The 139528-nt window shown below is 54.0% G+C and overlaps 6 protein-coding genes and 1 non-coding gene across 13 annotated transcripts; 6 read left to right on the top strand and 1 right to left on the bottom strand.

Moving 5' to 3' along the window:
* Positions 1-9984: 9984 nt before the first annotated feature.
* LOC140897081 (Fc receptor-like protein 5) lies at positions 9985-16188 on the top strand. 2 transcript variants are annotated; one of them, XM_073309375.1, is made up of 7 exons: positions 9985-10077; positions 10240-10278; positions 10454-10750; positions 13779-14075; positions 14807-14908; positions 15716-15769; positions 15931-16188. In XM_073309375.1, exons 1-6 carry the CDS (start codon positions 10047-10049, stop codon positions 15721-15723), a joined length of 774 nt encoding a protein of 257 aa, XP_073165476.1. In that variant the 5' UTR covers positions 9985-10046; the 3' UTR covers positions 15724-15769; positions 15931-16188. The 2 variants fall into 2 exon arrangements, with proteins under 2 accessions (XP_073165476.1, XP_073165475.1); XM_073309374.1 differs by having other exon boundaries at positions 15716-16188.
* Positions 16189-21276: 5088 nt separating this feature from the next.
* LOC140896649 (Fc receptor-like protein 5) lies at positions 21277-40296 on the top strand. Of its 3 annotated transcripts, none has more exons than XM_073308591.1 (10): positions 21277-21396; positions 21514-21552; positions 22376-22675; positions 26515-26844; positions 28108-28437; positions 30823-31143; positions 32284-32604; positions 32924-33244; positions 34425-34529; positions 38142-40296. In XM_073308591.1, exons 1-10 carry the CDS (start codon positions 21366-21368, stop codon positions 38237-38239), a joined length of 2196 nt encoding a protein of 731 aa, XP_073164692.1. In that variant the 5' UTR covers positions 21277-21365; the 3' UTR covers positions 38240-40296. The 3 variants fall into 3 exon arrangements, with proteins under 3 accessions (XP_073164692.1, XP_073164691.1, XP_073164693.1); XM_073308590.1 differs by lacking the exon at positions 38142-40296 and adding an exon at positions 35447-38134; XM_073308592.1 differs by lacking the exons at positions 32924-33244; positions 38142-40296 and adding an exon at positions 35447-38134.
* Positions 40297-47110: 6814 nt separating this feature from the next.
* Positions 47111-54852, top strand: LOC140897080 (uncharacterized). Of its 3 annotated transcripts, XM_073309370.1 has the most exons (6): positions 47111-47298; positions 50077-50115; positions 50715-51014; positions 52653-52712; positions 53381-53482; positions 54305-54852. In XM_073309370.1, exons 1-6 carry the CDS (start codon positions 47268-47270, stop codon positions 54469-54471), a joined length of 699 nt encoding a protein of 232 aa, XP_073165471.1. In that variant the 5' UTR covers positions 47111-47267; the 3' UTR covers positions 54472-54852. The 3 variants fall into 3 exon arrangements, with proteins under 3 accessions (XP_073165471.1, XP_073165472.1, XP_073165473.1); XM_073309371.1 differs by lacking the exon at positions 50077-50115; XM_073309372.1 differs by lacking the exon at positions 52653-52712.
* An 11144-nt stretch (positions 54853-65996) lies between these two features.
* LTB4R2 (leukotriene B4 receptor 2) lies at positions 65997-69643 on the top strand. Its single transcript, XM_073309369.1, has 2 exons — positions 65997-66228; positions 66820-69643. The coding sequence occupies exon 2, from the start codon at positions 66839-66841 to the stop codon at positions 67967-67969; it is 1131 nt and encodes a 376-aa protein (XP_073165470.1). The 5' UTR covers positions 65997-66228; positions 66820-66838; the 3' UTR covers positions 67970-69643.
* Positions 69644-71257: 1614 nt separating this feature from the next.
* On the top strand, positions 71258-75636 carry LTB4R (leukotriene B4 receptor). Of its 2 annotated transcripts, XM_073308588.1 has the most exons (3): positions 71258-71465; positions 71996-72089; positions 72994-75636. In XM_073308588.1, the coding sequence occupies exon 3, from the start codon at positions 73011-73013 to the stop codon at positions 74055-74057; it is 1047 nt and encodes a 348-aa protein (XP_073164689.1). In that variant the 5' UTR covers positions 71258-71465; positions 71996-72089; positions 72994-73010; the 3' UTR covers positions 74058-75636. The 2 variants fall into 2 exon arrangements, with proteins under 2 accessions (XP_073164689.1, XP_073164688.1); XM_073308587.1 differs by lacking the exon at positions 71996-72089.
* Positions 75637-75903: 267 nt separating this feature from the next.
* ADCY4 (adenylate cyclase 4) lies at positions 75904-102665 on the bottom strand. The gene is given in 29 exon segments (XM_073308589.1): positions 75904-78081; positions 80729-80853; positions 81386-81500; positions 81764-81871; positions 82073-82219; positions 84713-84871; positions 85418-85502; positions 86292-86476; positions 86641-86745; positions 86973-87110; positions 87277-87361; positions 87758-87855; positions 88114-88183; positions 88568-88654; positions 92232-92275; positions 92900-93082; positions 93396-93528; positions 94074-94232; positions 95244-95371; positions 97000-97046; positions 97049-97081; positions 97084-97109; positions 97325-97413; positions 97415-97468; positions 98694-98837; positions 99263-99424; positions 99783-99980; positions 101061-101494; positions 102086-102665. Coding segments are annotated over 28 exon segments (3213 nt in total). The 5' UTR covers positions 101214-101494; positions 102086-102665; the 3' UTR covers positions 75904-77928.
* Positions 102666-110922: 8257 nt separating this feature from the next.
* TRNAL-UAG (transfer RNA leucine (anticodon UAG)) lies at positions 110923-111004 on the top strand. The gene has a single exon. It is a non-coding gene; the product is annotated as a tRNA-Leu (tRNA).
* The last annotated feature ends 28524 nt before the right edge of the window (positions 111005-139528 follow it).

Here is a 139528-nt window from a genome sequence, read left to right as displayed (position 1 = left end):
CCTGGGATCCAATTTCCAAGGGACAGCGATGAATTGAACTCCTATCCAGCCCGTGACACAGGAGCGCTACCGGGCCAGATGCTGGCGTCTACACCTGCTGCTGCTGGAGACCTGAGTCCCGACAACACGCCCAGTGCAATCAGAGTGATGCTGCTGGGTATCTGTGGTGAGTGAGTCTCCGTAGGCCTCTTTAGGGTGTGTTGTCCTTGGAGAGAAGTAGATCTTGAAGAAGCTTCCCCCATCCCCATCATCCCCATCCCCAAAGCACCTGGAATCCTACCAGGATTGTCCTGGAGCCCAGGTGACAGGAAACGCCATAGGCAGACACCCATCCTCTGCTTTCCCAGCTCTAGCACCCACTGCGATATCTGGGTGGGGCAGAGCACTAGGGAAACAACGCACCACTGAGACAGGCGCTTTGGGATTGCAAGACAGCGACAGGAACACCCCACACAACTCAATCCCGATCTGACAGAATATAACGGCCCCTTCCGCGCCCCCAACTTCTGCTGCCCCCTGGTGCCCATGGTACAGTACAGCCGCCCCTTCCCCGCCCCCACCCTCTGCTGCCCCCTGGTGCCCATTATACAGTACAGCCGCCCCTTCCCTGCCTCCACCCTCTGCTGCCCCCAGTGTCCATTATACAGTACAGCCGCCCCTTCCCACCCCCACCCTCTGCTGCCCTCTAGTGCCCATTATACAGTACAGCCGCCCCTTCCCCACCCCCACCCTCTGCTGCCCCCTGGTGCCCATTATACAGTACAGCCGCCCCTTCCCCATCCCCACCCTCTGCTGCCCCCTAGTGCCCATTATACAGTACAGCCGCCCCTTCCCCACCCCCACCCTCTGCTGCCCCCTGGTGCCCATTATACAGTACAGCCACCCCTTCCCCGCCCCCACCCTCTGCTGCCCCCTAGTGCCCATGATACAGTACAGCCGCCCCTTCCCCGCCTCCACCCTCTGCTGCCCCCAGTGCCCATTATACAGTACAGCTGCCCCTTCCCCACCCCCACCCTCTGCTGCCCCCTGGTGCCCATTATACAGTACAGCCGCCCCTTCCCTGCCCCCACCCTCTGCTGCCCCCTAGTGCCCATGATACAGTACAGCCGCCCCTTCCCCACCTTCACCCTCTGCTGCCCCCTAGTGCTCATTATACAGTACAGCCGCCCCTTCTGCACCCTCACCCTCTTCTGCCCCCTAGTGCCCATGATACAGTACAGCCGCCCCTTCCCACCCCCACCCTCTGCTGCCCCCTAGTGCCCATGATACAGTATAGCAGCCCCCTCCCAATCCCCACCCTCTGCTGCCCCCTGGTGCCCATGATACAGTACAGCCGCCCCTTCCCCACCCCCACCCTCTGCTGCCCCTAGTGTCCATGTGTCATAAATATAAAGGGAAGGGTAAACCCCTTTGAAATCCCTCCTGGCCAGGGGAAAGCTCCTCTCACCTGTAAAGGGTTAAGAAGCTAAAGGTAACCTCGCTGGCACCTGACCAAAATGACCAATGAGGAGACAAGATACTTTCAAAAGCTGGGAGGAGGGAGAGAAACAAAGGGTCTGTGTGTCTGTCTATATTCTGTCTTTGCTGGGGACAGAACAGGAATGGAGTCTTAGAACTTTTAGTAAGTAATCTAGCTAGGTACGTGTTAGATTATGATTTCTTTAAATGGCTGAGAAAAGAACTGTGCTGAATAGAATAACTATTTCTGTTTGTGTATCTTTTTTGTAACTTAAGGTTTTGCCTAGAGGGGTTCTCTATGTTTTGAATCTAATTACCCTGTAAGGTATCTGCCATCCTGATTTTACAGGGGGGATTTCTTTATTTCTATTTACTTCTATTTTTATTAAAAGTCTTCTTGTAAGAAAACTGAATGCTTTTTCATTGTTCTCAGATCCAAGGGTTTGGGTCTGTGGTCACCTATGCAAATTGGTGAGGCTTTTTATCCAACATTTCCCAGGAAAGGGGGGGTGCAAGTGTTGGGAGGATTGTTCATTGTGTCTGGGTCTGTAGTCACCTAGGCAAATTGGTGAGGCTTTTTACCAAACCTTGTCCAGGAAGTGGGGTGCAAGGTTTTGGGAAGTATTTTGGGGGGAAAGACGTGTCCAAACAGCTCTTCCCCAGTAACCAGTATTAGTTTGGTGGTGGTAGCAGCCAATCCAAGGACAAAGGGTGGAATATTTTGTACCTAGGGAAGTTTTGACCTAAGCTGGTAAAGATAAGCTTAGGAGGTTTTTCATGCAGGTCCCCTCATCTGTACCCTAGAGTTCAGAGTGGGGGAGGAACCTTGACACCATGATACAGTACAGCCGCCCCTTCCCCACCCCCACCCTCTGCTGCCCCCTAGTGCCCATTATACAGTATAGCCACCCCTTCCACGCCCCCACCCTCTGCTGCCCCCTAGTGCCCATTATACAGTACAGCCACCCCTTCCATGCCCCCACCCTCTGCTGCCCCCTAGTGCCCATGATACAGTATAGCCACCCCATCCTCAACCCTTATTGGGGTTAGTTTCCAAGCAAGCATATTCCGAAGCCCTTCACACCAGTCTGGCTTCTCTCTATAAGCCAATAGAGTCTGTTCCCCAGTGTCCCCTTCCCAGCTCTGACACCGCAAAGCGTTGCAAAATTAAGTATACAGCAGAAAGAATCAGTTAGAGAACCATACAGATTAACAAGAGAGAAGTGGGGGCCATAAAGATAAAACACACAGAAATGAGGGTTTCACAACCACAGCCACTGATAAGTGAGTTGTTGCCAGACAGGATGTTATCAAACTAAGGTTTCTTTAACCATCGTAAGATCTGTTTCTTTCTCTGGAGGCAATGGGCACTATCAGGACAGGATCCTCTTCCTAACAGCGCAATGGCACCTTATTTCAGTGTGGCTGGTTTGGGATGTGAGGATGCGACCATTTGCTTCCCAGCTTAGGGCTGCCCCTGCTGCTTCACCAAAGGGCTTAGCCTAAGAACAAGGCCTCAGACTATCCTAGTGAGAGAAGACTCAGGTGGACCGTGATTTTGATTCTTTGTTTTATACCCTTGTAACTGTGATAAAAGTGATAAAAATACACCTAAGTTCTTAAAGTACAGGTCTTTACAGGCAGGCCTGCATATCTATATTCCAACACCCACTATATAGTACAGCCGCCCCTTCCCTGCCCCCACCCTCTGCTGCCCCCTAGTGCCCATGATACAGTACAGCCGCCCCTTCCCGGCCCCCACCCTCTGCTGCCCCTCGTGCCCATTATACAGTGTAGCCGCCCTTTCCCCACCCCTGCCCTCTGCTGCCCCCTAGTGCCCATTATACAGTGTAGCCGCCCTTTCCCCACCCCTGCCCTCTGCTGCCCCCTAGTGCCCATTATACAGTGTAGCCGCCCTTTCCCCACCCCTGCCCTCTGCTGCCCCTAGTGCCCATTATACAGTGTAGCCGCCCTTTCCCCACCCCTGCCCTCTGCTGCCCCTAGTGCCCATTATACAGTGTAGCCGCCCCTTCCCCACCCCCACCCTCTGCTGCCCCCTAGTGCCCATTATACAGTATAGCCGCCCCTTCCCCGCCCCCACCCTCTGCTGCTCCCCTCAGAGCACTGCCCACAGCTGCTGACAGTGGATCCCCTGTCCAGAGTGGTGAGTGAAGGGATCCCCCTGCTCATCACCTGCACGGCCCCTGAGGACACTGGTGATCGGAGGTTTCACTTCTACAAGGACAGAGCCGAGCTCGTCCCCGGGGATGCATGGTCTGAGATCGATACCACAGAGCCCAGCATCGGCTCTATGTATGTCTCTCTGCTCAGCATCCTGCAGGCCGGTCCCAGCAACTCTGGGGAATTCACTTGCAGGTAAGAGGAGAACAGGGGTGGGAGGTGGATCCCATCCCCCAGGGCTGGGAATGTCACAGGTAACACCATATTGTTGTAGCCATGTCAGTCCCTGCATATTAGAGAGACAAGGTGGTTGAGGTGATATTATATATTGGACGCACTTCTGATGGTGGAGGTTCAAGTTTTCATGCTTACGCTGAGCTCTTCTTCAAAGCCAAGAAAGGGGCTGAGCACATCACAGCTAAATACAAGGCTGACCAACTCGTTTAGTAGCGTAAGTAGTTAGCTCATATCCTAAGTGACCATCAAGGTGAACTGGTGCCACCAACACAACAGGTGAGGTTCCCCAAGAATTGTAGGGTGCAATTTTCAGAGCCAGCCACAAGATCTATCCCCCTCTGCCCCCCTGCACACACCAATTCCTGGTGATATGTCCGGACATTGGGCATCAAAATCCAATAGGAGTTTGGGGAAACCCATCTTTAAAATCCCCCCAAATTCTCCCTTGCTCTGCTACAAAAGAGAAGCAGGGATACAGGGACGCTGAGCAGGGCTCGTTCCCTCCAGCAAGGGGCAGCAGGGACACTCACGCACAAAGAGAGCCAGTCTTATTCCCCAGCCAGTTCATTACTGTTAAATTAGAAGAAAGGAAGAAAAGGAATAAAGAGTGAAAGGAGGAGGAAAGGAGGAGAGATGAAAAGGGAAGGAAGGAAAAAGGAGAGGAAAGAGGAAGAAAGAAGGCAAAAGAGGAAGAGAGGAAGAAAAGGAGAGGGAAAAACAAGAGAAGAAAGGAAAGGAGAAGAAAGACGGAGGAGAAAGAGGGAAGGAAGGAAGAAATGGAGAGGAAGAAGAAAAGAAAGAAAGGGGGAAAGAAGAGAGAAAGGAAGAACAGAAGAGGGGAGGGAAAGAAAGAAAAGTGTCCATCTTGGTTCCTCAGCTCTGATGCAATATGGTCCCGGATGGCTGGATAGATGTGATTTTTTATTTATTTGTATTATTGTAGTGCCTAGGAGCTGTAGTCCTGACCAGTCCCCCGGTGTGCCAGGTGCTGTACAAACAAAACCAATTGCCTCTGTTCTCACTAGCAATTAAATCCCCCCACACCTTTGCCTCAGTGTCCTTTTCTGAGTGGTTTTCCTTTGCCCCTGGGGTGCCTAAACCCCTTCAGCTGCTTTACAAGGCCATGGATGGAAGTCTGAACCCAACACCCATCCCAAGGGAATTTGGTGGGAAGTGGGATTCCAACTCACATCCCCAGCTCCTGCTGGAGTGCCCTAGGTTCTCCTTCATCCTTCCTTCTCTTGATTCATCTTCAGCTGTGAGTGGTGTCCCAAAATCCACCCCCTCCACTCCCACTCCCACCCTCAGTGCTTCCCTTCTCCAGTGTCTGCCCCAGGCTGGCAGGCCTCACCTGTACAGCCAGCGGCCTCATGCCAACTGGTTTCTTCCATGACTCAGACAGGTGTTGGTGTCTGGTTTGACGATGAACCACAAGGGATGGTGGATTGAGTGGGAAACTGCAGGGAGCCGACCACAGATGTTAGATTTCAGTTCCTCTGCACATTAGGTGTGTCTAGGCTGGGGGATGAAACCCACGGTGATGCTGCTAGAGTTTGTCCCAGTGTCTACATAACATGCCCTGTGTTTGTCCTGTAGGTGGCAGCAAACATAGAGGCACACAGCAGGGCTCAGTCCCTCCAGCAGGGGGCAGCAGAGGGCATCAGGGACACACACACGCACACACACACACACAGAGCAGGGCTTATCTCCTCCAGCAGGGGGCAGTAGGGACACACACACACACACACACACACAGAACAGGTCCCATCCCCTCCACCAGGGGGCAGCAGGGAGGGACACACACACACACACACACACAGCAGGTCCCAGCCCCTCCAGCAGCTGCACAATAATTTTGCTGATTTTCGTGACAGGCCCAACACCAGGCCCAGTTCTGCTGAACAAAGCCAACCCTGCTCTCATCCCGGGCCGCTTGCACCATGCCTCTGTGCTGCAGCTGGTTCCCTGTTCCTGGTCTCAGCACAATCTGGGACACTTCTCTTTTCTGGGGGGACTTCTCTTTTCTGGTTCTGTTTGTTTTTCTTTAGAGAAAGAAACTCACAGGCAATGCAACCCCCTTGGTCGTCAATTGCCAGAAAATGAAATACAATACCCCCCCACCCCCCACGTGTTGATGCCCCAGTAAGATCACAGGGGTGAGGACTGGACCGTCAGGGAGCAGGGACATGGGGCCTGAAAACCTCCCATTTATACGCATTGTCCTTGTGCCGGTGTGCCCCAGATCACAGCAGGGCCTCACTGTGTTAGCACCATCTATTCACCTCCAGAGAGACAGCCCCTGCCCCAAAGCCCTGACAGTTTAAAGACACAACAGAAGTGATGTCTGGGAGGGTAAACTGAGGCTCGGGAAGGGTTATGTGCTGAAGGTATAATCAGTGAGTTGCTTACTGTGCATGCGCTGGTCAGGGTTCGTTCCCTCCAGCAGGGGGCGGCAGAGATGGACACACACATAACAGGGCTCATCCCCTCCAGCAGGAGGCAGCAATCACACAGACCTTTTCAGGATAGTTTTCCCCCTTTGCCTGACTTCTGAGTTACAGTGACCAGGTGAGTGCTGTAAAAGCTTACATTGGACCAACCCCTGTTAGTAAGAAAAGCTATCATCACCCCCTACCATGCATCTCTAATTGTGGCTAGGCGCTCTCTCTCTCTCGTGGGTGATGCTCCATGGTAAGGAGCATCGTATGTAAGTCACAAGAGGTGATGATCATGTTCGACAATTCCGCAGGGTTCTGGAATGATAGAGGTCTATAAAATCTTGACCGGTGTGGAGAAAGTAAGTAAGGAAGTGTTATATACTCCTTCTCATAACACAAGAACTAGGGGCTGCCAAATGAAATTAATAGATAGCAGGTTTAAAACAAACAAAAGGAAGTATCTCTTCACAAAACACACAGTCAACCTGTGGAACTCCTTGCCAGAGGATGTTGTGAAGGCCAAGACTATAACAGGGTTCCAAAAGGAACTAGATAAGTTCCTGGAGGATAGGTCCATCAATGTCTATTAGCCAGGATGGAGAGAGATGGTGTACCTCGCATCTGTTAGCTAGAAGCTGGGAATGGGCAAGAGGGGATGGATCACTTGATGATTATCTGTTCTGTTCATTCCCTCTGGGGCACCTGGCATTGGCCACTGTCAGAAGACAGGACACTGGGCTAGATGGACCTTTCGTCTGACCCAGTCTGGCCATTCTTATATTCTTATGTCGGCAACCCTACGTGATAACAATCTTCAGATATGTTATAAAGAGGTGTTAGTACCTGTTAGTAATTAGTAATACTTTCAGGTCTTTCTTTCTTTATATTTATATATATTAACTATTCATTAGAATCTTTATCTTCAAAAAAGACTATGTCTAAATTCTAATGCCCAGAGCCATAGGCGCCAACTTCTGCTGGCGCCGGTGGGTGCTCAACCCCTCTCTGCCCCCAGCCCCGCCCCGACTCCACCCCTGCCCTTCCCCATCCCAATCCCTTCACCAAAGTCCCCGCCCCAACTCTGCCCCCTCCCTGCCCATATTCCAACCCCTTCCCCAAATCCCCGCCCTGGCCCCGCCTCTTCCCCGCCTTCTCCCTTGAGTGTGCTGCGTTCCTGCTCCTCCCCACTCCCTCCCAGAGTTTGTTATGCCACAAAACAGCTGTTTTGCAGCAGCAAGAACTGGGAGGAGAAGCGGGGACGTGGTGCACTCAGGGGAGGAGGCAGAGGGGGAGATGAGGTGGGTGGGGTGGGGTGGGGGGTGCTTGGCTGCAGGTGGGTGCAGAGCACCCACCAATTTTTCCCCGTGGGTGCTCCAGCCCCGAACCACCCATGGAGTCGGCGCCTATGCCCAAAACACTGGTCCTTGACCAATAAGTAACCTTGGTCAGGAATTTGTTCATTATGCTGTATTTAATAACTCTGTCATGCCTTCAAGTCTATACAACTCCAGATATTCTTGGAAACCAGCTCTTTAACATATATATAAAATACTGACATAAGGATATATATATACTTGGATCTAATAAGCAATGTTTGTGATAGCAGATATTTTCTGTTGGGGAAATCAACATGGAAGAATGATTGTGGGGTAAGAAAGACCCCCTGAGAGATATTGACTTGAAGAATTGTTAGTCCTCCCAGCTGTCAATAATCAGGCCTTCACACATGAGTCAGGTAAACTCAGAATGTACAGAAACTGTTCTCTGTGTCCACTCAAGTCAGGACAAGAAGTAATGGGCTTAATCTGCAACAAGGGAGATTGAGGTTAGACATTAGGAAGAACTTTCTAACTTGAAGGGGAGTGGAGCTCCGGAATCGGCTTCCAAGGGAGGTTGTGGAAGACCCATCACTGGGTGCACGCTTGGCTTGCTAGCCCACTCTGAAGGCTGATGGTGCTGTCTTCACTGCTGTTGTTACTTGTGCTAGCTGGATTCAAATTAGCTTGGCGAGACTAGCCAATGCTGTGTAGACATATCTTTAAACCTGACGGTGACAGAGGCTGGTAGCACCTTGTCTACCTCAGGACTCCCAGCTACAATGGTGGTAGCTCTGGTGGGGAACTTCTTCTACAGTTCCTTCCTACGGACATAGCCATTTTAGCATGGGGTGAATTTCCTAGTGCCACTAATGTCAGTCTTAATATCTGGGCATCAGGAGAGTATTGCTTAAATCAAGCGTCACCTGAACTCATCCCAGGGTGAGGTTGTCAGATGTTAATTTGTGTGCATTCTTCTGTGTGCATTCTTCTATTCATTCTAGTAATGGTTGTGAGTCTCTTTACTGGCTTTCGTGAGCTCATGTTTGTAGTTAATATTTTTATTGTACACAAAAACGGCGGGTTACTTTTGCAACCACACAGATCACTTTAATTCCCAGCATTATATGAAAGTTTAGACATCTTTGCCAGGAACTAGGTGTCTACTGTAAATCTCAGATGAGACCACAGAACAATGGCATAGCAGTTAGAATGTGTTTAAAAACGAACCTTTGTTTTTTAATTCATTTTAGTTCATCTTCATTTATCGCCTTTTAACTCATGCTCACAGATTAACATAATAACATAACGTAACTTTATGTTTACTTAATATTTAAATATTTTATTTACTATTTAAATATTGCTTTCCCATAGTTACTCATCCTCTGACTCCAGATTAAATTGGATCAATTCATTTTCTTAATGCCTGCCCTTGCGTAACCCTGAAAGTCAAATTGGGTTCTTTCTGCTTCTTGTATCTTCAGCTGTAATTTCATAGGCTATCAGAGTTGGAAGGGACCTCAGGAGATCATCTAGTCCAACCCCCTGCTCAAAGCAGGACCAATCCCCAATTTTTGCCCAGATCCCTAAATGGCCCTCTCAAGGATTGAACTCACAACCCTGGGTTTAGCAAACTAATGCTCAAACCACTGACCTATCCCTTCCCCCCATGCCTTCAACACTTCTGTTGTTGTCTGAGGCCAAACAGAATAGAGCTTGCGTTCCTTCAGTGACATTGGTTCTTGCACCATTAAGAGGAAAAACATGTCTGTAGCCATAAAATAAGCAGATTTGACCGGAAACAGAGAAAGTTGAGGTCTGTGATTGTGGTGATGTTTTTGCAGAGCCGCTTTTCTGACCACACGTGGACTTTAAAGAAAAACCCACATTTATTTTGGTCAGGCTGGACATACAAGATACGCCAGTGAACAATCTGATTCTCCATCATCTCCGTCATTAGCCAGGAGCGTGAGTGGTCGGGAGGGTAGAGTCGCAGAATGGGGATCCGGGCTGAGAGACATTTCCAGCTCTAATACTAACACGTTCTGACATCTTGTGGCAAGTCACTTAAGGGACACCGGTTAGGTTTAAAAATGTAACGTTCCCGGCCCCGCAGATCTCAAACTAATCCTTATACTGTAACCCCATACGGCAGGCAGGCAATTCTTCTTCTTCCCATTTCCCAGACAAAAGAAGGGGTATGGGAAGAAATATCCCTAGAGCCCCGGGCAGGTGCAGTAGACTGGCCCAGGAGCCTGGTGTGTGCCTGGGCTGAGCCCCGGAAATCTGCCAGAGGGGGAGTTTGTGCAGCTAGTTGGCCGGCAGAGGGGAAGTGCTTGGTCGGGCCCCAGGCAGGACACGAGGCCAGTGGCTGGGCAGAGAACTCCGTTTCCAGCAGCAGAAGAACCAGCTTAGCATGGAATTGAGTCTCCTTCTGCCTGTGCTGGGTGAGAGGCTTTCTTTCCAATCGCTCTCCTTTTCTTTCTTTCTTTCTTTCTTTCTTTCTTTCTTTCTTTCTTTCTTTCTTTCTTTCTTTCTTTCTTTCTTTCTTTCTTTCTTTCTTTCTTTCTTTCTTCTAGAGTTCTCACTCCCTCTCTTCTCTTTTTCAGCCTCTTTCCACATTTTCCCCAGCCTGGTGTCACCTACAGGTAAGTGGGCTGCAATGTACCCAGAGGTGCTGTATCTGCCCTGGGATATTTCCTCCCCTGGAGGGGAAGGAATGGGCAGGGGGATGGGTGGGGGCTGTGTCTTCCCCCCATTTCCTCTCCCCCTCACTCCCCAGTGGTCTCCACCTCTGCACTAACCCCTGTGTTTCCATTCCAGCCCCCCTATCAACCCCCACACTCTCTCTGCACCCCCCACACCCGGAGTTCTTTGAGGGGGAGCGTCTGACCCTCAAGTGCTCAGTTCCTGGAGCTGAGGAGCCGACGGGTTACCGGTTCTTCGACCAACATGGGGAGCGGCTCCTCGAAACACCCCCTGATCCCTACAGGGAAGCCCGGCTCCATCTCAGAGCGCAGCTGGCCACCACCAGGGCCTACAGCTGTGCATACTGGATGGGGGCATCCGGGCAAGAAACCCCATCTGAGAAGAGCCAGCCCGTCTCCGTTCAAGTGAAGGGTACAGGAACTCCTCCCTGACCATCCCCAGTTAACGATGTGACGTGGCTGATCTCGTAGAGAACAGGCTGGTTTAAAGCTGCGCAATGCTCCCTTATAACGCTGTTTGGCAGCCGCCTGCTTTGTCCACTGCTTGCAGGGAGAGCAGTCGGTGGAGCTGGTGGAGGCTTGGAGCCAGGGTGGGCCGGCAGCTCCCCCATCAGCTCCCCTAAGTTCCTCCCCCCCACTGCCGTGTGCTGCTCCTGCCCTCTGCCTTGCTGTGCGGGGGGTTGGGGGGTGGGTTGCTGATGTCAGGGTGTCCCCTCCTCCCACTCCTGCCCCTGCCCCTGCTCCTGCCCCCATCTGTACAGAGCAGGGGTGGGGGACACACAACAGGGCTCAGGACGGAGGGAGCTTGCTGGCAGCAGCTGCTGTCTCAACTTGCCCATCTACTTGAAAAGGCAATGTACTTAGAGTGGGGCCAGCGTACTTAAAGGGGCAATGCGCGTCTCTCTCTGCCTCTCACACACTGACCCTCACACACACAGTGCGTGTGTGTGTGTGTGTGTGTCTTTCTGTCTCACACACGGTGTGTGTCTCTGTCTCTCTGTCTCTCACATGCATACATGCGCCGTCCCACCCTGGCACTTTGGAAAGTGGAGGGAAGGTGCACTCCAGTGGGATAGCCTGGGTTCAACATCACATTCAGTTTCCGCAGGGAATGTTTGCAGCCACTGCCCTGCGTCTATTGTGTCTCCTCCCTCCATAATGATTAATGATTCCTCAAACCCTGTTTGCTTTTTTGACTGCCGCTGCCCACTGCCTGGACGTCTTCAGAGAACTATCCACGATGACTCCAGGATCTGTTTCCTGATTAGTTGTAGCTAAATTCGCCCCCATCATATTGTATGTATAGTTGGGGTTATTTTTTCCAATGTGCATTACTTTACATTTATCCACATTACATTTCATTTGCCATTTTGTTGCCCAATCACTTAGTTTTGTGAGATCCTTCTGAAGTTCTTCACAGTCTGCTTTGGTCTTAACTATCTTGAGCAGTTTAGAATCATCTGCAAACTTTGCCACCTCACTGTTTACCCCTTTCTCCAGATCATTTATGAATATTGAATAGTTGAATAGGATTGGTCCTAGGACTGACCCTTAGGGAACACCTTAGGGAACACCCCCTCTCCATTCTGAAAATTTACCATTTATTCCTGTCTTTTAACCAGTTCTCAATCCATGAGAGGATCTTCCCTCTTATCCCATGACAACTTAATTTACGTAAGAGTCTTTGGTGAGGGACCTTGTCAAAGGCTTTCTGGAAATCTAAGTACACTATGTCCACTGGATCCCCCTTGTCCACATGTTTGTTGACCCCCTCAAAGAACTCTAATCGATTAGTAAGAGACTATCTCCCTTTATAGAAACCATGTTGACTTTCGCCCAACAGTTTATGTTCTTCTAGGTGTCTGACAATTTTATTCTCTACTATTGTTTCAACTAATTTGCCTGGTACTGACGTTAGTCTTACCGGTCTGTAATTGCCGGCGTCACCTTTCTAAATAGTGGCGTAACGTTAGCTGTCTTCCAGTCATTGAGTACAGATGCTGATTTAAATGACAGGTTACAAACCATAGTTAATAGTTCCGCAATTTCACATCTGAGTTCTTTCAGAACTCTTGGGTGATGCCATCTGGGCCCGGTGACTCGTTACTCTTAAATTTCTCAATTAGTTCCAAAACCTCCTCTAGTGGCACTTCAATCTGTGACAATTCCTCAGATTTGTCACCTACATTCCTCAGGTTTGGGAGTCTCCCTCACATCTTCAGCCGTGAAGACTGAAGCAAAGAATTCATGTAGTTTCTCCGCAATGACTTCATCGTCTTCAAGTGCGCCCTTTGTATCCCGATCGTCCAGGGGCCCCACTGGTTGTTTAGCAGGCTTCCTGCGTCTGATGTACTTAAAAAACATTTTGTTACTACCTTTTGGCTAGCTGTTCTTCAAACTCCTTTTTGGCTTTTCTTATTACATTTTTACACTTACCACGCATTTTAAACCGTGAGGGTAATTAACCACTGGACCAATCTACCAAGGGCCATGGTGGATGCTCCATCACCGGCAATTTTTAACTCAAGATGAGATCTTTTTTCTAAAAGATCCGCTCTATGAATTATTTCAGGGCTGTTCTCTGGCAAGGGTGATAGAGGAGATCAGACCAGATTATCACAGCGGTCCCTTCTGACCTTGGAATCTATGAAGCCATGAAATCCATGGGAGGTTGGGGCCTACCTCTGTCTTTAGGCATCTAAATAGCTTTGAAAATCATAATCTCCATTTCTCAAAGGTATTTAGGCACCTCAAGAGGCATCTAGGTCCCTAGTGGGGTTTTCAAAAGGGCCTGAGCCATGTAGGCACCTAACTGCAATTGTTGGCTCTTCGTGCCATCTGTTATAGGGTAGGGAGTCAGGGGTGCCAGAAGAGGGGGCCAGGGCCCCATCACTTTTTTAAGTGGGGTGACTATGCTCTCCCACTTTTTACCAGCTGTAAGGGTGAGGGAGCAGGAGTAGGGGACAGAGAGGAGCGAGCTGGGGTGGGGGTTTTGGGGGGAAGAGGTGGCGCAGGGGTTGGGCCGCAGGGGAAGAGGCCACATGAGGACAGGGCCTCGGGTGAAGGGGCGGCACAAGGGTGAGAGCTCAGGGAGGAGGGGCAGGGCCACAGTTTGGGTGCCCATGGCCCAACCACTTTTAGGGAGCATCCTTTGCTCCTGGGGGAAGTAATATCACTGCCCCCCTCCCGAATTAAAGATTGGGAGGCACTCAGATACTCTGGCTGTAGAAACACCATAGTTACATTTGCCATACAGAGTCCCCTTTAATCCAGGCCATGGGGTTATTGGTGAGTTCTGACGAGGACCTCAGGAAGGACATGGGTGGGCCGCAGACTGGGCAGGGGTCCCCCACAGCCTGAAGGCACTGGGTTGGGATTGAAGATGCTGGTCCTATGTTCATTAGGATGGATAGGTGCCAATGGAAATTGATGTTTCCCAGATGCCCCCGCAGCCCCATCCCTCTCGTTGAATCCCTGGCACCGGGCGTACCATGCTGGTGACTCCGTGGGACTTGTGTGTTCAGCACCCCCTCCATGGGACAGGATTAAAGGCTTCCAGTACTTTGGAGATGGAATAGCTGTGTCCGCGCTGGCTTCATCCAAGAGCAGCTACACTTACAACTTGAGTATCACTGGACCGATGGTATCTGGGTCGTACAGCTGTTCATACTGGGTACAACTGTCCGGACGGAATGTCCCAGCCAGGAGGAGTGAGCCAGTGGTTATCAGCATGAGAGGTGAGCTCTGCATGTCTGTAATACCCCTGAGGAGAGAGATGGTAGCACTTCTGTACCTTTTATCCATCATACCAATTTTCACAGGTTTCCACGCACCCTTTTGCTTTGTGTCCCACCTTCCAGCGTCATGTACGTGCAAATTCTTTAGTATTTCTTTGTCTAAAATATAAGTTGCCAGATTCTTCCCTTCTCTGTTGCTCAGATTGATAAAGATGTGGCTGCAGAAGAAATGCCGTTTGTGTCGAAGACGGTAAAAGGAACGTTATCTTCCCCTCCCTCCCTTTCCCAGCTACATAAACCAGCCCTGGCTTAGGGCCCCCACCACCCTTCCCTTGAGAACTGTTCACAGCCTCTTTCTCCTGGGAACTGCTAAGGAGAAAGATTTATGGCAACAAATTGTTGCAAAGAAATATATCTTCAAGGTAAAAGTATGTAATGCTGTGAGCAATCGATAGAGGTGGGTTTACTAACAGTGGGTGTTTCCATTACTTAATAAGGGTTTTTGGGGTGTTGTAGCAGATGTAGACGTGTACCTACTAACCTAAACAAAAGGAGTGGGCTGTAACTAATCCAGGGCTTACCGGACAATCGGGTCCAGGGGAACGAGTACCGCGATAAAGAAGCCCATCTACTCAAATCTGCCTCTGGGTCAGCCTGCTCCTTCTCCTAACAACACACACACTCTGAGCAGTGCCTTGACCCTCCATCGCCATCACGGTTCCTCTCCTCAGCCCACACAGGCAGCTGGTCCCGGGAGTTGGCCGTGGGGGGTTCATTCTTCACCCTCAACAGCCTCATCTTCCTCATCACCTACTTCCTGATGAAGCACGAAGGTAACTGGCTTCTTCCGGGGCAGGCAGCTCTGATTAGCAGGGTCTTGGGGACTTGTCCCCGCACCCAAAATGACCCACCAAGGTTGAAATTTTCCGCCTTTTCTTTCTCAGCCTACACAAGGCTAGTTGCAGAGGGAAGGTTGCATCTCCCAGTACCGCAGTTACAGCTCATGCCCCGTAGCTGGCGAGGTATCGTGTGTGTCAGAGGCTCTGTTCCCATGGGCAGCTCTTTGGCCATCGGCTGACATGCAGCCACCTCTGGGGTGGGGTGCGTTGGATGCATGACAGCTGGCCAACCATTTCGGATGTGGAGCAAAGGAGGCTCCTGAACTGCATTGAAATGGCAGGGGTGGGAAGGAGGTAGGCAGAGCGGAATCAGCTGTGTTGGGATTGAACGCTGGGGGTCACACTCCAGCAGTTGGCCATGGGGCTCCCGGCAGCACAGCGCCCCCGAGAGCCTCACTGCGATATCGAAATCAAGCCCTGACTGCCAGGGGACAGCGCCAGCTACTGAGTCCCCGCCCCGCTCCCTGCAGCGCGGCACCCAGTATTGCAGCTCTGGGGAAGTGGGTTCACCCATGACTCCAAGGGGGAGAGCGCCCCCTAGTGACCTGCTCACCCTGCTATCTGCAGGACAGTGCCCCTAGCCCCATGGAGGGCATTGGTGAGTCAGTCACTGGTTGTTCCCCCTGCAGTTTCATCCCTCCTTCCTCACTATTTCCCTCCCCTACCCTTAGCTAGAGATCTAAATAAAAGATGGGACTGAAGCATGGTATGGACTCCAGCATTGTCACTTTTTGTTTGCAGGATCCTAGGAGAATCACAGGATGGAGATCCAAGCCTGAAGAAGAACCTCCAAAGGTCTTTAGCATGAATCTTTCCAATCTGTCTGTGATGCCGAGGCCCAATCAATTGTCCCTGCCCCTGCCTCAGTTTCCCCATCTGACAGATGGTGTTCATGACCTCCATCTTCCATGTGGGGCGTTGTCAAGCTTAACATATTTGCTTTGAATATTCTACAGGTCTCTTCCCTGGTCATGTGCAGCACCAGGAATGCAACACAAAATACATTTTAGCCTGCTTTTGTAATCTTCCATGTCACATCGTTGCCATGGGTTCCACTGCCAACGTGGGAGCTTCTTCTAAACTGAAAGCAAACAAGAAAGAAAAGAAAACTGACCTGCCTTCTCCTTTTCCAGAGCCCATCTGCCACTTGTTTCCAATCTGTACGAATTCCTGTAAACTCCCCTCCCTTCCTGCTTCATAATTAAATTTTACTCCAACCCACTTCAGTCTCTATCTCATTGACGGACCTGGTATTTATGTGCTCTCTCACACGGTTTGTGTCATATCCTCCACATTGCCAACAGATGGGGCGATTCTCCCTCCACTTTGAGCAAATTCTTTCCCACATAGATTCATAGAGTCCAAGGCCAGAAGGGACCTAGTCTGACCTCCTGGATAACACAGACCATAGGGCTTTCTCAAAATAATTCCTAGAGTGGATCTTTTAGAAAAAATATCCAATCAGTCAAGTCCAGCGAACTCCTCAGTCATCTCTTTTAAAACTCTTGGCTGCAAGTTATCTGGACTGATTTAAAAATATCTAACTTTACTAGCTTCTGTTTAGCACCCTCCAGAGATACTAGTGGAAAGGAAAGAGTGCTATCATCATCATATGATGAGACTACATCATCTGTATATATACAGAACAGAAATATTTATTGAACACTTCAGCCTTTTCTGCATTATTATTGATAATTCTACCATTTCAATCTAGTAATGGCCCAATAACATTGTCAGGATTCTTTTTGTTCCTTATATAGTTAAAAACTTCCTTCTTATTGTCTTTAACACTGCTGGCCATAGATTTCTCCTTGTGTTCCTTTTGCTTCTCTTATCAATTTTCTATAATTCCTAGCTTCTGTTTTATATTTATTACTATCAATTTCCCTTTCTTTCATTCGCAATATAGCTGCCTTCACTTTCCCTCTAAACCAGGTCAGATTTTTAACCAATATGGCCTTCTTGTAGGTTGGCTGGGCATCTGATCCATTAACTTCAGTGGAACTAGCGTCAATCAGCCATAGCGACATTGGAGTGCATGGGCCAGATCCCCAGCTGGTGCCAATGAGCTATTTCTCAGACATTGACTGTGTTTGTTGAATGTAAAAAATTCTCTATCGTCGTGTGTGCATCAGCTAGAGGTACTAGTCCAGTGATCACAGAAGGAGTACTGGGAGCCAGGACTCCTGGGTTCTATCCTAGCTCGGGAAGGGGAGTGGGGTCCAGTGGGTTACAGCAAGTGGCTAGGATCCAGGATTCCTGGATTTTATCCTGGCTCTGGGAAGGGAGTGCGTATGACAGAATATACCCCTGTATTCACACCCTACACACTATTGTAATACTCTTTGTACAAAGCATGCCTTGTAAGGTATCATTTGAAAACTCATAATTTGCTGGTCATTATTGTCCTGGTAAACTATGCGTGGCACCATTGTATGTGGCATCACAAGATTAACACATGCTCCAAACCTCAGCCCTGCCCAGGCAGGTCTGTCCCAACCAAAGGAAGGAATGTGTGCTCGCCTTAATTTGCATTTAAGCAGTAAACAGAATCATCAAGCAGGGAGGGAAAACAACGGAAGTTCAAACCAGTGGAAAAACCAGCAGGGAACATCCTTTCACAGAGACTCTTTGGCTCCTGGGTCTCAGCTGGAAACATTGTTCAAGAGAGGGACTGAAACTATCAAAAGGAAGGACAAACACCCCAAGACACCCGCCCCCCCGTCCACCTCATTCTCCGGACCTGAGAAGACAAAGGACACAGCTGTTGGACTCTGGGGAAGGGGGTCCTGATGTCATCTGCTGGAGCACAGGGTGAGGAAGTTTGTTTTGCAACTCCGATAGTTTCTTAAGCAGATACTTGGAAGCATTTTATCTTCATTTTTCCTGGAAGAATTTCTCACTTTGATGCTTCATTGCTCACAGTCTCTTGAAATTTGTCTCAGTGTAATTAATAATCTTGTTTTACTGTTTTATCTAATCCAGTGTGTGGAAGTTGAAGTGTCTGGGTAACTATTTAAGGTAATAAGATGGTATGAAATAGAACAAACTTAATATATTTTTACTGTCCAAGAGAGGACTGGGCAGGACAAGATATGCATGTCTGGGGGAAGATCTGGGGCTAGGGATGTGCTGGGGTCACCCTGCCAGTATAACCCAGGCTGATGAGATGGAGTGTGGCTTGCATGCTGTAAGGCTGTTTGTGAGCAAGGCAGGTGGGAGTACTTCAGGAAGGCATTGTATGGCACCTGAGGTTGCAAGGCAGGGGAGACTCAATCCCTCACTGGTCTGGATGTAACAGTGGGATCTACTGGTTTAGAGCAGGGGGTCTGGGAGCCAGGACTCCTGGGTTCTAATCCTGGCTGTGGGCGGGGAGTGGGGTCTAGTGGGTTAGAGCAAATGGGCTGAGTGTGAGGACTCTTGGCTTCTATAGACAACTCTGGGAAGGGAGTGAGGTCTGGTGGTTAGAGCAGGGGGCTCAATCTCTTTATCTTATCAATAAGAGAGAAAGATGATGGATAAGGGCACATGAGGACCTTCACTGGGAGAAAATACTGGCTACTAAAGGGCTCTTTAATCTACAGAGGAAAGAAACAGCAGCTGGAATCATAGAATATCAGGGTTGGAAGGGATCTCAGGAAGTCATTTGGTCCAACCCCTTGCTCAAAGCAGGACCAATCCCCAACTAAATCATCCCAGCCAGGGCTTTGTCAAACCTTAAAACCTTTAAAAACCTCAAAGGAAGGAGATTCCACCACCTCCCTAGGTAACCCATTCCAGTGCTTCACCACCCTCTTAGTGAAATGTTTTTTTTCCTAATATCCAACCTAAACCTCCCCCACTGCAACTTGCGATTATTACTCCTTGTTCTATCATCTGCTACTACTGAGAACAGTCTAGATCCATCCTCTTTGGAACCCTCCTTCAGGTAGTTGAAAGCAGCTATCAAATCCCCCCTCATTCTTCTCTTCTGCAGACTAAATAATCCCAGTTCCCTCAGCCTCTCCTTATAAGTCATGTGCGCTAATCATTTTTGTTGCCCTCTGCTGGACGCTTTCCAATTTTTCCACATCCCTCTTGTCGTGTGGGGCCCAAAACTGGACACAGAACTCCAGATGTGGCCTCACCAATGTTGAATAGAGGGGAACGATTATATCCTTCGATCTGCTGGCAATGCTCCTACTTATACAGCCCAAAATACCGTTAGCCTTCTTGGCAACAAGGGCACACTATTGACTCATATCCAGCTTCTTGTCCACTGTAACCCTAGGTCCTTTTCTGCAGAACTGCTGCCAAGCTATTCAGTCCCTAGTGTGCAGCAGTGCATGGGAGTCTTCCGTGCAAAGTGCAGGACTCTGCACTTGTCCTTGTTGAACCTCATCAGCTTTTTTTTGGCCCAATCCTCTAATTTGTCTAGGGCCCTCTGTATCCTATCCCTACGCTCCAGCGTATCTACCACTCCTCCCAGTTTAGTGTCATCTGCAAACTTGCTGAGGGTGTAATCCACGCCATCCTCCAGATCATTAATGAAGATATTGAACAAAACCGGCCCCAGGACCGACTGTTGGGGAACTCCGCTTGATACCAACTGCCAACTAGACATGGAGCCATTGATCACTACCCATTGAACCCGATGATTTGGCCAGCTTTCTATCCACCTTATAGTCCATTCATCCAGCCCATACTTCTTTAACTTGCTGGCAAGAATACTGTGGGAGACCATATCAAAAGCTTTGCTAAAGTCAAGGAACAACACATCCACTGCTTTCCCTTCATCCACAGAACCAGTTATCTCATCACAGAAGGTAATTAAGTTAGTCAGGCATGACTTGCCCTTGGTGAATCCATGCTGGCTGTTCGTGATCACTTTCCTCTCCTCTAAGTGCTTCAGAATTGATTCCTTGAGGACCTGCTCCGTAATTTTTCCAGGGAGTGAGGTTAGGCTGACTGACCTGTAGTTCCCCGGATCCTCCTTCCTCCCCTTTTTAAAGATGGGCACTACGTTAGCCTTTTTCCAGTCATCCGGGACCCTTCCCAATTGCCATGAGTTTTCAAAGATAATGGCCAATGGCTCTGAAATCACATCCGCCAACTCCTTTAGCACCCTCGGATGCAGTGCATCCGGCCCCATGGACTTGTGCTCGTCCAGCTTTTCTAAATAGCTGAAACCAGATAAATACAAATTGGAAATAAGGCACCGCTTAGGGTGATCAGCCATTAGAACGCACTCCTAAGGGAAGAGGTCAATTCTCCACCTCCTGATGTCTTCCAATCTGGACTGGATCGTTACTGGTAAGGGGTCCGGGCACCGCGGAGATGGAAATGGGACACTTTTCTGCTCTATCTCTGGGAGATATTACTGTGTGTAGTCCCATGGAGGGAGGGGTAACCACAGCTCACCCAGGAACTAAGAACAGGTTGTAACAACTTCAGAGACATACCCCCCCCATCCACCACAGAAGATGCTCCCAAATATTGGTTCAAACTGGATTCTCCCAAGATGAGCCTACGAAGAAAGGACAGTGGATAAATAGCTTGGTTGACAACAGGCTTGGGGCTTAGTTGGTTCTGCCCCAGCTAAAGGAGAGGAGCTCCGGTCCACAGAGGAATCCAGGTCCAAGCAGAGAGGCCAGGCCAAGGGTCTGAGGGCTGGAAAGACTGACACCGGCCAGAGCCAGGGTGGGGATGGGTGGGTTGATCTCCGGTGAGCCTATTAGCATGCGTGGAGGGTCTTTTGTTGCTTTGAAATGTTTCCCCAGTAGTGCTTCCCCCTCAGGACGCAGTGGGCTTGGTTAGAAAGTGCTGTGTGATCACTGGAAACCGCTAGCAATTGTGTTGTTTATAGACTCTGAGAGGAAGGCAGCGCAAACCCAGCTATAGACAGAGGTACTCGCCGGAGAAGTCCCAGTGAAGGCAGGAGACCGTGCAGCCAGGAAAATCCCCACACGGGAGGGTGAGAGATGTGCATCTCCACCCAAGAGAGGTGACGGCCGAGGAGCTGGGAGCCTAGCGCAGGGACACTTGCTGGATTGCAGAGTGGGAAATACAAGCTCAGGAGCTTGGAGCTGGGAGGGGGCAGCAGGAAAAGGTGTGTGGATGGTCCACAGAACAAGGGCCGGTGGCATCTGGAAGCGAATAGATGGGCTGTGGAGGGGAAGAGGCCGAGATTGTGGTTGCGCCAGGATTTCCTGTGTTGGGTTGGAGCCTGTGACTTCTCAGAGATCATGGGATGGAGGGAGGGAGGGCCGAGGGATGAGCAACGCATCCTGTCATGGGATTGTCCATCTCGTGGGACGGACAAAGCAGAAGGGTCAGTCACCCTTCTGGAGGGAGACACAGCTGGTGGCTGAGCTGAGAACACAGCTCCCAGCCCCAGAGGGACCCGTTCAGCATGGCGCTAACTCTCCTTCTGCCTGTGCTGGGTGAGTGACTTCCCTGTCTGTCTGTCTGTCTTCTCCTGGTACTCACCTCCCCCATTCTCCCCAGCATCCCATCTCTTGTGTACTTGGAGGTCTCATCAACTCTTCTCTCTCTTTCAGCCTCTCTCCAGCTCCTTCCCCGGCTGGTGTCCCCTGCAGGTAATGCTGATGCCGGTCCTTGCTGAGATGCCACTGCTGGGGGTAGGAATGTCTTGGGAGCCGGGGTGGGGTATTTCCCCCCTTTGAAGCTGTGAGATGTGGAAGTGCAGGTAGGGGGTAGCTGAGTCCAGAGGTCTCCAACTCCCTCTTTGCTCCTTATGCCTGGCCGGCCCCAGTTCATTTCGACTAACACCGTTCCTGTCCCAGAGCAGGTGAGATGAATTGGGTGGGTCTCCGTCCAGGTCCCAGCAGAGAGGCCCCCACCAGGCAATGAAAGATGGGTGCCCCCCTGCCTTCTGCAGGGGAGGGAGCCATAAACTGGCGGGGGTGGGGGGTTGTGGGGACCTGGGTGGAGAGGAACTCAGGGCTAATGATGATGAGCTCAGCTCTGGGACCAGCTGAGCCAGCACACTTCCCCTGGTGGAGGAAACCTGCACATTGTGAACGCTTCCGCTCAGAGAGGAAGTGGCCTGACCCCACATCTATTTGGAGTTCCCAGCTCCTCTTTCTCTTGTACCTTGCATCACGCCACGGGGCAGCCCTGAGGGGAGCTGATGCGGGATGGCCTCCCTCCACCTTCCCAAGGGGGGAGAGATTGTGCCGTGTCCACCTCAGCCCTGTCACACACAGGGCAGCTGCCCCTTCTCACAGCGAGGGGCTCAGGCCCTGGGCAGACTCAGGAAGGTCACAGTCAAGTCACCATCTTGAGATTTCCTCCTTCACCACTCTTTCATCTCTTTTTAACAAATGCCGAGATTCTGCTTGAATCCCATGACCCCATGGTGGGTTATGAGCCGGTGCTAATGGAACCTTGGTCCCCCAGCTAACCACCCAGCCCCAGCCTTCTCCGTGCATCCCCAGAAGGTTGAATACCTCCTTGGAGACACCGTGGGCCTCACATGCTCTGCTCCCCCTGCAAAGGGTCGGGTGTCGGTATTCCAATACTACAGCAACATGGGATGGGCTGTTTCAGCCAAGGTGTCCTCCGGGTGGAAACACACCTACAACCTCAGCATCACCGAGCCACGGATTGCGGGTTCGTACAGTTGTAACTATTACACGGGCAAGCCTGGTCATTTCGTCCACTCCGGGGAGAGCAACCGGATCACCATCAGAGTCAAAGGTGAGGTCCGTCCGTCTGTCTGTCTATCTATCTAACAATCTATTGTGGCAAGGCACCCCTTTTGCCTTGCTGGACTTAGTGCTCCCTCCTCCCGGGGGGAGGGATAGCTCAGTGGTTTGAGCATTGGCCTGCTAAACCCAGGGTTGTGAGTTCAATCCTTGAGGGGGCCATTTAGGGATCTGGGCCAAAAATTGGGGATTGGTCCTGCTCTGAGCAGGGGGTTGGACTAGATGACCTCCTGAGGTCTCTTCCAACCCTGATATTCTATGATTCTATGATTCCTCTGGCAGGGACATGGCCTCGGGTAAGTCAGCCCCACTCTGGAGCGTGTCTGTCTTCCCTCTTCGGGGTTTGTTTCTCAGAGCTTTCCCGGTCGGCCTCGGGGCAGGCCTGAGGAGTGCTCCTCTGCCAAACAAAGGGAAACAAGTCTATAATGCATGGAAGCAAACTTCTCCCCCTCCCCGGAGAGAGGTTTTAACAGGTTTCAGGCAGCCCTTAACTGGACTCAGGTGTCCCTAATTGACCTGAAGTAATCCCTTCCCAGCTTGTAGGAAAAAGGGCCTTTCCCATTCTAGGGCTGACACACCTGTTTTCCCAGCCCCTCCTGCAGCTGTCCAGCCTGACTTTGTCACACGAGCTACAGCAGGGGTTTCCAACTCAATTTACCTTAGCACTGGTGCCAGTCCTCAAATCCTTCCAGTGGGACAATAATGTCACTCATGCCGCCCAAAACTCCGCCCCCCCAACTCTGCCTCCCACCTGCCTAAGGCTCTGGGTGGGGGGAGGGGGTTGGGTGCAGAAGGGGTGAGAGGTTGGGCTCTGGAAGGGAGTTTGGGTGGGGGAGGGGTTCTGGGGTGCAGGCTCTGGGCTGGGGCAGGGGATTGGGGTGCAGGGTGCAGGCTCTAGGAGGGAGTTTGGATGCAGAAGGGGTGAGAGGTTGGGGTCTGGAAGGGAGTTTGGGTGGGGGAGGGGGACTGGCATGCCGGCTCTGGGACATAGTTTGGTTAGAGGCTCTGGGCTGGGGCAGAGGATTGGGGTGCAGGGCACAGGCTCTGGGAGGGAGTTTGGGTGCAGAAGGGGTGAGAGGTTGGGGTCTTGGAGGGAGTTTGGGTGGGGGAGAGGTTCTGGGGAGCAGGCTCTGGGATGGGGCAGGGGGTGGGGGTGCAGGAGCAGGGGGGAGGGGTGCAGGCTCTGGGATGGGGCAGGGAGTGGGGGTGCAGGAGCAGGGGGGAGGGGTGCAGGCTCTGGGAGGGGGTTGGGGGGTGCGGCGCTTACCTGGGGCTCCAAGGCGGGATGGGCCAGGGGGCCTCCATGCGCTGCTGCCCTCAGGCACCGTCCCTGCAGCTTCCCATTGGGTGCAGGGGCAGCATGCGGAGGCCCCACCCCGGGGCCACAGGGAGGGTCAGGCAGCCATGTGGAGCCGCCGCTGCCGATGGTGGGCGGGGCCCCGGGCCATTTTAAATCGCCAGGGGGACGCCCAGGGGGAGGGTAGCAGGCGGGACCAAGGGAGAGACCCGCCTCCAAATTGCTGGAGCCCCGCGGGCCACAATGGGGAGGATCTTGGGTTGCAGACGGCCCGTGGGCCGGGACTTTGAGACCCCTGATCTACAGGAACTCCTCCTTGACCATCCCCAGTTAACGATGTGACGTGGCTGATCTCGTAGAGAACAGGCTGGTTTAAAGCTGCGCAATGCTCCCTTATAACGCTGTTTGGCAGCCGCCTGCTTTGTCCACTGCTTGCAGGGAGAGCAGTCGGTGGAGCTGGTGGGGGCTCGGAGCCAGGGTGGGCCGGCAGCCCCCCCATCGGCTCCCCTAAGTTTCCTGGGTGGCAGCCACCCAGCACGCTACCAATTGCCGGCAGTTCAGGTGTCCCTCCCCGCCACTGCCTTGTTCTGCTCCTGCCCTCTGCCTTGCTTTCTGGGGGCGGGGAGAGTGTTGCTGATGTCAGGGTGTCCCCTCCTCCCGCTCCCGCTCCTGCCCCTGCTCCTGGCCCCCATCGCCACGCGGGGGGGGGGACGGACACACGACAGGGCTCAGGACGGAGGGAACTTGCTGGCAGCGGCTGCTGTCTCAACTTACTGATCTACTTAAAAAGGCAATGTACTTAGAATGGAGTCAGTGTACTTAAAGGGGCAATGCGCGTCTCTCTCTCTCACACACACGGTGTCTCTCTCTCTTTCTCACACACACCCAGTGTGTGTGTGTCTGTCTCTCTCTCTCACACACACATGCACCACCTGGCACTTTGGAAAGTGGAGCGAGTGATGCTCTCCAGTGGGATAGCCTGGGTTCATCATAACGTTCAGTTTCGGCAGGGAATGTTTGCAGTCACTGCCCTGCGTCTGTTGTGTTTCCTCCCTCCATCCCTTCTGCCTTGTAGAGTGTGAGATTACATTAAAAACAATGTGCTAACCCTTGAGGGCTCAGCCAAGTGCTAGTTCATCATTTAGCAGTAAAGGATTCCCTGGGAAATATCCCACCCTCTGGCTTCATCACCTCAACCAACCTTCACAATCATCTTTGTTGTGTACAGTATTCAATTGTTTGTTTAAAACTTACACTGTGTGTGTGTGTATATATATAGTCTTTTGTCTGGCAAAAAACAGTTCCCTGGAATCTAACCCCACCTATTTACATTAATTCTTATCGGGAAATTGGATTCGCTTAACATCGCTTTGCTTAAAGAAGCATTTTTCTGGAACATAACTACAACTTATGCCGAGGGAGGGATAGCTCAGTGGTTTGAGCATTGGCTTGCTAAACCCAGGGTTGTGAATTCAATCCTTGAGGGAGCCGTTTGGGATCTGGGGCAAAAATTGGGGATTGGTCCTGCTTTGAGCAGGGGGTTGGACTAGATGACCTCCTGAGGTCTCTTCCAACCCTGATATTCTATGATTCTATGAACTTTAAGCAAGAAGTTACTGTATCTATCTATTTATCTATCTATCCCCATACTCTCTCTCTCTCTCCTTCTCTCCATACCCCCCTCTATCTATCTCTGTACACCACAATGTAGCTATTTAAATATCAAGAGACACGCTTCTCCCTTTGTTCTTGCTTTTACACACGCATGCACACACACACTTATCTTTTGAATGTCAATGACTGTCAAAGTCATGCCATTATGGAGGCGGGTCTGTCTGCCCCATTGTCTGTCAGGAGCAGGTAATATATGCCATGGTTTATCTTTCATGGGTTATTTCCCAGCCATTCATTCTCGAATCATGGACACCTAACAAGGCTGTCCGACTGGCAACTGTATGGCTGCCCAATAGCAGGCAAGCATGCCCATCCAATATGGAGTCACACACTTAGCAAAATGGCCAGTAAATATGGCCGGTCAACTAGCAACAACTTTGCAGCCCAACATGGCAGCCCAAATACTAACATGCCCATCCAAAATGGCTGCTCACACTCGACAAAATAAACATGGCTGCCCAACTGGCAACAACATGGCCACCCAACTTACTGCCCAACTTCTAAAATGGCCACCCATCATGGCTGTTCAGCTGCCAACAACATGGCAATCCAACATTCCTACCCAACTGAAAAGAGCCTGATTGCCCAAACATAGCTACCAACATGGCCACCAGTCTTAGTTGTCCAATAAAAACCAAGACCCAGAGGGTTCCAGGAGCATGGCTGCCCAACACAGTAACCCAATGGCTAGCAACCCCCCAAGGCAGTTTTCTGAGGAAGGAATTCCCAATTCCAGCTCCAACAACTTGTTCAAAGTCCTGGAGGGAGGGAAGATGCATCTGTTCCATTCTCCGAACCACATTTTCACATTCCTCCATCTCCTGCCCTGGCTGACCCCGACCCTTTGCTGCCCCGTTCAGACCCCCCTGCAGAGCCGACACTGAGTGTGGATCCCATGTCTGGAGTGGTGAGTGAAGGGCACCCCCTACTCATCACCTGCACAGCCCCCGGGGACGCCAGAGAGCTGAGGTTTCACTTCTACCAGGATGGAGCCAAGATCATCCCTGGGGACGCTGGGTCTGAGATCAGCACCGCGGAGACCAGGACTAGCTCAATGACAGTCTCTGTGCTCAGCATCCCGCGAGTTGACACCAACAGCACCGGGGAATACACCTGTCAGTACGAGGAGAAACAGAGTGAGAGGTGGATCCTGTCCACCAGGAGCCAGGCTGTGACTGTTACCTTGAAAGGTGAGGCTGCCCTAGAGAATTAAATCAACCCCTACATACAAACAACACTTCCTACAGCGCACACACACACCGCAACCAATAACTCAGTAAGGCAACAAAATATTTGGCTCTCAAACAGTGCCACCCAGCATGGCCGCCCCTTCCCCACCCTCTGCTGCCCCCTAGTGCCTATTATACAGTATAGCCGCCCCTCCCCCACCCCCACCCTCTGCTGCCCCCTAGTGCCCATGATACAGTATAGCCGCCCCTTCCCACACCCACCCTCTGCCGCCCCTAGGGCCCATTATACAGTATAGCCGCCCCTTCCCCACCCCACTCTCTGCTGTCCCCTACTGCCCATTATACAGTATAGCCGCCCCTTCCTCGCCCCCACCCTCTGCTGCCCCTAGTGCCCATTATACAGTATAGCCACCCCTTCCCCACCCCCACCCTCTGCTGCCCCTAGTGCCCATTGTACAGTATAGCCACCCCTTCCACGCCCCCACCCTCTGCTGCCCCCTAGTGCCCATTATACAGTACAGCCGCCCCTTCCACGCCCCCACCCTCTGCTGCCCCCTAGTGCCCATTATACAGTATAGCCGCCCCTTCCCCACCCCACCCTCTGCTGCCCCTAGTGCCCATTGTACAGTAAAGCCACCCCTTCCACGCCCCCACCCTCTGCTGCCCCCTAGTGCCCATTATACAGTACAGCCGCCCCTTCCACACCCCCACCCTCTGCTGCCCCTAGTGCCCATTGTACAGTACAGCCCAGGGGTGGCTAAGCTGTGGCTCCGGAGCCACATGTGGCTCTTCAGAAGTTAACATGCGGCTCCTTGTCTAGGCACCGACTCCGGGGCTGGAGCTACAGGAGCCAACTTCCCAACGTGTCGGGGGGGTGCTCACTGCTCAACCCCTGGCTCTGCCACAGCCCCTTCCCCCACTCCACCCCTTCCTGCCCCCTCCCCTGAGCCTGCCCTGCCTTCGCTCCTCTCCCGTCTCCTCCAGAGCCTCCTGCACACCAGGAAACAGCTGATGGCGAGGTGCGGCAAGGGAGGGGAGGCGCTGATCGGTGGGGCTGCCGGTGGGTGGGAGGAGCTGGGAGTGGGGGAAACGGGGAGTTGATGGGGGGTTGCTGACGTATTACTGTGGCTCTTTGGCAATGTACATTAGAAAATTCTGGCTCCTTCTCGGGCTCAGGTTGGCCAGCCCTGGTATAGCCACTGCTTTTCCACACTCAGCACTGTGGTTCCCGTGCTAACCTCTCCGTGTTGCTGCTCCCCGCAGATCCCCCTCCACGACCAGTGCTGAGCATGGATCCCCCATCAGGAGAGGTGAACGAAGGTTTCCCTCTGCTCATCACCTGCACAGCCCCTGGGGCTGCCAGCGAATGGAGGTTTCACTTCTACAAAGATGGAGCAAAGATTGTCCCTGGGGATGTGGGGTCTGAGATCAGCATCAAGGAGCCTGGCACCAGCTCTAGGAATGTCTCTGTGCTGAGCATCCCACGGGCTGGTCCCAACAGCGCCGGGGTATTCACCTGCGGGTATGAGGAGAATGTGAGCGGAAGGTGGGTCCCGTCCCCAAGGAGCTGGCCTGTGAACATCACCGTGAAGGGTGAGGATGCCCTAGAGACTCAAATCCAATGCAAGATATATTCAGTGCTTCCTCAAATAGGGGGCAAAGGGACACACATGGGCACCTGTGCACACACTCAGCTGCCTTTTGAAGGAGAACGATTGTTGGGGTGACGCAGAGGTGAAATAAATGCCCCCTCAATGCAACTTGCATTCCTTATCCTGTCCCATAGAATCATAGAATCATAGAATATCAGGGTTGGAAGGGACCTCAGGAGGTCATCAAGTCCAACCCCCTGCTCAAAGCAGGACTAGTCCCCAACTAAATCATCCCAGCCAGGGCTCTGTCAAGCCTGACCTTAAAAACTTCTAAGGAAGGGGATTCCACCACCTCCCTAGGGAACCCATTCCAGGGCTTCACCACTCTCCTAGTGAAAAAGTTTTTCCTAATATCCAACCTAGACCTCCCCCACTGCAACTTGAGACCATTACTCCTTGTTCTGTCATCTGCCACCACTGAGGACAGTCTAGATCCATTCTCTTTGGAACCCCCTTTCAGGTAGTTGAAAGCAGCTATCCAATCCCCCCTCATTCTTCTCTTCCGCAGATTAAACAATCCCAGTTCCCTCAGCCTCTCCTCATAACTCATGTGCTCCATCCCCTCATCATTTTTGTTGCCCTCTGCTGGACATTTTCCAATTTTTCCACATCCTTCTTGTACTGTGGGGCCCAAAACTGGACACAGTACTCAAGATGAGGCCTCACCAATGTCGAATAGAGGGGAACGATTATATCCCTCGATCTGCTGGCAATGCTCCTACTTATACAGCCAATTCATTGTCATTGTCATTGGCCTTCTTGGCAACAATGGCACACTGTTGACTCATATCCAGCTTCTCGTCCACTGTAACCTCTAGGTCCTTTTCTGCAGAACTGCTGCCAAGCCATTCGGTTCCTAGTCTGTAGCAGTGCATGGGATTCTTCCGTCCAAAGTGCAGGACTCTGCACTTGTCCTTGTTGAACCTCATCAGATTTCTTTTGGCCCAATTCTCTAATTTGTCTAGGGCTCTCTGTATCCTATCCCTACCCTCCAGCGTATCTACCTCTCCCCCCAGTTTAGTGTCATCTGCAAACTGCTGAGGGTGCAATGCAATCCACACCATCCTCCAGATCATTAATGAAGATATTGAACAAAACCGGCCCCAGGACCGACCCTTGGGGCACTCCACTTGATACCTGCAGCCAAATAGACATGGAGCCATTGATCACTACCCCTTGAGCCCGACAAGCTAGCCAACTTTCTATCCACCTTATAGTCCATTCATCCAGCCCATACCTCTTTAACTTGCTGGCAAGAATACTGTGGGAGACCATGTCAAAAGCTTTGCTAAAGTCAAGGAACAACATGTCCACTGCTTTCCCTTCATCCACAGAGCCAGTTATCTCATCATAGAAGGCAATTAGATTAGTCAGGCATGACTTACCCTTGGTGAATCCATACTGACAGTTCCTGATCACTTTCCTCTCCTCTAAGTGCTTCAGAATGGATTCCTTGAGGACCTGCTCCATGATTTTTCCAGGGACTGAGGTGAGGCTGACCAGCCTGTAGTTCCCAGGATCCTCCTTCTTCCCTTTTTTAAAGATGGGCACTACATTAGCCTTTTTCCAGTCGTCCGGGACCTCCCATGATCGCCATGAGGTTTCAAAGATAATGGCCAATGGCTCTGCAATCACATCCGCCAACTCCTTTAGCACTCTCGGATGCAACTCGTCCGGCCCCATGGACTAGTGCTCGTCCAGCTTTTCTAAATAGTCCCGAACCACCTCTTTCTCCACAGAGGGCTGGTCACCTCCTCCCCATGCTGTGCTGCCCAGTGCAGCGGTCTGGGAGCTGACCTTGTTTGTGAAGATAGAGGCAAAAAAGGATTGAGTGCAATAGCTTTTTCCACATCCTCTGCCACTAGGTTGCCTCCCTCATTCAGTAAGGGGCCCACACTTTCCTTGACTTTCTTCTTGTGGCTAACATCCCTGAAGAAACCCTTCTTGCTACTCTCTTGATAGCCTTTTATAAAGTAGAGCCGCCGCTTCCCTGCCCACACCTTCTGCTGCCCCAGTTCCCATTATACAGTATAGCCGCCCCTACCCCACCCCCACCCTCTACTGCCCCAGTGCCCATTATATAGAACAGCCGCCCCCTCCCCACCCCCACCCTCTGCTGCCCCCTGGTGCCCATTACACAGTACAGCCACCTCTTCCCCGCCCCCACCCTCTGTTGCCCCCTAGTGCCGATTATACAGTACAGCCGCCCCTTCCCCACCCCCACCCTCTGCAGCCCCCTAGTGCCCATTATACAGTAGAGTGGACTTTTTACCAGTTTCCCCAATCTGGATCTCCTGCTGACCCATCCACTTTGTCCTCCCCTCAGATCCCCTTCCCTTGCCGGTGCTGAGCCTGGATCCCCCATCCGGGGTGGTGATCAAGGGGGTCCCCTTAGTCCTCACCTGCACAGTCCCTGGAGATGACAGCGAGTGGAGATTTCACTTCTATAAAGACGGGGCTGAGATTGTCCCCGGAGACATGGGGTCTGAGATCAGCACGAAAGAGTCCAGCACGGATTCCGTGATGCTCACTTTCCCACGGGCTGGTCCTGCGAACTCCGGGGAATTCACCTGCGGCTATGAGGAGAACGTGAGGGGGAGGTGGATCCCGTCCCCCAGGAGTCAGGCTGTGAACGTCACCATGAAGGGTGAGGCTGCCATTAAACCTCTAAATGCCATTGAAGTTATACTGCAGAGTCCTGCAGTGGGGAGAACAGGGAAACACACACACCCAGCTGTCCTTTGAAGGACAACGGTTGTTGTAATGATGCAGCTGTGTAATGAATGGCTGCCTGACTCAACTGCCATTCCTTATACTACCCTTAGTGCCCATTACACAGTATAGCCGCCCCTTCCCCACCCCCACCCTCTGCTGCCCCTTAGTGCCTATTATACAGTACAGCCGCCCCTTCCCCACCTCACCCTCTGCTGCCCCCTAGTGCCTATTATACAGTATAGCCGCCCCTTCCGCACCCTCACCCTCTGCTGCCCCCTAGTGCCTATTATACAGTACAGCCGCCCCTTCCCCACCCCACCCTCTGCTGCCCCCTAGTGCCTATTATACAGTATAGCCGCCCCTTCCCCACCCTCACCCTCTGCTGCCCCCTAGTGCCTATTATACAGTATAGCCGCCCCTTCCCCACCCTCACCCTCTGCTGCCCCCTAGTGCCTATTATACAGTATAGCTGCCCCTTCCCCACCTCACCGTCTGCTGCCCCCTAGTGCCTATTATACATTATAGCCGCCCCTTCCCCACCCCACCCTCTGCTGCCCCCTAGTGCCCATTACACAGTACAGCTGCCCCTTAGTGCCCATTAAATAGTATAGCCGCCCCTTCCCCACCTCACCCTCTGCTGCCCCCAGTGCCTAATATACAGTATAGCCGCCCCTTCCCCGCCCCCACCCTCTGCTGCCCCTTAGTGCCCATTACACAGTATAGCTGCCCCTTCCCCGCCCCCATCCTCTGCTGCCCCCTAGTGCCTATTATACAGTACAGCCGCCCCTTCCCTGTCCCCACCGTCTGCTGCCCCCTGGTGCCCATTATACAGTACATCCACCCCTTCCCCAACCCCACCCTCTGCTACCCCCAGTGCCCATTATACAGTACAGCTGCCCCTTCCCCACCCCACCCTCTGCTGGCCCCTAGTGCCCATTATACAGTACATCCACCCCTTCCCCACCCCCACCCTCTGCAGCCCCCTAGTGCCCATTATACAGTAGAGTGGACTTTTTACCAGTTTCCCCAATCTGGATCTCCTGCTGACCCATCCACTTTGTCCTCCCCTCAGATCCCCTTCCCTTGCCGGTGCTGAGCCTGGATCCCCCATCCGGGGTGGTGATCAAGGGGGTCCCCTTAGTCCTCACCTGCACAGCCCCTGGAGATGCCAGCGAGTGGAGATTTCACTTCTATAAAGACGGGGCTGAGATTGTCCCCGGAGACATGGGGTCTGAGATCAGCATCAAAGAGTCCAGCATGGATTCCATGATGCTCACTTTCCCACGGGCTGGTCCTGCGAACTCCGGGGAATTCACCTGCATCTATGAGGAGAACGTGAGGGGGAGGTGGATCCCGTCCCGCAGGAGTCAGGCTGTGAACGTCACCACGAAGGGTGAGGCTGCCATTAAACCTCCAAATGCCATTGACGTTATACTGCAGAGTCCTGCAGTGGGGAGACCAGGGAAACACACACACCCAGCTGTCTTTTGAAGGACAACGGTTGTTGAAATGATGCAGCAGTGTAATGAATGGCTGCCTGACTCAACTCCCATTCCTTATACTACCCTTAGTGCCCATTACACAGTATAGCTGCCCCTTCCCCACCCCACCCTCTGCTGCCCCCTAGTGCCCATTATACAGTAGAGTGGACTTTTTACCAGTTTCCCCAATCTGGATCTCCTGCTGACCCATCCACTTTGTCCTCCCCTCAGATCCCCTTCCCTTGCCGGTGCTGAGCCTGGATCCCCCATCTGGGGTGGTGATCAAGGGGGTCCCCTTAGTCCTCACCTGCACAGCCCCTGGAGATGCCAGCGAGTGGAGATTTCACTTCTACAAGGACGGGGCTGAGATTATCCACGGGGAAATGGGGTCTGAGATCAGCACCAAAGAGTCCAGCACGGATTCTATGATGCTCACTTTCCCAAGGGCTGGTCCTGCAAGCTCCGGGGAATTCACCTGCGTATATGAGGAGAACGTGAGGGGGAGGTGGATCCCGTCCCCCAGGAGTCGGGCTGTGAACGTCACCATGAAGGGTGAGGCTGCCATTAAACCTCCAAATGCCATTGAAGTTATACTGCAGAGTCCTGCAGTGGGGAGAACAGGGAAACACACACACCCAGCTGTCTTTTGAAGGACAACGGTTGTTGAAATGATGCAGCTGTGTAATGAATGGCTGCCTGACTCAACTGCCATTCCTTATACTACCCTTAGTGCCCATTACACAGTATAGCCACCCCTTCCCCACCCCCACCCTCTGCTGCCCCTTAGTGCCTATTATACAGTATAGCCGCCCCTTCCCCACCCCACCCTCTGCTGCCCCCTAGTGCCCATTATACAGTACAGCCGCCACTTCCGCGCCCCCACCCGCTGCTGCACCCTAGTGCCCATTATACAGTATAGCCGCCCCTTCCCCACCCCACCCTCTGCTGCCCCCTAGTGCCCATTATACAGTATAGCCGCCCCTTCCCCGCCCCACCCTCTGCTGCCCCCTAGTGCCCATTATACAGTATAGCCGCCCCTTCCCCGCCCCACCCTCTGCTGCCCCCTAGTGCCCATTATACAGTATAGCCGCCCCTTCCCCGCCCCCACCCTCTGCTGCCCCCTAGTGCACATTATTCAGTATAGCCGCCCCTCCCCTGCCCCATCCTCTGCTGCCCCCTAGTGCCCATTATACAGTATAGCCGCCCCTTCCCCGCCCCCACCCTCTGCTGCCCCCTAGTGCACATTATTCAGTATAGCCGCCCCTCCCCTGCCCCATCCTCTGCTGCCTCTCATGTTCAATATACAATATAGGTACCAGGAGAACATGAATGGGAGATGGTCCCATCCCCCAGAAACTGGCCTGTGAACGTCACTGTGAAGGGTGAGGCCCCCAAATGCGCCTGACAGCCCCCCAAAATGAAGCCACCTCAGTATCATACCAGCAGGCCCCTGCTACCTTCAAGGAGAGACCTTGGTTGCAAACTTTATAGGGGACAGTAAGGAGACCCATTCCCCCCTATTGCAGTATCGCTGATTGACACACAGGTGGCAGCATTTCACCATGGCTGGTACCAAAAGCATCTGGCAGGCAGAAAATCTTTCCTTATAGGGGAGGGCACCCGTAGTTCCCTGCCCTGTCTGGGGTATAGTGGAGGTAGTAGGTGCCTATTCCCTGTTCTCCTGTCCATACGATTGCTGGCGATTAACACCTCTCCTTTCCCCTTCTCGTAGCTACCTGGTCTCTGCCCATCGCCCTGGCGGCTGGGTGCGTTGGTGCCGCGGTGGGTCTGGTTCTGCTGCTGCTTCTCATCTGTTTCTACAAGAGGAAGAAGAAAGGTGCGTAGGGAGAGAGATGGGGATGAGAAATGGGACCCAGGCACCATGTCGGAAGCACAGGGCGCTCACCCCTACCTGGCGCCGCAGCTCTCAGTCCCTCTCCTTCCTCCCCCCTCCACCTGCAAGATTAATTTAGGATCACAAGACCCTATTGCAAAGGACTCTGTGTAATTGGCTAGAGCAGGACTTCCTTTCACGGGCTCATCAGTGATTTGGTAATACAGGACTTCAGTGCAAAGGACGGTGGGTAATTTGGGGTAAAGGAGTGTGGGGAGTTTACAGGAGGGAGACTCTGCTGCAATAGATCATGGGTAATTGGGTAGTTATAAGGTGCAAAGAATTGTGTTTCAGGGGAGAGAGGCCAGGATGGGGATTGGGACCAAGGCATCCAGGATGACCGTGCACACAGCTCACCCACAGGGGGCCTCGCAGAGGAGAGCTCAGGGTGAGGAATGGTGGGCATTCAAGCAATACTGACAGGAGGTCACATGACTGGTGCTGAAATGCAGCCAACTCTGGGGTGGGGTATCTGGGCCTACAGGTGCAATGAGACGTCACCCAGCAATCACTCGCTCTAGGCTGAGATGCAGCCAGCTCTAGGATGGAACACAGCAGCTTGAAGTCAGCTGCACAAATGAGTGGAAGGGCAAAAGCAGATGCTAGATCTCATGGAAGCAGCTGGGGTAGAGGAATTTAGGACAACAGAATCAGGTCAGCAGGTCTGGGGATATACTGGAGTTTATGGCCAGAGTCCTGGGCAAATTACATAGGGGGAGCAGGGGAAGGAGTGATTATAAGTGATTATAACTCAAAGCATAACAAGTCAGCTTTGGGCAAAAGAAGTAAAAGCAAAACGCATTCTAAGCTGATCTTAACACTTTCAGTGCCCTTACAACCTTAGATGCTTCTCACCACAGGCTGGCTGGTTTCCCTTCAGCCGGGTTCTCCCATGCTTCAGTCGCATGGCGGTGGTCGTATCTGTAGATGTAGGTGGAAGAGAGAGGAAGAGCATGGCAAACGTCTCTCCCTTTTAGCATGTTCTTTCTTCCATCTTGGCTTTGCCCCCTGCCTTCAGAGTCAGGTGAGCATTACCTCATTGCAGTCCCAAACTGATCAAAGGAAGGGGGGTGACTCACTCAAACAGATCCTTTTGTTGCTGCCTAGGCCAGCATCCTTTGTTCCTGTGAGGTAGGGCTGGGTTTGTCCCCTACATGCCTCGATGAGGTGTGAACTGGCCCTCTGCTCTTAGAGAGTTTTTGCCTGGGCTTGCTTTAAGCCATGAGGATACATTTTCAGCCTCATAACTATATACATGAAATTATAACCTATAACATTACTAATACAATTACTACAACATCACTATAATAACCAAGCTCAGTACATCATGAGCCTTCTGAAGACACCCGACATGACAAACTTTGCACTGGATACCACACAATCATTTTATAAGGATGAACATGGGGGTGTAGGGTGTTCCCATGTGGTACCGAACGTCACACTCTCTCACAGGTTTCAGAGTAGCAGCCATGTTAGTCTGTATTCACAAAAAGAAAAGGAGGACTTGTGGCACCTTAGAGACTAACCAATTTATTTGAGCATAAGGTTTCGTGAGCTACAGCTCTCACACTGTGACATGCTGTCAAGCCACAAACCTCTGACAGGCACGGCACTTACACAGCCATCCACAGGCAGGGACACGCCCAACTGAGGTACATGAATGATCTCCCAGGCACCCATGAAACATTAAAAGAGAGGCTCCAGCCAATTCCCCCAGCTCCTCCTCCCCCAGCAGTATCATCTTGCACTGGTCAGAAGCCTGGCCAAGGTAAGCTCATTACCTCGTTCCCCACTTCGTCAACAGAAATGGACGTGCACCCATCTTTGTAACCTGAGCTGAGATTCCCCAGGCACTTGAACCAAAACACACTGTTTTAGGTAAAATATAGAACAGATGATTAACTACAGAAAAACGGTTTCGAAGTGATTATAAGGAGCAAGTGCAGATATCAAAGTTGGTTCCTTAAGAAATAAAAATAAATTCACAGTCTAAGTTCTACAGACTAAACAGGATTTGAATCAAGCAGTGTCTCACTCTGAAGATGGTACAAGCAGGTTATAGATCCTCAGTACACAGGCTAGGACTCTTCTCCAGCCTGGGACCTGCCTCCCACAGTTCAAGGTCTTTGTCCTCCAAACGTGTTTTAGAAGTGAGACCAAGAGATGATGTTACTTTTCCTCTTTTATACTTTCTTGCTAAGATCAGGTGGTCCCCATTGGTCAAGCAGTCTCCATTGTATACAGTCTATGGAAAGTGGATTCTTTCCTTGATGGGTGTTGATGAGCCATTAATACTGCCTGGCTACTCCACTGTTGTACCTGAAAGGCTGGTTGTGGGTGTTCCCAACCTCACAACATATCTCAGTCACACACACAGCAATACTCCGTAACTTCCCATACAATGACAGCATACGCAATCCAACAGGACATTAATGTTCAACCGATGAAGACTTTTAAAATAATACCTCACAAAGTACACTTTGTAGCAAACATATCATAATTGTATGAGAGTGGTGAATACGGTGCTACTTTGAGGTACAGAGCATCACCCCATCCCTCTTCGTTCACTGCAGGAGTTTTAGTCACTGACTAATGCGGTGGCAGTGGACCCAAGGTCCTCTTTAGGCTTTGACCATACAACTCCTAAGTGTTGCTAAGCATTGTCATGTTACCCCCATGAGCTCTTGTAAAGTTCTGTGTATCTTTTAACCCTTTGTGGATCAGTCTGGTCATTTCAGAAGATAGCCAGTGTGTCTCCTCTGGGATGCTAGAAAGCATCTCTTTGTATCTGTTCAGTATTGTTAAACGGTCTTCTTTTCTAACTGGTATTAACTCAATGCAGATATTAATGTTTTCTAGAGTGTAGGTAACTTGGCATTTAGCCAACAATGCCATGAGGTAGTGTGCCTCGGTTTCCCCTTCCATGCAGCAGACCAGGTTTATTATGGTTTCTCTGCTGTGACACACCCCCTACTGGGCCCTGGCCCTGCTCCCTGCAGCACAGTGCCATCTTGGGGCATTGGGTTCAACACTACCTCTCTCTCTGCCTCACAGCGCCCCCTACCACTGCACTCTGGCACTGTGGTCAGCACTGACTATCAGGGGGGAGCCCCCTCACCCCACTTCCTGCAGCACAGCGCCCTCTAGCACCACACTGTGATACTGTGGTCAGCACTGACTATTAGGGGAGAGCCCCCCGTGCCCCGCTCCCTGCATCACAGCACCCCCTAGTGTTATGCTGGTGCATTGGAGTCAGTGCTGATTAAGATGCAAGAACAGCCCCTACTGAGCCGCCGCTCCCTGCAACACAGCACCCCCTAGCAATGCATGGGGGCATTGCAGACAGCACTTTTCCCCAGGGGAGCGTGCCCCCTATTGAGCTACCCACAATGCCCCCTCCTGGCTTCCTTGCTTTGCTATCCCTTGTTGCTGTCCCATCTAAGTGCACCCCACCCTTTCCCATTCTGAGCCAGAACCCTAACGTGGAATAGAAACACATTATGAAATGCCCCAAGTACGTTAGCAATGTCACTGATTTGCTTTTCTCATTGGTAGGTTTCAAGTGGGAGCGAAGGAGGAGAACCGAGAACGATGGTTCCATCAGCAGTTACTCACCTATACCTCTGGCAATGATCAACCCAGACACTCTTTAACCTCCAGGGGAAATTACACTGTCCTACCTCAGTGCATGGGGCTGGACTTCAAGCTCCTTGCCTCTGTGTCCCCTCAGCTCCTTGCCTCTGTGTTCCCTGCAACATCATAGGGCCAATGAAGATCTGTGAAGCTTACCACACTCACTGTGCATATTCTCCCAAGGTCTCCTTCATACTGGCAGGCACACACCAAGTCTCCAGCCGAAAACATCCCTGGCAAAATGAGATGTGATTGTGTCTCTTTGCCTGCTGCAGAGAGACTGGGACTGTTCAAAAGGAAGGAAGAAGTTTCTATTCTCCCAACTTCTCAGCAAATCTCCCCTTTACCAGGAACGTTCAAGCTGATGTAAATCTCTGTAAATTTCCCATCTCCTGTTTGTCATTAAACCTCCCTTTAACCTCCTATGGTCTTTCTGCCGCCCCCTCCCCCATGATTCTATAAAATGAGACATGTCAGGCTGGAAGGGACCTGGAGTGGTCATGAAGTCCAGCCCCGTGCACTGAGGTAGGACGGTGTAGACCAGTGCTACTCAAAGCAGTGGTCCGCGGATTGGTGCCGGTCTGTGAGCCATCAGCTGCCAGTCTGCGTGCACACTGGGGAAAAAAATTGCCGGTCCCCCACGTCAGATTGCTTGAGAAGCACTGATGTAGACCATCTCCAACAGGTGTTTGTCCCACCTGGTCTCCAAAGCCTCCAGAGATGGGGCTTCCACAACCTCCTTTGGAAGCCGATTACAGAGCTTAACTCCCCTTACAGTTAGAAACTTTTCCCTAAGATGAGGAACAATTGATCCCTGCCCTCTTTGTAACAGCCCTTCACATATTGGAAGACTGTTATCAGGTGCCCTCAGTCGTCTTTTCTCAAGACTAAAAAAGCCCGTTTTAAAAAAAAACCCTTTCCTCATAGGTTAGGTTTTTGAAACCTTTGATCATTTTTGTTGCTCTCCTCTGGACTCTCTCGAATTTGTCCACATCTTTCCTAAAATCCCAGAATTGGACGCAGTTCTCCAGCTGACGTCTCCCCAATGCTGAGTAGAGTAGGAGAATGACCTTCCATGGTTTACATATAAGACTCCTGTTAATACACCCCAGAATGATATTAGCCTTTTTCACAGCTGCATCGTGTTGGGGACTCATCTGCAATTTGTGATCCACCCTAACCCTGGATCCTTGTCAGCAGTACGACCCTCCTAGCCAGTTAGTCCCAGTTTGCAGCTGTGCCTTTGATTTTTCCTTCCTAAGTGAAATTATTTGCACTTCAAGTATCAGAGGGGTAGCCATGTTAGTCTGTATCCACAAAAACTTTTCACTTGTCTCTATTTAATTTCGTCCTGTTGATTTCAGGCCAATTGCCCAACTTGTCAAGGTTGTTTTGAATTCTAATCCTGTCCTCCAAAGCGCTTGCCACCCCTCCCAGTTTGGTGTCCTCCTCTAAGCCTGTTTTCCACTCTCCATTCTCCAAGTCATTCATGAAAATATTGACTAGTACCAGACCACAATTGAGCCCTGTGGGACACCATTAGGTACACCCTCTTGCTTTAATGGCAAACCATTGCTAACTACTCTTTGAGGATGGTCTTTCAACCCGTTGTGCACCCAGCTTATAATAATTTCACCTAGAGCACATTTCCCTAGTTTGCTTATGAGAATGTTATGTGGGACTGTTGAACACAGGACTAAAATCAAGATACATCATGTCTATTGCTTCCTCCCATCCACGAAGCTAGTAACTCTGCCAAAGAAGGAAATGAGGTTGCTTTGGCATGATTTGCTCTTGACAAATCCATGCTGGCTCTTTCTAATGATCTTCTTATCTTCTAGGTGCTCACAGATTGATTGCTTAATAATTTGTTCCAGCATCTTTCCAGGTTTTGAAGTTAGACTGACTGGTTCATAATAAACAAGGTCTTCCTTCTTCCCCTTTTTAAAGATGGCTACCATGTTTGCCCTTCCCCAGGTCTCTGGAATATCACCCATGCTCCATGACTTCTCTAAGATAATCACTGATGGTTCTGAGATTGTTTCAGCTAATTCCTTAAGTACCCTAGGATGATTTCATCAGGCACTGCCAACTTGGATACACCTAATGTCTCTAAATATTTTATAACTTGTTCTTTCTCTATTACCTTTGCTGTGGTTATTCCGTCCCCAGTGTGGTGTGTGTCATTGGCCCTGTACTCCTGACCCAGAAGGGAGATTCTCCTTAGAACTCCTGTCCCTGCTGAGTTAGGCTGTGGCCGGCTGTGTGCACCCACCACTAGCCACACTACCAGGGAGAAGCCACTTTGCCCTGAATCCATGAGGCTGAGGGCTCAGAGTGGCAGCCCCCAGTGAGCTGAATTCAGTTCCTCCAGCTCTGGTCCCTGTTCTCTCATTAGCTCAGTGACACTCAGGGCCCCAATCCTGGCCCCTGACCCTCCCTGTAGACATGGCCCAGCCACTCCTTCTCCAACCTCCTTGTCCGTAAATCATCATTCATTCCCATCCCCTGCTCCACCTCTGCTCCATGCAGGGCAGGGACATATTGATCTTTCTGATTGTCCTGCCACAGCCCATCTTCTCCATTTGCAGCTCTGAGAGGTGTCAAAGTCAGATTCAGGACTCACATAATTTGTCAGACCACTCTGTTTATTGGCAAAGCGCTTTGCCTATGCACCCAGATCTGAGGCTCAAGATAACTTATTTATACAGCTAAGCCAAAGCCAATTTAACATAAGAGACAAAAGGAAGTAGAAACTGACAAATATACATACAGATCTTATTTGCATACTAACGTTTACCAATCTCCTAGCTCAGTAGGAGCTCTAAGTTAATTAGTTTGAGGACCCATTGTCTCACACTCCTTAATGTTTCTCTTCCTGACGACTATATTTCAACAAACCCTTCAAGTAGCATTTCTTTAATGAATTATAATTTCAATATAATTCATTCTACTTTCACAATCCCTCCTTTTGGTCAAGCTACGCAATGACCAACAATGACTGGGTTCCACATATCAATCGTTCTTTATCTCTTTGTTCATCAGTGATATTTAAAATCATCAAATTAGCACTGTGGTTTGGGGCAGCTATCTGTGTAGCATGCCTGACACAATTTTGGATATAACAGGAAAGTAACTGAAAACATACAAAAATTATTAGGATTCCAAACAGGAGAGTTAGGGCTCCCTGAAACAACCAGTTTCCTATGCCAGAGAAATTGAAAAGGTTACTTAGCCACTTCCATAAAGAACTTGGCTCTTCGTGGGTAAGAAATGCGATTTGTTCTAAGTGGCTAGCACCAACTATTACCTCACTGGTGTTGTCTGGTATATACACACAGCAGTCTTTTCCAATGAGAGCACAAGTCCCTCCTTTTGCCACCAGCACTATGTCCAATGCCTGTTGGTTTTGGAGGGCCATCTGTCGGATTGCCCCTGTTTCTTTGGCCAGGGCTCTTAAACTTTCTCCGGTTTCATTTGCCATTATTTCAACTACTGCTTGTAACCTTAGGAGCCTTTTTGCATGGTGTATTACTCCCCCTAATGGTATGAAGGAACCGCCAATGGCCTCTTCCCAGGGTAAGGGGCTTATGTTATTTACATACCATTGGGCATCTGTTAAGTCCCTTCTTTTTCGCCTGAAATTGCGGAGGCGTTCTCGAGGGAAGGTTCCTAGCGCTCGGAATTGTGGGAAGAGTCGGGCGGGATAACAGACTCCTGACCAATTAGCTGGTAGTGCGGTATAAGCCCTCGTCCCACACACCCAGTGAAGGCCTATTAAGGCCGGGAAGGGTCGGTTGCACCCATTTGTCATATAGGTGTTTGCAAAGGAGGAGGAGTATCCCCCAAAGGGTACAGGGTAATTCTCCTTACGAGGAGCGGTGTTATTTGCATGACTGTAGGGGGAACATGAGATTGATTTCTCTGTTTGATCCCAGGTTGAGAAAAAATTCATATCTCCATACCTGGCCCGCCACTTTTTAGTTTTGTTTGAATAATCCCATACACCATTGGCCACAATATGCTGAAGGCAACGGCTTTTCCCCAGATCCAGCCCTGTCCCATTACACACCCAACACCAATGACCTTTTCCCTCCACCACACTTATCCATTGAGATGCATTTATTCCCACCGCTTCCCAAGTGTCATTGCTGTTCCATATTTTGTTAAACGGACGAGGCCCTCCAGTGCGGTCTGGGGACTTGAGTGGGATAGCCAGGACAGGAACACCAGTTTGAGAGTGGGCTGGGATGTGGCTGCAGACCCAGCAATTAGAAATATTAAGGGTCTGAGCTATCCATACCTGCTGCGGGATAAAAGAATTGTCATCATGGTCTCCCCAGACCGTAAGATACCAGCAGCCGAGGAACAGTGTCTGCTTCTGGCAACCGTTACAAGAGCGTAGATTGTAAGGTATTGCAGACTGTTCCTCTACATCTTCTTCTGGAGCCAAAATTGACTCTGCGTCGTCCTGAGGTGATGATTGGTTCTCTGGGGATGGTGCCTTCTTACACTGTGAAGCATGTATCCACACTGCGATGCCAGATAGTTTAACAGCTGTCTGTGTAGTAAGCAGTACCTGATGAGGACCCTTCCGCCGGGGCTCCAAGGCGTGCTTTCGAGGATGGCACCGTACGTAGACCCAATCACCTGGCTCGAGGTTGTGGCAAGCGTCAGAGGTGGGTTCCGTGGGCCAGGCGGCTCGAACCTGTGAATGGAAGTGACTTACAGCTTGCATTAGTCCCTTGCAAAACTGAAGGAGCGCACTGTGAGTCAAGTTCAAATCTGGAACGGGAGTAATGGTAGTCATAGCTCGCATAGGGCGTCCCATAACAATTTCAAAGGGACTTAATTTATGCCTTTGGGATGGAGTGGATCTCATGTCCATAAGGGCTAATGGTAAGGCTACTGGCCAGCTTAATCCTGTAGAGTTACAAATTTTAGCACGCTTATTCTTAAGTACACCATTTCGTCTTTCAACTGCTCCTGCGCTCTGTGGGTGGGAGGGACAGTGCAACAGGTGTTTGATGTGCAATATACGGTCCAGGTGTTGAACAAGGTGTCCAGTAAAATGTGCACCCCAATCACTGGACAGAGTAGCAGGAATTCCCTTGGCAGGCCTAATATGATTTAACAAACATTTGGCAACAGACAGTGAGTCAGCCTTGCGACAAGGAAAGGCTTCCATCCAACCAGAGAATAAACATACCTTAACAATATAAATTCATATTGTTGACACTTAGGCATTTGTACAAAATCAAGTTGCCAATGCAAGAACGGTGCTTGAGGCAGACCTCAGAACCCCTGGGCCGCTTTTACAGGTTTACCAATATTATGGCTTTGGCAAATGGTACAGGCTGCACAGTGGCGGGCTGCAAAAGAGCTAAAATGGGGGGCCCACCATCCTGTCTTAGTTACAGCAGAGACCATCCCATCCTTTCTGACATGCGAAACGCCATGTAGCAGGGCGGCCAGAGATGGGTAGAGTGAAAAGGGGGCTACAAAGGCGCCAGTAGGCGAGCGCCAAAAGGAATAGGGATGTAGAGAGCAACCTTGGGCGACCCAGGATTCTTTCTCGGTTTCTGGTGCAGAGTCTTGGAGCAGGGTGAGGTCAGTGAGGGACCAGGACGGTAAGAGGAGAGCGGAGAACAAGGGACTCAGACATTTTGACTAGGCGCCCTGCAGCAGCCACAGCACGCAGGCAGGGGGGTAAGCCTTGGGCAACAGGGTCTAAAGTGGTGGAGAAATAAGCGCTGGGCGGTTCTTTTCTCCGAGCATCTGAGTGAGAACTCCAAGTGCACACCCAGATGGTTCGTGGCAGAAAAGGGTAAAAGGCTTAGAATAGTCAGGCAGCCCTAAGGCAGGGGCAGAAGCCAACCCTGTTTGAGGGAAACAAAGGCAGAATTGGCCTCAGGGGGCCACGGCATGGGGTCAGGCGCAGAGAATCGAATGAGTTCCTGGAGAGGTTTTGCAAGGGAGGCATATTGGGGAATCCATTGTCTGCAAAATCCAGCCATGCCGAAAAACTTCCAGACCTGGTGTGGGGAGCGGGGTCGGGGAAAGCTAAGGATAGCTTGGACATGGGTGGGAGAAAATGCACGCGAACCCTGGGAGAGGAGAAAGCCAAGGTATGTGACAGAAGCTTGACAGAGTTGTAGTTTAGAGCGAGAAGCTTTGTGACCCTTATTTGCTAGGGCAGTAAGGAGCACTAAAGAGTCAGTTTCAGAGGCAGACAATGAAGGGGAACAGAGGAGTAGATCATCTACATATTGGACTAGTGTGGATCTGGATGGGAAAACAAGATCAGCAAGGTCTCGGGCTAATGCTTGGGAAAAATATGATGGGCTTTCAGTATACCCCTGGGGCAGTGTGGTCCATGTGTACTGTTGCCCCTTGTAAGAAAAGGCAAACAGGAACTGGCAGTCAGGGTGAACCGGGACAGAAAAGAAAGCAGAGCACAAATCAACGACGGTAAAATGAGTTGCAGCTGGTGGGATAGAAGCCAGAATCTTTGAGAGGGGCAAGTTTTGATTCTGTCCACCTATGATTTGCCTCTTCCCACCACTGCATGAAACAATCAACCTCTTCTTTTGCCAATTTAGTTTTAGGTTGGCCGAGTTTGTCTTTTAAGACGTCTACTCGGTCTTTGTCCCAAGATCCTAACAGTGGCCACTGAATTTTGGGATTCTCCTGAGTTAGCCTAGACCATTTTTCCAGAAATTTACAGGAGTCCAGACCTTTCCTAAAATACATAAACTGAGCCGGCGTTCCTTTAGGGAACTGTCCCGACTTAGACGTCTGGTTACCCATACAGGAGGACTTTACACACCAATCACACAAGAAGGAAAGTCGAGTTCGTCAGAGCGATGCCCGGTGCAACACATAAAAGGAGCCCACAGGCTACTGCCTCAATCGCCCTTGCTTTCACACCAAGGGTTTTACCCAAGGCGCGGTGCAGCTGTGATTGTGCAGATTTCACTCACTCAGACCGTGGGGACAGGAACCCTTTGGTCAGCCGATCCCCGGACGGAGACGGCGCCCAGACTCAAACACACCACAGGGAGGACGGATAGACACAGAGACAAGACAGTCCTCAGTCCGGACAAAACACAGAAATAATTACCTGACCAGATTCCTGATGTCAGATCCCGGGATCCCTACCAGAACAGAGCGGGAACCAACAGGTTTGATGGCGTAGACTTCACTGTGGTCATGCACCCTTCCGTTCTGGCAGAGGACCGCTCGGGCCAAATGCCCAGGTGCCGGCTTGCCACGGCCGTCCTAAGAATGGTCAGGAGTCATACGGCCCCAGTGAAGACGGTTGCCATCTCGGTGGGACCTCCAAATTGTCAAAGTCAGATTCAGGACTCACATAATTTGTCAGACCACTCTGTTTATTAGCAAAGCGCTTTGCCAATGCACCCAGATGTGAGCCCCTCTCTGAGGCTAAAGATAACCTATTTATACAGCTAAACCAAAGCCAATTTAACATAAGAGAGAAAAGGAAGCAGAAACTGACAAATATACATACATGTCTCATTTGCATACTAACGTTTACCAATCTCCTAGCTCAGTAGGATCTCTAAGTTAATTAGTTTGAGGACCCATTGTCTCACACACCTTAATGTTTCTCTTCCTGACAACTATATTTCAACAAACCCTTCAAGTAGCATTTCTTTAATGAATTATAATTTCAATATAATTCACTCTACTTTCACAGAGGGGAGTGGGATCTAGTGGCTAGAGCAGGAGGGGCTGGGCACCAGGACTCCCGGGCTCTATCCTCAGCTCTGAGCAGGCAGTGGGGTCTAGTTGTTGGAGCAGGGGGGCGTGGCGGGGGCTGGATATCAGGACTCTTGGGTTCTCTCCAGAGCTCTGAGAGGACAGTGGGATCTAGTAATTTGAGCTGGTGGGGGGTGGCTGTCTAGGAGCCATGACTCCTACGTTCTCACTACAGCTCTGAGCAGGGAGTGGGATCTAGTGATTGGAGCACAGGGGAGTTGGGAGCCAGGATTCCTGTGTTTTCTCCCCAGCTCTGAGCAGGGAGTGTGATCTAGTGGTTGAAGCAGGGGGGGTGCTGGGAGCCAGAACTCCTAGGGTCTCACCCCAGCTTTGGGAGAGCAGTGGGGTCCAGTGTTTGGAGTGGGAGGGGCTGGGTATCAGGACTCCTGGGTTCTCTCCCCACATGGAGGGACTCCTGGGTTCCCCTCCCAGTTCCAAGAAGGGGCATGATTCCTATCAGTTGGGAAGACATGCGATCAACATTTTCATAGTTGACTAGGGACTGTGGGTGCTTGGGATCCAGAAAGGCCGTGATCCTCCGAGGGCAATTTCCCGGCAAGCCAGACAGAATCTCTAGGCACTCTTGAAATTCCTGGCCTCTGGTCTTTATCATGAGATTACTAGCACTACCATCCCAGGGCCCACAGCCAGTTGCTGCCGGTAAGAGCCTCAATCCAAAACTGAGATGACCAAAGGGATTTGGACACCTAATTCCCATCCTTGTTCATGGGCATTCAAACCCCTTAGGCCTCGGCATAAGCAGGCAAGTTTGAGCTGCTTAGAAAATCAGGGTGAAAAATTTCAGTGCAAATGGAGGAAACTAATTAATTTTCTTATACGCTGGCCACCACAAAGATCTGATTCTCAGTGGAGACTGTATAAAGGCTGGTGCATCACCCACCTTGCCTGCACTGTGCCTCAGTTTCCCCACACAGCTGGAGAAGGTTTTTTGGGTGGGTAAAGCCACTTTGAGCTGAGCTGGTCCAGGGCTGTGTTGCTTTTGCAAGACACTGGAGGGGAAATCCAGGGAGGAGGGCCTCAGTTTGTGGTCAGCAACTGCTGTCACATTTCCTAAGAGCCCCGCATGTGACCATCACTGGGATGCCACAACACCTCCCACATCGTGGAGGAAGCAGTGGCTGAGTGTCACGTCCATGGCAGGGTTCGGCTATCTCACAGTAAGGAAGCCAGTCTCCTCCCTGGGCAGAGACAGGGCTGGTGGCTCAGAACCCAGCTCTAAGCCCCAGGCAGATCAGCTCACTCAGCATGGAGCTAACTCTCCTTCTGCCGCTGCTGGGTAAGTAGCCTCCCGGGGCCCACTTCCTCTCTTGGGCTATCTCCTTGGGCTGTCCTTGGGCTGTCCTTCCTCTCCTTGGGCTGTCTTGCTTGCTTTCCTGCTTCTCCTCTAGCTCTTTCCTTGCTTGCTTGCTCGCCATCCTTCTTTCCATCTTTTACTTTCTATCGCTTTTCTTTCTTGATTGCTTTTCTCTTTCTTTGGCTTTTCTCTGTTTCTTGCTTTTTCTTTCTATCTCTTTAATTTCTTTCTCTTGCTATGGCTTTTCTTTCTAGCTTGCTTTTCTGATTCCCCTTTTCTATATTGCTTGCTTGCTCGCTTTCCTGTTTTTTCTTCCTATCTTGTTTATTCTCTTCAATTGCTTTTCTTGCTTGCTTGCTTTCTCTCTTTTCTTTCTCGCTTCCCTGCAATCTCTCTCTTTTCTTGCTTGCTTTCCTGCTTTTTCTTTCTTTCTTTCTTTCTTTCTTTCTTTCTTTCTTTCTTTCTTTCTTTCTTTCTTTCTTTCTTTCTTTCTTTCTTTCTTTCTTTCTTTCTTTCTTGACTGCTGTCTTGCTTCCTTGCTCTTTTCTTGCGTGTTTGTTTTCTTGCATTCGCTTTCTGTCTCTTTTCTGTCTTGCTTGCATTCCATCCTCCTGTTTACGCTCTCTCTTACTTTTCTTTCTTGCTTGCTTGTTTTTCTGCTTTCTTGTTCTAGCTCTTTTCTAGATTTCTTTCTTGCTTGCTTGCTTTTTCTTTTTGTCTCTTTTCTTGCTTGCTTGCTTTTTCTTGCTTTCTTTCTCATCTGAGCTGTACTACCCTGTGACACTATGACCCCATATTCTTCATAGAGATATTGTTATGATATGATTATGGCCTAACTATGAGGTATTTTATACAAGAGAGGTCATGTGAGCTATCATTGAAAAGATTATGGTTTACTGAATATGATTTTCCTATTTGTATGCATTATCATTTTTATAACTGAAGTTATGAATATTGTCTATGCATCTATTACAAATGTGTTTACACTTGGGGAACATCCACTAGGCAGAATGCAGTCAGTCTAGATGTCTTGCTGGGAAGGGCCATTAGAGAAAACAATAGGTCTTAGAAGATGCTGATCACCCACTGAGAAGCCTTCCTGGAAATGCTGCAAACAACCTCTGAGTTATGGCTGCAGGGTCATGTAACCAAGTCACCTGGTACTGGACTCCAGGACAATACTTGTGTTTTCCACTGACTGGGGGTGGGGATCAAATGGGGGACAAAGGATTCCCGCCACATGCAAAAAACTGTTTAGGGCAGGGGAGTGACATCATCATGGTTCATTCTTCACTGCCTCCCTGCCCAAGAAAGAAGACTGCTGAACACACCTGAGAAACAAAAAGACTGAATTAGGGGAGAAGGGCTGATGACCCCAGGTTAGAGGTTGTCTAGCCTGTGAAAGGGGTAACTGGAGTTTTAAGCAGAAAGCAAGTGCAGCTTGGCTTCAAGAATATCTGCAATCTTCCTAAAACAACATTTAGGGTGAAAATTTGCTGCTCATATCGAATTTTGTTAGTATACTAAGCTTAGATTGCATTTTTTTATTTGCTAGGTAATCTACTTTGATCCTACAAAAGGAACAGGAGGACTTGTGGCACTTTAGAGACTAACAAATTTATTTGAGCATAAGCTTTCGTGAGCTACAGCTCACTTCATCGGATGCATGTAGTGGAAAATACAGTGGGGAGATTTTATATACACAGAGAACATGAAACAATGGGGTTACCCTACACACTGTAATGAGAGTGATCAGGTAAGGTGAGCTATTATCAGCAGGAGAGCGGGGGTGGGGGGATAGTGATAATCAAGGCGGGCCATTTCCAGCAGTTGACAAGAACATTTGAGGAACGGGGGGGGGGGGGGGGGAGCAGGAATAAACAAGGGGAAATAGTTTTACTTTGTGTAATGACACATCCACTCTCAGTCTTTATTCAAGCCTAAGTTAATCGTACCCAGTTTGCAAATTAATTCATATTCAGCTGTCTCTCATTGGAGTCTGTTTTTGAAGTTTTTTTGTTGAAGAATTGCCACTTTTAGGTCTGTATTTTCCACTACATGCATCCGATGAAGTGAGCTGTAACTCACGAAAGCTTATGGTCAAATAAATTTGTTACCTCCAAGGTGCCACAAGTCCTCATTTTCTTTTTGCAGATACAGACTAACACGGCTGCTACTCTGAAATCTATTTTGATCTGTTTGCTATCCCTTATAATCACTTAAAATCTATCTTTTGTAGTTAATAAACTTGTTTTGTTTTGTCTAAAACCAGTGTGTGTGTGTGTGGAGATTTTAACCTGGGGCAGAAAGCTGTGCTTATCCCTCTCCACATTGAGGGAGGGGGTGATTTTCATCAGCTTACGCTGTACTTTTCTCTGGGCAGCGCAAGACTGTACAGTGTTGGGCTTACCCTCTAGAGGAGGGTGTGCACTTGAGTACTGGGCAATTCCTTAGCTGAGCTGTCCCATGCAGGGCTGATCTCAACATCTGTGTGTAGCTGCAGCTGGGTGTGTCCCTACCTGTTTGTGTGCTGGTAAAGTGCAGTCTGAAGCCTGAGGGAGGGCTTAGCTGGCTTGCCTGGTGGGTCAGGTGGGATCAGTGGTACCCCAGTTCCAAGTGGCCCCCGCGGGGGAACCCATCACATATCCCTCTCCCCATTCTCCCTCTACCCCCCTGCCTTTTTTCTAGCATTCCTGACTCCCATCACACTCCTCCCTCCCCAGATCTCTGACTCATCCTCTCTTCTCTTCTATCTTTCAGCCACTCTCAAGATTCTCCCCAGGTCAGTGTTCCTTGCAGGTAATGCCAACTCTTGTGCTCACCTAGATGACTCATTTTGGGGTGGGTTGTTTCTAGAGGAGAATTCGCCTGTGCTTATGCTTTGGGGTTTGGAATCCCATGGGGGTGGGTCTGTGGGGATCCCCTGTTAGCCCCCCCCTTGGACACACCAAGCTCCCGCTTTGTCCAGCCCAGCACCAATGCCAGCCCCACCCAGAGATCCCATAGGTGAGACAAGTTGGTGGGGTCTCAGCCCAGGGAGTCCAGAGGCTGGATGGGTACCCTGCTGCCCCCTAGTGGGGAGGGTGGGGTACATCAACAGGTGGCAGTGTGCTTTTTGGGGGGCATCATCCCCTGAGGTCTTGAAAGGCCAGTTTAGGAGCAAGCCTCATCATTGCAGAACATTCTCCTCCTGCCCCACCCTCATCCCCCTCTTCTCCTGCCCCTGCTCCCCCAGTTCTGTGCCTGTATGCTCCAGGAGGGTGGGTCCTAACTCTTTGGCCTGGCCTGGCGGTAGCCCCTGTTTGAGGGTTGGATGTGGGACATCTGTGGGCTTCTCTCTTGGCTGCTGCTTCTGCCCTTGTTCCCAACTAATGCCAATGGAAACTTTTCTTTCCCAGGTGTCCCTGCAGCCCCATCCCTGTCCCTGCACCCCCAGAAGCAGGAGTACCTTCCCGGAGACACTGTTGAGATCAAGTGCTCTGCTCCTCCTTCGGTGGATAGCGTTGGAGGATTCCAGTACCTCAGTGATATTGGAAAGGCCATCACAGTCCTAGCTTCATCCAGGACAAGCCATATCTTGAAGATGAGCCTCACAGGGCCTGAGGACGGGGGGTCATATCATTGCAGATACTGGATAGGCCAAGGTCATTCTTGGAACAGGTCCAGTGACAGTGATGCCGTCCTCATTAGAGTGAAAGGTGAGCTCTGCACAGTCTCTAACATTTCTTTGAGTCAGAGGTGAACACTTCCAAGATGCATAAAGACATAAGCAGACAAAAGTATAGCAAGGAACCAGCCAATGACACAGTCCCCCAACATGCCATTCACTTCCCAACTATGGCTGCCCAACGTGGCTAATCCCTCAGTGAATACAGCTACACAGTATGGGTGACCAACGGCCAACAACATGGACACCCAGCATGGCTGCCCAGCTACCAACTATATGGCCCTCCAACATGGTTTCCCTACTACTGATAACATGGCCATCCAATATTGGTCGCCTACCACACTGGAATTCTGTGCCTGGACAAGAGCTGCTAGGCACTATAATAATACAAATAATTAAATAATAATTGCTGCCCAACAGCTGACAACAACCTACACAGCTGCAAAACTGATATCAAACATCTCAGCTTTCAGAAATATGGCTTCCGAACTACTGACTACAGGGCCACCCCCTGCCATGACTGCCAAAAATATAGTCTCCCAACATGTCGGACCAATTGACAACACAATCTCCAGGCTTCCAGAAACGTAACTTATTAGCATGCTTACCCAAAAGCTAGCAACACCCTCAGCCATTGTACAAATACTGAGCCAAATTATGGAAATCAGGCTGCCAACAATACTCACCAAACATGCCCTTCACTTCCCATATAAGGGTAACCAAAATGGCTGCCAAACTATCAACAAAATGGCAACCCAATATGGGTATCCAACTACAAACAACATGGCCACACACTATGGCGATCTAACAGACACAGTCGACAACATGTCATCTGAAATGCCTTCCCAACTAACAACAGGGTCACTGAACATGGCTGACAAAAAGCTGACAACATGGCCGCCCCACATGACTGCTCAACATGGCTACCCAATGGCCAGCAACATGAGACTCATCATGACTCTCCAACAGCTAGCAATATAGCAATTCATCATGCCTACCCAACAGCCAACAACATGGCACCCAACATGACTACTTGACTGTCAATAACACGGAGATCTAGCATATGCCCCACACTCAGGACAACCTGATACATAAAGCGAATAAAAGGTTGTTACAAGGAGGAGGGAGAAGAATTGTTCTTCTTAACCTCTGAGGACAGGACAAGAAGCAATGGGGTTCAATTGCAGCAAGGGTGGTTGAGGTTGGACATTAGGAAAAACTTCCTAACTGTCAGGGTGGTTAGGCGCTGGAATAAATTGCCAAGGGAGGTTGTGGAATCTTCATCACTGGAGATTTCTAAGAGCAGGTTAGACAAACAGCTGTCAGGGATGGTCTAGATAATACTTCATCCTGCCAGGAGTGCAAGGGACTGGACAAGATGTCCTCTGGAGGTCCCATCCAGTCCTATATGTCTATGATATTTAAGTTCCCAGAACCTGTTCTCCAACATGACAAACTAATGGCTAACAACACTCACCTTGTAGAATCTGGAGGAAGGAATAAAGCCTAGGCTATCGCTTGCAGCTACACAAAGATCCTCATGTAGGGAGGCACGAGGTATCAGTTTGAATCTTACCAGTGTTGAGTTTGGGGCAACATCTCTGCTTTCCCCCCATGTCAACCCCCCACCCCATCCCCGATTCATTCTTGTTGCCTCTCCTAACCTCAGACTTCCCTCCCTGGCCGAAGCTGAGTGTGGATCCTCCGTCCGGAGCGGTGAGCAATGCTGGTGAGCAGAGGTTTCACTTCTACAAGGATGGAGCTGAGCTCATCCCCAGGGACATGGGGTCTGTGGTCAGCACAACAGAGACCAGGACCAGCTCTATGATGTTCAGCATCCCATGAGCTGGTCCCAACAGAATTCACCTGTGCGTACAAGGAGAACATGAGTGGGAGGTGGATTCTGTCCCTAAGGAGCTTGGCTGTGAATGTTACCATGATAGGTGAAGTTGCCCCAGACTCACCAGTCTAAGATATACCTAATGCTTGCTGAAGGGAGCAGAAGTCATGAATGTACACACACACACACACACACACACACACACACTGAGTAGGGCTCATCCCCTCCAGCAGGGGGCAGCAGGGACACACTCAATCACAGACATTGTGCACATCCCCCCCAGCAGGGGGCAGCAGTGATGCACACACGAGCATGCATGCACACACACACACACACACACACACACACACACACTGAGTAGGGCTCATCCCCTCCAGCAGGGGGCAGCAGGGACACACTCAATCACAGACATTGTGCACATCCCCCCCAGCAGGGGGCAGCAGTGATGCACACACGAGCATGCATGCACACACACACACACACACACACACACTTGCAGCAGGGGGACACACTCGTGCCAGTGTATTATTTCCTGGCAATTTCCTCCTTTTTTGCAGTGCGCAGACATTTCTGGGTCCGGGAGCTGGCTGTGGGTGGGTCCTTCTTCACCATTAATGGCCTCATCTTCCTCATCTTCCACCTCTGCATGAAGGGCACAGGTAATCGCACATTTCCCTCCCCCGTCCCTGCTTTCACAGGAGCTTGGAGAAGCTTAAACAAACGAACCCTGAAATTTCTCCTTCTGAGTCTCGCCTGGCAAAGCAGCTGCTGCTGTCGACAACACTGAGCCTAGTATCTGTCCACCCGCCACACCGTTATATCTCCTCTTCTGACCCCTCAGCTCCACCTGCTGAAATGCTGGGTAACCGCCACCCAGTAACACTGCCTAGGAGTCCCCAAGGCTGAAAGGCAGCTGCTTCTGGGGTGGGGCGTGGCAGCCGGCGGGCAGCCGCAGCGTAATGCCACAGAGGGATCGCTCCTCCAGATGCAGCCGTCTCTGGGGCGGGCCACGGCAGCTGTTTAGCAGCTGGGCATAGATGATGCAGCACTGCAGGCCAGAAAGGAATGCGAATGCAGACTCCTAGCAAGCTGCAGCAGCTCCACATCTCAGCCACAGCTCCAGCATGATCACTGCGGGAACAGCACCCCCTGAAGGGTCTCGCATCCCTCCAGCTGCAGCACAGCGCCCCCTAGTGCTGCACAGGGGCATTGGGGTCAGCACTAATTGCGAGGGCAGAGTGCCCCCTACTGAGACCCTTCCCTGCGCCCTACAGCACAGCGCCCTCTACTGAGACCCCACATTCACCCCCTACTGGCTTCATCACTTTGCTTGCTCCAAAAAGATACCCCCTCAAAACATGCCCCAAGCTTCTTTCTTTCTTTCTTTCTTTCTTTCTTTCTTTCTTTCTTTCTTTCTTTCTTTCTTTCTTTCTTTCTTTCTTTCTTATCTGAGTTTTCTCATGTGCTTTTCTCATTCTCAGGTTCCAAGGAGAAGCACGCAGGCATCTCAGACCCATTTCAATCAGATTATTACTCAGTCCCTGTTCGATCGGTCATTCGTCAGTCTGGTCATTCTGTGACTGCCAAGGCAAACCACATCCCCAGCCCCCTGTCCCGTGGGAATAATGAGTACCAGGAAGAGGTGTGAAGGCTCAGCTACTGACTGCGAATATTCCTCCCCTGCCCGCGGATGGCTGGCCAGTTCTGCAGCTCAATTGGCTTCAGGGGAGAATGTTTTGCTCCTCAAATATTACAGGCAAACCAAGATATTACTGTGTGTTGCTTTCTTTGCTACAAATGTGGAGAAACCAGATGGGTGTGTTTTGAAGAAAGAAAGGTGACTGGAAAGAAAGAGGAAAAAATGTAACTAAGAAAGAAAGAAAGAAAGAAAGAAAGAAAGAAAGTTTATATTCTCATTTCTCCTCAGATCTTCCTTCTCTCTGTATATTCACAGCTGTATGAATCCCTGTAAATTCCCCCACCTCCAGCTTTTAATTAAACCATTTTTTTAGCCCCTTCTGGCCTCTGACCCTTGTTTCTTTCACTGTGGTTATTTTGTCCCTCAAACGGTGTGTGTCATTGGCCCTGCACTGCTGACACTGAATGGTAATTCTCCTTTGGACCACAAACTGCAACTCCTTCCCCTGTTGAGTGGGGCTCAGGGCGGCAGTTTCCATGACTTGCTGAGCTACCCAATGGAGCAGAAAACAGCCACCTAGCCCTGAAATTTGAGGGTCAGAGAGAGAGGCAGTCCACGAGGGGAAGGCGCTTGTCATTACAGCAGGCCTGCTACAGTCCCCATCATCTCAATGATACTCAAGGCCTTTATCCTGCACCCGAACCTGACACTGAACTCCCTTTCGCCCCCCTGTCTCTTTATTCACCCCCCTCTCCTCTGTCTCCCCTATGTGCCAGGCTGGGACATACATGGGGATCTGACACTATCATGGCCTGTCTGGCATCCTTGGCTCAGGGAGGGGAGTGGGGTCTAGTGGTTAGGGGGAAGGGCCAAGAGCCAGGACACCTGGGTTCTATCCCCAGCTGAATGGGGTCTAGTGAGTTGGGAGCATGACTGGGAGGCAGGACTCCTGGGTTCTATTCCTGGTTCTGGGAGGGGAGTGGGGTGAGTGGATTAGAGCAGGAGGGGGCAGGCAGGGATCCAGGATGCCTGGGTTCTATTTACAAAAAGAAAAGGAGTACTTGTGGCACCTTAGAGACTAACCAATTTATTTGAGCATGAGCTTTCGTGAGCTACAGCTCACTTCATCCAATGCATACCGTGGAAACTGCAGAAGACATTATATACACAGAGACCATGAAACAATACCTCCTCCCACCCCACTCTCCTGCTGGTAATAGCTTATCTAGAGTGATCACTCACTCACGAAAGCTTATGCTCAAATAAATTGGTTAGTCTCTAAGGTGCCACAAGTACTCCTTTTCTTTTTGCGAATACAGAGTAACACGGCTGTTACTCTGAAACCTGGGTTCTATTTGATGTTCTCCCATGTCTCTCTCTCTTTTTCTTTAGCCGCCCCATCCTGCCTTCGTGCCCAGCCCCGGAAATCTCATCCCCTCCCTTCCCTTCTCTCTAACAGCTGCTCTGGAGATTCTCGCCAGGCCAGTGTTCCCTGCACATAATACCGACTTCCCTCCTCTCTTTAATGCCCCATTTGGGGTGAGGCTGGCTGTGGGGGGGAGCTCTGCTGCTCCCGCAGTGGGGTTTGGAGGTCCAGCAATGGGGTGTGTGTTTGAGGGCTTTCGCTTCACCTTCCCTGGTTCTTCACTCAGACAGCAAGCAGCAAAAGACCAGAAGTCCGAAGTGCGGACAAGGTGACGTTTCTTGGGGTTAATTTCCAAGCAAGCATATTCCGAAGCCCTTCACACCAGTCGGGCTTCTCTCGGTATGCCGATAGAGTCTGTTCCCCAGTGTCCCCTTCCCAGCTCTGATGCCCCAGAGCCTTGTCCCTGTTCCCCACCCCTTAGCAAGCATGATTCCAATTTCCCTTCCCCCCACTTCCTGTTTGACCCCAGTTGACAGTGTAATAATCTCAGCTATACCTTCACCAATCATTTTACTGAGATTTAACCGACCAATCCTAACATATTGTAACATAATTCTCGAACCAATTATATCCCCCCACCCTAATTAACTTACACCCAGCAAAATTAATTATACAGTAGACAGAAACAATTAGAGAAGCAGACAGATTAACAAGAGAGAAGTGGGGGCCATAAAGATAAACCACACAGAAATGAGGGTTTCACAACCACAACCACTGATAAGTGAGTTGTTGCCAGAAAGGATGCTATCAGACTAAGGTTTCTTTAACCATTTTAAGATCTGTTTCTTTCTCTGGAGGCGATGGCCACTATCAGGACAGGATCCTCTTCCGAACAGCCCAATGGCACCTTATTTCAGTGTGGCTGGTTTGGGATGTGAGGATGCGACCATTCGCTTCCCAGCTTATGGCTGCCTCTGTTGCTTAGCCAAAGGCCTTAGCCTAAGAACAGGGCCTCAGAATATCCTCATGAGAGAAGTCCCAGACACAGGTGGACTGTGATTTTCATTCTTTATTTTTATACCCCTGTAACTAGCTAAGTGATAAAAATACACCTAAGTTCTCAAAGTACAGGCCTTTGCAGGCAGGCCTGAATATTTATATTCTAACAGTGTCTATGGGGAATTCCCATGATTCCCGCTTGGAGGGATCAAACTCCCTCGTCCATAGAAGACCCTCTGTTGGAAGACCAAGGTGCTCGGGGATAGAGATCAAGAATGTGGGGGGCTGGTGGATCGTCTCTCGTCACCCTCCCCTGTCTATTCCAGACCCCCTGCTGGCCTCTTGACTTTCCCTGGGCCCCCCACACCACACGTTCCTTCCCAGAGAGCATGTGACCCTGATTTGCTCAGTGCCAGAGAGGGTGGAGGTGACCAAATTCTAGTTCTTCAGGGGAAAGCACTAGGTGGCTGCGAAGGTCCCAGCCCTGGAGCAGAGGGACCAGCTGGGCCTCCAGGCCAAGCTTGTGGTGGCCGGCTTCTTCATCTATGCTACAAGTCAATGCAATTAGGGGGGACGTCCCCTCCAGGCTCAGTGCCTCTGTCCAGGTGCTGGTGCTGGGTGAGTGGCTGTCAGTTCCTCTTCCTCCTTGATATCGGCTGGGTGGCGCTGGGTGGCAGGGAGCGCTCCCCTGGCAGTCAGTGCTGACCCCAATGCCCCAGCGTGATGCTAGGGGGCATTGTCACAGTCTCTGAACCCCCGCCCCCATCTCCATGCTCTGATCAGGGAACGTGTCTGTGGGGTGCCGGCCCCCTGCAGGGCCCTCCATCTCTTTGTCCATCACCTCTCTCTGTCCCTCCTGGTGCAGTCTAATCACCCCGTTTATCGCCACAGTGGCTTCACACGGAACCCATCCAGCAACCCAGGAACACCCTACCCCCACCCCCAAGTATTGATACAGAGGTCTATGGTGCCTAGAACATCTCAACAGAAGAGTCAATGAAGTTTTCCTGCTTCCAATATCCAGCTCACCAGAATGCAGGAGACGTGGGATAAAGTGAGTATCTTGACTTCAAAGATACATCTGCCTGCCTTGCATCTGTCACTCCATCCTCTGGGACTGAGAAGAAAGGAAGAAAGAAAGATGATGGAGAAGAAAGAAAGAAAGAAAGAAAGAAAGAAAGAAAGAAAGAAAGATTCTATTCTCATTTCTCCTCAGATCTTCCTTCTCTATGTATAGTCAAAGCTGTAAATTCCCCCATCTCCAGCTTTTAATTCAACTTTTTTTTTAGCCCCTTCTGGCCTCTGAACCTTGTTTCCTTCACTGTGGTTATTTTGACCCCGCAGTGTGTGTCATTGGCCCTGCACTGCTGACACAGAAGGGTGATTCTCCTTTGGACCACAAACTGCAACTCCTTCCCCTGTTGAGTGGGGCTGAGGCCGGTGGTTTCCACCAATTGCTGAGCCACCCAGTGGAGCAGAAAACTGCCACCTAGCCCTGAAGTTTGAGGGTCAGAGAGAGAGGCAGTCCACGAGGGGTACGGGCTGGTCATTGCAACAGGCCTGCTACAGTCCCCATCATCTCAGTGATACTCAGGACCCCAATCCTGCCTCCGAACCTGACGCTGAACTCCCTTTCGCCACCCTGTCTCCTCATCCATATCATTCATTCATTCACCGCACCCTCCTCTGTCTCCCCTATGTGCCAGGCTGGGACATATATGGGGATCTGACACTATAATGGCCTGTCTGGTCCATCCCTGACTCAGGGAGGGGAGTGGGGTCTAGTGCTTAGAGGGGAAGGGCCTAGAACCAGGACATCTGGGTTCTATTCCCAGCTGAATGGGGTCTAGTGGGTGGGGAGGGTGACTGGGAGGCAGGACTCCTGGGTTCTATCCCTGGCCCTTAGAAGGGAGTGGGGTCTAGTGGTTAGAGTGGGGGTTGGGGGGATACTAGACCCAGGACTCTCGATTCTATCCCCAGCCCTGAATGGGGAGTGAGGTCTCCTGGGTTAAAGCAGAGGGACTGGCCAGGCCTCCTGGGTTCTCAGCCCAGTTCTGGGAGGGGAATGGAGTTGAGCAGGGGGGCTGGGTGCCAGGACTCCTGGGTTCTATCCACAGCTCTAGGAGGGGAGCAGGGTCTAGAGTTGCTGCTGAAAAATACAGCCAGAAAGCCATGTTGTCACAGATCCACAGGCTCCGTGCTACTCCCTAGCTTTGAAAATGTCTTTTGGCGGACCCCCAGCAGTGTGCCTGACCCCTGAGGGGTCCCACTCCTCTTTCCGCACCCCAGCCCTCTTGCTTCGCACCATGAGCTCTGCCCAGCGAATCCAGACGATACAGACCCCCACGGCAGAGAAGTGACCCAGGTGCCCCCTCTCTGCAGTGACACCCACCCCAAACAGAGCCAGGGTTATTGCTCAGCAGGACCTCACCAAGGGAAGGCCTTAGCTTAGCCCAAAGAAATAACAGCTAACACACACTCTGTGCTGGTCAAGCCCCAGCAATTCACCCGGAGCTGTAGCGTCCTCAGACTCTCTCCTTGACCTCCTTCGTTAGCCCCAGCAGAGGGGACACCCCGTCCCCCCCCCCCGACCCCTCTCCATCCTTTGCTCCTGAGCTGGGGTCTCTGCTCAGCTTCCCTTTTGAGAAGCGGGGAAATCTGTCTGCTCTGGGTGCTGGGCAGTGGGTTTGTCCCTGTCTTCTCCATTGAGATGGGGTGGGTCCTTTTAATGACCCAGACAGTCCGTTCAGACAGCGAGGGGACACCCTGTCCTCATGTCTCTCAGTTGGCCCCGAGAGCAAAGTTAATGCCACTGAGGAGTAATGCAAAGCACAGGGGGAAACTGAGACATGCGTCGGCTTCATAAAAATATTACAGCCAGCTCCCGCTCCTTACAGAAGACTTTGCAGAAAGTAGCTCATCACGGCCATGAGGACTCGCGGCTGAATTTCCTGTGCACACAGGTCTTATGGGCTGGTCAGATGGGCAGGGTTGGGTCAGTCTTCCTGGGCGGAGACAGGGTCAGTGGCTAAGACGAGAGCCTTGCTCCAAGCCCAGGGGAAGCAGCTCAGCATGGTGCTAACTCTCCTTCTGACTGTTCTGGGAGAGTGACCTCCCCTGGACATCCTCTGTCTGCCTCTCTTGTTGAGTAGAACAGAGGGGGTTGGGATTCAGGACTCCTGGGTTCTATTCCTGGCTATGGGATCTTGTGAGTTAGCGCGGGGGGGGCTGGGATTCAGGACTCCGGGGTTCTATCCCTGGCTCTGTGAGGGGAGTGGGGTGCAGTGGGTTAGAGCAGGCAGGAAGCCTGGATTCTATCTGACGTTCTTCCCCCTCTCTCTCTCGCTCTCCTTTTCTTTAGCCCCATCCTCCCTTCATTCCCAGCCCCAGAACTCTCATCCCCTCCCTTCCCTTCTCCCTTACAGCCGCCCTGCAGAGTCTCCCTGATTACAGGCAATAGCTCATGTTGCTCCACCCACGCCCCACCTCTTCCCACCCAGTTCCGCCCCCTCTACCAGACATGCCGCTTCCTTGCTCCTCTCCCTTACCCATCAGGCCTCCTGCATGCTACGAAACAGCTGATCTCAGCAGTTGGGAGGGGGAGGCGCTGATCGGGGGCCTGCTGGCCGGTGGGAGGCGCTTCGGGAGGTGGGGGGGAGCTGATAAGGGGGCTGATGGTGGGTGCCACCATTTTTCCCTTATGGGTGCTCCAGCCACAGAGCACCCGCAGAGTTGGTGCCTGTGCTGGCAGCAGAATGGGGACTAGGGGGGTTAGAGCTGGGGGGCTGGACACCAGGACTCCTGGGTTCCATCCCCAGATCTGGGAGGGAAGTGCGGACTAATGGGTTAGAGCAGGGGAGGGTGGAAGTTAGGACTCCTGGCTTCTAGTTCCCTCGCTGGGCAGGTCACCGGCCATGGCTATGCCTCAGTTTCCCCTCTGCCGGCTTGTGGTGTTGTCATTTCACATGGGCAAAAGTCTCAGCCATGCTCCCATAACGGCGAGGTCTGGAGAAGGGTAAACACTGTTCTTATTATCCTGCAAACCCCTTGTTCCGCACGACTAGCTCATCATTCTAGTGGTATCGGCACCATCTTGCTGCCAGTGCACTGATGTTATCTACGGCTTCCTCTCTGCTTGGTGGCGTAGCTGTTTCACGCATTTCCCCTCTCCTGTTTTCCATCAGAGCTGATGAAACCTTCCCCCCATGGTGCCCATGCTGGGACCCAAAGACCTCGTGATGCCAGCTGACAGAGGGATCCCGTGGGTTCACCCAAGAACCTCACATGAGGTATCTAGTGAATGCCCGTGTCGCGCTGGTCATTGTAATCTTTGCAACACGTGTGTATGGAAAATATGGAGAGAGTTATGTAGCTATGCTGAAAATTATGTTCTCTGAGTCACATACCCGTGGCAGCAGGGAGGAAGGAGATGCGTATCTCACTCTGGCTGACGGAGTCTTGTATCGTTCACACTGAACGGCCGTTGGCGGTCTGAGCAAACCCGTGGATGACACAGGATGGAGGGAAAAAACAAAAGCCACCGGGGGGGTGAAGCAATGAACTCTGGGGACTATAGCTGGGGTACAGATGGACCCCCGAGGCATTCCCTCAGTCTGTCAGGACAAGCTGCCGACAGCTGAGACACCGGATCAAATCTGAATCCGTCCCTGGTAGAGCTAGGAAAATATCCCATCTTGAGTTAAATGGTCTAGATTTTAAAGGCCTTGATTTCGTGACCTGGAAATCAGATCTCCTGGGAGGGGTCTAAGGTGTCCTCCCCATCTCCTTAAGGATCGTAGAACTGGAAAAGGTTGCCTGGGCCGTGGAGTCCACTCCCTTGCTATTGGATGCAGCCCCATCTCATAATTCCATTCATAAACCTATCCAGTGCCATCTTCACTTTGGTTAGGTCATTTGCCCTCTCAGTGCTACTGTTGGAGGCTGTCCCAGAACCTCCCTCCTCTGGTGGTCACAAGCCTTCATTGTCCGCTACCTTCACTAGCTCTTAGGCCTCCCTGGTGTTTCGCCACTGCTCTATTCATAGAGAGAAATAACACCACCTCTTGGCCTTCATTTTAGGCTCCCTTTAATTCTCCTCCCATGAGACTGGCTCTCCAGTCCCGGGATCATCCCAGGAGCCATTCTCTGCACCTGCTCCAGCTGGAATTCCTCTTTCTCCAGCCAAAACTGGACTCGGCCTTCCAGATGAGGTTCTGCCACCGCCTTCTACATCCTACATCTTAAAGACCTCATACAACTTGGAGGTTGCCCATCTAGGAGCATAGAATGAAAGAGGAGCTAAAGGGTGGAGATAGGTGGGTGGGTCATTCCCCAATCAAGCACACAAGAACTCAGTCAACATGGTGTTATGGAAAGTAGCTCTTGTCAAACAAACCTGGTTTAATTCCTTGATGAGAAGTTTGGTGAAATCACAAGTGTGGTTGGTAAAGTTCACTGCGTAGATGTAACAGACACAGGCTTTGGTGAGGTATTTGACCTAGCACAGCACAGCTTATCACACCAATGGAGCACACGGTAGTGGACTAAGGAATAGCTGATTGATAGATTGTTGTCACGTAGTCCTCACTGGGGTATCATCATCAGTGAAAGGAGGTGTTTCCAGTGAGGTCCCCTGACGCTACTCAACGGTGTCAACAATGGCCTGGAAGTCACTATGAAATCACTGCTGACGAAATGTGCAGAGGACACAAAGATTGGAGGACCGGACAATGGGGATGAGGCTAGGGCAGTTCTATGGAGGGAGACGGATGGTCAACTGGGCCCATCCAAACAAAGAGGTGAGCTGATTACGGTGTATAAGAGAAAATCCTGGCTACTGAAGTCCTCGGTAATCGAGGGGAGAAAGGCAGCATGAGAACTAATAGCTGGAAGTTGAAGCTGGACACATTCAAATTAGAAATAAGGCACAAATTTCTAACTGGGAGGGTGATTAACCAGTGGGACAAACTCCTAGGGGAAGTGATAGATTCTCCATCTCTTGATGTCTTCAAAAGCAGCCTGGATGGAGGATAAGCCCATCAGTGGCTATCAGCTAGGATGGGCAGGGATGGTGTCACTAGCCTCTGTTTGGCAGAAGCTGGGAATGGGCGACAGGGGATGGATCACGTGATGATTCCTTGTTCTGTTCATTCCCTCTGGGGCACCTGGCATTGGCCACCATTGGAAGACAGGACACTGGGCTAGATGGACCTTGGGTCTGACCCCGTCTGGCCGTTCTCATGTTCTTATTAGTGTCAAGGTAGGTGAGGTGATATCTTTTATTGGACCAACTCTCCTTCAGCTCCGTGCAAGCTTGAAAGCTTGTCTCATCCCCCAGCGGAAGTTGGTCCAATATGAGATATTGCCTCACCTGCCTTGTCGCTCTACTATTCAACACAGCTGCACCGGCACTGCAAATATTACACCGCGGAGTCGGTGTTGCTCCAGGGAGGTATCTGAGCGCATTCAATAGTATTCCTGGCATAGGTTATTCTTAGCATAGGTTTCTTCAGTGGTACTGTGCTATAATGAGGTATTATCAGATGATACTCTAGGGAAGTATCTTTCTGCATTTAATACTATTTCCATACTACAGTACTATCGTCTTCAGTAGCACTATGAGATCCTGAGGTGAAGCTGCTCCAGGGACACATCTCCGTGCATCGTGCTGTCCTTGAGTATTATCAGATTATACTCTGGGGGAGCAGCTCCCTGTGTTATGTACTTGGGTACCATCAGATGATATTCCAGAAAAGTATGTCTCTATGTCTCAGTGTCTCTATTGCAGCCCCCCTGCCAGCCCCCCAGCCTCTCTGACCTTCCTAGCTGTGAGATGGTGTGTTCACCCCCTCCCCAGGACAGACATTGGGGGTCAGGGGCAGAGAACCCAGGTGTTTGGCCACTCTTAGGCCAGCAGCAACCCTTGATGAGACCAGGAGTGCCATGGATGGGGGGGATCAGGATGGGATCCCGGTGACGAGCGAGGAGGGTGGAGTGGAGAGCTCAGACTGAGCAGGGGATCAGGGTGGGACCCTGGTGGCAGGTGAGGTGGGTGCTGTGGGGGGGAGTACAGGCTGGGGATGGGTATTTGGGATGGATTCTGGCAGCAGGGAGGGGGCGGGCAATGACCAAGCGGGGAGGCGGTGGGGATTGGGCAAAAGGAAGTCCAGATGGGTCATGGCCGTGTTAGAACACAGCTAGACTCTCGCTGTCGTGTGGTCACTACGGCAGCAGGAGGCATAGACACACACACACCGAGCGGGGCACCCATTCTCCCTCTCTCCATCGCTAAAACTCTGCAGGCCGGGGTTTTCTTCTAGCTCTGGGAGGGGAGTAGGGACTAGTGGTTCGAGCAGAGGGGCTGGGATTCTGAGGCATCCCACACTTCAGTGCAGGGGCTGACCTTGGTGATCTCTCAAGGTCCCTCCCAGCCCTGCATGCGGGGCCGAGCTGTCCTCAACCTACCCAGCAAACCAGGGTGAGGGAGGTCAGTGAATGCTACAGGAAGTGACGGAGATGAGTCAGTGCTGGCCCTGGAGCAGCAGTAGGGGGCGCTGTGCTGCTGGGAGTTGGGTGGGAGGCTCAGTAGGGGGCGCTCTCCCCTTGCAATTAGCATCGGCACCTGGGGATGCTGTGGTGCAGGGAGCAGGCAGGTGACTCAGCACCCTGGGGGCCTCTTTTCCAGTACTGCAATCACAACAAAACAGGAAGCCAGGACTCCTGGGTTGTATCCCCAGCTCCGGGAGAGGAGGAAAAGGGGCGTAGTGGGTTAGAGCTGGGGTCCAGGACACCTGGGTTCTACTGCCGGTTCTGGGAGGGGAGTGGGGTCTAGTGAGTTAGAGCAAGGGGGGCTGGGAGCCAGGACTTCTGGGTTCTCTCCCCAGCTCAGGGCGTGGTGAAGATTTTAAGGATGAGATCAGGCCAGCAGGAATCCGGGGTTTTCTTCCAGCTCCAGTCTCAGCACGCCTGGCAGGGGAGTTGACAAGGGAACAGACATTCCCTGAAGCGCCCAACCCGGGCTGAGGACGGAGGCGTGCGTAGGTGGAGTAGCCAGGTGTGGAGTCTCATTCTGGAACATCGGTGGGCCCCCCATTCGACGGGCCGGCCAGGGAATCTCCCGCCGGCCCCGCTGGAGCACGTTAGCCAGGGCTCCTCAGTTCCCCAAAGGAGTCTCAGCTGAATAGTTACGGATGCAAATGTTACAGGGTGGCCTTATTGCAAGACGCCTCCCTTCTGTTTTCATCTCTGTGCAACAAGATCAGGGGTTGCCGAGTGCTCCAAACAGCAGCAGGAAACACCCCTGGTGAATGCAGGTGAGTCCTGCTCATTAGTGTTACTAATAATAATGGCAATAATAATATTAATATCAGGAGGAGGGTGGGGTGGGGGTGCTTGGAAAACAGTCTCTTATTTTTGAAATACCATGTTGGCAGAGAGGCCTGGGATCTCTGAGAGAAACCATTTTAATGGGATCATTTCCCATGAGCTGTGGGCGGGACAGGGCTGGGCTGGCAGGGGGCTGCGGGTCGGGAGGGAGGGGCACCGGCAGGGCAGGAGGGGTCCCAGGGCTGGACTAGCAGGGGCTGCGGGTCGGGAAGGAGGGGCAGCGGCAGGAAAGTGGGGGTCCCGGGCCTGGGCTAGCAGGGGCTGCGGGTTGGGAGGGAGGGGCACCGGCAGGGCGGGGGGGTCCTGGGGCTGGGCTAGCAGGGGTTGCGGGTTGGGAGGGAGGGGCACCGGCAGGGCAGGGGGGGTCCCAGGGCTGGGCTAGCAGGGGCTGCGGGTTGGGAGGGAGGGGCACCGGCGGGGCAGGGGGGGTCCCAGGGCTGGGCTAGCAGGGACTGCGGGTTGGGAGGGAGGGGCACCGGCAGGGCAGGGGGGGTCCCGGGGCTGGGCTAGCAGGGGTTGCGGGTCGGGAGGGAGGGGCACCGGCAGGGCAGGGGGGGTCCCGGGGCTGGGCTAGCAGGGCCTGCGGGTCGGGAGTGAGGGGCAGAGGCGTGTGAAAGCTCTCAGAGCCCTCCAGGTTTTCTCTCGCAGAGGGCTCCGGGGACCTTATCAGCCCCCAGCACCCATCCTGCGCTGTCATCTTTTCCCTGTGGGTGTCGGGAGCGGGGCGGGGACAGGAGGAATGACAGAGTCTCCAGAAGCCACTTCTTCCAGCCCTGGGCGCTCCGAGGTGTGCCCCCACCCGAACCTTCCCTCCCTGGGAGCCTACAGAAGCGGCTGGAGGGATCCTGCTAACCCGCCTGGCTGCTCCTCGGCCCAGCCCCATGCTCTGGGGCCCCATTACTCAGCGGCTCCAGTCCAGACGTGCCGAGCTTCCAGCCAGCCCCCACCCGGCCATGGAGGGACTGGGCTAGGAGAGGACAGGACACGCCCGCCTGGATTGGAGGCCTCTCAGTGGGGTACGCTGGGTCGGGAGTGAGGGGCACCAGCAGAGCTGGGCTAGTAGGGGGCTGCAGGTTGGGAGTGAGGGGCACTGGCGGGGGTGGGGAGGGCAGAGCTGGGCTAGCAGGGGGCTGTGGGTTGGGAGTGAGGGGCACCGGCAGAGTTCGGGGGGGAGCACAGGGCTGGGATAGAAGGGGGCTGCATGTCAGGATTAAGGGGTACTGACAGAGTGTGGGTTTCTTTCTTTCTTTCTTTCTTTCTTTCTTTCTTTCTTTCTTTCTTTCTTTCTTTCTTTCTTTCTTTCTAATGCACTTTCTTTTTCTAATCTATCTCCCCATACGAACCTCCTGTGTTCTTCCATCTATCCATTGGTCTATCCTCATAAACCACCTGTATCTCTTTCTTGTCATCCATCCATCCATCCATCCATCCATCCATCCATCCATCCATCCATCCCCGTACCCTCTATCTAGCTAATCTAGCTATCTATCTCCATACACCCTCTCTCTCTCTCTCTCTCTCTCTCTCTCTCTCTCTCACTAGATGCCATCCCCTCCATCTCTGTTGTATCTCAACCCTTCTAACCTCATCTCCTCCCTCCCCCACAGGGAAATCTGTCCTGGCCCCATGCCCGATGCCACCATGAACAGCTGCCTGCACACCTCCAGCAACGTCACCCTCCTGACGTCCTCGGTCTCCAGCGTGACCGGAATCGTTTTCCTCCTCCTGGCCGCTCTGATCGGGCTGCCGGGCAACCTGTTTGTGGTGTGGAGCATCCTGTGGAAGATGAAGCCCAGCTGCCGCTCAGTTACCTGCCTGCTGGTCCTCAACCTGGCCATGGCCGACGGGGCCGTCCTCCTGCTCACGCCCTTCTTCATCCTCTTCCTCACTTTCAAGACCTGGTTCTTCGGCCTTGCCGTCTGCAAAGGCGTCTACTACCTTTGTTGCGTCAACATGTACGCCAGCATCTTCATCATCACACTCATGAGTGTGGACCGCTGCTTGGCCGTCAGCCGGCCCTACCTCTCCCAAGCCATCCGCAAGAAGCACCTGGTGGTCAAGATCTTGGCCGCCCTCTGGGCAGCGGCTGTCTTGTTGGCTGTCCCGGCCTTCGTGTACCGGCAGCTGCTGTCAGACCAGTCAGGGCGGTGGCTGATCTGCGAGCCGTGCCATGCCACACCGGGCCTGGCTGTCTTCCACTTCACCATGGAGACGGTGGTGGCCTTTGTGGTGCCCTTTGCAGTCATTGTGGGCTGCTACTCCGCCATCTTGGTGCAGCTGCGGGGCCGGCGGTGGCACCGCCGGGGAGCACGGACAGGGAAGCTCATAGCCGCCGTGGTGCTCTGCTTTGCTGCCCTCTGGGTGCCCTACCACGTGGTCAATGTGCTGCAGGTGGCCTCCAACGTGGCCTCAGGGAGGGTGGCGGAGAGCCTGGGCCATGCGTGGAAGGCTGGCCGGGCGGGGGCCACCGCCCTGGCCTTCCTCAGCAGCAGCATTAACCCCGTCCTCTACGTCTTCGCCGCCGGGGACCTGATCAAGACCTCAGGGGCCAAGTTCATTGCCCAGTTCTTCGAGGGGGCCTCCGGGGAGGTGCACAAGAAGTCGCCCTCCCAGAGGGACCTAGACAAGGACACAGTGGCAAGGGAAGGCATGGAGATAGGGCAGCTACAGGCATGGGGGGAGGGGGCCAAGCAGGACGGGACCATAGGGCAGTTGACACCCCCTGGACAGGATCCACACCAAGCTGCAGCCCCTTAGCTCTCCCTTATGCAGTCCTACTTGTTCACTGCCCTTGCGGGTGCTTTCCCTTTAAGGGTGAAGTTTCTCTCTGCTGGACATGACTTCTCATGGACACTTTCCCTTTAAGAGCAGGTCCTCAAGGACACCTCCCCTTTAATTTGCTCTTAAAGGAGAGTTTCTCGCTGCCAGACATTTCTCACTGCTGGATACTTGTCTTCATGGACACTTCCCCTTTAATTTGCTTTTAAAGGGAAGTTGTGCCAAACATTTCTCACTGCCAGATTCTGGCCCTCATAGATGCTTCCCCTTTAATTTGCTCTTAAAGGGAAATTTCTTACTGCCAAACACTGCTGCCTTACATTCTTGTGCCCCTCCTGTGTCATGGGACACGCCCTTCACAGGCACAGTTTATCCCTGCCAGACTCCATCAGCATGGAGACTTTCCCTTTAAGAGTGGAATTTCTCATTGCCAGACTCTGATCCTCAGGGAGATGTCCCCTTTAAGGACACCGTTTCTCACTGCCAGAGTCCAAATTTCAGGGTCACTTCCCCTTTAAGGGGCATTTAAAGGGGAATGTCTTTGTGCTGGACTCCCATTCCCATGTTGTATTAATGGGAGCAAACTGCTGCCTCCTTGTGGTGAAATGTGGGCATTGCGAGTCCAGGTCATAGACGAGAAAGACATAGGAACGGCCCTGCTCCCAGACTGGCTCCATGACTCTGCCGGGTGCGGCCCAGGGCACATGCCGCTGTCCCTTGCCCCATGGACTCATGCGGTTACCACCTGTAGGTGCCGTGAATACAGAGCAGCACCCGTTCTGCCCAATAACTGCCTCTTATCCCACAGACCGTGCAGAAGAGAGGCCAGGCCAGCTACTCACCTGACGTAATACAAAGGTTGTTATATGGATAGCACTACCCAGTCAATGTTCCTGGGGTCTATCCCCCGCTCTGGGAGGGGAGTGGTGTCTAGTGGTTAGAGCAGTGGTGGCTGAGAGCCAGGACTCCTGGGTTCTATCCCTAGCTCTGGGAGAGGAGTGGGGTGTGGTGGGTTAGAACATTGAGGGCTGGGCATCAGGACTCCTGGGTTCCATCCCTGGCTCTGCCACTGATCTGCTATGAGTCCTTAGGCAAGAAATGTCCTCTCTCTCTGCCTCAGTTTCTCCTCCCATCCCTTGTCTATTTAGTTTGTAAATAAGGCAGGAGTTGGCTGTCCTTCTGAGTCTGTGCAACCCCCGACACAAGGGAGGGCCCCCCGATCTCAGTCAGGGGTCTGGGCAGCACCTGGCACAATCTGGGCCCTGATCTCGGTGGGGATCTCTGCAGCACCTGCCACAACAGGAAGGCCTGATCTGACTCAGGTTTGTGCTGACAGTACTAAAAATATCATGCTTTGAATTTATGGACCGATACCATCTTGTCTCTGAACCACAGGGCAACAAGTTCTTTGCTCAAACAACACCCACGTGAGGTGATGGGTTGAGGGTTACATACATCAAACTCATTCTTTGGTCAGTAGATCTGTAGATAAATCGATCATTGGTGTGTTAAGAGCCCATGTTTATGTTACATCGAACTAACTGTAATAAACCACTTCATAGGTATTGAAAATTCATCTGACACCCCGAGTTCCTGTTCAACTTCAGGAAGTCATGAAAAGCTTTCAGACCTTTACAAGTTGGGTTGGGTCAATTAAAGGTGGAGTCGATCCCAGCCTCTGGGAGAGGAGTGGGGTCTAGTGGGTTGTGCGTGGGGGGCCCAGGGCTCAGGGAGTGGGGTCTAGTGGTTAGACCGTGTGGGGGGGCCGGGAACCAGGACTCCTGGGTTCGATTGTGGCTCAGGGAGTGGGGTCTCGTGGTTAGAGCAGGGAGGGGGGCTGGGAACCAGGACTCCTGGGTTCTATCCTGGCTCACTTTGGGAGTTGGATCTAGTGGTGGTGGTAGGGAGGCTGAGAGTCAGGGCTCCAGGGGTCTATCCTGGCTTGCTTGGGGAGTTGGGTCGAGTGGTTGTGGGGGGTGGGGAGGCTGTGAGTCAGGGTGCCAATCTGCTTTTGAGGCATCACAAACTTCAATGCAGAGGCTGGATTCGGTGACCTCTCAAGGTCCCTCCCCGTTCCACATTTCTATGCTTCTTTAAATGTGTAGGGCTGGGCTCTCCTCAGCCCACACGAGCAAACAGTATGAAGTAGATCGGGAAGTGACAGCACTGATGCATCGGAAGAAGTGGGTTTTTTTACCCACAGAAGCTTATGCCCGCAAAAATCTGTTAGTCTGTAAGGTGCCACCAGACTCATTGAGCTGATTCAGAGCTTGCAGTCAGTGCTAACCCCAGTGCGTCGCTAGGGGGCGCTGTGCTGCAGGGAGTGAGGGGGGGCGGGGGCTCAGTGGGGCGCTCTCCCCCCACTGTCAGTGCGTCGCTAGGGGGCGCTGTGCTGCAGGGAGTGAGGGGGGGCGGGGGCTCAGTGGGGCACTCTCCCCCCACTGTCAGTGCGTCGCTAGGGGGCGCTGTGCTGCAGGGAGTGAGGAGGGGCGGGGGCTCAGTGGGGCGCTCTCCCCCCACTGTCAGTGCGTCGCTAGGGGGCGCTGTGCTGCAGGGAGTGAGGGGGAGCGGGGGCTCAGTGGGGCGCTCTCCCCCCACTGTCAGTGCGTCGCTAGGGGGCGCTGTGCTGCAGGGAGTGAGGAGGGGCGGGGGCTCAGTGGGGCGCTCTCTCCGCACTGTCAGTGCGTTGCTAGGGGGCGCTGTGCTGCAGGGAGTGGGGGCTCAGTAGGGGGCTCAGTGGGGCGCTCTCCCCCCACTGTTAGTGCGTCGCTAGGGGGCGCTGTGCTGCAGGGAGTGGGGGCTCAGTAGGGGGCGCTCTCCCCACAGTCAGTGCTGACCCCTGTGTGGTGCTAGGGGGCGCTGTGCTGTGGGGAGGGGGCTCATCGGGGGCGCTCTCCCCCCACAGTCGTTGCAGGGGGTGTGACTCGACACAAGGCGTGATCCTCATGTGGGAACCTGTTCTCCAGCATCAGGGCGGGGGTCACTTCACTCACTGATCCAGTCCAGGGCTCCGGGGAGGTGGGGGTAGGGGAGAAGGGGGATAGAGGTTTCCAGCTTTCCTTTCGCCTCCCTCCCAATGGGCTCCACTCTGGGGAAGGGGGGAGAGGAAGCAGAGCCGGACGCCTGGGTCCCAAGAAGCATGGTCCCTTTTCCCCTCCACCGAGGGTGACCCGATGTCCTGACAGTAGGGAGCTTTGTCTTCGACATGCAACTATCCCCTCCCAACCCTGAAAAAAAAGTGACCCCATTTTCCCCACTTGCTTTTAGGTCACCTCCCCCGAGACACCCAGCTCTCAGCGGGGCGGATCTGCCTGTGGGTTACCCAATGCTGCTGAAGCTTCCGCTAGATGCTCGTACCCACTGACTCAGCCACCTCGGAGCAGCCAGACGGGCTGGGGTGGCTCTGAGAGACGCCCCACAGCTGATGCGGCTGGAGGAAGCTTTGACTAGGGCAAGAAGGTCCTAAGGATTAGCCGTAAGCATTCAGTTCATGCCGAGCTGTGGGGATGACCGGGCTGGGCTAGCAGGAGTCTGTGCGTTGGGAGTGAGGGGCACCAGCAGACCTGGGGGGAGCCCAGGGCCGGGCTAGCAGGGGGCTGCGGGTCGGGAGTGAGGGGCACCGGTAGAACTGGGGGAGCCCAGGGCTGGGCTAGCAGGGGGCTGCGGTTTGGCTGTGAGGGGCACTGGCAGAGCTGGGGGTGGGGGCTGGGCTGGGCCAGCAGGGGGCTGCGGGTCGGTGGCAGAGCTGGGGGGTGTATGGGGGGGAACCACATCATCTAAGTCAGTGGGGGTGGAGGGCAGTCGGGTCCCTGGGTCCTGGGGTGCTGCCAAACTCCTGCCCTCCCCATTGCCCTCCAGTCCCCTGGTCGGCTCTTTCACGGGGAGGTGTCTCCCTCTCCTCCTTCCCACAATCTACCCCCCTTTTGCTGTGAAATGACGGGTGGAATTAGCACCGTGTAAGCGCAGGGAGGAAGTTGCCCCATCAGCAACCCACATTGTCCTCAGGAAACCATACACCTCTTCCCGCCTTGAGAGCCACCCGTCCATCCCCTCCCCTACCCCCACCACTGCCGCGGAGCAAAGTGGAGGCTGAAGACAGGTAGATAGACAGATAGACGGTGGGTGTATGGCGATGAATGGGGGGATGGATGCAGGGGACGTACGGGGGTGGGTAGATAGATAGACAGAGGGGGTGGATGTATATGGGGATAAATAGACGAGTGGGGGTGGCTGGAGGGGTGTGGCTGGAGGTGGAGAGATGTACATGAGGATGGATAGACAATGGGGTGGGGTGCATGGAGGAGTGGATGTGGAGATAGACGGGGTTATGTGGGGATGGATATGTATGGAGTAGATGGCGGCGTGGATGGATGTCCATAGGGATGGATAGACAGAGGGAAGTGGGGAGATGGATGGGTGTGGGAGGGATGGATAGAACGAGGCATGTGGAGGGATGGAGGGGTGTGTATGGGGGTATAGATAGGGACATATGGAGATGGATAGACAGAGAAGTATGGGGGATGGAGTGGTGTATGTGGGGGCTGGAGGGGGTGCATATGGGGATGGATAGGCAGGGGTGCTTATGGGACTGGATACAGCAGCATGGGGGATGGAGAGGTGTGTATGGCGATGGATAGACAGGAGTGTGGGGAAATGGAGGGGCATAGGTGGGGGATGGAGGGTTGTGAATGGGGATAGATAGACAGAGGAGTGGGCGGGTGGATGTGTGCATGTGGGGGGACGGAGGGGGGTATAGGTGGATGGAGGGGTGCATATGGGGATGTATAGACAGAGGAGTGGGAGGATAGGGCGGTGTATGTGGGGGGGATGGAGGGGTGTATAGGTGAATGGAGGGGGGAATGAGGGGGGATGGAGGGGTGCGTATGGGGACGGGTGGAGCGGTGGAGGGGGATGGAGGGCTGTATTTGGGATTATGGAAACTGAGGCAGGAGATGCAGTACAGAGTCCTTACTGTAGTTCTCACTCACCTTCCTATCCTCCAGACCCTTCTCTCGCCCCAATGACCAACGCCACCTTCAATGCCACTGCCCAGCCAGGTGCGCTGCCCCCATTGCCCGGCGCCAAGCTGGGGCTGACCGTGCTCTCCTTGGCCTTCATCCTGGGCTTCCCGGGCAACGTCTTCGTGGTGTGGAGTGCTCTCTGGCGTGTCCAGAAGCGCACGGTCACCTGCCTCCTCATCCTCCACCTGGCCTTGGCCGACTGCGCCGTGCTGCTCACTTCCCCGTTCTTCCTTCGGCTCCTGAGCGTCGGAAAGTGGGAGTTCGGCCCTGTGGTCTGCCAGTTGTGCCACTATGTCTGCGGCGTCAGCATGTACGCCAGCATCTTCCTCATCACCCTCATGAGTCTGGACCGCTGCTTAGCTGTCACCAAGCCCTTCATCTCCCAGAAGATCCGGACCGCCCTGGTGGTCAGGTCCTTGGTCCTGGCCATCTGGATGGTCTCTTTCCTCCTTGCCTTGCCCGTCATCTTCTACCGCAAGCTGGTGCACAGGGGCAGGCACCTGCTCTGCGACCTGTCCCATCCCGCCACTGGCCACCTTGTCTTCCACAACCTTTTTGAGACCCTGACCGGCTTTGTGCTGCCCTTTACTGCCATCATCTGGAGCTACTGCGTCATCGGGCGCAGGCTGCAGGAGACCCGCTTCCGGAGGAAGCGCCGCACCAACCGGCTCATTGTGCTGATTGTGGCTGCCTTCGCCCTCTTCTGGCTACCCTTCCACGTGGTGAACATCCTAGATGTGGCTGGGGCTCTGAGCCACTCCAAGGGCCTCATCATGGCCGGGAAGTTGGCCCGGCCCACCCTGACGGCCCTGGCTTTCTTCAGCAGCAGTGTCAACCCCATCCTCTATACCTTCACCGGCGGTGCCTTGATTAAGTCAGCCGGCATAGGCTTCATGGCCAAGCTCTTTGAGGGGACGGCCTCAGAGATGTCCAGCACGCGGCAGGGGACGGGGCGGACCATCCAGCGGCGCGAGGAGGCCAAGTTGGAGATGCTGCAGGATGGGAACCCAGAGAGCATCACTGTTTCCACCAACCCCCTGGAATAGCTCTCAGCCACGTGGGACAGCCACTTCGACAATCCCACCTCACCAGCAACACCCTGGACTAGACCTGGGGCCATGTGGGACTGGAGCACCACTAATCCCAGCGCATCCACCATCACTCTGGACTAGCACTAGGGCATGTGGGATGGGAACTCCTAACAATCCCACCTCATCCATCAACACCTTGGGCTAGTCCTGTGTCCGTGTGGAACAAGAACGGACAAAATCTTCCCACTGGCTCCTTCATAGGATATCCGGCTTGGAAGGGACCTCAGGAGGTCATCTAGTCCAACCCCCTCCTCAAAGCAGGGCCAAGCCCCAATTTTTGCCCCAGATCCCTAAATGGCCCCCTCAAGGATTGAACTCACAACCCTGGGTTTAGCAGGTCAATGCTCAAACCACTGAGCTATCCCTCCCCACCTTCATGGAGCGATGGTGAAACTGTCAAGAATTTGCTGGGAGAGTGTTCATTTGCTTTTTATTTGGGGGTTGACCTGGTCTGAACAACCTTCCCGCAACACCCATTTCCCCGTTTCTCACCAGCTGTGACTTTGCGGGATCAAACCCAGACTCCAATATCTCCACCTTGACCCCAACAGGGACTGGCCCAGCTACACCAGGAGAATAATTAGACTTTGTGTAAATACGGAACAGGGACTCAAGTCTGAGTGGGGATATATGATTTAGGGAGGGAAGGCGCTGCCATTGTTCTGTGGAGAGGACGCACCCCGTCTGTTCAAGTGGCAGGGAAGTGAAAGTTGAGGGGTAGAGGAGAATGGCTGAGGGACAGAGGCAGGTGGAGGGGGAAGAGACGGCGAGAAACAGGGGAGGGCGAGAGGGACGGAGGGAACTTTGAGAGGCTGAGGCTGGGCGAGTCCACGTCTTCAGGAAGTTACAAGAGGCGCTTGAGGCTACACTGGCCCCATCCAAGAGCAGGGCCCCCGTTGTGCCAGGCACTGCACAAACCCACAGTGAAACAGCCCCTGCTTCTAGGAATTCCAGTCTAAATGGGCAAAGACAGGATTATCGTCCCTAGTTTGCAAATGGGGAAACTGAGGCATGTGGGAGGTGCAGCGACTTGTCAAAGGTGATATAGGGAGTCTGTGGCAGAACAAGGAATAGAATGCAGGTGTCTGGGGACCCAGTCCAGGGGCCTGAACCACAAAACCATCCTTCCCCTAAGTCTATTTTCACAGCCAGATAAAAAGGGAGTCTGGGATTTCACCAGGGAGCTTTCCTATCTCCGATCTGAGTGGAGATGTAAGGTTGGCTGCTCCCAGTGGCCAGCTCGGGTACTGCAAGCCATCGTTCCGTAGAGACGCGCCTAAAAGCAGCTATTTTAAGCTCTGGCACCTGCTTAAAACCAGGGTAGTAAGTATGCGATTCATGCCCCCTAGGGGGCGCCAGCTCAGATCCAGCCCCAACGTGGCGGGGGGGCGACCGGCTGGCTTAGCGGGTGGGGAATGGGACACACGGCCTATCCCTGCCAGGGGGCGCTGACTCCAACCCAGCCCCTCAGCGTGTGAATTCACCCTCTGTGTTAATTTGCTTAATTAAAGGAAAGTTTCTTTGTAGCCTGTTACCACCGCTGGCCCTGGGAGGTTGTGCATCCTTCACACCTGCGCTAGCATTCTGGTCGGTTCCGTTGTCGTTAGCCCTTTGACCCACTAGCCCCTGCTGCTGCCCCCTGCTGGAGGAAATGAGCCCTGCTGTGTGATGTGTGTGTGTCCCCCTGCTGCAGGGGATCAGACCTGCAGTGTGTGTGTGTGTGTCCCTGCCAGCCCCTGCTCAGGGGGAAAAAATTGCTTAATGTGTGTGCAGCGAGTAACAGATAGCCACAGAGACACCGTTTACAAATCAGTAATGCTGTGTATTCCTACATGACCTTAAATATAATAATTACATCCACAAAAAACTAAGTTAAAAGACATTACCGCAGTCAATTTTGCACAGGGCCCCTGACTTTGGGCATTTCCTTATTTGAGCATGCTCAGCTTTGGAACCTTAATAATATTCTTTTAATGTAGCTTTTGTGGGTGATTTCCTGGGTTTTTACAAAAGGAAACTGAAAAAACAAACAAAAAAACCCTGCACAGAAATCCCCTCCTGTGGCATCCTATTGGCACGCACGTGGCCCATCAGCAGGGCTGGAATCATTGGATCCCCTGCACAGAGATCGGCAGAATAACGGGTAGCAGTAGCAGGCAGTCATCCTCTATGTGGGCCTGCACTAGAGGGGGACAAGCGTTGGTTGCACACCTGTTTGCTCCCATACCAGTGCCTTGTCTGCATACAGTCTCCCCACACCAGCACCTCCTGGCTTCCAGCCCCCTTTCCCCTATCTCCCATTTTCCACTTGTCTTCCTGGCTTCCAGTCCCAGCCTCTTTGTCCAGCCAGTCCCAGGCTCCCCACCCAGACAGCCCTAGTCTTGTTGCCCAGACAGCCCCAGTGTCTTCTGAAGTCAGACTAAACGATCTATTGCCCACTTCTGACCTAAAAATCCCCCACCCCAGCAGCTCCCAGTCCCACTGTCTCTTCTCAGGTTCCAGTCTCATTGCCCAGCCAGTCCCAGTCTCCCCTCTTGGTCCCAGTCTCCTTGCCCAACCAGTCCCAGTCCCCTTTCTAAGCTCCTAGTGCCATACTCTGCCCGCCTCCAAGCTATGCCCCCTTCCCTCCCCTCCTGGCTCTTCATTCCCCTTGCCTAACTCCCCTCACCCAATTTTCTCCCCTCTTCATTCAACTCGGGCAGCTTCCGTCTCCTGGGCCCGGCAGGGGCGCGTTGAGCGCAGAAGTGAGACAGGAGCCCTGCTCCCAGTGCTTGTCCTCAGCATCATCTTGGCCCAGAGCTGCAACTGCCGGGAAAACCCTGCTGAGCCTCAGGTACAGACCGAATGGGCAGAGGCTCTTAGCTGCCAAATTTCCAAGTTCCTGCTCTGAAGCAAGGGGGCACTAGGGCGGCTGAAAGAAAAGCTTGCCAGAGTAGATTTTTCACTCGCCTCGTTCTCCGAAACGGCTGAACTTAGTGGGCTGAAACTTTCCAGAAAAAAAATAAAATAAAATAAAATCAGCCCGGTGTGGGAAATTTCAGCGTGAGTTCAGCAAGATCACCAGAAACTGGGATCTTATAGTGGCAGGCTGCCAGGCAATCAGGCTGACTAATGGCCCTGCCTATACTAAAGCTATAGGAAATTCCCCCTACACACTCACACTCACACACACTCCCTCCCTACTCTGCACACACAATCCCCACTTAAACCTCCCCTGCCCTGCAGGCCCTGGCACACCCTGGGGAAGGATGATCTTCCCGGGGAAGCCAGTTCTGGTCTCTCCGGAAGCCGCGGTTTCCTGCCACTGATCTTGGGTAACAGGAAGCACATACACAGATGAGGCTGAGACCACAGCACATTTGGGGCCTGGGGGGTGGGGGTGGGCCGGCTTCAAGGAAGAGGGATTAAAGGGGAAGAGGGGGGACTCTCCTCATCTGGCTCCCCCAGCCCCTCACTGAGGGGGATCGTGTTATTCCGAACTCTCCCTGTACCCCCATGTTCTCTCACCCAGCTCTTCAGGGGTGTCATTCCCTTCTGAACCCCATCCACCTCAAAACAGCCCCCCTTCCATGCCTCCTTCAGGTGGGGTTCATCGCCCTGTGAGCTGCCCCCAAAGTCTCCCGCAGCCCTTCGCTTGTCTCATTGTGAAAGACTGAGTCCAGGCATCAAGTCATGACATGAGTGGGACGAATGCAAAGCCATCAGGCTCCTGTGCCAGCTCCCCCCAGTGGTGGAGAGGAAGTACTGCAGTGGGACAGAAGGAGACCAGCCCTCTGTAGGCCGTGCTGTGTCCATTTGTCCGGGGGAGGGAGAGGGAGGGAAGCTCTCAGCTGAGCATGGGGGCCTGCAGGCCAGAGCGGGACAGGTCGGTGCAGACGTAGTATGTCCGTAGCTGGCCTTTGCCCTTGACCTTGATAATCCCACGGAGGTAGCAGGTGTAACCCAGGGTCTCCAGGGCCCTGGCTGTCTCTTCTGTGACCTGGGGGGAGGAGGAGTAAAGGAGGGAAGGGAGAAAATTAGCCTTGTAATTTCAGCATCTCTCCGAGCTCCCAGGTTGGAGGGATTCTGGTGCTGCAAGCTTCCCCACAGCGATGCCATGGTCCCTGAGTAGGTCATGACAGGTAGGGCCTAGGTGAGGTTGGGGACCACACTTCCACCCTGCTCCCCCCACTTTCTTCCCTCCGGTGTGAGCTTCCCCACTGCATGCCCAGCGAGGGACCCTAGTGCAGTGAGCTACCCCACAGCAGTGCCCCCCACGACAGTGCTGCCAACTCCATATAGCAGGAAGGCACCAGACAAACCCTGAGAAGTCGCTAGATGCGGCTGTTGAAGCACTCAAAAGGGGTCAAAAATGTCACCGAACCAGATTTCCAGAGAATTCAACAGAGAATCACACACACACACAGGTGAGTATAGTCACACAATCATTCACAACCAGCTCGATAGTGTTAATCAAATCCATTCCAGGCTCTTCTTACTACGTTCTGTTGCACACCAGAAGCAACTACACCAGTACAGTCGTCATCAGGAGGGCGCCCTCTGCGCATTGGGAAGGAAACCACAGCCCTCTGCGCATTGGGAAGGGCTCTCTGTACACTGCAGCCAGGGCGGCTGGGGTTGGTTCATTTCAGCTGAGCCTCATCTTGCCAGCCTGGATTTGAGCCAGCAGGTGAGTGAAAGGGAGGGCCCAGAGCCAGGGGGAAGAGGGCATTTGCCTGACCTGAGCTCAGCACTGTAGGGAGCCAAGAAAGTAGATTTAAAAACAAAAAAATCTGCTAGCCGGACCCCTTCCCCCCACTGCCGGGGTTTCGTTTCTGAAAACAGCTGGGCCACTAAACCCAGGCCATGCCAAGGGAAGGAGTAAAGAGGAACCAAAATCAAGCTAGCTCCACCTTTGACCCTGTAGTAAGGGCTTCATCCCTGAAGGCAACGGTGCCCCCTGCCCCATTGGGGCACATGGCCCCATCTCATCCCACCCCATCTTCCATCCGTGCAGCTCTCCTTGCTGGCTAACCTGCCTCGCCCGCCCTGCTCGCTTCATTAGCCGGCTTTCCCTGCATCACACAGGCTGGGCTACCTACTACGGAGCAGGGAGAAAGAACACACAGGCCCTGGCGAATGTGCTGCTCTCACCAAAGTGCCCCTGGCTTTAGCAAATATTTAATTAGCCTCCACGAACTTCTGTTCCTCGCCTGAAGATTATAGTGATCTCAGCCCAAGACGCCCTTGTCATAAGTATAAAGGGAAGGGTAAACACCTTTAAAATCCCTCCTGGCCAGAGGAAAAACCCTTTCACCTGGAAAGGGTTAAGAAGCTAGGATAACCTCGCTGGCACCTGACCACAATGACCAATGAGAAAAGGAGGACTTGTGGCACCTTAGAGACTAACCAATTTATTTGAGCATAAGCTTTCGTGAGCTACAGCTCACTGAATGCATCTGATGAAGTGAGCTGTAGCTCACGAAAGCTTATGCTCAAATAAATTGGTTAGTCTCTAAGGTGCCACAAGTCCTCCTTTTCTTTTTGCGAATACAGACTAACACGGCTCTTACTCTGAAAAATGACCAATGAGGAGACAAGATACTTTCAAAGCTGGAGGGGGGAGAAACAAAGGGTCTGGGTCTGTCTGGGTGATGCTTTTGCCAGGGACAGAACAGGAATGGAGTCTGAGAACTTAGTAAGTAATCTAGCTAGAGATGCGTTAGATTATGATTTCTTTAAATGGCTGAGAAAATAAGCTGTGCTGAATGGAATGGATATTCCTGTTTTTGTGTCTTTTTGTAACTTAAGGTTTTGCCTAGAGGGATTCTCTATGTTTTGAATCTAATTACCCTGTAAGGTATTTACCATCCTGATTTTACAGAGGTGGGTGAAATTCTGTGGCCTGCATTGTGCAGGAGGTCAGACTAGATGATCATAATGGTCCCTTCTGACCTAAATATCTATGAATCTATGATTCTTTTTACTTTTTCTTCTATTAAAATTCTTCTTGTAAGAAACTGATTGCTTTTTCATTGTTCTTAAGATCCAAGGGTTAGGGTCTGTGGTCACCTATGCAAATTGGTAAGGATTTTTATCAAACCTTCCCCAGGAAGGGGGGGTGCAAGGTTTTGGTAGGATTTTGGGGGAAAGACGTGTCCAAACAACTCTTTCCCAATAATAAACCCGGTTAGACATTTGGTGGTGGCAGCGAAAGTCCAAGGGCAAAAGGTAAAATAGTTTGTACCTTGGGGAAGTTTTAACTTAAGCTGGTAAAAGTAAGCTTAGGAGGTTTTCATGCAGGTCCCCACATCTGTACCCTAGAGTTCAGAGTGGGGAAGGAACCTTGACAGCCCTGGAATGTGATTCCTTCCGAGGACATGCTCAGCTGAGACCTGATGACATTGACCTGGTGTGCAATAGAATGTAGTAAGAAGAGCATGGAATGGATTTGATTAACACTATTGAGCTGCTTGTGAATGATTTTGTGACTACACACATTGGTGACGTCTTTCTCTGAATGTCACTGCAATGGGCAGTGAAAGTCACTAGATTTGTCACTGGTCACTTTGACACTTATTTTCTCGCTAGGGAAACTAAAAAGTCACTAAGTTGCTAAGTAGGCAACACTGCATCATTCCTCAGACCTGGATCTTCCCCAGCACTCCAGTGCTCTCCATGCGACTCGCCACATTCACTGTGTTTCCCCAAATGTCATACTGTGGTTTCTGGGCTCCAATCACACCAGCCACCACTGGGCCATGGTTTATACCTGGAAAGGATGTGGGAAGGTGGGAGAGAGACAAATGTAGGAGGATGGGGGACACAGCTAGTAAGATTTGTGCAGGGTGAGACCACGTGAACATTTCATGAGAGCCTCAAAAATTATCTAGGATGACAGTCTGTTGGAACACCTCTGAAATCCCAGCACCGAACATCAACATTCCAGCACCCAATGTTGAAATCCTGACACCCAAATACCAAACACATTTCCCAAATCCCTACATTGTTCCTCCCCAGTCACATATCCCCAAATCAGCCATCTGAGAAGGGTCAACACTGGTCATTGCGCATGTGGTCAAGTGGGTTGGGTCATCACTGGAAACTGGGGAAGCACGGCCAGTTGAGTGAGGTCAACATTGGCCATAGTTGGTGTGCCCAACCTGCAAGGCCAACCAACAGACCCAACATTGGCCGTCAGCAGGGTCAATGTTGGCCATGCCAATGCTGGCCACATCCAATGGACAGCAAAGGTTGCAGAGCCTGGGGGAGACAGTTCCTGATCTAGGTTGGAGGGGACTCACCCACACGGAGTTTGAAGGTGTTGAAGGAGTGTTTATTGATGATATCCAGCTTGGCTATCAGGGCCACCGCGAACTCCACCATGATGCCCAGATGGGTGTAGCTCCTCTCGGCATCCTGAAGGGTAAACCCCACCACCACCACAGTGGGAGGAGGAGGAAAATCCACCAATCACAATCAGGGAACCAATGCCTAACCCCACCCACAACCAATGAGAAAACAGTCAACCCACCATCAGAGCATATGTCCAGGAGATGAGCAAGGGTCTGAGAGAGATGGGACACAGGGGAAGCTCAGGAGCTGTCACCCAGCCCCAAGGGGTTCTGGGAAACTGGGGAACACTTGGCTGGAGCTCTGGAAAGGAGAGAAAAAGGAGGTACCTGCTGATTGTCCTGGCCAGAAGTGGCATTTAATCCCGTAGCTGCCATGTAGGTGCTGCCAATGGTCTTGATCTTCTCCACGCCACTGAATTTTGGCTTCGAGAGCAGCTGCAGGATTGGAAATAACCAAGTCATTGGTCCATTCAGCCCCATCTCACTCTCCCTACTTCCCCTGGATTGGATCCTCAGCCCAACCAGCTCTATCGAGACAGAAGCCCTCTGCCCCAGATCGGCCCCATGACCCATTAACTATGTGCTGAGATGCTGCCCACTTTCCAGTGCCCAGATCTCATCTGAACCGCCTCGGACCTCATCAAAATCTGCAATGATCTCGTTGAGCAGTCGCAAGCACTCCAGTCCTTCATGGTTGACATTGGATTCAGAATAGAACTCCTTGAAGTCAGGGATGGAGGCGAAGAGGACGCAGACACAGTCATAGGATTGATGGTAAAGGTCCTGGAAGGGAGGGTGGGTGGGAGAGAGAGACAGTGCATCACTTTCTGATAACTTCACACAGAGCGTGGACAGGGCAGATAGACGCAAATCAAACCACAGCCAAAACCCACCTACCACAGCCAACCCTACCACCAACCAAACGCAAACACCCCCAGCCAACACAGACCTCACTAAACCTATCCAACCACCACAATCAGTACAGCCAATATAGTCCACCAACCCCAACCATCATCCCCTGGCAGTACACTCAGCCACCATGATCAATACCGCCCACCTGAGCCAGCCAGAGCCCACCACGACCAGCCAGCTCCAAGCAGCACAGCCATACAAACCCAGCCACTCCCAAACAATACAGCCTATCAAACCACACCCCCACCGTCCATTGTAGACCCCACCACCAACCAACACAGCTATCCAAACTCAACCAACGTATTGATCACCACAGCCAATCAAAGCCAAACATCCCCAGTGGACACAGCCACCAGCATGTACCCAACCACCCCAGTCAACACAACCCACCACAGTTAGCCAACTCCGGCAACACACCCCTCACCACAGCCAGCCAAACCCAAGCACCCCCAACACACACAGCAGCCACCAAACCCATCCAACTAATCCAAACGCAGCCCATCCCAGTCAGCCAGCAGAGCCCATTCCAGCGACCCGGCTCCAGTGAACACACCTACCGTCACAACCAATCAAACCCAAACACCACCAACTGACACAGTGCACCACAGCGAACCAACACAGTCAGTGAAACCCAACCAGCCCCAACCAACACTACCCACCAAACCCAGACAACCCACCGATCGCTAAACCCAACCAACCAGCCCCCTGCTACACCACAACCCAAAGCAAAACCCCACCAGACCACCATAGCCTCCTGAACCGATCCATCACCTCGCATGAAACAAAACCCAACACAACCAATATTATGACCCACCCAACGCAACCACTGCCTCATTCAACAACATCACACCAAAAAGATTCCACTACACCACCACAACAGACCCCACAAGAGCAATTCAACAGCAGCTGTTGAGATGCTCAAACCAGCCAGCATGATTCGCTAGCTCAAACTCATTCAAGTTAGACCAGATGCAGAGAAGGGCGGCAAGGATGATCGGGGGAATGGAGAGCCAGTCTGACAAGAGGAAAAAGAGCTGGGTTTATTTAGCTTGAAACATAGGCAGATTGCTCTCTGTAAATGCATCGGGGGAAACACCAGGGCCGGGGAAGAGCTTATGAAACTAAAAGACAATGCTGACACAAGAACAAATGGGATAAACTAACAAGGGAGCAACTGAGGCTGGAGAAGATGAGAAGGTTTCTGACCATCAGACAAAGAAGGTTCTGGAACAGCCTCTAATAGGACTGGTGGTGGTGGGGAAACCCTATAGTAGTGTGAGGATGGTGCTCAATAGGGAAGACAGGGCTATCTGAGGTAGCAGGACCTGCATTTGGTGACCCAGGAGGCCTTTTCCAGTCCTACGGTCCTAAATCCCAATAATTTCAATAGGAACTGAGTGTCCATATGTTGGCAAATTTATATGGACACACGTCATGTCAGGATCTCAGGAATGAGACCCAGGCATCCAGGAGAGTTCTCCTATGGGCCCTGCTGTTCTCAGCACCACAGGTGAGGGAGTAGCATGGGGAATGGGACCCAGAGATCTGGGACAACATCCCCATGGGTCCCACAGCTTTCAGCCCCACAGGGGGAGTGTGATGGAGAATGGGACCCTGACATCCAAAGTGACATCCCTATGGGACCCGCAGCTCTCAGCCCCAGGGAGACGGGACCAGGATGGGGAATGCAGAGGTCAGATTCTTTTCCCCCTCAATGCATAATTAGCCAGATGCATTCCATGGTATTTTTTCACCTTTCTCTGAAGTATCAGGGATTGGCCACAGCTGCAGATGGGACATTGGATGGGGTGGACCAGGGCTCTGAGGTGGTTCAGAGAACCCTGGGTCTAGATGCCTGGCTGGTTAGTCTGGAGCACATGCTCTGGGTCACCAGATTTGTGGTGGGGAAGGAACATCCCTCCAGGTCAGATTGGCAAGGATCTGGGGCGAGTTTTCACCTTCCTCTGAAGCATAGGGCGTGGGATGCCTGCCGGCATCACCTCGGCTCATGTTACCAAATCAAATTCCTGCCATTGCAGGGTCCTCGGGCATTGGCAGTACCTCAGTCTCTCCAGTGGCCACAACAGTTTAGCCTCCCAAGGACTGAAACACTTTGGTCTAACCCAAGCTGGGCTCAGTACAGTGGTACCTGGGTGAAGATCAGTGACTTATGTTCCACAGGAAGTCAGACTAGCTGACCTAACAGTCCCTTCCAGCCTTAAACTTGGGGAAATTCTATGAATCATTAGCCCACTTCCTTCTGGCTGCAGTACCCAGCTTGGCCACCGGGTGGCAGCATTGGAGAATTGAATGGTGGCAGTCAGAAATTCCCCCGTTAAAGGGGAGGCGCGCAGCCGGGCTGACCTCGTTACGCCGGTTCTGGCCGATGAATTGCTGTGCCACGTCGGCCGGGAGCACATTCTCCAGCAGGACACGGTTCAGGTTCTCCATGGTCTCGATCTCCTCACGCTCCTTCTTGAACTTCTTCTTCCACAAGAAGTCAAGACGGCAATAATACTCGTTCTTTGAGAGAGAGAGACAAAGGGACCGGGCCCATCAGGCCCCTCAGTCCCGGAGAGGGGCGGTTCTCACCCTAATGGGCCCTGCACTTCCCAGCACCCAGTAGGAGCGACTGGGAGGGGCCCCAGGCATCCAGGATAGCATTCAACTCCCAGCACCTGGGGGGGGGAGCCTGGGACAAGGAATGGGACCCAGGCCCCAGGGACGGAAGTGCAGGGCACTCACCTGTAGGGGCACTGCAGCTCCCAGCACCCAGGGAGAGAGTGGGACCCAGGTGTCCGGGACAGCAGTACAGGAGACTTTCTTCTAGGCGGCTTGCACCACAACAGACTGGGATGGGAGACTGGACCCAGGTGTCCTGGATTGCAGTACCAGGTGCTCACCCCAGGGGCACCGCAGCAGGACAAACTAGGATAGAGAAGGGAACCCAGGGGAGGTCCCCAGTGGGCCCTGCAGCTCTCAGCCCCACAGGGGGAGAAACTGGGAGGGGAATAGGACCCAGGCGTCTGGGGTGGCAGTGCCCCACCCCTAGGGGGCGCTGTGACTCACTTGTCTAGCCAGGGCCAGCAGGGTGAAGAAGAAGACAAAGAAGGAAACGGCTCCCATCAGCTTGGGTTCCTTCAGGACCCCTGGCCTGTGGGCAGAAGGAGAGAGACCAGGTAGCAGAGAGAGTGTTGCCAAACTTTCTAATTGCTGACAACCAGTACCCCATGCTGTACCCATGCCCCGCCTCTTCCCTCGAGGCCCTGACCCTGCTCCATGTGTTTCCTCAAGACCCCAGCCATGCCCCTCGCACAGCTTCTTCCCTCAAAGCCCTGCCCACTTCTCTGTCTCTTCCCCAAGGCCCTGCTCGCTCCCCTCTCTCCTCCCACTTCCTCCTAGCCGGATGCTCCCTCCCCGCCCTGGGCTCCCTCTGCTCCGGAGCTGCAGTCTGTTGCAGAGCCTGCCTGCCTGCTCACAAGCCATAGGAGGTGGCCGTGGCTGAGCAGGGGATGGCACGGGTTGACAACCTGTTGCCTCCCCTCCTTGCCTCCCGCCACGGGTTACCGGACTTGTAGTGTCCGGTCAGTACATCTTTCTGGTAGAAAACGGGACATCTGGTAACCCTAAGCGGAGAGCAGACCTGGGCCCAGCTCGGACTGGCTAAGCAGGACTGCGTTGCGTTTGAGTGGAAGACTTCCAGGTTCTGCTGGGGCAGGGGCTATGTAGGGGGCGCTCTACCCTGGCCATCAGTGCTGGCCCCAGTGAGACACTAGGGGGCGCTGCGCTTCAGGGAGCTGGGGGTGGAGACTCAGTAGAGGGCGCTCCCTCCACACAGTCAGTGCTGGCCCTAGGGGGTGCTGTGCTGCAGGGAGCAGGGTGGGGGCGCAACGGTCAGTGCTTGCCCTAGGGGGCGCTGCAGGGGCACCGCCCCAGCAGTTACCGGAGCACGGTCTGGTTGGGGTAGAGGCGCCCGACGTAGCAGTCGGAGAGCCAGGCGTGGCTGTGGAGAAAGAGGACGTTGTAGATCACCAGGCAAAGCGTCAGCATCAGGAGCTTGAGTTCAAAATTCATGTGGAGGAAGAGGGAGCAGGAGAGGAGTCCCAGGATGCAACAGTAAACATAGTACTGTGGAGGCAAGGGGGAGGGGCATGGGGGGAAGGGGTGGGGCACGGGGAAGGGGTGGGGCACAGGGAAGGGGGCAGGGCAAGGGAGAAAGGGGGTGGTGAGTTAAAGACTTTCCCAAGTCCACCTTCAAGAGCGACAGCATCCCACTGGGGCGTGAAGCTTACCGGAATGCTGAATAAGGAATCGGTTGAGGGAGATTCCCATGTGGCGTTCACCGGCACCGCGGGATTGTGGGATGGTGGAGGACACCAGGGCGTGGGTATGAAGAACTGCTCAAAGAGGAGGAGGTAATCGTAAGCAGCAAGAGGGATACAGCTGGGGATAGAACCCAGGAGACCTGGCTCCCATCCCCACCCCAATCTAACCACTAGACCCTACTCCCCTCCCAGAGCCGGGGATAGAACCCAGGAGTCCTGGAGCCCAGCCCCTCTACTCTACTAGACCCCACTCCTCTCCCAGAGCTGGGGAGAGAACGCCCCCTCCTTTGGTTACTCACGAAGTTGAACATAGCCATGGTGAGGACGACCAGGATGGTGGTGATGCCCAGGGTGACCCGGAGCCAGGGCTGGGTGCAGACGGCCGTGGAGAGGGAGGGCACCCAGTACAGCATCTTGGGGCCTTTCTGGAAGCACTTCTGGGAGAGCAGGCAGAGGGGAGAGGGGAGGGTTAGATAGCCCCCAGCCAGGAGCTGAAGGGACGAGGGATTTCCCTAGCTGGGGCATGTTGGGAGGGGGGAGAATACAAGGGCAACTCTGGAGCTGTGAGCTTCCCCACAGCAGTGACCTGCTCATCTCACTTACCGCCAGGTTCCCAGCGAAGCAGGTGAAGAGGAGGAGGATGAAGAGGAAGAAGGAGATGCCGTAGGAGATTCCTAGAGCTGGGGTCCTGGAGGAGAACAGAAGACAAACTAGAAATAATAGGGACCCCCGGGCTGGGCTAGCAGGGACTGCGGGTCAGGAGTGAGGGGCACTGGCAGAGCTGTGGGGGGAAGAGCCCAGGGTTGGGCTATCAGGGGGCTCTGGGTCGGGATTGAGGGGCACCGGCAGAGCTGTGGAGGGGGGTTAGAGAGGGAAGCCCTGGTGATGACAAGTTCAGGAGGCATTTCTGTCCCATTAGCACCAGTTGGATGATTTATGACTCTGAGGTTCCTTGGCTCAGGGCTGGGACATGACTCCGGTTGGCTCAGACAATCCATGTGCAATGGTGGGGGAGCCCAGGGCTGGGCTTGCAAGGGGCTGCAGGTCAGGATTGAGGGGATCCCAACCCCTCTCTCATCCTCACTTGTGGGCCACCAGCATCTGGATGAGGAAGTTGGAGAGGAAGACCAGGAAGGTGCAGGCCGTGTAGTACTTGAAGGCAGGCAGAGCTGAGAGTCGATACTACATGGTGAGAAAGAGAGAGCCGCAGTGAGGGACAGTGGCCACCAGGGGGGCCATGGGGCAGAGAGTGGGTCCTGCACGGGTGGGGGGGGGGGGAGGGAGCAGAGAGAGCTGCAGGAGGGACACTGGCCATCAGGGGGCCCATGGGGCAGAGCATCCCAAGTCAGCCGTCACACGGGGTTGGTGCCCTGCTTGCCCTGGGGGCTGCGAGCTTCCACCCTGGCAGTGCCCCCTCGCCCATCGGGAAGCCCAGCTCACCTCCTTCTCCATGAGTTTCTCCTTGAAGTATAGGGTGATGCGGTTAAAATCCTCTGACTTCTTCCACTGCCTGAAACAGGGTGGAGAGAGGGGAGTGGGCGGGGTCTGGGACTCCCCCCTGCCTCCACCCCCCAGATACACACATACCCCAGCCCCAGCACCCAATCCCAGCCTCTGCCCCCATCCTCTTCCTCGCTGCTCCTCTCTTCCCTCCCGCCCCATGCACCCTTCCCCCTCTGCCTTTCCCCTGCACTGATTCCTCAGCCCCTGTGTCCTGCCCCCCATGGCACCTTCTCTTATGTCCCACCGGCTCCCTCTTTCTCCCCGCTTCCCAGTTCCCCAATACCCCAGACCCTCCTCCCTCTCCCCTCCGCACCCTTTTCTCCCCATCTACCCCAAGGTCCCCCCTCCTGCCCCTCCCCATCTGCCCCCCCTCCACACCCCAGGACCCTACTTCTGGGAGTTGAGCTGTTCCAACACCTGGAAAAATTTCTCATCTACCCCATCGAGCTCCTCATCCGGCCCCTTGGGGGAACGAACCCTGAAAATAGAATGGGGGGTGGGGGAGGGAGACATGGGGGAGGGGAGAGAGCACCCTGTAAGACAGCAGTTCTCAACAGGGGTCCCGTGGGGCCCTGCGGCTAGAACCCAGAGCCCGAGCCCCAGCACCTCCCACAGGACTGAAGCCAGGAGCCGTGGGGTGGGAGGCGGGAGCAGCTGGGCTGAATTCTGGAGCCCCGAGCCCATGGGCAGAGTTGGGGAGACACGGGGGCGATGCCCCCCACCAGGCTACCGTGCAAGAGCAAGGCAGCTCCATGCCCCTGGTCCACCTCCTTCTCACCCCGCTCCCTGGCCCGGTCAGAGGCGGGAAGCCACAGCTGGGCAGTGTGGGGCAGCTGCTGCTCTGGCTGGTGCCATGGGGCAGGCAGCCGCGTTCCCTCAGCTACCGCTGGTGGGCTTTGAGGCTGCTCCTCAGCTCCCAGCCCCCTTTGCTCCCGCAGCCCATAAGAGCCACTGGGGTGGGGGACCCAGCTCCCTGTCTGGCAGAGCCCTTGGGGAAGAGGGATTGCAGGGGAGCCCTCCTGGCACATAGCCCTGAGCTACACCCCCGCCCTGTCCATACACAGCCCCGAGCTACACCCCCCCCGTCCATACACAGCCCTGAGCTACCCCCTCCCTGCACCCTGAGCTACCCGCCTCCATACACAGCCCTGAGCTACCCCCTCCCTGCACCCTGAGCTACGTCCCCCTGCCCATACACAGCCCCTAGGTACCCCCTCCCTGCACCCTGAGCTGCCCCCCATCCATACACAGCCCCAGCTACCCCCTCCCTGCACCCTGAGCTACCATCCTCCATATACAGCCCTGAGCTACCCCCTCCCTGCACCCTGAGCTACACCCCCTGCCCATACACAGCCCCTAGGTACCCCCTCCCTGCACTCTGAGCTACCCCCCATCCATACAAAGCCCCAGCTAACCCCTCCCTGCACCCTGAGCTACCTAGGTGATGTTATCCGATTAGAATATGAGCATACAGATCATTGTTGCAACCACTGTTCTATATTTGCAGCAAATACTGGACAAAGGCTGTCAAGAGAGGTGTCTGTGAACAGGGTTTGATTCGCTGGTTATGACTACGCCATCTGCATGCATGTATCATTTTTGTATGTGACGTTCTAAGTATTGGAATACCCACCAGCTTTATGGGGATTATCTGCCCCATTCTCGGCAGTTCCCCCTAATTGAATGACCGCCACTGGGACACCTGTCACAGCCCGATAGGCCATGTAAGATATCTGCAAAAAGGTTCTCATTTGCCAGATATGATACTCTAGCTTACATGTTTGTACCACCGTTGCCCTAGAAGTTATAGACATGGCGGTACGTCTGTGTTTCAAACTTGGGCTGTGCTTCTGGGTGACACCCCCAGACAAGCTGGCGTCAGCTCTGTCTAGCCTGCCGGATGCCCACTGAGGACCACACCTCCCCAGTCGACCCATTGAGAGAAGGCAGACAGGCCTGGTGACTCAGCCAGGCCTGCAGGGGCCCGCCCATGGAGAGAGCTCAGGCTTCCCAGCCAGGTGCAGGCCAGCTTGTGTTGGAAACAAAGGAAGCAGAGGCCGCACGGCAAGAGACTATACAGGGCAGCTGCATCTTCTCCACTTTGTCTTCAGTCCTGCTTCAACCGCTGGGGGGACTTTGCTACAACCGGAAGCTCAGAACAAAGGCCTGAATGACCCACCCCAGCTGTGGACGCACTACGGAGACTTGACTTCGGCCAGCAGTTTAGCCCATCACGGCTACAAGCCTGAACCAGGAACTTGGCCAGGACTGGGTGTCATGGATCCCTTCAACCAACTTGAACTCTCATTTTTCGTTCTTTTGAGGAATAAACCTTTAAAAATGTTAGATGCTAAAGGACTGGCATGAGTGTGATTTCTGGGTAAGATTGAAATTATAGATTGACCTGGGTGTGTGGCTGGTCCTTTGGGATCTGGAGAACCGATTATTTGAGGAGCCTGGTGGCAAAGAACCACTCATCTCTGAATCCAGGACTTTTGGTGGGGATGTAAGAGCTGGAATGCCTGAGGAAACTGCCGTTATGTTCTCCTGTTAGCCAGTGTGGGGAAAGAGGAGTTTACTTGTGTGGCTGGTCTGGTCTATCTTATAAAAGAATAACCATCAGTTTTGGGTTGCGTTTGCCCTATTTCTCAGCAGTTCGTCCTGGATTTGGCATCCTAGTTGTGACCCACAAAGGCACGGTTACACCCTAGCTCGCCCCTCCCTGCACCCTGAGCTACCTGCCCTGTCTTCACCCTGAGCTACCCCGTGTCCGCACACAGCCCCTAACTACCCCCCTCCCTGCCCCCAACCTACCCCCTCCCTGCACCCTGAGCTACCTCCCATCCATACACAGCCCTGAGCTACCCTCCGCCCACACACAGCTCCCAGCTATCCCCCGTCTGCACCCTGAGCTACCCCCCGCCCACACACAGCCCCTAGCAACCCCCCGCCTGCACCCTGAGCTACCCCCCGCCCACACGCAGCCCCTAGCAACTCCCGCCTGCACCCTGAGCTACCCCCCGCCCACACACAGCCCCTAGCAACCCCCCGCCTGCACCCTGAGCTACCCCCCGCCCACACGCAGCCCCTAGCAACTCCCGCCTGCACCCTGAGCTACCCCCCGCCCACACACAGCCCCTAGCAACCCCCCGCCTGCACCCTGAGCTACCCCCCGCCCACACGCAGCCCCTAGCAACTCCCGCCTGCACCCTGAGCTACCCCCCGCCCACACACAGCCCCTAGCAACCCCCCGCCTGCACCCTGAGCTGTTTTCAACCTTTTTGAGCTGAGCCCCCCAACCTTTCCGTTATAATTTTTGGTTGAGCTGAGCCCTCCCCACCCCAACCCAGATAGGCTGCGGGGCCTGCTGAGGTGAGTCAAGGTGGGGAGGTGGCGCTCCCTCCTTGGACCCTGCCAGGGGGAGCTGGCTTAAGCCCGCTGACCCCTACCTCACCCCCTGACCCAGAGTTCCCCCTCCCCCCCTGTTGTGGGGGGCCTCAGAACACTGAGAACCCCCGCTGTAAGGGACAGTGACCCCAGGAGGCAGTAGTGGGGGTCGCCCCAATATGCCATAGGGGACCAGTGCCAGGGAACCCCCAAACTCAGCCCACTACCTCCAAAATCACCCCAACACTGACCCCCTAAAAATGCCCACTGTGCCCCAAGTCTAAACTCCTTACTATCTCCCCCACACTGCCCCAATTCGCCGGCTTTCCCCAGCCTGACCCCCCCAAATTCAGCCTCTACACTGACCCCCAATTCCTCACTTCCCCACAGCCTGACCCCTAAAGTGACCTCCGCACTGACCCTCCAATCCCCACTGAACCCCAGACAGGCTCAACCCCCCCACAATCACCCCCGTCTCTACCCGTTGGAACCAAGACCCCCAAATCCGCCAAGGAGGGGGGAAGAAGAATGAGCATCACAATTTGGGGTTCGCTGATTCAGAGGGGGAGGCGTCTGTGGGCCAAACAAGGAGTCCACCCCTCATTGCCTCCCCCAGGATAGTCATGCCCCCCTGAAATTTTAAGGGACAGGAAGGGGATACACCTTACCGCTCCACTGTCTTCGACTGGGTCAGGGACCCCAGAGAGCTCTCCTGTGGAGAGAAAAGGGAAGGGAGGGTCAGATTTATGGGGTGTTGTGCTGCCCCTATAGGGGGACTCAGTGTAAGACAGCTCCCACTTGTGCTACCCCTTTAAAGCACGGCATGTCTCAGTCTCTGCTGCTGCCCCCTAGTGGTGTGTGAAGGAACTGAGAACTGGTTGGTTAAATAGTGTGTGCGGGGGGGTGTCTTGGCAGGGGGGCACCGGGCTGCAGGGAGTGCGGTGGGGGAGGGCTCGGCAGGGGGGCGCCGGGCTGCAGGGAGTGCGGTGGGGGAGGCTCCACTCTGCAGGGAGTGCGGTGGGGGGGGGCTTAGGAGGGGGGCGCTGGGCTGCAGGGAGTGCGGTGGGGGAGGGCTCGGCAGGGGGGCACCGGGCTGCGGGGAGTGTGGTGGGGGAGGCTCCGGTCTGCAGGGAATGCGGTGGGGGGGGCTCGGCAGGGGGGCGCCGGGCTGCAGGGAGTGCGGTGGGGGGGGGCTCAGGAGGGGGGCGCCAGGCTGCAGGGAGTGGCACGAAGGGGGTCGCTGGGGGGATGCCGTGCCGCAGAGAGCAAGGCTGGGGTGTGGAGGAGGCTCAGCACGGCTCACTCCGTATCAAACACCTCCCCCTGCTGGACACACCGAATGGTTGTTCCTGGTGAATCCTGGCTGATCGGCTGGGATGGTATCGAGGTGCTTGAGGTTGGCAAACGGCTTGGCAGCCCCCCAGGACTCCAGGTAGCGGGTCATACGGACAGACGCCCTCATCTTCTGGCCCTCCCCAGGCACCGGGGACAGGGTGTTGTTGCAGCTTTCCGCTCCCACCTGGTGCCATGGAGAACAACAAAACAGCCAGAGAGAGACACGCTCACCCCCTATCCCATTCCCTGCCCCCCATGTGCCAACCAGTCCCCAATCCTGGGCCCGGATGGGAACCAGCACCCTCTCAAGGGGACAGGCTCTGTGTCCCATTCCCTGCCCCCCTGAACCAACCCATCCCCCATCCCAGGGGCTGGATGGGAACCAGCGCCCCCTAGAGGGGAAAGGCTCCCTATCCCACCCCCACCCCCATTAACCCTTTGTGCGCTAATCTTTGCATCAGCACCAGTTAAGTGTCCTGTCGTCGCCATCGACTCACCCAAGGGTCAATGACCAGGAAAGTCTTTACTTTGTTCTCCTTCAGGAAGGGGTCACGCTGCCAGCGACAGGTTTCCTCCACAGCATAGACCCCTCCCAGGTGAGACAAGGTGGCCTCGGTTATATGCACCCTCCTGTGGAAGAGAGGGCATGCAATTCCTCTGTGCACCAGTAGGGGGCAGCATGCCACACACACACACACTTATGCAGGCTGTGATTTTTCCAAGCTGATGCCTCGTTTCTCCTGGGGAGGCTTTGAAAATTCCCGGCATAATTCCCACTTTCCCCTTCAGGGGGCAGCACCCCCCGCAGAGACGCAGGATAGTCCTTCCATCACCAAGAGAGGGCGGCAGCGCAGCGGCATATAGTTCCTCCACGTGCCACTTGGGGGCAGTGCCACATGGATATGCAGTTCCTCCATGCACCATTAGGTGTCAGCACAACATAACACAACACACTACATGGACTTTCTCCATTCCTCATAAGGGGGCAGCATGACACAACATACACCGATATGCAGTTCCTCCATTCACCACCAGGGACAGCATTAAACACACACAAACACATGCTATATGGAGTACCTCCATTCACCATCTAGTGGCGGCCCAACACTCACAAACACACGCGTTCCTCCATGCATCATGCATCATTAGGGGGCACCCCCATGCCCCTCTCTCACCCTGGCACTCCTCCAGCCTCCATGTGGTTAGCCAGTGTCACATCGTGGGACCAGACATCATACTGCCACTTCTGGAGTCCTATGACCCCGCACAGCACGTTCCCCGAGTGCACCCCGACCCTCATGTTGATGTCCACACCAGTGGCATCCCGTAGCTTCCTGGGGGAGGACAAGAGATCATAGAATCATAGAATATCAGGGTTGGAAGGGACCTCAGGAGGTCATCTAGTCCAACCCCCTGCTCAAAGCAGGACTAATCCCCAATTAAATCATCCCAGCCATGGCTTTGTCAAGCCTGACCTTAAAAACTTCTAAGGAAGGAGATTCTACCACCTCCCTAGGTAACGCATTCCAGTGTTTCACCACCCTCCTAGTGAAAAAGTTTTTCCTAATATCCAACCTAAACCTCCCCCACTGCAACTTGAGACCATTACTCCTTGTCCTGTCCTCTTCTACCACTGAGAATAGTCTAGAACCATCCTCTCCGGAACCACCTCTCAGGTAGTTGAAAGCAGCTATCAAATCCCCCCTCATTCTTCTCTTCTGCAGACTAAACAATCCCAGTTCCCTCAGCCTCTCCTCATAAGTCATGTGTTCCAGTCCCCTAATCATTTTTGTTGCCCTTCGCTGGACTCTCTCCAATTTATCCACATCCTTCTTGTAATGTGGGGCCCAAAACTGGACACAGTACTCCAGATGAGGCCTCACCAATGTCGAATAGAGGGGAACGATCACGTCCCTCGATCTGCTCGCTATGCCCCTACTTATACATCCCAAAATGCCATTGGCCTTCTTGGCAACAAGGGCACACTGCTGACTCATATCCAGCTTCTCGTCCACTGTCACCCCTAGGTCCTTTTCCGCAGAACTGCTGCCTAGCCATTCGGTCCCTAGTCCGTAGCTGTGCATTGGGTTCTTCCATCCTAAGTGCAGGACCCTGCACTTATCCTTATTGAACCTCATCAGATTTCTTTTGGCCCAATCCTCCAATTTGTCTAGGTCCCTCTGTATCCTATCCCTGCCCTCCAGCGTATCTACCACTCCTCCCAGTGGAGTGGTTGCAGCCCATTGGAGCAGGCTCTGAAGCCCATCACAGCAACCAAGGGGTGGGCCACCCGCACAGCATACTCTCAGAGGTGTGGATCTCTCTTGGCAGCCATCCGTACTCACTTGATAGCCTGGCACATATCCAATCCCATCTTGACGCAGTTGCGTGCGTGGTTGGGGAGCGAGACCGGCAGCCCCGAGACGCAGTAGTAGCAGTCACCCAAGATCTTGATGCGCATGCACTCATTGTCCTAGAGAGAGGGGGAAGAGAGGGTCTGTCCTTCATAGCAAGGCAATTCTGGTCCTCTCCTCCAAATTCAGAGTTCAAGGAGAGAAGCAACTATAGGATAACCCAGTCTGATCTCCTGTATACCCAGGGACTTTCACCCAGTTCCCCCTGCAGTGACCCAGTCACTTGGGTTTGGCCAAAATAGAGTTGCTTCCAGCCTGGATCAGAAACCTTCAAGAGGTGGGGAAGCCCCTCACCACCTCCCTTGGGAGTTTGTTCCATTGGTTAATCACCTCCACTCTTAGAAATTCAGATCTTATTTCCAGTTTGAAATTTCTCCATCTTTAGCTTCCAGCCGTTGGTTCTTGTTCCTTCCTGGTAGATTAAACAGGGGTTTAGTACCTCACATTTGCTCCCCAGGGAGGTCCTTGCACATCTCTCAGGCTTCTTGTTGCCAAGCTCAACAGAATGAGCTCTTTATGTCTCTGGCATTTTCTCCAGCCCCCGAAATTATTTGTGGCTCTTCTCTACCCCCGGTCCAAGCTCCCCAATGTCCCTTTGTAAGAGGTGGGCACCAGAACTGGATGCGGTGTCCCCGTGGTAGTCTTCCCAGTGAGGCAAAAATCACCTCCATTCCCACACTCGCCGCTCCTCTGCTATACGTCCAAGGATCACGTTCTCTTGGTTTGCCCCAGCATTGCACTGGGAATCCATGCTGAGTTGCTGGTCTGCTCTGCCAGCGCTCATGAGAGAAACACACCAGGTGAGGGAGAGGTGTTACTGACGTTCAGGAGCAAAGTTGGCACAAGAACAAATGGATCTAAACTGGCCACCAGCAAGGTTAGGCTTGAAATTAGATGAAGGTTTCTCACCATCAGAGGAGTGAAGTTCTGGAACAGACTCCCAAGGGGAGCAGTAGGGCCAAAGACCTAACTGGCTTCAAGACTGAGCTGGATAAGTTTCTGGAGGGGATGGTCTGACAAGGTTGCGTCCGAAGGCATACGGCCTCATCCATGTCGGCTAATAGTAAATATCTCCAATGTCTGGAGACGGGAGGGCTCTGAGCCACGACAGAGGTGTGCAGGAGGTCCGACTAGATCACAATGGTCCCTTCTGGCCTTCAAGTCTATGACAGAGATGTGAAATCCCTCCCTCCTGTGACCCCTGGCTGATCCTTGGAGATCTGGGTTTCGTGCAGGGGAGAGGGGGTCCCCTGGAGGCCCCTGGGAGAAAGTAGGAGGTCTTTGAGCTGGAGGTGGTGTGGAGTCCCTAAGGGGTCTCAGTCTGAGACAGTGGATCTCTGGGAGGCAGGGGTCCCCATCTCCCCCTGGGGGGAGGGAGTGGAGGTGTTTCCATGGGGGTGCAAGGGCACCCTGTGGAGTGAAGGAGGGTAGGGATGGCACAGAAGGGGCCTGATCTCTGGAACGGTGTAGGAGGTGGATCCATAGGGAGTTCAGGGGGGTGTCTCTGGAGGTGCTGGGGGTGGGGGTCCCACAGGACGCAGGAAGGGCCCCCCAGTGGGGTGGAGAGGTCCCAGGGAGGTGCCGGGGTCAGAGGTCTACTGATGAGGGGTGCAGAGGTGTAGGGAGCTTCTGGGAGGCTGGAGGTTTTTTGTGGGGGGGGATGAGGGGGGAGATCCAGCTGTCTTACCTTGGCGATCTGGTCAAACTTGCCAAAAAGTTCGTTGAGCATCAGACCAGCTCTTTTGGGGAGCACTCGCTGGCCAGTCTGTGAACCCCACGATGTCGGCATACAGGATGCTGTGGGGGGAGTTAGGAAGCGGGGAAACAGCATCAGGGTCCTGGATGCAGGGGTGAGAGTTGGGGAGACATGCCCTAACCCTGCTCACCGCCCTGGCAGCCCTCAGAGAATAGGGTGCTTATAAAGGGGATCATGGGTTCACAACACCCATCCCCCCTGCGCCCTGCTGTCCCCTCGCAGCGTGGGGGTGGGGTGGGGATGGGGGGTTTGGTACCTGACGTTCTTGTGGTGCTTGACGTAGAGGTTGTGGAAGTTGTTTGCGCTTTCCTGCCGCCCCCCGTCCCGCAGTCGCTCGATGATCTCGGGCCTTCATCTCCATGGCGATGTACGCGGGTAGGATGGAGAGAAGGAGGTGCTCCTGGGTGGGGGGGAGGGAAGGTGTAGAGAATGAGTGAGAGGCCATCAGGGGTGGGGATGGATGGATGGATGGATGGATGGATATATATTTATGGAGATGGGTTTGATGGATAGATGGGTGTGTATATGGAGGGAGGGAGGGAAGGAGAGATATGCGTGGGTGATGGATGGGCATGGGGATGGGGAGGGATGGATGGGAAGGTGGGTGAGTGGATATGGGGAAGGAGGGAGGGAGTGATGGATGTGTATGGGCTGGCGGAGGGAGGGAGGGGTATGTATGGAGATTAAATAGACCATTGAGTATGGGGCGGATGGACGGAAGGAAAGCTATGGGTGGGTGGGTGCACGGATGGGGGTGGGGAGGAAGGGCAGTGCATGGAGGCTGGACGCATGGATACACAGATTTGACTCGGAGAAGGATTTAAGAATTGTGGTGGATAGTCAGCTGACACCCTGCGGCCAAAAGAGCTAATGGGACCCTGGGAGGCATCAACAGGGGAATCTCGAGTCGGAGCAGAGAGGTAATTTTACCTTGGGATTTGGCCTGGTGCGACCGTTACTGGGATCCTGTGTCCACTTCTGATGCCCACCATTCAAGAAGGATGGTGATAAGTTGGAGAGGCCTCAGAGAAGAGCCACAAGAATGATTCAAAGGTTGGAAAACCTGCCTTTGATTGATAGACTCAAGGAGCTGAATCTATTGAGTTTAACAAGAGAAAGTTCAGGGGTGACACGGTCACAGTCTTTCAGTACTTACGTGGGGAACAAACACTTAATAATGGGCTCTTCAGACTAGCAAAGGTCTAACATGATCCAATGGCTGGATGTTGAAGCTAGATAAATTCAGACTGGAAATCAGGTGCAGATTTTCAAAGGTGAGAGTAATTGACCGAGGGGCATGGTGGACTCTCCATCAGTGACAATTTTAAAATCAAGATGGATGTTTCTTCTAGATGATCCGCTCTAGGAATTATTTTGGAGTCGGTCTCTGGCATGTGTTGTACAGAAGCTCAAACGAGATGGTCACAGTGATCCCATCTGGGCTTGCAAGGTATGAATCTGGAGATGGGATGGATGAAGAAGGGGGAGAGATGGAAGGGCTGTGTCTGGTATATCAGTGGATGGATGGAGGGGTTATGTGGAAATCAGATAGATGGAAGGACAGAGTGGGTATGCGAAGGTGAGACAGAGGGACAAATATGCAGGTATCCCCCGTCCTCACCTACGCGCTATCTCAGAGTCAGCTTGACTCGGGACTGGATGAGTTTGAAGGTCTCCTGGAAGGTCTCCTGCAAAGCCACCTCCATCAGGTGCTTGTGATAGGCCCCCACCAGGTTGCCACAGATGAAGATCACGGCGTTGGCCAGCAGCTGTGGGGGGTGGGGGTAGAGAGGAGGATGAGATGGGGCTCAGAGGTGGGCATGAAAAGGGAGATGGCTTTGGGAATCTATGGGGCAATTGTGGGTGGATGGATGGGAGAGGCGATGGAGATGGGGATGAGGGTGTGTGGGGGGGCAGCTTCTACAGGACAATTGGTGGGAGACAGGGGATGAGACGCAGCTAGGAAAGGGGTCAATATGGGGAGACAGGGAAGCTAGAAGGAGGGGGTCAGGAGACAAGGGGGGTTCTGGGAAATGCAGGACACCAATAGGACATGGGGTGGGTAGGAGCTGGGCTAAGGGTCGGGAGGGGGCAGTGAAGGGAATCAAGGCAAGAGGGCAGCAGGGCAGAGAGGGAAGGTGTTGCTGTGGGGGAACAAAGGACCGCAGGGGAGCAGCGGGTAGGGGGCTCTCACCTGCACAGCCAGCTCAGCCCGCGACCCCCGCCCAGCTGACAGGTAGACACCCAAAACAATGATGTGGGAGAGGGAGGAGGCGAGGCCAGCGACCACGGCATCCCGCATGCACACGGGCAGCATGGTGTAGACAGTAAAGATGATGAAGAGGAAGAATGAGACCTAGAGGGGGGAGTCAGGCCAGGCAGGTCTCAGCATGGAGCCCTATTTCCATATAGCCGCCCCTTCCCCACCCCCACCCTCTGCTGCCCCCTGGTGCCCATTATACCATATAGCCGCCCCTTCCCCACCCCCACCCTCTGCTGCCCCCTGGTGCCCATTATACCATATAGCCACCCCTTCCCCGCCCCCACCCTCTGCTGCCCCCTGGTGCCCATTATACCATATAGCCGCCCCTTCTCCACCCCCACCCTCTGCTGCCCCCTAGTGCCTATTATACAGTACAGCCGCCCCTTCCCCACCCCCACCCTCTGCTGCCCCCTAGTGCCCATTGTACAGTACAGCCGCCCCTAGGTCTCACCTGGTCCCAGGCACTGACCACGCCGCTGGTGAATACAAAGATGTAGCCCATGGCTAGGAGGCAAGCCCAGATGATGGCCGAGAAGACCCGTGTGCATTCCTGGAAGATGCTCTCGATGCAGACCAGGATGAGGATGAGGGAGAAAACAGCCAGGGCCACGAATAAGGTGATGAGGAAGCTCAGGTTGGAGGAGAATTCCTGGGGATCAGACCCATGGCAGAGTGAAATTCCAGCCACCACAACGCCCTTTTGGGGCACAGGGGGTCACCGCGGTGCTGGGGGCTCACTAGGGGACACTGAGCCGCACGGTGTGCAGCTGCAGTCTTTGGCCATTGGGTGGTGGTGTTGGTCTATTAACCCTTTGGGGAGCAGCTAAAGATTTCTGGGGACTGGCATCCTAGGGAAGACAAACCCCTGGCCCCCAACTTGGTCGGCTTTTAACCAGCCTGACCAGGTCACCTGGCTCCCTCTCCCCCAGTCCCCCTCAACCTCTGCCTCCCCTGGCACCTGCAAGCTCAGAGGATGGACTGGGGGCCGGAGGCGCGGTTGGGGGCCGGGGGAGGGGGGGAGGGGCGGGGGGCGCGGTTGGGGGCCGGGGGAAGGGGGATGGGCGGGGGGGTGCGGTTGGGGGCCGGGGGAGGGGGGGAGGGGCGGGAGGCGCGGTTGGGGGCCCGGGGAGGGGGGGAGGGGCGGTTGGGGAGGGGCGGGAGGCGCGGTTGGGGGCCCGGGGAGGGGCGGGAGGCGCGGTTGGGGGCCCGGGGAGGGGCGGGAGGGGCGGGAGGCGCGGTTGGGGCCCGGGAGGGGGGAGAGGGGCGGGAGGCGCGGTTGGGGGCCCGGGAGGGGGGGAAGAGGTGTGGAAGGGACGGGGATCCTGGAGGATGGCTCAGAGGTCTGGGGACAGCGGGGGGACGGGTCATGGGCCGGGGACAGCGGGGGGGCGGGGAAGAGGGCTCTGGGATCCGGAGGCCACCAGGGCTTTGAGTGGAGAAAGGGTTGATGGGGGGGGGGGGAGCGGGGAGAGCATGGTGGGGGCAGTGGGGAAAAGAGGGGCAGGGGCCGGCGTGGGCTGGATTGGGGAAGCTGGGGGGGGCAGTGGGGATGAAGCGGGGAGGGGGGGGGGCAGCATGTCCCAGCGGGGCAGCAAAGGGGAGGGGGCGTGACTGGGGCCCGGTAGCGGACACAAGACCCCCAGCAGTAGACTCCACCGTGGGTCACTGGGGGGGGCAGTGCCCCATCCCTTCCCGGGGCCCCCTTCCTGCCCCCCGGCCGGCCCCTCACCCTGCCGCTGGCCAGGTGGGCGGCGAGGAGCGCCAGGCAGGTGCCCAGCACCAGCACCAGCAGCAGCAGCAGCGGGTACAGCTGGCTCAGGCTGTAGTAGGTCTCGTAGAAACGCTCTTCCCGCTGGGCCGGGGGGCGCCGCCGCCAGCCCATCCTGCCGCGGGGAGACCCCCCCCTTCCCCAGCCCACGCCCCTCTGGGCTGCCCCAGCCTCACCGCTCGGGGCCCCCCCTGCGCCTCCCCCGAGGGATCGCCCCCTTCCCTCCCTGGGGGGCTCCCCCACCCCGCGCGTGAAAGGGTTAACTGGCTCCCCTCCCTCTATCCGGGGGGCCAATGCGGCAAAGGGGGAGGGGCCCCTCCTAGGGAATTTTGGGGTTGCAGAAAGGGGGGGGGGTCTTCAGGACACTCGGCGAGGGGGAGGGGTTCTTCGCCAGTCTGGGGAAGGAAAGGAAAGGGTTAATGTCAAGCCTGACCCGCAGCCTAAACCCCACACCGCCCAGCCCTGGGCTCCCCCCGTCCCTCCGCCCTGCCGGGGCCCCTCACACCCGACCCGCAGCCCCGATAGCCCAGCCCCGCCCCCCCCAGCTCTGCCGGTGCCCCTCCCTCCCGACCCGCAGCTCCTGCCAGCCCAGGGCTGCCCCCCCCCTCACCTTTGCCCCACAATGTCTCTCTAAAGCCCTAGGAGACAGATATTCCCATTTTGGCTACACGCTCTATCTATCTTTCCATCCCCCTGCACCCGTCTGTCTGTCTGTCTAAGGGGAAGGATGGCCAGTGGTTAGAAAGCAGTGACCTGGCTTCGGTTCCCAGATTCCCCCCCCGCGCCTCAGTTTCCCCACTTTCACAATGGGGACCGTGGACCCTTCTCTGTCTCTCCGGGAGGCTGCCCAGATGGGGGGGTTAAGCTTGGGGGGTGCATAGGCACAGCCCCCCATTTAAAGAGACGTTCCCCCATAGATTATACCCCCCCACACACACCCCTGCTCCCCTATGGGGCACCCCGGCCCAGATCTCCTGCCCCCTCACCTGGCGGCTCCAGCTCGGGGAAGACCGAGATTGTCGCTTCTCCGCTCTGGCCGCAGGAGCTGGGATCCCCTCCCACACCTCCCTCCCCCTCATCCCTCCGCCTTAACGCTTTCACGGCCGGGGCGGAGAGACCGGCATGGGGAAGGGGACCCAGGCGTCCGGGTCAGCTGGGGAAGAGACCGGCATGGGGAAGGGGACCCAGGCGTCCGGAGGGGAGCCCCCAGAACTCCCTCAGATGTCACGGGGGAGAAAGGAAGACCGGGAAGAGGACCCAGGAGTCCGGGTTTTCTGGGGAAGAAACCAAGAGAAGGAAGGGGTCCCAGGAGTCCGGGAGGGACCCCATAGCTCTCGGCTCCCAGCACGAATTGGACGCAGGTGTCCAGGAGGGATCCTCCGCAACCCCCTCAGATCTCAGGAGGAGGGGAAGCGAAGATGGGGAATTGGACCCAGGAGTCCGGGGTGGCAATGCTCACCCCACCTTCGCTTGGGACGGCGAGCTGTGACCCAGGCTCCGTGGGGTTAACTGACTGGGGGAGGGGCGGAAATTATCCGCCCCTCCCCCCAACTGGCTGTTCCCTGCAGGACCAAGAGTCAGGTAAGGGGGGGGGGGGGAGACAAAAGAGAGAGGGGGACGGGGGGGCTAGTCCCAGCTACCTCCCCAGCCCCGCGGGTGCCCCTCACTCCTGACCCGCAGCCCCCTGCTAGCCCAGCCCTGCCGGGAATATGCCCAGAATCACTCACAGAGAGAGAGCCCCCCGCCCCGCCCCAGTCACAGGTACACAACACCCACACCCGCAGCTAGACCCACACACAGGTCACCTGCCCCACACAGCTCCGAGACGCACCCGTCCCCCCAGCAGCCCAGGACACTCACAGACCAAAGCTGGGTTCGTGTTCACCCAATGAAACTCCCTTCCCAGAGCCGGGGATACCTGGCAGCTGGTCTCCTAACTCGAGAGTGGGGGTCTAGTGCTTAGAGCAGGGGGGGCTGGGAGCCAGGACCCCTGGGTTCTAGCCCCAGCTCCTGGAAGGAGAGTGGGGTCTCGTGGTTAGAGCAGGGGGGCTGGCACCCAGGATTCCTGGGTTCTACCCCAGCTCCTGGAAGGAGAGTGGTGTCTAGTGGTTAGAGCGGGGGGGGGGGGGGGATACTGTCACACTGGGCCAGTCCCTACCGCTTTAAGTGCCTCTGTTTCCCTTTATGATGATGGGGATAAAAGGCCTCAGGGGAACCAGAAACCAAAATCTCATTAAAATAAATGGGAGCCGGGTGCCTAACCCCCTTGGGCCCCACAGCCCCTCCAGCCTGAATGGGGCTGGGAGATTGGCCAAGGGGAAGAGTCACTGTAGGAAGAGAAGGTGCTGGGATGGGTCGTGTGGGCTAATGACCTACAGCCTGAACCCCCGGGGGGAACATCAGCCCCCTGCTAGCCCAGCCCTTGGCTCCCCCCAGCTCTGCCAATGCCCCTCACTCCCGACCTTAAGCCCCCCTGCAAGCCCAGCCCTGCCGACACCCCTCACTCCCGACCCGCAGCCAGATTCTCTCATCCTCCAGCAGGTTGGCCAAGGCCCAGCAGACTCATTTGTCTCTCTGCGGCTCGGAGTAGATTAGCCCATCAGCGCGATCCACTCCTCACTTAGGGGAGGCAGCCACTGGGCTATAATGGTTTCCTGGAAATTCACCGCCCCACCAGGAATCCTCTAATGGAGTCCAATTCCTGACACAGACACAGCAAAGCGCCTCTTCCCCATTTAACCCCCAGGGGGCGTCTTTGTTCACCCAGGCCCCGCCCCCTACATGGCCACAAGGCCATTGTACTGGGTAGACCAATTGGCTGGGTAACCTGGCCTGGAGTGGGGCCTAGTGCTCAGAGCAGGGGGTTTGGGCGCCAGGACTCCGGGGTTCTATCCCTGGCTCTGGGAGGGGAGTGGGGTCTAGTGGTTAGAGCGGGGGGGGCTGGGCACCAGGACTCCAGGGTTCTCTTCCTGGCTCTGGGAGGGGAGTGGAGCCTAGTGCTCAGAGCAGGGGCGCTGGGTGCCAGGACTCTGGGGTTCTCTCCCTGGCTCTGGGAGGGGAGTGGGGTCTAGTGGTTAGAGCGGGGGGGGCTGGGCACCAGGACTCCAGGGTTCTCTTCCTGGCTGTGGGAGGGGAGTGGGGTCTAATGGTTAGAGCGGGGGGGGGCTGGGCGCCAGGACTCCAGGGTTCTCTCCCTGGCTCTGGGAGGGGAGTGGAGCCTAGTGCTCAGAGCAGGGGCGCTGGGTGCCAGGACTCTGGGGTTCTCTCCCTGGCTCTGGGAGGGGAGTGGGGTCTAGTGGATAGAGTGTGGGGGCTGGACACCAGGACTCCAGGGTTCTCTCCCTGGCTCTGGGAGGGGAGTGGGGTTTAGTGGTCTGAGTGGGGTAGTTGGAGGAAGGCCTGGGGGGCGGGGGGGGGAGTGGGACTGAGAAGAAGCTGATCCAGAGCTGAAAAGCTGGTTGGGCTGGTTCCCCTTAGCTCAGCGCCGGGAGCAAACCCCCTCCCTTCTCACCCCATGGGCCCCACCTCCCCCCCGTTCCTCCACTCCCAACTCTTCCCTGCATCCCCTCTTACAGCGGGATAGGGGTCCCCCATGGAGGCCACGTCCCCAGAACCCTCCTCCCCCGTGGCCCCTCCTGGCCCTCGCCTGCCACTCCCACTCTCTCACTGCTTCCACCCCTGCCCCCTGGGAATCGCAGCCAGTGTCTGCCAAGCCGCCGGGGCTGGTACTGTGCCCACTAGCAGGGGCTGTGGGTTGGGAGTGAGGGGCACCGGCAGAGCTGGGGGTGGGGGGGCAGGGCTGGGCTGGCAGGGGGCTGCGGGTTGGGAGTGAGGGTCCCACCCGGTCCCTGATTCCCCTGCCAGTTTCCCATACGTCACAGGAAGGGCCTGGCTGGCCGATAAGCGCCCACGCCCCGAGCTGGTGCAGACCCATGGCTCCAGATTTCCTTCCTGCTGCTGAGCCCTGCACCGGCTGCTCCCTGACCCCAGGGCCCTGCAGAGCAGGGCGGGCCCAGGCCGGGGAGAATCCCTCCAACCTCCTTCGGCTTTGCTCCTGTTCTCCCCCATCTCCATCAAGGGGCTGTAATGCTGCCTGGTGGGGCAAGAGGGGATTTGCAGAGGTGCTGAGCCCCCTCCCCCAGCTCTGCTTCAGGGGTGCATGATACCCAGTGGTGCATGGCTGCCGGGGGCACGGAGGGGTCCCAGATAGGTCTGTCCCCAGCTGTGCCTGGCCTCGGAGCGGGCAGCCCCCATCTGGGCAGAACCGTGGGGGGGCCATGACCCAGCTGGGCCTGATCTTCCCCCCCGCCCCCGAGACTGTGTGGTGGGGTTTCCAGAAACGGAGATGGCTGAGATCCCACCTGCCGGGTGGAAACATCACATCCCCCCACCTCCATCTCTGCTCCGATCCTGGCAATTGATTCAGCCCTAGCCCCACACCCCACCAGGCAAGTGCATGGAGCAGTGGGGCGAGGGGGGCTGTGCAAGGTGCATCAGGGCTCAGCTCCACCCCAGATGTGCACGGCTCCAGACTGGGCCAGTGCCCAGATGTGTCCCAGCCCCAGCTGTGGAGGGCGCCTGGCTGCAGGGGAACCTTCCTCCTGCTCTTTCACCTGGCCGGGAAGCGGGAGGGGGCGGGGGTGGCGTTGCTTTGCCAGACAGCAGGCCAGCGAGTCTGTGAGCCTGCGGCTTGTGAAGGTCCCAGCAGGACACAGGAGCCCTCCCGGTGCAGAGAGACACTGAGATGAGACCGAGTTAACCACAGCCTCAAACTGGGCCCCTCCGCTGAGCGTCTGAGCCACTTCTCCCCACTCAGCAGGGCTGCAGGGCACTGCCCAGGGTGAGCGCAGCACTGAGATGCCCATGGCCCCACCAGGATGGACCCAGCTGGTGTGGTGAGCGGGCCAAGTGCTAAGACGGCAGATCCCCCCACTCACGCCCTAGAGCGCATGGCCCTGAGGTTTCCCGCCTTGCATCCCCGCTGCACAGCCAGGCCTGGAACCCACCTTCCAGACAGATGCCCCCCTCCCTCCCAGCTGGGCCCTGACAGTGCTGCTCCTATTGCTGCTCCAGGGGCTCAGGCTGGTGAGTAGGGGGGGGCATCAGTGCTCCAAATGTGCCCAGCCCCAGGGGCCCTGATCTCGGTCAGGGGTGGGTTTCACCAGCTGGCTGGATCAAGGGCCCGAACTAACTCCTTCTCTTGGGGGATCTGCCAGGGGAGATCATCGGGGGACAGGAAACCCGGCCTCACACCAGACCCTACATGGCCATCGTGAGCATAGAGGTAAGGCGAAATTGGGTTCCTGATCCGGGAGGACGTGTTGGTGACGGCAGCTCATTGTAACTGCAACCTGCAGTAAGAAATGCAAGAGCCCCTGACCCGGAGCCAGCCAGTCCCCACCCTGGGGCCAGGCCAAGGCCGGCACCCCCTGCAGGGGAAAGACCCTGGTGGGCTGGCTTCTGTACATTGAGCCTGAGTACAAGGCAGCATCTACACCCACCTACTTTAGCGAGCTTAACAACCTGTGACGCAGTGGGAGATTTTCTTAGTCTTTTGCAGGAACACGGCGTGTGCCTCAGTTTCCCCGTGTGCTGCGTGTGTAACGAGGGGGTTGGAGAGGGGAGTTAGTTGTTGCAGAGGATGGGGAGACCTCACCTAGCAGTTGACCCCGGACAACGGCCAGGAGATGGGGTACCCCAGCAACTGGTGACCAGGAGGCCCAGCCCAGCTTGGAAGTCAGCCCGTCCTGGCCAGTGGGAGGACAGTGGGCGGAGGAGAGAGGACCCCAGCGACCAGAGTAGCCGGTTCCAGCCGGTGACTTTGCTAATGCCTCATATGCAGCCTGTTGTAAAACGAGGCAAATATCTAGATAAGTTGATGTCCCCCCCGGAAGAGCTCTGTGTACCCCCAACGGCATGTGAGCCCCTAGTTGAGAACCACTGATATAGGCAGGAAGGAGGGGGCAGCTGGACTGGGGGGAGAGAGAGCAGCCAGAGCCCATCTGGATGTGGGGGAGAGCTAGATGAACTGGGCTGAGGGTTACTAGGCCCGAGGGCCCGGAAAGTTTCCTGTGCTGGGTTCAGACGTTCATTAAACCTCCTGTTTTCTGCTGGCTGAGAGTCACTCCAGTCTCGAGATCAGGGTGGCATTATTCCCTCTGGGCGTGGAGGCCCCGCGGGGGCCAGGGTGTGTGGACTTTCTGAGGGGGCCCATGGCGAGAGACAGGTGTGCTAAGGCTCAGAGGTCCGGCCCAGGAGGCGGTGGGGCCAAAGGGCCTAACCCCAGCGAGAGAGAGTGCACCCTTCATGGAAGGCTGTCACGCCAAAGGAGGGTTACTCCCAGGAGCTGTGCGGAGCTGGGAAGCATGAATCCTGTGAGTCTAGGACAACTTGGCAGCAGAAGATGGTTGGTGGATGCACCTTGTAGACAGTTGGCTGCGAGCGGAGGGGCTTGCAGTGAGTGGCTGCCAGCGATAAAACAAGGAAATTAAAGGAACCAGCAAGGAAATGGCCTATAACCAGTTCTCTAACAGGCACCTTGCACCCCTGTGCAGGGAGAGAAGGCTGAGCCGCATTGGGGGGCTCACTCAGGGGCAGCTGATTACCCGGCTGGTGGAGAGTGACCAGTCCAAGGAGCAAGATCCAGATCCCAGCAGGGCACCTGGACAGACTGGGAGTAGTAGGGGGACCCGGTTCCCCAGCCAGGAGGGCGACTTCCCAAGCTGAGTCCCCTCTGCCTGCCCCCCGGTGGAGGTGAAGAGATGGAAACTGGAGCTAAGAGTGATGAGCTGGAACAACGGAGGCTAGCAGACCGCTTGGAGCAGCGGTAACACGAACTGGAGTTGGAGGAGAGGTGGGCCAAGAGGACCTGCTATGCGGTAAGTGGGGAAGGACCCCAAGATGCCAATTCTGGAGGAAACCTAGATCCTAAAGTGTGCCCAGCGGAGATGTCGATGCCGACCTCACTGCCTGCGTGAAGACCTGTGACCTGAACCAGGTTGACCCCACGGACAGGCTCTGCTGTCTAAACCCCGGCTTGGTCCCAAGGCCATAGGGACCAAGAAAGCTGGCTAGATTGTCAGGCTCAACGGGTAGTGATCAATGGTTTGACGTTTAGTTGACAGCTATCAAGCAGGGTGCCCCAGGGCTGGGTCCTGTGGCCGGTTTTGTTCAACATCTTCATTAATGATCTGGAGGATGGGATGGTTTGCACCCTCGGCAAATTCACAGATGACACTAAGCTGGGGGGAGAGGTAGATATGCTGGAGGGTAGGGATAGGGTCCAGAGTGACCTAGACAAATTGGAGGATTGGGTCAAAAGAAATCTGATGAGGTTCAACAAGGACAAGTGCAGAGTCCTGTACTTAGGACGGAAGAATCCCATGCACCGCTACAGACTAGGGACCGAATGGCTCAGCAGCAGTTCTGTGGAAAAGGACCTAGGGGTTACAGTGGACGAGAAGCTGGATATGAGTCGGCAGCGTGCCCTTATGCCAAGAAGGCCAACGGCATATTGGGCTGCATTAGTAGGGGCATTGCCAGCAAATCGAGGGACGTGATTATTCCCCTTTATTCAGCACTGGTGAGGCCTCATCTGGAGTACTGTGTCCAGTTTTGGTCCCTCCACTACAGAAGGGATGTGGACAAATTGGAGAGAGCCCAGCGGAGGGCAACAAAAATGTTTAGGGGACTGGAACAGATGACTTATGAGGAGAGGCTGAGGGAACTGGATTGTTTAGTCTGCGGAAGAGAAGAATGAGGGGGGATTTGATAGCTGCTTTCAACTACCTGAAAGGGGGTTCCAGAGAGGATGGATCTAGACTGTTCTCAGTGGTAGCTGATGACAGAACAAGGAGCAATGGTCTCAAGTTGCAGTGGGGAGGTCTAGGTGGGATATTAGGAAACACTATTTCACTAGGAGGGTGGTGAAGCACTGGAGTGGGTTACCGAGGGAGGTGGTGGAATCTCCTTCCTTCGAGGTTTTTAAGGTCAGGCTTGACAAAGCCCTGGCTGGGATGATTTAGTTGGGGACTGGTCCTGCTTTGAGCAGGGGGTTGGACTACATGACCTCCTGAGGTCCCTTCCATCCCTGATATTCTATGATGGAGGGGAGTTCAGCCAAATGGGCAGTGCAGAGGCTGGGGACTATGAATGTTCAAACAGGCTTTTCTGCTTAAGTTTGAATGGACTCCTGAGGCAGATAGGAAAAGATCCCGGGGTGTACGAGAAGCCCCCAGGCATCACGTACAAAGAGGTCACCACCCAGCTGGGGGAAATATCTCTGCAAGGGGGGACTAGCAAGCTCCATGCAGGGGGTGCCCATGAATGCCAGAACAGGCAGACCACCTCCATGGGGCCTGAGATGTAATTACTGCGGTACCATACTCAAAGACACAGGGAATCTTCAGCCAGGAGACCCCTCGAAGGGTTAACGTGGCCAAGGGAAGACAGCCTGTAGGGCAGGCCAGAGAGGGAGTTGTGTGTTTATCCCCTGGGAGAAGCAGGGCCTGGTGGCAGGCTGGCCGGGGAGGGGAGGCATGCCAGACGGGCGTCCACCCCAAGCCCAGCAGATATGTCTTCTTGTGCTCTCCTGGGTGCAGGCCCCTCTGATCCCCAGTGGGAGCGGTAGGTGGGAGTCAACGGGGATACAGTCATGGGGTGGAGAGATTCTGGGAGCAAGAGACCCTTGTTGGTGTGGGGCAACCCCACCGGCTGCTGAGGGGCCGTGTAACTTGGGGGAAGGCTCCCAAATATAAAGCCATTCACCCTGCCTTTGGCTCAGATCCCCGTGCAGACACAGGCAGGATCGGGGAGGTCTCCGCTGGCAAGAGGATCGCAGGGAGGAGCCCGATGGGGCAATTGCCACCTCATCCCCCCAGAAGTAGATGGGAGGGAAGTCCAGGGGCACTGGGACATGGGCCCTGAGGTGATGATGGCATGGCCGAAGTGGTGGGCCCGGACCAGGGAGTGCTCGGTGCAAACCTAACCCTGGCGGGGTGCTCGGATACCCCGGGTTAAAGTGTCTGTAGTGAGGATACAGCTAAGATGGGGGTCCCAAAGAGGGGGATGGGTTGGAGAACTGGACCGGACGGCATCCCCTCAGTGGCACCAGCGATCTACCCTACAGGGGATGTAACGCCTCCAACAGGGGGGAGCGAGTTAGCAGAGACAGGGCTTAACAGGGCTTAGACTAAGGCCCTGTCCCAAGGTGGGGAAACTAAGGTACAGCCAAGAGGGCTGGGCCCCGAACCCAGCAGCTGAATTCCAGACCGAGCAGCAGAAGGATCCCTCCTAGAAGAAGCTGAGGGCCCTTGTGGGCCACAGTGTTGCAAGATCCTGGGGAAGGATTGCAGGGAAAGATCCATGTGAGAGAAGGGACCCAGTATCAGAAAAAGGCTCCCTGAGGGAAAATTGAACCTTGTGGTTTTAGAGGGCAGCTGGTGGTTCCCCAGAAGTCCCGAGGGTGGCCAGATGTCCTGCTTTTATAGGGACAGTCCCAATATTTGGGGCTTTTCCTTATATAGGCACCTAGTACCCCTCACCCCTTGTCCCAATTTTTCACACTTGCTATCTGATCACCCTAGAGGGGTCAAGCATACCAGGCGAGGTCTTCTGCAGAACTTTTACTGCCCCAGGAATTCACAGGGGTCCACCCTTTTGAGTTGTTGTGTGGAAGGAGGGTGAGGGGACTGCCGAGGAAGGAGTACTGCGGAAAGGGATCTGGGGATCATAGTGGACCACAAGTTAAATATGAATCAACAGTGTAACACTGTTGTTAAAAAGGCAAACATCATTCTGGGATGTACTAGAAGGCATAGCTGGTGGTAGCGTGGCTGAGTGGTCTAAGGCACTGGATTTAGGCTCCAGTCTCTCTGGGGACGTGGGTTCAAATCCCACTACTGCCAGAAGAAGTTTTGCGGGGGAGGGATAGCTCAGTGGTTTGAGCATTGGCCTGCTAAACCCAGGGTTGTGAGTTCAATCCTGGAGGGAGCCATTTGGGATTTGGGGCAAAAACTGGGGATTGGACCTGCCTTGAGCAGGGGGTTGGACTAGGTGACCTCCTGAGGTCCCTCCCAACCCTGATATTCTATGATTTCTATGATTCTATGAGTGTTGTAAGCAAGACACGAGAAGTAATTCTGCTGTACTCCGAGCTGATATGGCTTCAGCTGGAGCATTGTGTCCCGTTCTGGGCACCACATTTCAGGAAAGATGTGGACAAACTGGAGAAAGTCCAGAGAAGAGCAACAAAAATGATGAAAGGTCGAGAAAACATGGCCTATGAGGGAAGGTTGAAAAAATTGGGTTTGTTTAGTCTGGAGAAGACAAGACTGAGAGGGGCCATGATAACAGTTTTCAAGTACATCAAAGACTGTTACAAGGAGGAGGGAGAAGAATTGTTCTTCTTAACCTCTGAGGATGAGACAAGAAGCAATGGGCTTAAATTGCAGCCAGGGAGGTTTAGGTTGGACGTTAGTAAAAACTTCCTAACTGTCAGGGTGGTTAAGCACGGGAATAAATTGCCTAGGGAGGTTGTGGAATCTCCATCATTGGAGGTTTTTAAGAGCAGGTTGGACAAACACCTGTCGGGGATGGTCTAGACAATACTCAGTCCTGCCATGAGTGCAGGGGACTGGACTAGATGACCTCTTGAGGTCCTTTCCAGTCCTACAGTTCGATGACCCCCGGACTCGACGGGAGACGAATGGAAGGAGAAGATGAATGGGAAACCGGTGGTGGAGGACGTTCTGGGGAAAGCTCACTGAATTCCTGAGTTTGGCCAGGAAGAACCTAGCCGGGGCCCAGGAAAAGCCAAAGAGTGGTACAACAGCCTGCTGGCTCCGATGGCACTGGGGAGCAGGAGAAGGGATCTCGGCTCAGTGCCAAGGGTGCCTGGGGGGGGCCCTGTGAAATCATCAGCCAGCGCAAGGGGGTGAGTCGTGTGCTGGGGCTGCCCGATTGGGCGAGTGCACCAGGTCATGCTTTGACGGGGAGACGTTGCTGTGGCCATGTGCGTGGGCAGGGGAAGGAGAAGGGGAAAGTAAACCTCTGCCCTAAGCCAGGAGCTGGCCTCCTGCTGGAATCAATCCCCCTCTCTGACCAGCTAACCCCTATCCGCAGGCAGAGATCAGAGGGGCTGTGTTCGTCCCTGCAGCCGGGTGCCAGCCAGCCAGCCTGGGCTCACTAATCGCGCTGTCCATGGGGGGAGGGGAGATGTTCCCCATTCACAGTCACCGGGAAAACAGCCCAGGACCCAGAGAGAGAGAGGTCAGAGACATGCTGGCTTTAGGGGCAATCCAGCCATCCACCAGCCCTGGGCCTTGCCCCCGGTGCTGGTCCCCCAGAAAGACTGGTCGATCTGACTCTGTGTGGACTATCGGAAGCTCAGTGCCGTCACCACGTTTGATGCCTTACCCCATGCCTAGGACTGATGAGATCCTAGACAAGTTGGGGCGGGGGGCATGACCTCGCTACCATGGATCTCACCAAGGGCTACTGGCAGGTGCCTTTGGACCTAGATGCCGGGTTGGAATATGCTCTCATCACCCCTATAGGCTCTTTGGATTCCTGGTCCTACCTGTCGGCCTCAATGGGGCACCTGACAGCTTCCAGCGCCTGGTGGATCAATTACTAAGGGGGATGGAGGACTTTGCCCTAGCGTATATTGATGATATCTGTGTCTTCAGTCCGACCTGCAAAGACCATGTGACCAGGTGAGGAGGGGGCTGGGACACCTCCAGGATGCAGGACGGATGATAGAGGCCGGAAACAGTAAGGTGGTGATGGCAGAGGTGCCGTACGTGGGCCGCAAGGTGAGAAGTGGCTGTCTAAAGCCAGATCTGGCCAAGGTGGAGGTGAGCAGAGATTGGCCCATTCCTCACACAAGGAACAGGCGCTGGTGGGGTGGCAGGGCACTATTGGAGGTTTGTACCCCACTTCAGCTCCCATCATAGAGCTCTGTAGGGAGGTCGAGCCAGACAAGGAAGTCTGGACCAAGCAGTGCCAGAGGGCGCTCTGTGTGGTAAAGGAGGCGCTAATGCTTGGGCTGGGGCAGGTAAACCCAGACTTGGACATGCGTTCAGGGTGTCCAACGAGGCCTCAGATGCAGGGCAGGGCTGCACCAAGTGAAAGGGACTAATTCCAAGCCCTGAGATGGAGTCTGATCCTCCAGGGTTATGACATGGAAGTGGTCCATGTTGATGGGAATTCAAATGTTACAGGCAATGCTTTGTCCTGGAGAGGGGTACCTGAATTTCCCCAGGTCACTGGCTGAAGTGACCCCGCTCAGTTCAGACTTGAAGGGGGGAGTGTGACGAAGTGGGGAATTTTCTTCGTGTTTTGCATGAACACTGTGTGTGCCTCAGTTTCCCTGTGTTCTGTGTGTTTAATGAGGTGGGAGAAGGGGGGGGCGTTGTTGTGGCACACCAAGGGTGAACTTACCTAGCAGTCAAGACACCAGACAATGGCCTGGAGATGGGGTACCTCAGCAACTGGTGACTGGGAGGCCCAGCCCAGCTTGGAAGGCAGCCGGTTCTGGCCAGTGGAAGGACAAAAGCCTGAGGAGAGAGCACCCCAATGACCTGAGCAGCCAGTTCCAGCCTGTGAGAGAGTGAAACCTTCATGGAAGGCTGTCCCTCTAAAGGGGATTTCCTCCCAGGGACCGTGCGGAGCCGAGGAGCGTGAGTCCGTGACACAACTCATGACTGAATCCATTGGCGAGTCTGCAGCACCTGCATCCCCCTTGTGTTTCACAGCACCATCACCGTGCTGCGGGGCCCCCACAACATTGCAATAGATGAACTGGGGAGGCGGAAGATCTGGGTATGTCGCTGAGTCCCCCACTGAGAACACAATGATGAGACATTTCAAAATGACCTCACACTGCTGCAGGTACCACCCCCCTCCCATCACCCCGCCCCCTGTGACCTCACACTGCTGCAGGTACCACCCCCATCCTAACAACCCACCCACAGTGACCTCACGCTGCTGCAGGTACCGCCCCCCTCCCATCACCCCATCCCAGTGAGCACGTGGCATCACAGTGTTGCACAGTTGTCATGGGGATGCCCCATCTAGTCCCATCTGGCCCCATCCCCTTGGGGCAGATCCATCCCCCAAGAGGAGTTTGATTTCCCTTCTCTCTCTCCCCTATCAAAGCTGAGGCACAAGGCCGAGCTGACACAGGCTGTGGGCACCATCCCCCTGCCCCAGCGAAGGTGAGGAGGGGGCTGTGTGCTGCATGGCCTGCTGGGGCTGACTAGTACTGAGGCAAATGCCCGGACCTCCACCACTCTGCAGGAGGTGAAGCTGAAGGTAACGGGGAAGGGTGTGTGTCTGTCTTGGTCGTATCCGCCCTATGCCCCATCCAGGATGCTGTGCATGGGGGCCCCCAGGAGAGGAAGGCGTCATTCTGCGTGAGTGTGGGACAGGGGCACATGGTGCCCGGGACAAGGTGCTGCTTGAACAGGAGACCGACAGGGCTGGGCAGAATGGGGAGAGCAAGGATCCATGGTAAGCCAGGCAGATCCTGGGAACCAGGAACCAGAACTGACTAGATCCTAGGACCCAAGGATGAAGGTTAGAAATGAGGGACTGGAACTGGCCAGATCCTAGAAATCAGGGATAGGGGCCAGCTGAGTCCCTGGACTGTGGAGTGGGAGCCCTGGGCACGTCCTGGGAGTGACTTGACCGTGAGTCCCCAGGAAGCGGGGTACAGAGGTGTATTTCAGGAACGTGAATACAGAAAGCAGACCTCCCTTTGCTTGGACATGTGTAACCCCACACTTGCTGTTTGCATCTCAGGGCTACTCCAGAGCCCTCCTGGTCCATGATGGGAAGGCCCAGGGCATTGTCTCCCATGGCAGCACTGATGGGTCAGCACCCAGGGTGTTCACCAGAGTCTCCAAATATGTGTGCTTGGTCAAGAAAACTCTGCAAAAGCTGAGGCCTTAGAGGGGAGTATCCATCTCCTCTAGCGTGATTGGGTATTGCAGAAGGATGGCTGACTGGCTGGCATGGTATTGTGGATGGATGGATGGAGGGATGGACATTGCAGAAGGGTGGATGGAGGGATGGATGGATGATGGACATTGCAGAAGGGTGGAGGGAGGGATGAATGGAGGGATGGATGGACATTGCAGAAGGGTGGAGGGATAGATGATGGACATTGCAGAAGGGTGGAGGGATGGATGGAGGGATGATGGACATTGCAGAAGGGTGGAGGGATGGATGGAGGGATGATGGACATTGCAGAAGGGTGGAGGGATGATGGACATTGCAGAGGGGTGGACAGATGGATGATGGACATTGCAGAAGGGTGGAGGGATGGATGGACGGACATTGCAGAATGGTGGACAGATGGATTGATGGATGGAGGGATGGACATTGCAGAAGGGTGGACGGAGAGATGGATGGACATTGAAGAAGTGTGGATGGAGGGATGGATGTGGCAGATAAGAAGACAGACAGCTGGATATTGCAGACGAAAGTCGGACAGAGAGCTACTGATGTTCCAGAGAAATGAACAAACAGCAAGTTGAGCCTGCTGTGAGATCTCCCCCCCCGCCCCCGTCAGAACTGTACTTGTCCCATCATCTGTCTGCCCCGCCGTGTTTGCTGGTTCATTCCATGCCCTGCTTTGTATGACCTCACAGAAAGTTACACAATTAATGTGTCACCTTCCCAGGCACGGAATGAACTTGCCAAGCCTTGAAACTGGGAGCTGTTGCTGTGGCGACCAGGCTGAACCAAGTGAGAGAGGATGGGTGGGCTTGTCCATAAGGCACTGGCAATGGGGCACAGTACCCCTGTGTTCCAGCCCCAGCTCTGTCACTAGGCCTGGGCTTTGCAAAGAGGTTGAAGCCTTAGATGCCTAAATCCCATTGGATTGAGTGAAGTGCCCAAACCCCTTGGGTGTCTGTGAAAATCCAGCTTCCACTGGGCTTGTTTCCCCATCAGTACAATGGGGATAAGACTCCATTGTGCGTTTGTCTCGGCTATGAATTGTGTGAGCTCTTGGGGCTAGGGACTGGCTCTCACAAAGTGACTGCCGCATCAGCACAATGGGGACCTGATCTCGGTCGGGGCTGGGCAGTGCCCAGTTCCAATCTCAGTTAGGGCCTCTAGGTGCTCTGTGTTGAAAATATGGCTAATAAAAATAACCATAACCTCCACTAGGTGGCTCTGGTGCCCTGGAAGTGACAGAACCAGAGATCGAAATGAAACAGGAAAATTAACGTTGAAAATATCAACTGTACAGGGCTCCTGGGTTCTATCCCAGCTTGGGGAGGGAAGTGGTGTCTAGTGGTTAGAGCAGGGGAGGCTGGGAGCCAGGATTCCTGTGTTTTCTTCTCAGTACAGGACAACATTTTTCTCTTGATTGTCAATGGCTTTTCCTTATGTCCAGGATGCTGGTCTGCACTGCTGGGTCAAACCAAGATCCCTCTGAACTCTGTGAGATTCCTCTGTGTAGCTGAGAGTGAAAGGAGATTGAGAAGTATCCCAGCCAAGTTGTTGGAGTGCCCTAAACAATGGTGGCTGGGAGCCAGGACTCCTGGGTTCTATCCCAGATCTGGGAGGGGAATTTGGTCTAGTAGGTTAGAGGAGGGGGGCTGGGAGCCAGGACTCCTGGGTTCTATCCCAGATCTGGGAGGAGAGCAGGGTCTAGTGCCGGGGTGGCCAACCTGAGCCTAAGAAGGAGCCAGAATTTACCAATGTACATTGTCAAAGAGCCACAGTAATACATCAGCAGCCCCCCATCAGCTCCCCGGCACCGGCAGCTCTGCCGATCAGCACCTCCCCCACCCTCCCCGCACCTCCCGATCAGCTGTTTCCTGGCGTGCAGGAGGCTCTGGGGCGAGGGGGAGGAGCAACGGCACGCCAGGCTCAGGGGAGGGGGCGGGAAGGGGTGGACTGGGGGCGGGGCCTGTGGCAGAGCAGTGAGCCCCCCCCCGAAACGTTGGGAAGTTGGCTCCTGTAGCTCCAGCCCTGGCGTCGGTGCCTAGACAAGGAGCCGCAGATTAACTTCTGAAGAGCCGCACGTGGCTCTGGAGCCACAGATTGGCCACCCCTGGGCTAGTGCTTAGAGCAGGGAGGCTGGGAGCCAGGACTCCTGGGTTCTACCCCAGCTCTAGGAGGGGAGGAGGGTCCAGTGGGTTAGAGCAGAAAGGTCTCAATCCCTGCTGCGCCCGTGTGATGGGGGCTGGGATGGGGCAGTATCTCCTCCCCTTTCCAGCACTGAGGGCTCCAGGCAGGGTGGTCACAGGCCAATCCAGACTTCTTACCCCCACAAGCAAGCAGAGGCTGCTGCATCAGGTGTGTTATTGCATTCCAAGCAGTATGTGGCCCATGGGAACAAGATTTCCATGAGGAACCAACATGAAACAATGAGGCTGGTCCAGCAAATCAGGCTATGTGGGAATTTTAAATGATGGGGCCCGGGGCCTTGGCCCTCCAGGGGGCACTGGCTCCCAGCTGGCCCCAGGGCAGGGGACTGGCTGGCTCAGGGGTGTGGGGAATGGGACATGGGGCCAAGGCTGGAAGCGAGGAGGGCATCTGTGAGGTGCTCAGTGGGGTCTCTGCTGCCTTACCCACCACCTTCGACGTTTGGGCGGTGCAGGTTGTCCTTGGGGCTGAGCGGGTCGTCCTGCTGCCAGAGGGCCAGCAGCTGCGCCAAAACAAACCCTGGAGAACGGCTGCCCCAACCTGCCCATGTCCCTGAGGGATGTCCCATCCTGAGGGTCTGGGCCAGGGGGGCTGGACCCCTTTGAACCCCTGGCTGCACCCCAGAGGTCTTGCTGTTCTGGGGTCACCTCATTGAGAGCCTCCCCCCCGAGATCTTCCATTTTGGGGGTCATCCCACTGAAAGCCTCCCCCTCCAGAGATCTCCTTGTTTTAGGGGTCACACCATTGGGGGCCCCCATCTCTGGCTCCCGCAGCCCATCTTTGGGGGCAAGATCACCCAATGCTGAGCCTCCTGGCTCTCTTAGCTTGTATTCAGAGGGTTCCCTTCTGAGTCCTCCAAATCCTCCTCTCCCTTGACACCCCCAACTCCTCCCTAGGGGTCATCATCCCATGTTTACTTCGCTCCCCAGCTATACCCCAGGTTCCCTAGCCCCACTCTGGGAGGAGTCACCCCAATTTCAGACCCTCTCCCTCCATTCTCAGATCCCTCCCCAAAATCCTGGCTCTGGGGGGTGTCACCCCATTCTTAGTGTGCTCCCTTATTTCCCCAGATCCTCCCCCTCTCTGCGCGGGGATGCCAGGAAACGTTTAAGATTCATGAGCCGGCCAGCGATGCTGCGGGAACATGACCAAGCCTTTCAACAGAAGCGAGCACCAGAAGTATTCGATCCATTACATGAGCAAGGCTTTCAGCCCGAATTAACACCGAAAGCATCGTATTCTGAAAAGCAACAAAGCAAAACCGTTATCAGTGAAAGGCTGTTAATGGTTTTGTATCCATACAACATTGCAAATGTTTTTAAATGTACAAAATATGATTATTTTCCTACCATGACTGGCAAAAAGCTAAAACAATGCCATGGGCTCTCCTCACATCTGCAGACTCCAGAGCTGCACAGAGGAAGTCATGGGTAGCACCCGAGAAAACCGAGGCCACGACGTGGATCCGATAAAAAAACTTTGTGAAGTGAGATTTATATTGATGGGTAAGGCTAAGATTTTGTCATGGATATTTTTAGTAAAAGGCAGGAACAGGTCACGGACCTCTGTGAATTTTTCTTTATTGCCCGTGACTTTTACTAAAAATATCCGTGATCAAATGGGAAGGAACTGGGCAGCTGCAGGGTGGCTAGGAGCTCTGGGGCCCCCACCATGCATGGGGGCTCAGAGCTCCAGGGTCCTCCTGGCACCCGCAGCGGAGGGGAGCTGAAGAATCCCCCTGACCCCTCCCCAGCCGTGGGGAGTTGCGGGAGTCCCCCTGAACCCTCATGGTGCCCAGGGCTCTGGGGGTCTCCGTGCTTCTCCACAGCAGAGGGGAGCTGAGGGGATCACCCTGCCCTTCCCCCGTGGCGGTGGGCAGCTGCAGGGATCTGCCTGCCGCCACTGCGGTGTGGAGCTGCAGGCATTCCCCTGCCCGGCTGCGGCCGCAGTGAGCTGTGGAGCTCCCCCTGCCCCGCTGTGGTGGCCAGGGAGCTGTGGGGTTCCCTCTGCCCCACGACGGTGGCCAGGGGCTGCTAGGATCTCCCTACCCCATGGGGGTGACCGGGGAGCTGACGGGTACCCCTGCTGCCCATGGCGGCTGAGAGCTTGGGGGCCTGCTGCCTCAGGCAGCGGGGGTACCTTATAGCCCCCTGTCACTGCAGGAGGTGGTGGGACCCTGCAGCTCCCAGCCACTGGGGCTGAAGTCATGGAGATCTTTGGAAGTCATGGAGCCTGTGACTTCTGTGACCTCCATGACAAAATCGAAGCCTTATTGATGGGTCATGCCTCAAAAAGCGCCACAAATCGAGGGGCTGCCTGGGTGGGGACAGAAAATGGAAACCGGGGGAGGTTTTATGGCAGGCCGGGAGCTGTTTGGTTCAGGGATGGTTGAAGGGTTGGGGTGGAGCATGGGGTGGAGGTTCTGCCGCTCCTTGCATCCCTTTGCCAGGGGTGATCCATGTGTCTCCAGCCTAAGCGGGTGGTCCTGGGACAGCCGGTCGCCGGATCCACCTCTGGTCCCTTGGTGGCTTCTGAGCAAGAACGTGCTGTGGATGAGGTGCCTCCTACTTGCTCGGCCATGCTAGAAGATCCCGGAGGCTGGAGAGCCTGGCTTACATTCGCACATTGAGCCAGCTCTGCAGAACGACTACCAGAGGTGGATGATGGAAGAGCCATGCGACAGCAATTTACAACTCCCTTCGGCTTATTCACAGGATGCTTTGTGATAACAGGGCCTACAAATTTACCCCAATTGTTAGCTTAACTGTGAAAAGTCAGTGGAAGTTCGTAAGACGTCACAATAACATAGAACAGGTGGTTTCTGCGATTGGTAATAGAATTGGCGGTTCAATGACAGGGTATTTTTAAGGGAAAAAAACTTGTAAAAACCAAGTGTTTTAAATTGTTGAAGGTTAAGTGGCTGAAACAGACTTCCACTGAAATGACTTCTTGGGTAACCCCCTCTTGTTAAGAGAATATCAGCTGAATTCAGGCTGAATCTCAAATCAACAGAACCAAGGGCTGTTGCAACACCTGGCTTTTTGTCATAGTATCCAATAGTTTCTGTAGTTATTCGCTGCGTGTCGGACGGCACCGTGCTTGGGGTGGCCAAGTGTCTGGTTTTTGACCGGAATGCCCAGTCGAAAAGGGACCCTGGCGGCTCTGGTCAGCACCGCTGACCGGGCTGTTAAAAGTCCAGTTGGCGGCACAGCGGGGCTCAGGCAGGCTCCCTGGCTCCGTGCATCTCCCGGAAGCGACCGGCATGTCCCTGCAGACCCTAGGCACGTGTGTGATAAGGGAAGCTCTGCGTGCTGCCCCTGCCCCGAGCGCCACCTCCGCAGCTCCCATTGGCCAGACATGCTGGCCGCTTCTGGGAGGAGCACGGAGCCAGGGCAGGCAGGGAGCCTGCCTTAGCCCTGCTGTGCCGCCACCCAGGAGCTGCCTGAGGTAAGCGCCACCTGGCGGGAGCCTGCACTCAGAACCCCCTGCACCAGGTCAGAACCCCCTTCTGCACCTTAACTCTCTCCCAGAGCTCGCACCCCCTCCTGCACCTCAACCCCCTGCCCCGTCCCTGAGCCCCCTCCCACACCCAGACTCCCTCCTGGAGCCTGCACCCAGACTTCCTCCTGCACCCCAACCCCCTGCCCCATCCCTGAGCCCCCTCCCACACCCAGACTCCCTCCTGGAGCCTGCACCCCTACCCCCTCCTGCACCCCAACCCCCTGCCCCGTCTCTGAGCCCCCTCCCACACCCAGACTCCCTCCTGGAGCCTGCACCCACACCCCCTCCTGCACCCCAACCCCCTGCCCCGTCTCTGAGCCCCCTCCCACACCCAGACTCCCTCCTGGAGCCTGCACCCACACCCCCTCCTGCACCCCAACCCCCTACCCCTTCCCTGAGCCCCCTCCCACACCCAGATTCCCTCCTGGAGCCTGCACCCACACCCCCTCCTGCACCCCAACCCCCTGCTCCGTCTCTGAGACCCCTCCCACAGCCAAACTCCCTCCTGGAGCTTGCACCCACCCCCACACGCCAACCCGCTACGCCAACCCAGAGCCCCCTCCTGTACCCTGAACCCCCCATTTCTGGCCTCACCCTAGAGCCCGTACCCCCAGCTGGAGCCTTCACCCCCTCCTGCATCCCAACCCCCTGCCCCAGCCCAGTGAAAGTAAGTGAGCTTGGGGGAGAGTGAGCGATGGAGGCATGGGGGCTGGAGTGAGTGGGGGCAGGGCCGCAGAGAAGGGTCATGGAAGGGGCAGGGCCTTGGGGAAGGGGCGGGGCAAGGGTGTTCAGTTTTGTGCAATTAGAAAGTCGGCAAGTCTAACAGTGCTAGGGATGCAGGCAAGATCCCGTGATGGGCCAAGTTGTCACAGTGGCCGAGTTGTCTTTACAAATGGTGGTGGTGAAACAGGTGGGCAGGGTCTACCATAGACTAAAAAAGTCTGGGATGTTTTACCATCTTTGGGTGTTGCAACGGGTTCATGCCAGCAAAAGCGATTCCAAAAGATCACCGGCTTGTTGCTTCTCTTTGAACAGCGGCCACACGCTTGAGGAAGAATGCGCCCAGGGCAGACAGTTTTCTCCAAGTCAGCAAGCTTACCCACTAGTGGGTTCAACTTCCATCCTCTGTGTGAATGCCCCACTTTAATTGTGTCAATGGTAAAGAGGGGGCGGGGGGACTTTTTCCATCTTTGCCCATTCTGGGCATACAGCCAAAGCAGGGATAACAGCTGGTTTGTTCTTAAATCTCTTACAACTATAGAAAAGCCGCAGTTTTCCATTTCATTTTAGCTACAAGGGAAGTGAGTTGTAAGTTCGTAAACTTTGTTCACATTTGAAAGGTTTAACTGTCATTTTTCTGTAATGTTGGATCAAGTTAAGATTTGTAAATCCCAATTTTAGGATAAGGAATTTGCCACCCTTAAAATATAGTCAAGTATTTTTCTCACCTTCCTCTAAATACTTCAACTGAAATCAGATTTTGGCTTTTGTAATTGTGGTTTTATGAACAAATTTCTGATCCTAGGGGGAACAGGTTCATAAAAGAGAGGGGTTGTATTGCGCTAACAGGGCCTACAAAGTTACCCGAATTGGGAGCTGAATTGGGAGAAGTGAGTGAAAGCTCATAAGATGTTGCAATAACCAACAGTAGCAAATGTTGATGGGGAAGGCACAAGGAAACCAGACTGAGAAACAGGATCAGTCTAAACCAAAAAGGCCACTTTGAGATAATCCAAGGACCTTGCTGAAATCATGCTTGTTAAAAAACAGATGATGTGAAGCCATAAATTAATGACCCAAAATTGGTCTGTTGGAGTTTAGGCCTAATTGGTGGACAACATTATAAGGGGATGGGCCATTCCACCCAACACTGCCCTTTTTGGGTCCTTAAAGAAAAAGATCTTTTGGGAGGAAAGCAGGAAAAGAAAGAACAAAAAAGGAAGAAGGAAAGAACAAATGGAGGTTACTGGAGTGAGCCTCACCATCATGGCTGCCACCCCACCCCACCCATCTCCTGGGACCCTAGATCTTCATTATCCTGAGAGACGTCCTGAGACTGGACCAGGCAGAGAGAGGGACCCAGATCATATCATCACCCCTCCCAGCTCCAGCTGAATCCCAAACCCCACCTGGGATCAAACGGGATCAGACTTTAACAACAACAGCTCCAGCCAGTCTCAGCTAACTTCTCTTTCCCCCAAAGGACAGTTACTACCAGCTTTGATGTTGTCTAAGAGTCTGTCAGACAAGGGGTTTTTCCTTCTGAAATCTCTCTCCAGCTACAGGGACAGGGAACAAGGGATGTTGTTATAATGAGAGCCTCACTTAATACTTTACATTTCAAAGGCTTTAACTGGTTTTCCTTATTTCTCTATCTTTAATCAAAGGTGAAAAGGATGTTCAATGGTGTGTTTGCCATGGTCCTAAGCAGGCTGAGATCTCTGTACACCAAACTCTGGACCTTACAAACACTGTTTAATGTTGGACAGTGGCTGAGTTATGTTAAAACTTTGGCTCATATAGTCCATCTAAATTAATACAACAGCTCCCAGCCCCATGCTGGAGCTAGGCAGGCGGACGCGATCCTTGAGTGTATAAGCCAGGGGATATCAAGTTGGAACAGGGAGGTGGGGTCATCTTGGGATATTGTCTTGGTTGACCTATGACTGGAGACTGTGTCCCACTCTGATGTCCACATCTCCAACAGGAAGTTGGCAAATTGGAAAGAGCTACAAGAACAAGCTGCAATCTGGAGACCCTGCCTGGTGTGGGGAGCTCCAAGGAGATCGATCTCCTGAGGTTTGAGTAGGTTGCAGTGAGGCAGAGTGGCCTCCCTCCAAGCCTGAGAGAGAGGGACCATTACACATTCCTTGGTGGGCAGAGCCAGGCTCCCCCGAACCCCTGCTCTGGAAGCAAAGGGGCAGGAAAGGAAGTATAAAGAGAGGGCCGCCAGCTCAGGTGGTGCTGGGCTAAGGAAGGAGGTGGACGTCTCAAGCCCTCTGCAGGATCCCGGACCAGGCACCGAGCTGCACAATGCCCTGCCACGGGAGACGGCTGGGAGCCGCAAGGAATTGCTGGAGCTACTGTTGGCCAACGGGGAGCTTGAGCAGTGGGCCACCCTCCTGGCCCCCTATCTGATGTGGCCAGCCCAAGCGGTGTACTGTGGGCTCCAGGTCGAGGGGATCCAACACTACGGGCAGGTGAAAGTGATGACTCTTGCTGTGCTCAACATCATGCCCCAAACCTTTTGACAGTGATTCCGGGGAAGGACCTACCCACCTGGCGCCCAGCCAAGGAGACGTCTGCCGCCTGAGTGGTTCCAGAGCAAGTGGCACTCGAACAATTTACCCACGTTCTCCCACCCCGGGGCAGGGCCTGGATCCTCTGCCGCTGCCTGGCAATGATGAGTGTGGCAGTTTCCCTTATGGAGGATATTTTGGCCACAGAGACCCCTCTCAGGTCTAGAACCAGGACTGCAACACCGGGGATGACCCTCCCATAGGAAGAGAAGACTCGCAGTCAAAAGAACATCTCCTGGCCTGAGACAGCCCAAAGGGCGAGATATTGTCAACCCTTGTCATGCAGCACCAGCATTTTGAGGAGCATTTGGAGGCCTTGACCTAGTTGGGATGTCCCCAAACCCGGACAGCCAGCGCACTCTGAAAATTGGCCTGCACGCTCGGAACTTGGTCCCTGTTTCACCTGTGGCTGTTTCAGACACCTGCAACATGACTGTCCCATGATGGACTGCAGCTTTGAGAGGTCTGGATTGGGGAATCTCATGCCCCAAAACAACCCAACGGTAAGGTGACAATTCCCGTGGACATGGGCGGGCTACAGGTTGCCACCCTTGTCAACTCTGGCTGTGGGCAGAGTCTTGTCCATCAAGGGTTCGTCACTTCTGACCTGACCCCTGGGGTTATTCGGCCCCTGTGCATTCACGAGGAAGTGAAGCCCTATTCCAGCACCCGGGTCACTATGATGATGAATGGGGTGATCCAGGCCATGTCGCTGGGCTTGGCACCAAGGTTGGCATACCTCGTCATCCTAGGGCGGGACTGGGGGGAGTTCACAGAAGTCCTGAGTGCTGCAAACGTTGGGACCCTCCCTGCTGGAGGGTGGTCTTCAAGGGAGATCCCCTCTACAGAGTGGAAAAGCTGCATAAAGCCTCTGACCTGAATAACCTGCCAACCCACGTGACTGACTGCAACTTCCCTGATGAAGGGGTCACCCCCACGTCACTGGCTTGTGAAGGGGCCCCAGCTTTGGGAACTGACTTCAGCCAGGCTCAGCAGGAAGACACCACACTTAGCTGGGTGTACAAGCAGTTGGCCTGTGTCAACAAGGAAGTGACAGAACCCCAGTGGGTGACCCAGTACTCCCTTTTTGAATTGACAGGTGACCGCTTCTATCGCATCGACCATGACCCCCAGACCCAAGACACTCAGACCCAGTTGGTCATATTGCGGTGCCACCGACACCCAGGCCTAAAATTTCCCTATGATACCCCTGTGATGGCACATCTAGCGCACGAAAAGACCTTGGTCCAGGTCTTGACACGGTTCTCCTGGCTGGGGATACACTGGGACATAAAGGACTATAGCAACTCGTGCCCTAAGAGTTAACTCACGGCACTGAGGGAAGTGCCAAAAGCCCTCCTCATCTCATTGCTGGTGATCAGGGTCCCATTCAGGAGGGTCGCTATGGATCTCATGGGGTCTCTCACAAAGAGTACCATGGGGTCCAAATATATCCTCATCATCCTTGATTATGCCACCTGGTTCCTGGAAGCAATCCCTCTGAAATATCACAGCCTGAACCATTGCTGGGAAACAAATTAAAGTCTTTCCCCAGGTGGGCCTCCCCAGGGAAATACTAATGGATCATGGTGCAAATTTTACCTCAAGGCTGCTCCAACAGGTCTGTGATATCTTACAGATGAAGAAGTTGCAGACATCTATTTACCACCCTGTCAGGGTTCTCTCCCCACTCTGAATTCTAGGGTACAGATGTGGGGACCCACGTGAAAGACCCCCTAAGCTTATTCCTACCAGCTTAGGTTAAAACTTCCCAAAGGCAAAAATTCTTTGCCCTTGGGGGGTATGCTGCCACCACCAAGTGATTTAACAAAGAATCAGGGAAAGGACCACTTGGAGTTCCTATTTCCCCAAAATATCCCCTCAAGCCCTTACACCCCCTTTCCAGGGGAGGCTTGAGACTAATATCCTAACTAATTGGTTACAAAGTGATCACAGACCCAAACCCCTGTGTTTTAGGACAATAGAGAAATCAGTCAGGTTCTTAAAAGAAGGATTTTATTTTAAAAAAAAGGTAAAAAAATCACCTCTGTAAAATCAGGATGGAAAATAACTTTACAGGGTAACAAAAGATTCAAACACACAGCAGAACGTCCTCTAGGCTTAGTTTCAAAGTTACAAAAAACAGGAATAAACCTCCCTCCAGCAAAGGAAAAATTCACAAGCAGAACAAAAGATAATCTAACACGCCTTGCCTGGCTTTTACTTACAATTTTTGTAATATGAGAGACTTTTAGGATGGTTTATAGGAGAAAGAGTTTTCTGACCTGATGCTTCTCTGCTTCCCAAGAGAACACACAAAAAAGAAGCCCCCCGCCCCCCCCCCCAGGTATGAAAGAATCTTCTTTCCCCATTGGTCCTTTTGGTCAGGTGCCAACTAGGCTATTTGAGCTTCTTAACCCCTTACAGGTAAGGAGGAATTCTAGGCTACCTTTAGCTGTATAATTATGACACACCCCGAGCCTGACAGGCTGGTAGAGTGGTTCAACCGGACCCTCAAAGACACGCTATGGAAGTTCACCCCAGGGGAACTTCGCCAGGGGTATTCGCTTATCCCACCCCTGTTGCTAGCCATTTGGGAGGTTCCACAGTCCTCGACCAAATTCCTTCCGTTTGAATTACCATGTGGTCACCAGCCACCTCGGTTGGGCGTGTCCCTGCCTGTGGATGGCTGTGTAAGTGCAGGGCCTGCCAGAGGCTTGTAGCCTGACATCAGCATCACAGGGTGAGAGGCAGCCCAGGCTGGTGGGTTTGGAGGGCTCAGAGGTCCCACAGTCCAGGCTGCACCCTGTGGACCTTGTCACACCTCCCTCTGAGCCTGAGAGCAAGGGACCGCTCTGCCCTGGTGGGTGGAGTCAAGCAACCCCCATCATCCACGTGGGAAGCAGAGGGGGCAGGACAGGAAGTATAGAGAGGCCCACCAGCTCAGGTGGTGCTGGGCTAAGGAAGGAGGTGGACGTCTCAAGCCCTCTGCAGGATCCCGGACCCGATGCCGAGCTGCACAGCGCCCTGCCTCTGGAGGCGGCTGGGAGCCACGAGGAATTGCTGGAGCCACCATTGGCTGACTGGGAGCTCGCTTCCAACGGAGCCGTGCAAAACAGGCGGCAGGAAGCGGCCCACGGGAATCAGACTTTGGTCAGGTTATGTTGCTGGGAAGCAAGCAGCAGATTTCAGTTTCCCGGCTGACCCCGTGGCGGGACCACCTGCCACGAACAAGCCCCTGGGTTGGGATCCTGCAGTGGAGTAGAGTAGGGCCAGGTCCCCATACCCACTTCTCCGCCAACCCCACAGCTGGGACTGATGACCACTCAGCTGGGGCCTGAAGGCCTGGCCCTAGACTGTTGGCTGCTGTCTGCTGAAGTCAGAAGGCTCTGAGCTCACTGCTTTGCCCTGCCCAGAGAGCCAGGAACTGGGTGCTCGCTATCGGCTGTGAAGAGACAGAGTGGCCTTCCTCTGGGCCCGAGAGGGAGGCAACCAGAGGTGACAGTAAGCTAGTATGCCCTGGTGCAGCATACTGGCAAGAGCCGGTGCACCATAGCGGGGTGGATCGGCTTCCACAGGCGCAATTTAAAGGGCCTGTGGCTCCCAGCAGCAGCTGGAGCCCACGGCCCTTTAAATCGCTGCCAGAGCCCTGGCGTAGCGGCAGCGGGGCTGGGGTGACGATTTAAAGGACCCTGGGTGGTAGCGGTGGCCAAGCCCTGGGCCCTTTAAATCGCCACTTCCCCAGGGCTCCGGTGGGCTCCGGGGACGATTGAAAGGGCCCGGGGCGGTGGTGGCGGCCGGAGTCCTGGGGAAGCGGTGGCGGGGCTCCGGGGACGATTGAAAGGGCCCGGGGCGGTGTTGGGGGCCGGAGTCCTGGGGAAGCGGCGGCGGGGCTCCGGGGACGATTGAAAGGGCCCGGGGCGGTGGTGGCGGCCGGAGACCTGGGGAAGAGGCGGCGGGACTCCGGGGATGATTGAAAGGGCCCGGGGCGGTCGTGGGGGCCGGAGTCCTGGGGAAGCGGTGGTGGGGCTCCGGGGACGATTGAAGGGGCCCGGGGCGGTCGTGGGGGCCGGAGTCCTGGGGAAGCGGTGGCGGAGCTCCGGGGACGATTGAAGGGGCCCGGGGCGGTGGTGGCGGCCGGAGTCCTGGGGAAGCGGCGGCGGGGCTCCGGGGACGATTGAAGGGGCCCGGGGCGGTCGTGGGGGCCGGAGTCCTGGGGAAGCGGTGGCGGAGCTCCGGGGACGATTGAAGGGGCCCGGGGCGGTGGTGGCGGCCGGAGTCCTGGGGAAGCGGGGCGGGGCTCTGGGGACGATTGAAAGGGCCCGGGGCGGTGGTGGGGGCTGGAGTCCTGGGGAAGTGGTGGCGGGGCTCCGGGGACGATTGAAGGGTCCCGGGGCGGTGGTGGCGGCCGGAGTCCTGGGGAAGTGGTGGCGGGGCTCCGGGGATGATTGAAAGGTCCCGGGGCGGTGGTGGCGGCCGGAGTCCTGGGGAAGCGGTGGCGGGGATCTGGGGATGATTGAAGGGGCCCGGGGCGGTAGTGGGGGCCTGAGTCCTGGGGAAGCAGCAGCGGGGCTCTGGGGACGATTGAAGGGGCCCGGGGCGGTCGTGGCGGCCGGAGTCCTGGGGAAGCGGCGGCGGGGCTCCGGGGACGATTGAAAGGGCCCGGGGCGGTGGTGGCGGCCGGAGACCTGGGGAAGAGGCGGCGGGACTCCGGGGATGATTGAAAGGGCCTGGGGCGGTGGTGGCGGCCGGAGTCCTGGGGAAGCGGGGCGGGGCTCCGGGGACGATTGAAGGGGCCCGGGGCGGTGGTGGCGGCAGGAGTCCTGGGGAAGCGGGGCGGGGCTCCGGGGACGATTGAAGGGGCCCGGGACAGTGGTGGCGGCCGGAGTCCTGGGGAAGCGGCGGCGGGGCTCCGGGGACGATTGAAAGGTCCCGGGGCGGTCGTGGCGGCCGGAGTCCTGGGGAAGCGGCGGCGGGGATCCGGGGATGATTGAAGGGGCCCGGGGCGGTAGTGGGGGCCTGAGTCCTGGGGAAGCAGCAGCGGGGCTCCGGGGACGATTGAAGGGTCCCGGGGCGGTCGTGGCGGCCGGAGTCCTGGGGAAGCGGCGGCGGGGATCCGGGGATGATTGAAAGGTCCCGGGGCGGTCGTGGCGGCCAGAGTCCTGGGGAAGCGGCGGCGGGGCTCCGGGGACGATTGAAGGGGCCCGGGGCGGTGGTGGGGGCTGGAGTCCTGGGGAAGCGGCAGCGGGGCTCCGGGGACGATTGAAGGGGCCCGGGGCGGTGGTGGGGGCTGGAGTCCTGGGGAAGCGGCAGCGGGGCTCCGGGGACGATTGAAGGGGCCCGGGGCGGTGGTGGGGGCTGGAGTCCTGGGGAAGCGGCAGCGGGGCTCCGGGGACGATTGAAGGGGCCCGGGGCGGTCGTGGCGGCCGGAGTCCTGGGGAAGCGGGGGGGAGCTCCGGGGACGATTGAAAGGGCCCAGGGCTTCGGCCGCCGTTACCACCCAGGGCCCTTTAAACCGCTGCCAGAGCCCCCAGCTGCCACTGTTACCCCGGGGAGGGGGAAATAGGCACTTGCCAGTACAGGGGGGCCGGGGCTGGCTCTGACCTCCCTCAGCCCCACCCCTTCCACCCGAGGCCCTGCCCCTTCCAGGGGCCAGAGCCGGCCCCAGCCCAGCCCCGTACCGGTAAGTCCCTAGACTTACTTTCACCCCTGGAGGCACCATTACATAGTCAAAGAGGGGACTCAACTCCCATCTGTAGGAACCTCCATGGGGAGGGGGTTTCTGAGAGCAGGGGGCTCTTCAACCTCACTGGCCAAGGCAGGACAAGACCCGACGGCTGGGAGCTGCAGTCAGCAAAGGTCCAGCTGGGGCTAAGGGGCAAACTTTAAACACGGAGCCAGAGGACCAATTGACCGGAAGCTGTGGTGGAGACTCCATCCCGTGGAGACTTTCCGTCGCCCTAGACACCCCTAGCTCCGGCTGCAGTGTGGGGCTGGAGGCCAGTTGCTGGGTGGGTTCTGTGCTTTGCCGTGTTCAGGGCTCAAGCTGGAAGGTCACAATGTTCCCTCCCGGCCTTGAAATCTATGGGTCTGGAGAAGGTGCAGAATAGTACAGGGGCATTTCTGACACTGTTAGTTGTGGGGTGGGAGAGAAGCATTAGCCATGTCCCCCGCCAGGCTGGGTTGACTCCAGTGCTGGGAGGAACCCACTCCAACGTGGGGGTGGCTGTGCCCTGAGGATTCCCCTGGGGGCATGTTGGCTGCTGGCCCATCCAGGGTGGGGGTTCCTGGGCAGCAGGGCACGTGCTTCTGTGGTTCCCAGGCCCTACCCCCCCCTTGCCCTGCCTGGTCCCTATAACCCAGAGGCTCCGTGCCCATCCCTGGATGGCTCTGATGAGGCAGTTCTTGATCTTGGTCCTGCTCCCCATGGCCTATCTCCTGCCCCCTGGGTCTCAGGCTGGTGAGTGGGAAGCGGGGTCCTCACCCGGCAGGGGGAGCTGGGACAGCAGTGAGGGTCTCCACCCCGATCCTGCTGGGCCCAAGCAGCTGTAGGGAACCCTGCAGCCTCCCCAAGTGTGGCCAGGGCTCTCCCAGAGGCTCCTTTGTTCCACAGGCTCCTTTGGGACCCCACTGCCAAACTGTGCCCCAGACAGGGAGGCTGGGCTCCTGGCAAAATCTCTGGCTGAGCCCTAGGGCCCTGATCTTGGTCAGGGTCTGTGCAGCGCCCATGCACTGCTGATCTATACACTGACTTGCATTGATTTAGTGACACCGATTTAAAACCCCCTATTTACTTAAACTGGTACACCTCTTTGTGTGGACACCCTGATGTGAACTGAAACGTGGTTTATAGTATGAGGACTGGCTAACTCCACAGGGCCAGCTTTATATCAATATAAGTACATCCACATGGGAGTTTGAAGGGGTTTAAGTTAAATCTTGCCATCTGGCAGTCCCTATCTTCCTAGTCTGATTGTCCAGCATGGTTTTACCACCGTGACCAACCTGGATAGGAGCACTGGGTAGAGTGGGTGGGAAGTGATTTCTTATTTGACCATGGGAGATGTCAATTTGAAGTTGAAAATCCCAAACTGGATTATTTTCAGAGACTGAAAATCCCGACCCACAGGCCCCTGCTATTCCAGCCTGGGCTCCAATCCCCCGCAGCTCTGTCGGTGCCCCTCAATCCCGACTCGCAGACCCTGCTATCCGAGTCCTGAGCTACCCCACCCCCACAGCTCCAGCTGACATTCCCACCTGGTAGATGTCCTTGGTACTGATGTCAGCCCCCTTTGGGGAAGGGAGCGAGTCCCTGGGCCATACCGAGATAGATAGGACCTTAGAAAAGAGCAAAACCAGCCCTGCAATGTCTACAGCACTTTGTGCATTTCCCATGGGCAGAGCAGGACTTAACCACTTGGGGCTGAAGACTCTCCAGTTTGTGAGAGGGTTGGTGAATGTGTCACAAGTCGTTTCCCCTCTAGGGGGTACTGGTTCTGATCCGGCCCCAGGGTATGGGGGTTGGTGGCACAGGGAGGTGGGAATGGGACATGGGGCCTTTACCTGCTGGATGAACTGGGGGAAGGGAATATAAGAATCTAAATCACTGCAACTCAAAATGGTCCTAACACTTGCAGCGCTGTATGAGGACAATTATTAGAATCCAATCTCATGCTTCAGGGCGTCCCCTGCAGGGGTCAGGCAGGAAGAGTTACCCTGTTGCCCCATTGGCTCCCTGTATTCTGGAATTTTTTTCACCTTCCTTTGAAGCATCAGGAATCATCCACAGCTGGAGATAGAATGGGGTGGACTAGGACTGTGAGGTGGGACTGAGAAACCTCTGTCCAGGTGCTGGGCCAGTGGGTAAGGCTGGCACACTCCGGGTCCAATGGATCATCATGTTTGACATGGGGAAGGAATTTTCCCCTCAAGTCAGATTGGCAGGGGACCTGAGTGGGTCACCTTCCTCTGTAGCATGCGGGGGCAAGTCACCTACTGGGATCATCTCTGACCAAATCAGTCCCCTGCTATTGTAGAGGGCTTGGGCATTGGTGCCCCTCAGGACCTCCTGTTCTCTGCTGGTGACCACAAGAGCTCAGCTAACTAACTAACTAAAACTATATATAAAAGGGCTGACACAAAGGTGTTATTGTGAGGCAAGGACCTCTGGATGCCAACTGGCAGAGGGCCCAGGAGTACAGAGATCTCCCCAAAATGTCATGAAAAGCCTAGCGCACTTATAATCGTAACCCTTCTGAGATATAGAAAATAGGGGAAGAATTATGTAAATATACAGAAAACTATGTCCTGTCAGTCTGTAGCTAAAAACAGGTTAGTCAAAGGGAGTCTGTCTTGAGACAAACTCCTCCAGAAGGGGTCAGAGACCATGGGGAGACCATGTCATGCAGTCGGAGTCAGATATAGAAGTTCTGCCTTATAGGGACAGACTCAAGGAGCTCAACCTATTTAACTTAACGGTTATGGGGAGACTTGATCACAGTCTATAAGCACCTACCTGGGGAATGAATATTTGATAACGGGCTCTTCAGTCTAGCAGCAAAAGGTCTAACACGAGCAGATGGCTGGAAGCTAAAGCTAGAGAAATTCAGACTGGAAATAAGGTGTACATTTTTAGCAGTTGAAACTAATTAATTAAGGGAACAATTTACTAAGGGTCATGGTGGATTCATGCAGGTCCCCACATCTGTACCCTAGAGTTCAGAGTGGGGGAGGAACCGTGACATGAAAAACCTCCTAAGCTTATCTTTACCAGCTTAGGTCAAAACTTCCCCAAGGTACAAAATATTACCCCCGTTATCCTTGGACTGGCCGCTACCACCACCAAACTAATACTGGTTACTGGGGAAGAGCTGTTTGGACGCATCCTTCCCCCCAAAATACTTCCCAAAACCTTGCACCCCACTTCCTGGACAAGGTTTGGTAAAAAGCCTCACCAATTTGCCTAGGTGACTACAGACCCAGACCCTTGGATCTTAAGAACAATGAGCAATCCTCCCAACACTTGCACTCCCCCTTTCCTGGGAAATGTTGGATAAAAAGCCTCACCAATTTGCATAGGTGACCACAGACCCAAACCCTTGGATCTGAGAACAATGAAAAAGCATTCAGTGTTTTACAAGAAGACTTTTAATAAACAATAGAAGTAAATAGAAATAAAGAAATCCCCCCTGTAAAATCAGGATGGTAGATATCTTACAGGGTAATTAGATTCAAAAACATAGAGAACCCCTCTAGGCAAAACCTTAAGTTACAAAAAAGATACACAGACAGAAATAGTTATTCTATTCAGCACAATTCTTTTCTCAGCCATTTAAAGAAATCATAATCTAACACATACCTAGCTAGATTACTTACTAAAAGTTCTAAGACTCCATTCCTGTTCTGTCCCTGGCCAAGACGACTACAGACAGACCCAGACCCTTTGTTTCTCTCCCTCCTCCCAGCTTTTGAAAGTATCTTGCCTCCTCATTGGTCATTTTGGTCAGGTGCCAGCGAGGTTACCTTTAGCTTCTTAACCCTTTACAGGTGAGAGGAGCTTTCCCCTGGCCAGGAGGGATTTCAAAGGGGTTTACCCTTCCCTTTATATTTATGACAGATCCCAAAGCAGAATTCAGGCTGCAGATTATAATGAGTAAAGACAGATGAAGAAGAAGATGAAATGAAATCAGCTGCATTGCTAACTAGATTTGGAGAGAAGCAGGAGAACGGGAAGCAGATGAGCTGGGTTTGCAAGCTGGGAGGAGGGCACTGAGAAGTGGTAAGCATGGATTTTAAGGGACTGATTTGATCCTATCGATTTCCAGGAGGTCAATGCAAGACTCAACCCAAGAATCTCTCGCTCCTGCAGACACCCATTAAATCTCCACTAGGCACCACCCTACTCCTACAGGCACCTAAACACCTTTTAAAAGCTGGCCCCGTGTCTGCTACGTGTAGAAGAACTATACAAGCTTGTGCCTGTTTTCTTTCAGACTGATTGGTGCCTCCTGGAATTGATAGGGATTGTCTGGCACGGGAAGGAAAATGAATATTGAAAGGCAGACGCACCCGACGTATGTGTGACTTTGACACGTTCAAAGAAATTGCTTTAAAAGGGGGGGACCCAATTAATTGGCTGTTTTAATTCAGGAATGCAGTGTTAAAAAGAAGAAAACCAAGAGCCTCAGATAAGCAAAGAATGAGAGAAAACATGGCTGTGCCATCTCGATGGAAGCTGCAGAGAAAGTAACAGACCAGAAATCTGAGAGCTGCAGCAAGTGTCCAGTAGAAAAGAAGAAGATTGTCCTCCAGTGAACCCCAACACCGGGTGTATAAACTGGGGTCGTCTTGGTGGACCTCAGAGCTTTGCTGAACTCACCAATGAAGCCCTGCCAGACACTTGGACAGACCATGTGTCCTGCATTCATAGAATCATAGAATATCAGGTTTGGAAGGGACCTCAGGAGGTCATCTAGTCCAACCCCCTGCTCAAAGCAGGACCAATACCCAATTTTTGCCCCAGATCCCAAATGGCCCCCTCAAGGTTTGAACTCACAACCCTGGGTTTAGCAGGCCAATGCTCAAACCACTGAGCTATCCCTTCCCCCAAAGCAGGACCACTCCCCAATTTTTGCCTCAGATCCCTAAATGGCCCCCTCAAGGATTGAACTCACAGCCCTGGGTTTAGCAGGCCAGTGCTCAAACCACTGAGCTATCTGTCCCCATTCTCCTGGGCCAGGCTTACCAGGCTGGGAAGAAGCGGCGAGACTTCCTTTCGGAGGCCGTATCGCTTGCTGTCTCTTTCATGTCAGTGTCTGAAAGTTGCCCTGCTGTGTCTGCTTTCTTCATAGCACATCCTTGAGGAAATATGTCTTGAATTTTAACTACGCCATGCCATTAGCATGTTTCTCCTTCCTCAGCCCAAGTCAATGGCCTCAGAGAACCTCCCACAATAACTTTAAACAACTGCTTTTGTTAGTTTATACTTGTCCTTTTCAAACCCCACACTAGAAAGCCCGGGACCAAGTTAGTAGGACGCCTTCAGACCAAGTGTTTCAAGTCTTAAAGTCTGACAAATATATTGGAGAGACTGAAGAACGGATGATTATGAAAAAGGCTTGGTTGACACTACATAACGTGCTTTAGTATAACTACGTCATTAAGCTGACTAAGTGTTTGGTCTATAGTATAAGTCTTGGGCCCCAACACTGGTCTGGCCATGGAGTGCCAGACTGCGTGTGCATTTTGGGTTCAGTACAACCCTAGGACATTTGGTGTATCTAAGCTTTGGTCTTTAAAGCTGATGATTATAACCCTTGTTGACTTTAGAAGTACTTTCCAGGTGAAAATAGATCTGAGAAGAATTAAGCATTAAAATGAGAAAGCTAACGCTCCCTGGACTCAATAATACAGGGTAACCCTAATTAAATTTCATTCAGACATGGAAGGCAAATGCAGTTTGCTATATTTCAGGTTTCAAATCTACTCTGGCACCAGGGCAAATCTGTGGTATTGACCCCCGTTCTCACTTACAACACTGCAGGGATTATGCTGGTTTCCACTGAACTCTCGACTCTGAGGGAGCTCAAAGCAATTCTAGGCTCTGAGTAACAATAACAATTGGAGAGAGAACATGCCATTCAATCACTGACATTACAGACGATACTTGGAAGGAGGTTTGGGAAAGGCTGTGAAGGAGGTGGATGAATGAGAATGGAGATGTGGCAGGGGGAGAAGTTTGGGCCGGCCATGTGTCCTCATCATTAAAGCTGGTTGAGATATTAGTTTTGAGGGAAAATTGCATTGTTTTGCAAAAGGAAAATATTCCCAGCAAGTGCTTTCCTTGAAAACAGGGTCATTTTTTTGGTCAGAAAATGAAAATGCTTGGCTACAAATAAAACATTTTTCAGTTTTCAGCAAATATATTTTTGTTTTGTTTTTTTGGCAGCTTTTTGCCAATAATTTTTCAGTTTGGGCATGTTTTTGCCAAATTTTTCAGGTTTCAGCTCTTTTCTGTCCAATTTTCTGAGGTTTCAGCAGCTTTTAGTCAATTTTGTTGTTGTTTTGGTTTTCCAAGAGAGAATCCAAATTTTTCACAGGAAAATCAAACCCCATTTGCAGGACAGCTGTAATAATAATAATAGGAAGGAAAGGACATTTAATGAAACTGTCTACATTGCAAAGAAGATTTGGGTAAAGCTCGGAACAGGAGGAAAAACAGGAGGAGGAACGGCAGGGATTCTGGGAGAAATTTTGGGCAGCTCGGGGAAAGATCTGAAGGGGCAGTACCAGGGCAAAGAAGCTCACATGCACGCATCCAGAATATCTTCATGGTGCCAGCATCCTCCATCCCCACAGATGCTCAAGCAGCCAGAGACAGAGGGATGTTGTTGGGTGGGTTCTTTCCTTTGGTGAACTGGGTGTTCCTGCAGAACAAGACTGGCTCCTGGCCTATGCCGAGGCGGTACTGCCAGATGTAGATGTTCTGCTTGCGCTCCAGGTTCACCTGGACTGACACCTCTTCTCCTCGGGCTTCAGTCCAGTCCTCCTGCCATGTGTGGACATTTCTCCCACCATGCTTGAACTTGAGGGAGAACTGGAACTGGGCGATGAGCTTGGTGAGCTCCCCAGCCCCGCAGGAGAACTCAACGGAGATGCTCCATTTGCGCTTGATGCTGGACATGTACTGCGTGGTGAAGCCCACCTTGTGGGTGATCTTGTCAGACCAGGTGATGGGGGTGTCAGAGTTGCTCTGCAGGATCTTGATGCACTCCCAGCCAGCAGAGGAGATGCCCTTGGTGAGGGTCACCCTCCTGGGGAAGAAGTTCAGCACGTCAGGGTGGATGGAGTAGAAGGAATTCAGGCTGGCAGATCTCATCTCATTGTACAAGTAGAACTGAGCCCTCCACTTCTTGTCCACCTTGATCAGGGTTAGGAGGTTACCAATCCCAAAGTAGTAGAGCCCCTTTGTGCATTCGGGGTGCAGGACAATGTTTCTTTCACCTTCAGCTGTTCCCAAATCAGTCACCCACTGCATTTCACCCTGGTTTTGGAAAACCAGTCCTCCCATAGTGGTCCCCGTCGCAGCACCTGGGATGCAAGTCGAAGACCTGGGGTTTCTCATCTACGCTCAGGTCCTTCACCACCAGGTAGGAGCCGCCTTTGAGAATGTAGATATTAGGGTCCCCCACACAACCCATGTAGTGATCCCCACTCTGGCATGCAAGGTGCAGTCTCTGGATCTTGATGTTGTGCCTGTTCTCGAGGAACTCCTTCCGCAGGTAGCAGCCCAGGTCGGAGCAGATGATGCAGTCTCCATTGTCATTGCAGAAGATGTCTGTGCCTGGGGAGTCCTTCCAAGGGACCAGTGATCCAGTGACTGGCCTGGAGCCCTGGGGTGGGGACAAAGCGGAGGGAAGGGAGGGGAGCAGTTGGCAAAAGGATCAAGGCAATTTGAGAAGATCATGTGCACATGGGGTTGGACTAGGAGACATCAGGGAACTTCTTTGTGACTATCAAGGGAAAAACTTTTCAGTGACACCAGGAGAGAATCCCTCAGGGCAACAATGACCTCTCTTCATTCACCCCAGTGGAGCTACGGCCGATATACACCAGCTGGGATCTGGCCTATTGATACCAATGGAGCTGTGGCCCATTCACACCAGCTGGAGGCTGGCCCAATGATACCAACGGAGCTAGGGACATTTGATATTAGCTCATCTGATCTTTTATGAATCTTTCATGCTTGAAGACCCCACAGTTGCAACAGCAACCAGGCACCTGGGACAGGAATGGGGAGATCTGGGAGGTGCCTGCAGTGATGTTTCCTAGATGTGCCCTGCAGCGCTATCTCCAGGGGGTGGCGTTGTCTTGAGGGAGGGAGGGAGAGGAGGGGAAAGCCCAGGGTCCTGCCCTGGGAGGATCCTGCCTCACACAGGATCCTAATTACCATTGTTGGTATATCTACCTTCAGCACATCTCCTCCGTCTCACCCCGTAAGGACGAAGGGCTGCCCTGTATGGAGATAAAGAGGTGAGGAAGTATCAATAGTTATCCTGATGCATAACTCTGTGCCCAGTAAGGGGTCCACGAATAAAGCTGAAAAGAAAACAATGCACCAAAGTTCCCTCAATCTGACCTGCAATCCCCTCAATACCAGCCCTGTGCCCACCCTCCCACTCTCCTCAGATGGTGCCCCTCATTCCAGACCTGCAGCCCCTGCTAGCCCAGCCCTGGGTTCCCCGACAGTTCTGCTGGTGCCCCTCACTTCTGACCCTCAGCTCCCTGCTAGCCAAGCCTGCCCCCCCACCCCACAGCTCTGCCAGTGCCCCTCAATCCTCACCTGCAGCCCCCTGCTAGCCCAGCCCTAGGCTGGCTGGTCATGGGGAAAATACTCACTGCTAGGAGTTGTGTTTGCAGTCACTGTCTCTGTCTGAGTGTCTCCTGCTGGGGTGGATGGAGCTGGGGATTTCTGTATAAAGAGCAGTACAAAGAAATCATTGTATGAAATTGTAGTTTGTACTGACCTCACTCGTGGTTTTTATGTACCCTGAAAACTAGGCAAATATCTAGATGAGTTGATCTACCCCCTGCTGGAAGACCCCTGTGAATCCTCAGGTGTACACGTACTTCTGGTTGAGAACTGCTGGGCTATATCAGTGGTTCTCAACCTTTCTTCATTTGTGGGCCCTTTGTCTGTATATACAGCGAAATTCTGGTCAGTCACTTTTTAGTCTAAGGCTTCTGTGGGCCCCCTTAGACATAGTTTGTCAACCCCCAGGCCTCTGCAGACCACAGGTTGAGAACCACTGGTCTACCTTGACCTGGGAAACAAGAGTCCCAACTCGGCCTCATACAAGCCGTGTTGTCAACTCTCATGATGTCATGTGTCTCATGCAAATTAGTGTTTTCCTTAAAGCCCCAGCTCCTGGAGTCAAGTGGATCTGTGATGATTTCAGCCTTCATTCTTAAAGGAAAAGTAAGTTTCTAGCCCTTGTGGTTGTGGAGAAAGATTCAGAATGTGACCCCAGTGCACCCTAACGGCTCAAAAAGCAGAAGGCAAAGAAAAACCCCAGATCTATTATTTTTACATAATCTCATGTTTTTTGAATGTTTGGGGTAAGCAATATCGAATTGCTAAGTGTTTGAGGGCTTTCCCTTCACCCTCCCACTTCCCTGGTTCTTGTCACGCAGACAGCAAGCAGCAAAAGACCAGAAATCAGAAGCGCAGACAATGCGATGTTTCTTGGGGTTAGTTTCCAAGCAAGCATATTCCGAAGCCCTTCACACCAGTCAGACTTATCTCTATACGCGGATAGAGTCTATTCCCCAGAGTTTCCTTCCCAGGTCCGAGGCCACAGAGCATTTACCCCTTCCCGGCTCTGACGCTGCAGGCATTTACCCTGCATCCCCCTTCCCGGCTCTGACGCTGCAGAGTGTTTACCCTGCATCCCCCTTCCCATCTCC

Source organism: Lepidochelys kempii, chromosome 13 (assembly GCF_965140265.1).
Source record: "Lepidochelys kempii isolate rLepKem1 chromosome 13, rLepKem1.hap2, whole genome shotgun sequence".
In the NCBI taxonomy this organism is placed as follows: Eukaryota; Metazoa; Chordata; order Testudines; family Cheloniidae; genus Lepidochelys; species Lepidochelys kempii.
The sequence above is the reverse complement of the archived record's forward strand: the minus strand, read 5'-3'. Positions and strand labels throughout refer to the sequence as shown.

Bases quoted from the DNA above. Each gene is read 5' to 3' on its own strand.
- LOC140897081 (XM_073309375.1), top strand. From the start codon at position 10,047: ATGGAATTGAGTCTCCTTCTGCCTGTGCTGG. The intron at 10,279-10,453 runs GTAAGTGGGCTG...TTTCCATTCCAG, and splicing joins CAGCCTGGTGTCACCTACAG to CCCCCCTATCAACCCCCACA. The intron at 10,751-13,778 runs GTACAGGAACTC...GATGTTTCCCAG, and splicing joins CGTCTCCGTTCAAGTGAAGG to ATGCCCCCGCAGCCCCATCC.
- LOC140896649 (XM_073308590.1), top strand. From the start codon at position 21,366: ATGGCGCTAACTCTCCTTCTGCCTGTGCTGG. The intron at 22,676-26,514 runs GTGAGGTCCGTC...TGCCCCGTTCAG, and splicing joins GATCACCATCAGAGTCAAAG to ACCCCCCTGCAGAGCCGACA. The intron at 34,530-35,446 runs GTGCGTAGGGAG...TTCTCACCACAG, and splicing joins CTACAAGAGGAAGAAGAAAG to GCTGGCTGGTTTCCCTTCAG.
- LOC140897080 (XM_073309370.1), top strand. From the start codon at position 47,268: ATGGAGCTAACTCTCCTTCTGCCGCTGCTGG. The intron at 47,299-50,076 runs GTAAGTAGCCTC...TCTATCTTTCAG, and splicing joins TCTCCTTCTGCCGCTGCTGG to CCACTCTCAAGATTCTCCCC. The intron at 51,015-52,652 runs GTGAGCTCTGCA...TCCTAACCTCAG, and splicing joins CGTCCTCATTAGAGTGAAAG to ACTTCCCTCCCTGGCCGAAG.
- LTB4R2 (XM_073309369.1), top strand. From the start codon at position 66,839: ATGCCCGATGCCACCATGAACAGCTGCCTGCACACCTCCAGCAACGTC.
- LTB4R (XM_073308587.1), top strand. From the start codon at position 73,011: ATGACCAACGCCACCTTCAATGCCACTGCCCAGCCAGGTGCGCTGCCC.